The sequence below is a fragment of the Lampris incognitus genome, chromosome 7 (genome assembly GCF_029633865.1).
Source record: "Lampris incognitus isolate fLamInc1 chromosome 7, fLamInc1.hap2, whole genome shotgun sequence".
In the NCBI taxonomy this organism is placed as follows: domain Eukaryota; kingdom Metazoa; phylum Chordata; class Actinopteri; order Lampriformes; family Lampridae; genus Lampris; species Lampris incognitus.
Window position 1 is genome coordinate 16520711 of NC_079217.1, and position 142823 is coordinate 16663533.

General features: G+C 42.7%; 9 protein-coding genes across 10 annotated transcripts; 1 reads left to right on the top strand and 8 right to left on the bottom strand.

Annotated features, from left to right (window-relative positions):
• Window positions 1-3755: 3755 nt before the first annotated feature.
• Window positions 3756-6237, bottom strand: dynll2a (dynein, light chain, LC8-type 2a). Its single transcript, XM_056283242.1, has 3 exons — window positions 6080-6237; window positions 5381-5520; window positions 3756-5104 (listed from the first exon to the last, which is right to left on the bottom strand). Exons 2-3 carry the CDS (start codon window positions 5510-5512, stop codon window positions 4967-4969), a joined length of 270 nt encoding a protein of 89 aa, XP_056139217.1. The 5' UTR covers window positions 5513-5520; window positions 6080-6237; the 3' UTR covers window positions 3756-4966.
• Window positions 6238-6742: 505 nt separating this feature from the next.
• srsf1a (serine and arginine rich splicing factor 1a) lies at window positions 6743-10675 on the bottom strand. Of its 2 annotated transcripts, XR_008810507.1 has the most exons (5): window positions 10229-10675; window positions 9417-9601; window positions 8680-8852; window positions 7511-8235; window positions 6743-7114 (listed from the first exon to the last, which is right to left on the bottom strand). XR_008810507.1 is itself a non-coding variant. In XM_056283241.1 (4 exons), the coding sequence occupies exons 1-4, from the start codon at window positions 10420-10422 to the stop codon at window positions 8038-8040; spliced, it is 750 nt and encodes a 249-aa protein (XP_056139216.1). In that variant the 5' UTR covers window positions 10423-10675; the 3' UTR covers window positions 6743-8037. The 2 variants fall into 2 exon arrangements, 1 of the variants encoding a protein (XP_056139216.1); XM_056283241.1 differs by having other exon boundaries at window positions 6743-8235.
• Window positions 10676-31870: 21195 nt separating this feature from the next.
• On the bottom strand, window positions 31871-35517 carry aldoca (aldolase C, fructose-bisphosphate, a). The gene is made up of 8 exons (XM_056283132.1): window positions 35406-35517; window positions 34924-35135; window positions 34633-34687; window positions 34370-34530; window positions 34192-34275; window positions 32422-32596; window positions 32110-32309; window positions 31871-31963 (listed from the first exon to the last, which is right to left on the bottom strand). Exons 1-8 carry the CDS (start codon window positions 35515-35517, stop codon window positions 31871-31873), a joined length of 1092 nt encoding a protein of 363 aa, XP_056139107.1.
• Window positions 35518-41684: 6167 nt separating this feature from the next.
• rskra (ribosomal protein S6 kinase related a) lies at window positions 41685-47193 on the bottom strand. Its single transcript, XM_056282798.1, has 12 exons — window positions 47139-47193; window positions 45804-46009; window positions 45551-45634; window positions 45372-45440; window positions 44467-44536; window positions 43649-43756; window positions 43430-43470; window positions 43298-43325; window positions 42983-43072; window positions 42669-42757; window positions 42111-42221; window positions 41685-42008 (listed from the first exon to the last, which is right to left on the bottom strand). Exons 1-12 carry the CDS (start codon window positions 47191-47193, stop codon window positions 41709-41711), a joined length of 1251 nt encoding a protein of 416 aa, XP_056138773.1. The 3' UTR covers window positions 41685-41708.
• A 501-nt stretch (window positions 47194-47694) lies between these two features.
• LOC130115478 (bridge-like lipid transfer protein family member 2) lies at window positions 47695-81917 on the bottom strand. The gene is made up of 39 exons (XM_056283151.1): window positions 81815-81917; window positions 81201-81327; window positions 80944-80993; window positions 80448-80589; window positions 79392-79510; window positions 79169-79229; window positions 78901-79084; window positions 77167-77290; window positions 76886-77010; window positions 76711-76778; window positions 76449-76589; window positions 75637-75793; window positions 74158-74351; window positions 68292-68589; window positions 67766-67971; window positions 66627-67677; window positions 66240-66431; window positions 65893-66095; window positions 65523-65641; window positions 65209-65432; window positions 64825-65015; window positions 64544-64643; window positions 64183-64382; window positions 61408-61705; window positions 61133-61290; window positions 60776-60982; window positions 59945-60044; window positions 59344-59526; window positions 56909-57030; window positions 56601-56756; window positions 54259-54380; window positions 53751-53931; window positions 52340-52426; window positions 50988-51098; window positions 50745-50880; window positions 50239-50354; window positions 50036-50137; window positions 49508-49642; window positions 47695-49167 (listed from the first exon to the last, which is right to left on the bottom strand). The coding sequence occupies exons 1-39, from the start codon at window positions 81886-81888 to the stop codon at window positions 48982-48984; spliced, it is 6750 nt and encodes a 2249-aa protein (XP_056139126.1). The 5' UTR covers window positions 81889-81917; the 3' UTR covers window positions 47695-48981.
• A 986-nt stretch (window positions 81918-82903) lies between these two features.
• Window positions 82904-89124, bottom strand: glod4 (glyoxalase domain containing 4). Its single transcript, XM_056283451.1, has 9 exons — window positions 88936-89124; window positions 88716-88765; window positions 88475-88595; window positions 88198-88342; window positions 84328-84464; window positions 84071-84157; window positions 83827-83940; window positions 83667-83753; window positions 82904-83576 (listed from the first exon to the last, which is right to left on the bottom strand). Exons 1-9 carry the CDS (start codon window positions 89023-89025, stop codon window positions 83511-83513), a joined length of 897 nt encoding a protein of 298 aa, XP_056139426.1. The 5' UTR covers window positions 89026-89124; the 3' UTR covers window positions 82904-83510.
• A 4917-nt stretch (window positions 89125-94041) lies between these two features.
• Window positions 94042-94488, bottom strand: LOC130115181 (uncharacterized). The gene has a single exon (XM_056282800.1). It carries the CDS (start codon window positions 94486-94488, stop codon window positions 94042-94044), a length of 447 nt encoding a protein of 148 aa, XP_056138775.1.
• Window positions 94489-97960: 3472 nt separating this feature from the next.
• efhd1 (EF-hand domain family, member D1) lies at window positions 97961-109354 on the top strand. Its single transcript, XM_056283690.1, has 4 exons — window positions 97961-98367; window positions 102681-102828; window positions 105087-105221; window positions 108311-109354. The coding sequence occupies exons 1-4, from the start codon at window positions 98060-98062 to the stop codon at window positions 108443-108445; spliced, it is 726 nt and encodes a 241-aa protein (XP_056139665.1). The 5' UTR covers window positions 97961-98059; the 3' UTR covers window positions 108446-109354.
• Window positions 109355-113921: 4567 nt separating this feature from the next.
• kcnj13 (potassium inwardly rectifying channel subfamily J member 13) lies at window positions 113922-124452 on the bottom strand. The gene is made up of 3 exons (XM_056284073.1): window positions 124421-124452; window positions 115614-116175; window positions 113922-114496 (listed from the first exon to the last, which is right to left on the bottom strand). Exons 2-3 carry the CDS (start codon window positions 116128-116130, stop codon window positions 113922-113924), a joined length of 1092 nt encoding a protein of 363 aa, XP_056140048.1. The 5' UTR covers window positions 116131-116175; window positions 124421-124452.
• Window positions 124453-142823: the final 18371 nt, after the last annotated feature.

Consider the following 142823-nt stretch of genomic DNA (forward strand, 5'->3'; position numbering starts at 1 on the left):
ATACATCACACGACATTTTATTCTACCATCAAGGTATCGTTGAAATAAACGAGATATTGTCCCCTAGCATTTAAAATGTGCACACTTGTAACAGTGTCAAACCCAGAATGTGTGTAAACCATGTACAGATGTGTAGAATGTCAACAAAGCTGCATGACATTTGCATGACTGGATTTCAAAATTAACTTTCTAAGCATATGCAATCGGTCACATAAAACTACTATTATAAGCTTTAATGAATGTGTGAGATTGCTAGTTAAAATTGAACATGGTGTAAAGGCTTCAGATCTGCAAGTGTCTTTATGCATGCTCAATAAGGTGAGAAAGTTGAATCAGTTCATCTGGACACGCTTATTGAGAGAAACGTTTCATCACTCATCTAAGCGACCTCTTCAGTTTCAACTGACTGCAGGTATCTCAACAATGCAGTGGTATAAACTGAAACCAATGACCAGTTTCATATGCGAATTACCATGACCATTAACTAGAGTTACAATGGCCATGTGTACTATTCACAGAGGATTGGGGGATAGTTGCAATCACAGCATTGTAAGATGGCGGCAGATTTGCTTTTAGCCCCCCCCCCCCTCGGTTCAGGGATGGTCGTTCCCTCTTCACATAGATGGCCTCTTTGACTTCCCGTTCAAACCAGCGGTTCTCCCTATCAGTGATGTGCACATCCTCATCCCTGAAAGAGTGGCCCCTGGCCTGTAGATGGGTGTAGACTGTGGAGTCCTGGCCTGACGTGTTAGCTCTTCTGTGTTGTGCCATTCTCTTGGCCAGCCTCTGTTTAGTTTCCCCAATGTCGTTCGGTCGTTATGTCACTGTGTTTTTTATAAGGGTGGGGATACCTGCAATTACATGAGACTGAAGAGGTCACTTAGATGAGTGATGCAAGGTTTCTCTTTCAATAAACGTTTTGTCCGGATGAACTGATTCAACTGTCTGTGAATCAGATCTGCAGATTCCCTGAATCAACTCCCAAAGTCACAACCATTGACTAAACCTCGAATTCTATGTTGAACCACACGGTACTAAATGAGATGACTATGATTATTGCATTAAAGGTAAAGTGTTTTAAAGGATCTTTAAAGCACCATTTTGACCACAAAGGATACTTCTCTTAAGAAAAGCTAACCCAGCTCTTTCATACACCCTAACCATTTTGAATGAAACATCTGGTTTTGTTTTCAGTGTGAGATTCAGCCATAAAACCAAGTCTCACAACCCTGAAATATAGTAGGGGGGAAAATGGACAATGTTATTTTATGAGCATATAGTTCGAATTCCTTGATGATCCAGTTTATGTGAATTTTGAACACGGAATATCAGCCTCACATCACATCACCTCACAGCAACAGTGTCGGCAAAAATCTACCGGACGTGCACACCACTGAAATGTGTTGTATCTGATGTAGTCTAATTCATTTGTTATTCGAATGTAGAAAAGCAATGAAATGGTAAATCTTAGCCGGATGATGTGTTTCTTGGCTGCACTATGCACACCTTCGGCATGGCAGAATTGCTCGAAAACCAATGACTCAATCTACCCTGATCTGTGTGGAAAAGCAAGTGGTCACATCCAAAGCCCTGTAACACTGATCCATGATTTACACATTAATAACAGGCAACGTGGAGGTGCTAGAAGCTAGGGACACTGTCTTTTGTTGGACTGGGGATGTGCGTCCCTGTCACAGATGGGACCCGTCCAGTAGAAATGTGTTTTAGCAGTACAAAGAAAGCCTATCAATCCCAGGGACGCTGCACTATAACTCACCCTGCTGTCTGACGTCCTTTAAATGGAGAGAAGGGGGAAAGAGAATTTCCCCTTCAGGCCTCATTAAGCATTATCTTGTTATCATTGGTAGTAGAATCATTAGCAGTTTTATTTTTTCATTGATATTATTTTTAGGGGTGTAGCTACATTGATGAGAGGAGATGAGTATGTTCAAGCTTTGGACACCGGAGAAACATCATTTGCAGAAAGTGTGTACTTGGTATTTTGCAACCCTGTATAGCGCAGTGAAAATGTTAACTCCACAGAGTATCCTGTAACACCCACACTGACCCCGGTCAGTTTCTAGAAATAATTCATTAGTCACTTGTCCTTTAAATTATCAGCTCTCTCAGCAATGCTGTCTCCATTTGTTCTTTCTTCTACCCATTTGCATGGTGTAACTTCTAGAGAGAAGTCACACAATAGCTATGGAAAAGGTTGTACTGCTTTGCATGAACAAATGAGCATTACCCCCAAAGTGCATCATCCACTGTGACTGTTATTCTGTTCTTAAAAAGAAAATACACTTGCCAGTACGTGGGTAACAGTATATTTTTACCAGAAATTTGGCACTTTCTACTTGGACAGCAATGATGGCCTGTTCTACCACATCACATTATTTTACTCATCTTGAGGTGCCGAGGATGAAGACAATTCAATAAGATATTAATACATGAGAAAACTTGGACAAATGATCATCAGTAATGTGGATTTTTTGAGTTTGATATACTATATTGATCCTTGTAGAGAAATTCCTCTCTACATTTAACCCATCCTAGCTGTGTAGCTAGCAGTGGGCAGCCGCCGTGCAGTGCCCAGGGACAAACTCCAGTTCATCTTGCCATTGCCTTGGTCAGGGGTTCAGACAGGAGTATTAACCCTAACATGCATGTCTTTTTGATGGTGGGGGAAGCTAAAGCACCAGGAGAAAACCCATCGCAGACACAGGGAGAACATGCAAACTCGGCTCAGAGGACGACCTGGGATGACCCCCCCCCCAAATTTGGACGAACCCAGGACCTTCTTGCTGTGAGGCAACAGTGCTAACCACTGGGCCACCATGCCGCCCAATATATGATACGATGACTGAGCAGGTAGAGGCAATTCACTGTTCATTTCAATCAGCTAAAAGAGTCAAATAACTTCAGAAAACTGCATTATGCAGCATTGGAGACAGGTCAATGACACCATTTAAGTTATATCACATTACGATAACCAAAATCCCTGACGGTGTTTAGTCTCACATCATGATGTTGACACTAAATCAGTGCATTGCCCTGCTCTAATCTCAAATACTTTACATTCAAAGAACGCAAAAATTACATACAAAACAAATAAACACAAGGTAATAAGTCAACAATGAAGATTTATTGTTATTTTGCTTCTAAGATTTTGGTTCAATAGGTATCTTCTGGATAAATCTAGTGAAGTGCAATTGTACTCAGGCCAGTTACAGTTGAGAGCAATGACAGGCACGTTTTGTTCAAATTCAACAGGATCGGACGAATCCTACATTTGCACAGCATAAATACATGCCAGAAGAAAAACAATACTGAGTCAATTTACACTGAAAATAATTAGGAAGACTTTCCTTCAAAGTAATGTTGAATGAAAAAAAGACAAATTCACATTTCAATAAGCTGGGAGGGGAATCAAAGAAGGACATGTAGTTAACATTTGGTTAATTACACACAAGAAATGTATGGTGTTAGTTTACTTGATCAACCAGTTCTGTTGCTACTGCCGTTTCAATGAACAAATTCCACTCACATTGATGCAACTGTCACTGTGCTCTGTTATGGTAAACTTAATTAATATTGGCATAAATCTTGCTCTCATTTAAATTGACGGGCAACTGTTTTAAGTGGTACATCTTAATTCCTAGCAAAATATATTTGTCGTTTCTGCATCTCTGGCATTATACCAACAATGTAAAATAATGGTTTTGGAGTAATATACCAAGATGGTATTGCGTTGGAGACCTGTGATAAGGTCGCGCCATTGACTTTCCAAATATCCCTCTAAACGTCCTTTTAAAAATCAATTTTTCATGAATATTGCAGACACTGTCTCAGTCTGCTGTTAACTGTGACATAGTAATTAAAATATGAATTATGCCAATTCCATGGCTCCAAGAACCATTTCTTTAATATTTCTGATGAAAACTGCTGAAGTAATGGTGGCAACAGCTTCAAAGCTTAAGCACAAACATAAGGCGCTGAAATAGATTTTAGCTGGGATGAGTCTAGTATAAATATCTTCATTACAACAACCTCAGGTCTTTGGATCCAAACTTTATTCACTCCATCTATTCACAATTAATATTACGAGAGGAAAAAACATTTTAATCCCCTCGCATTGTTCCTCTGGAGAGCTTGTGCTTCCATATTTGTATTGGTTGGTGGGCATTTTATTTCATTTTTATTTGGTAGAATGAAGGCATATTGGTTTTCTTTTGTGGCCATGGCGAATTGTCCAAATTCACAGCGTTTGAGCATCATGAATTCTTCAAGTTGAAATCAATGTGTTACAGATTTAAAAGCATATTTTCACAAAAAGAAAAGTCCATACTTCCAAATTGGTAAATCATGCTGATTAAATATGAATTCATATTGAGAAATTATTAAAAGATTTGAATTATTATGAAGCTCTGTGTGCAGAACAGCTGTGATCCTTCTGCAAGCCCCCTGAGGGCCTTATTCAAAAGAAAATAGATGAGTAATCAAAAGGTCTTTACTTTAATCATCCTTCTTGGTCAAGTTTCATAAGCATCACTACACAAAATAAATCTTGGTATTAGAGGACATATCATCAAGGAGGGTTCAACCTGGTGCAAACCCTTTCATTATAGCATAATTCGCAGCTAGAACCCCATTTAACAGGGTCTACCAACATCATTTAGGAAAGAATGTTCAGGGATGTTATCTTACTTTGCTTTAATGTACAATCAAGGGCCATGTTTAAATATTTTCAGCCTAGGTAACATCAAACAAAAAACTACTTCAGTCGCATTCAAATAGCAACCGCTAAGAAATAAACATACTTAATAAATAATGTATAGTCCATGCAATTGTGCATGGCTGCTTTGCATCATTATGGTATGTTGTTATTCGTGTATGGGAGACATCAGCCACCAGTGCATTTCTTTAAAAGGTTCAAGGAGGAACTCAGCACCTCATGGGTAAATTCTCAGCCAGACTTGAACAGCAGGATGGCCACTTGGCCCAGGTAGAAGTAAATGAAATGCTTTGTCTCATGGGTAACGTAGCTGCCGAAGTTCCTCCCAACAATGCAATGCCATGTAGGGTTATACTTCTTGTCAAACTCCTGAAAAGATCAAAGATCATTGAGTTGAGACCACTCCCAGCTGCAGAGCACATGAGTTCAAACCCTTCCATAATTGGTAGGGTTTGTCTCTTGCTTTGGTACTTCTGAACATTAAGACAACTGATGAGAGGTTAAACCGGAGTCACGTATCATTCAGGATTCAATCAGAGCAAGACATGGTTGCACACTCACTCAAAAAAATTTTTTAATTTGTGCAACAGTAAACATGCAGGAGGTGAATGCTGTGTAGCTCCGGACGTGTACGTCCCTTCTCACCTTCTTGATGTAAGCTGCAATGTCCTTCTCTATGTTATACTTCTCCATGGCCTGTGTGGCACAGTCCACGGCATCCTGCTGCATGTCCTCCGACATGTCTGCATTTTTGATCACAGCTTTCCTGTCAGTCATGATGTCTGCTGACAAAGAAAACATTGATTTTAGTCACAGGGCGCTACAATGGACCATGGCTTAGCTGAGCGACGGTGCAACCAAAAGCCACTTGAGCACGGTCAATTGTATAAGCGCAGTTCTCTTATCTCAGGGAATATTAACCATACGCAGACAGATATGGCCATTGTTAGATTGCTGACGCCCCCCATTCCTATTCTTTATGAGAATGTGAGCATACTTGAAGCCGCCGGACGACTTCAGCATTGCATAGATTGCTAATGAAACTTGATACAGGTAGAGTTGAATTACTTGGCAAAATCACTTTTCGTTAGGAGGCTGGATCTTCTCCGTTCAGCCTTGTTTATCGCCACAGTCCTGTCACTGTTCTGATTTTTTTGACCAACTAACATAAAATAGCTTCTACTCCCAACTCCCCCCGCAAAAATACATAGATTAACGTCAAAGGATGGATCAATTAAGATGCATTCGTTATCGTCTCTCCACCAGGGCGCCTGGGATTAATTGTGAAGGCATGCATGGCAATCTCGCCGTTTTCTAAGGTTTAATGTATATTCCAAGACTCACCTTTAATTCGGCCCACGAAATTTCCTCTCGCAGAAGGGGGGAAGAGTTCACCTTAACTGATAGTTTCGGGTTTGATTTAGAGACGACTTGATTTTTTTTAACAGATTAATGCAGTATAGCGTGTAGGTACAGCCTATCTGCTCTGCTCCGACGCCTGCCTGCCCCGCCCTCTTATACTCATTGCGGCCTCCCATTGGCTGAGAGGCGGCCGTTGGCGCGTTGTATGCGTTTTTCTCCTGCTCCTGTCTGCCAGCATCTTATTTCATCCCACAATGCAACAGAAAATACATCCAGCGGGCGGAGGGTAAAACAAACGGAAGATACTATCGCCACCTTGGAGATGCTCTTCGCCACTGTAGTGCTGACAGCGGGTGTTTGCAATGGATGTCAATATGTAGGTTTTTCATTTGCTGCATAGCTTTAACAAAGGCAAATTAGTTTTGTGTTGTCCATGACCTTGGCCTACTTTTAAATTATTTCAACTCTTGACCGCAACATTACTTTGGTACTTCCGTTTCAACCTGGATAATGTGGGGGCCCCCCATGGAAAACATGCATAATGTATACACGTGGTTGCGTCTCACACAGAACATGTAACCTACAAAAAGAACATGAATACTATCATAAAGAAATAAAAACCACCAAACTATAAATGTGCACGTTTTGAAATTATTTTATTGAAAATACTAAGAAAAGTAAGATAAAGCAAAAAGGTAAAAACTACTCGCAAATGTACCCCGAGCACCCCAATTTAATTCCCTCATACCATGTTTACACGATTCCATCCTTTGATCCAACTTCCTGGTCTTCAGTTTCGCATTCTTGTAAATAAAGCCATGTCATTCAAAAATTAAGATTGATTTGGCTAATGAAAAAGTTGCTCTGGGGCTCCATAATTAGTTCTGAATCAACTCATTTGATTCCTGGAAAACGGATCCCGTTCCAAGCATCCGTCCTTGCCTATCCCTTTCCTAATCGATCCACTCATCCAGCTCCAAGGATTAGGATCCACTGAGCCTCTCCTCCAATCAAAACCTTGAAATACCAGGAAGAAAATCAGAGGCAAACCGTTAGAATAATGTCAGATTTGGGCCTAATTCAATTTTTTCATGTTGAGCACTCATGACAGATACTGCTTAAGAAAAAAGCATGAGCACCAAAGCCATTATTCACCGAAGTCAAACATTTAACCAGAGGAAAAAAAAAATTAAAAAAATCAACTTTTAAGTACCCCTGACCCAAATAGCAATTTCGACTATGTGTGACGCCGTTATGAGGTCAATGACATCACAATTTTGACACAAGACTGCTCATCTTGGCACAAGGCCGCAGTAGCATGTTAAAAGAAAATACAGCACTGTTGGTTTTAAATTATTACATGCACACCATGTCAAACCATTAAAACCTCAATATATGGAATATGAAGCGTACCATAGCCATGACCTGACTCCTCCTCAATTAGGTGTCCTATCCTGACCATACAAATGAAATGTGCTCCACAATGGTTTTATTCCAAATCATTCTTTAATCCTTATCTTCAGATGTCTAAAGGAAGACACAAGGGTAAAATACAGTTAAGCATTGGGAACCCCACCCCTTTTGTCCAACCCAGCCAACCCACGAAAAAAAAAAAAAACATTTGAGTGCAACTGATTAACTCAACCTTTCTCGAACACAGCACAACTTCTAGCATTGCAAAAATTGACAACAGTCAAAAAAGGGAACAAAACAAACGGCAAAGCAGCTGGAAAGGGGTGGGAAGGTAAATGGGATACACCTACATACCAAGATCATCCACAAGGACACAGGGATATGAAATGTGAAAAGTTAAAATCAATAGTTGATATCCGGGGAAAAAAACTCATGGGGTAAAAAAAATAAAAGAAAAAGAAACACGAAAACAGGAAGGTATACAGGGGACTCATCAAAAAAGGGAAGAACATTGGTGGTAGAAAGATCTAGGAGCGGGAGCGAGAGCGGCTATGACGGGGCGAGTAGCGGGGGGATCCTCTGCCACGGGCACGGGAGTTGCTCCGGCTGCGACTGGCACTCCGACTGCGGCTTCTGCTTCGGCTGCCACGGCTGCGGGAGCGTGATCTTCCATAACTTGGGCTGCGGGGACCGTCTACTTTCACACGAATGTATGCAGTCTCTCCCTGGTAGACACAAGAGAACTTTACGTTGAAAATACAACTACCGTTACAGGATTTCTTGAGTGAAAATGCCAACACTGGGAGTGAAACACAGGAATTATTATTCTCTACTCTTGGGACGGGCCCAGACCAACATTAAAAAAGAAGAAAAAAAACTACTCACTTGTTTTCTTTTTTTTGTCCCTGTACAATTCATGCAATACTTTGTTGTTTTGTGCAAGTATGCTTAACTAAACACAGGTGTGCAGTGTGGTACTCTTTAGTAGGTTTGCGTCACTTGTGTATGTGTCTTGCATAGCACATTATACCAAACCTGAACACACATTTTCTTGTTTATAAAGATCACAATACAAACCAAGGGTTCCATTTGACTTTGATTTAATACAAAGTACTCACCTTGAAACAGCTCAGAAACACAATCCATGTCAATCAAATCGGTACACATACCTCATGTGAGCGGAATTTGGTGTTGTCCAGCTTTCGAACGGCGTAGGTCATGTCTTCTTTGCGCACAAACTCTACAACTCCGGTTCCATCTCTAAAAACATCAGCATAACACACATCCCCAGCTTCACGCATGTGGTCCTTCAGGTCCTGCCAGCTGCCACTTTGAGGTAGCCCTTTCAAACAACAGACAGCAACATGAACCGATGTGTTACAATTTTCAAGCTTGCTCACATGCTTAGAGTTAATGCTAATCAAGATGTCAATTTAAAGACATCAACACTAGGGCAAATGAAATAATTCCAAATTGCTCAAATATATAATTGTAACTGAAAGTCATCACAACATCAAGCAAAATAACAGGTATTTGAACTACAGGACCTGTCAAGAATAAATGTAATGGCATTTGGAATTTAAAGGAAGCCAAAGGCCAGTTTGTTAGCCTATGGAATATGATGCATAAGCAATTTCATACAAAATTTGCATGTTAGACTAGAATGGGGAACAATGTGCCCAATTTGCAAACTTAAAAACATCTCTTTCACAAATATGACATGACTTCACCGTAAATTGGCTCAAATGTGAAAACACTACCCAAACCATACTGCAAGGTTTGTGACTGGCGTTTATTACATACCACTTTTTCCAGGTATTCCTCCAATGGTATCCTCTTTGAATGTAACCCTAATGCATGCTTCACTAATCATTAAACTTTCGTCTGATCTAATGGGTCCGTTTACCTGAGACGATAACTCTGTACTCTGAGCGTCTGGATGGGGGCCCGTATCTGCCCCTTTGCGCTCCAATCCCACCCCCGCCAAAACCGCCTCTCCCCGAGCCCCTGCCGCTCCGGGGGAACTCCACACGCAGTCTGTAGCCGTCGTAATCATACCCATCACGACCGTAGACTGCATCATCTGCGTCCCTGGGAATAACACATTAAATGTCATGAAGACGTGGGAGCCACGTAAATGAATGACCGGTAAAGCATAGAAGAGCGTTCCAAGATTCAGCTGCCCCATTCGGCCATGTTGCTCGTTAACAGTTAAGCTAATCCATCAGGGCAACATCTAAAACTCAAGATTCTGTCTCACGCCCGCAAAAATCATTTTAAAAAAAATTGAAAAAGAAAAGCCAACAGGGCCATCCCATGTAGTTGCTATGACAAGAGTTGCATTAAGAACAAACAGTATCGTGGCCGTTAAGCGAGATCTTGTCCTCCCCGCCGTGCGTCTTCCATCTGTAAGCCAACAACAAAAGCCCCGTGGCTTGCTCGCGAAAGCATGGCTGACCGAAAACTACAAACGGACGCCTCTTAAGTATCTCCCCAAGTCTTGCATTCGGGTGCACACACGGCGAAGTTGGTGCAATTTAAGACGATGTGAAAACCGACATGTAACTCCACGCACACCACGTTTTGTAAAGAGGTGGATCCAGTGAATAGCCAAGGCCCCCTTGCAACATTGGCGCACGAGTTAGTTAGCCAGACAATGTCGCTTGCTCCGGCCTAACAACCCGTGCTAACCCCCATTAGCTTCTTATTTTTTTTTACCTGGGATCCTCGAATTCGATGAAGGCAAAAGGAGGCCCCCCTCTCCGGTTTTTCAGATCGATGTCTCGAATCGCCCCGTATTTGTAAAACACATCCTCCACGTCTTTCGTGCGAATGTCCGGGGGCAGATTGCCGACGTAAATTCGGCAGTCGTTGTTTCCAGCGGGGCCTCGCACGACACCTCCCGACATCATGAACCGTGGGCTAGCTCGCTGCAAGCTAACAACTTCAACAAACGCCTGTTTTCCGTTAGACCACGCAAGTCGGCGAGATTCTGAACGGCTGAGCTATTTGCTTGCAGAACGTTCAAGAAAGCGAGAAGATAAGCGGGCAGATAACCCGATTAATAGTCCTTACTGGGTTAAATTAGCCAGATAGCAAGACACCGTTGCTCTTCAGATGAACGGCTCTCGCCCCTCCACAGTTTTCTCTGTAGGAATCGCGCTTCTTTGCCGAGGCGTAGACCAATACCGGAACTGCTGGACTACAGCGCAAACCTTTCGCTGCATCCGACAAACAAAATAGTTCGTGAGTCGACCAGATGGACGTGACCTTTCTGTATTCTTTTTTTTAGGTTTATTGGCAAAACAAACAGCGATTTAGTGCATTACCGCCACCAACTTAAATGGACAGTGGACCAGCAAAAAAAAAAAATCACAAAAAAATCACACAAAAAAACAAAAACAAAAAAACATCTTATCAACCAAACTAGTTATTTCACAGGTTTTTGAGATGGACTAAAAGCTTCTCTCAGCGGCTACTGCACACCTTCTCCAGACACTCCCACAACACCCAGAAATGTCCTTGCTGCATCTATAATTGTCAGTTCTCTCAGATTTTCTCTCTACCCCTGCAGTACACTTTTACCATTGACAAACAGGCCAAAAACTTAAATCTGGTCCTTACAAAACAAAACCCAGCATGCTTCCTGGCTGACTTGTCATCCTTAGCTTCTTGTCTCACGTCATTCTCGTTGTTTCTCTCTTTTAACAGCTTCAACATATGGCAATCCCTTTTCTGCTCTCATCTTATTCACTTTATCTTAATACCTTTTGGACATTGGTGACCCCCGTATCATGATTTCTCTTGCAGTGCAGACACTTCCAGGGACGGATTAAACCAATCTGGGGCCCGGGGCACAATAATTCACGAGGCCCCCCTATAACAACACCAGAGAGTCTGAATGCAATTTCACCAAGCAGTTTTGATTAGTCATGTGACTTACAGTAATCACCGGAAACAACGCAACGCATGTGATATTATTAAAGGACCTACAAAACGTTACATTATTATTATTATTATTGTTGTTGTTATTATTTCACCCGTCACCAGCACTAACTGCTAAGGCGCGCAAACATCACGTTAACGTTACCTCCCAGAATGCATAGAATATGTAAGGGATAATGTACAGCGAGCTGAGCCGGTTATTATTACGAAATAAACCCCGACGGGGTGATGCAGGACCCCATTGATTTCCCGAGCAGATGCAGGATATGTCTTTCTTCTGTAACCGAGGGTTTTTAGATGTCGCCTATTCTGTATGAAACTATAAAATAACAAATACGGAGGTTCCACTTTCACACGAGGACCACTTTATTTGGATTCTTCCCCCAACAGAACTCCACAGCAACAACACTGCGTACAGCACTTCCGCTCTCTCTTCAGCCTTCAAAATAAGAGCTCAAGGCATATACTGTGGCAGCAGTTTATAACAGGAACTTAAAATCACTAACAGGCAAGTCCAGAAAAATAGGTTACATACCTCCCCCCCTACAAAAAGAAACGTCCTCGTTTCAAAACAGTAACACTATAAGTGCAAAAAAAACACAGGCTTGTCCAAAACATTATCAACCTGTCCTCCTTAATATACATATATAAAGCAGAAAACACACCCTGAAATCAAAAAAAGTGCATATCAATCTGCGAACCCCAGAAGGAACCCAACACCATAAAACAAAATCTTAACAATAACATTATGGATGTTAACCCTCACATCACTGCAGTCTCAATAAAGTATGCCACCGCTGCCACCAATGTAACCGGTTATTATCTTGCCCGGTGCGGGATTCGACATCACTAACCGCTCGACTAAAGGGTCAGACCCGTTAGCTAGGGACTAACGTGTCTTATTAGTAGTTTACACTTCTATTCTGACAAGCTGTCGGACCCTTCTGAAGCAAACAACACATTAAATGTTCACTAATCTTCTCACCCCACTCCCCAGGATCGCTGATATATTGTTCGTGATTGTCGACGTGCTGCTCATCACCGTTTTTCTCCACGGTCGGGCTTGGCGGTTGCTCTTGCTGCAGTAACCCCCCGAACGTGGCGACAGCTAGCTCGCCGGCTGATGAGCAGCCACTTTTATTCAAACGCTGCTGCTGCTGCTGCTGCTGCTGCTGCTGCTGCTGCTGCTGCTGCTGCTGCTGCTGCTGCTGCTGCTGCTGCTGCTGCTGCTGCTGCTGCTGCTGCTGCTGCTGCTGCTGCTGCTGCTGCTGCTGCTGCTGCTGCTGCTGCTGCTGCTGCTGCTGCTGCTGCTGCTGCTGCTGTCCATTCATGGCGGTTGCTGTTAACGTTAGCTCGTCTTCAGTAGGCCTTATGCTACGTTCAGACCAAAGGCGGCGAGAATTTTTTGGGCGGCGCGGATGCATGCAAAGTCAATGGGAGGAGGCGATGGGCGGAATAATTCGCGGAGAAATTACGGGCGGCGCGAATTGGGCGAATCGAGCGACGAACGCGCCTTCGCGGGAGTTCAAAAATGTCCAACTCGGGCGAAGATTTCGCCAGGCGACAGCCAATCACCTTCAAGTAGGGTTAGAACCCGCCTTCATGTTGGGAAAGAATACACGCCCCCTACGCAAAATTCCGGTGAAATTCGCCAAACTGAGCACGTCTCCGGTTTATGCTATGAACCCAAACCGAACGCTGACGCCGGTTTCGGCGGCGCAAGTTGATATAAAGCAGAGCCACCGCAACTGATCTCTGTCGCTCATCCATGATGATCACAAGTAAACAAACTGCTCGTGTGTGGTATTTGTTGTGTGCGGTCTAGCAAACTTGCTAGCAGCGTTGGTGTAACTAGCCTGCTTGTTGTGACGTCAACACAGCGAATTCGCGTTCTGTTCGAACACACCTGGCGGAGCTGGCGGCCAAACTCTGGCGAACAAAGCGGCGCCAACTCTCTCGCCGCCTTTGGTCTGAACGTAGCATAACGTTGCTAGCTTCATCACAGTTGCTAACGCTTGGCGGTAGTAGCGCTTCTTGTTCATCCTTATCCGGACTTTGACTTTCTTTCTTTTTAAAAAAAACTATCCAATTTTGGGATCTTTTGCAACTCGGACACCTGTCTTTCAACTTTTTCCTGTTTTGTTTTTCTTTTAAGGAACCCACTAGCATAACGCCTCTTCTCCATTTTTGTTTTTTGTATAGCCTACAATGACGTAGCTACGTACTTGAACGTGAATCATGATCGTCAAGAGCAAATCTATTGGCCCATGATGCAATTTATTTTAATTTTTTAATGATTTTTGTTGTAGTTTGTATGTGTAGCCTATAACATTTGATTGTACATTGGTGCTAATGAATCCATATTTGAAATAATACAGGAATATTTTTGGCATACAATTGGAAAAAAATATTTTGCCACCATGATTGAGAATTCTAGTGAAATCGTGTCTTATATAAACCCTGGTAATCGACATGACCTCTTTTAATGATTATTTATAGAAGGGGTAATCATTCGGCTCTTAAGCACGACGTCACGACGCGACCTCACGTGTGGGCGGGGTTATACTTCCGGTGCCTTGGGGAATCTCACTGCATTATTTTCCACTCAAAACAATATGTCTGAACCCGTAAATATATTTACATTAACGTCTTTTTTTAAAGACGAACCTCTCAGGGTGAAAAAGGGTCTCAATGCTTTCAATTCAGATAGAGTTGTGAACGTAAATGTTTCAGGGGGCATTGTAAAAGGCAAGGTACAGGCTTCCATGAAACAGAAAGTTTATCAGGTTGAGGTGAGTGAGCTAACAGGGTTAGCTAGCGTTAGCTTGGTAATGTTGGGTATTCTGGCTTCTGATGTTATATCCCACGTTTACTGGCGATTCATAAGCCTTGGATAAAGACTGCCAGTGCTTTATTTTGTCGGTAGATAATTGTTTTCCGACGTTTGACTTGTTAAAATAACTCTGACGTTCTTGGATCCAAGGCTAGCTTTTCATGTGTCTAGCTCCAGAATGGCTATGATCGTACATACTGTAACGCTGTAAAGGTTTAATGAATTTAAAATACATATTAGGAATTAATGAAATATAGACTTACATGTAAGATCACAGCCATTTTAGGGCTACCATGTGTGCTACGATCTGTTTCTTATTAACGTTATAGGCCACGTTGGATACAGGTCAGCTGGGCACCAGGAAATCTCTGGGCACCTTGATGTAAAATGTTCTATTTTGTCCAAAATGTTTGGAAACATGTAATATTAGAAGAATGGTCTTAACCACATGAACCCCAGCATTCATTTAGTCATCCTCAGACGAGTTTGCCAAGGGTTTTAATTAAATTTAATTAATCAAATTTAAACCTTTGTGCGTATTTAAGGACTGTGGGGCACAACTCCTCACAGCTCTTGAACCATTCTTAGTCTGTTCCCTCCTAGACCAGTTTGCCATGTGTGACCCTACAGTAGCGCAAGGCTACAGACAACATAGCTCTCGGGATTCATGGGGTCACTCAAACCTCTCCACCACGTTAAGGTGATGGTTCGAGGAGAGCATAACATAATAACATAAAACACAAGACACTTAGTTAGAGCCCTGAAGGACTCTGTCCAACCATATGGGTTGGATAAGTGGTTAAGTAATGTAAAGTATACATGATGTGAACATGCACGGTACATCATTATCATTTAAATATACAAATTTGCATATTTAAATGTTGTATTCATCATATGGTGATCCTCTTCTTTACGTTGACAGTAGTTTTTGCACTATGCATTTTGTTACCAATGTTGATGTTTTGCACTTTATACTTTTTACAGTGACATTAGTTTTTGCACTATGCATTTTGTTACAAATGTGTTTTGATTAAAAAAATCAAGCAGTGTTCTTAATTCAGTATTACTTTATTAAAAGTATAAATACATGAATCTGATTCTGCTTACATTTATTCAAGTCATTTCATGCTATTTCCCGAAGAATTGGTGTTTGTAGGTTGGTAAGACACACGCACACTTTCAGTATTTTGTTTATGTTTTTAGTGAACTGATATGGGATATTGTCCAAAATGTTGAACAATTTCAACCTCTGAATGGAGCGCTCCACATGGATCCTAGCACTGGATATGAGTTTGTTTTTCTTAACTTCTTCTTGTGTGAACTGTCCATTAACAAGGAAAGACGGGATGTTGAGTGAAACCCCTTCTGGCAAGATGTCCCGGATTGTGAAGCCTTTATCTGCCATCACCATGTCTCCTGGGCGTAGATGATTGAGAACTCCAGAATCTAATGTAATAGCCTTGTCTGAGGCACTTCCACCATAATAGTCACTGACAAATGTTATCACTCCATTAGGAGCCACACCTATTAAGGCTTTGTGTGTTGTGTGGTCCGTTTTTTGTACTGGCTCCATAAATGATTCTGTTTGTCAAGCCTCTCTGTCCTGGAGACTGCTAACTCTGTGCAATCGAGCACAATCCTACAGTTAGGAAATGGACGGAAACACTCTGGCAACGATGCCTGGTTCTTCTCTATGGAGGGGATGTTGTTCTCAAGCATACCAACATATAAAATGTCATACAGGGCACTGACAATGGTGATAAAAATGTTGGTAACTGTGGCTGTACTGCAATTAAACCTGGTTGCAAGGTCTTCATGACCAGAATTAAGTTTGAGCTTCATCAAAGTCAGTAGCAACTGATCGACTAGTGGCATAGACTGGACTGTCCAATTCGAATGATATTGTAGCTCAAACTTAGATAAGAGTGCTTCCAAAACCAGGACGGTAGCAACATCTGGTAAGCCAGTGAAATATTTTACTTTGACACGATTGGAAGATATCTGGCTGAAGGAAAAGGTCTGTTTTTGTTTCTCCAATTCTCTTTTCAATTTTTCATTCTCTCTTCTCAACATGTCAACCTCTATCTCTAGCAGCGCAACACTGTTAAAAGGGTTGTCTGAAGTACGAGGGGTGTCTGCGGTTGGGTTGTCTGAAGTACCAGGGGTGTCTGCGGTTGGGTTGTCTGAAGTACCAGGGGTGTCTGCGGTTGGGTTGTCTGAAGTATTAGGGGTGTCTGCGGTTGGGTTGTCTGAAATACTAGGGGTGTCTGCGGTTGGGTTGTCTGAAGTACTAGGGGTGTCTGCGGTTGGGTTGTCTGAAGTACTAGGGGTCTCTGCGGTTGGGTTGTCTGAAGTACTAGGGGGCTCTGCGGTTGCAATGTCAGAATTTTGTAATTCAAGTTCATTTGTCCCTTCTTCACCACTGGGAGGGAGTGGTACTGTTTTTCTCTTCTTGTGTGGAAGGCTGAGGTGGCCTGGGAAAGTCTTCCCCTCGTTCCAAGCAAAACGTGATGGGCCAGCAGCTTTGCCATTTGGAAAATGCCAACTGCACACCCTTGAGCAGGGGCTTGGTGTAAAGCCATCACGCCTGTAAAAAAAAAAAAAGAATGAGAGATTTAGAAATGATTGGCAATGAAAACTTGAAGCTGCATTGTAACTTATCGTCTGCCCTGGATTTGAACAATTAAAGTAGCATTCTTTAACTTTTTTCGATAAAAAATAAAGTTGATTTTGGTCACAATTTACCACTATCTTTCACTGAAGGAGGTAACAGAGGACTGATTTAGCCTATTTCCCATTCATGAAATCTTCAGCATCTGCTACAATGCCCATTTTTGTGTCTGTGTCTGGTTAGACACAGTCACAAACATGGGCATTGTAACAGATGGTGAAGGATTTGTGAATGGGAAATAGGCTAAATCAGTCCTCTGTTACCTCCTTCAGTGAAAGATAGTGGTAAATTGTGACCAAAATCAACTTTATTTTTTATCAAAAAAAGTTAAAGAATGCCACTTTAACCATCAATTATTTAAAACACAATTTCTATTGTGTTAACATACTCTACTGTAAAGATTGTATAATGATATTATACAAACAGTCTACCATACAGATTGGGCAAGTTATATTGTATTCACATACTATACAGTACAGATTTTTTTTGGGGGGGGGGCAAATATTATAGCCTTTTCATAGCCTTTTCATAAAGGAAAGGTTACATAGTAAGGCTTTAGAATTAGATGTCAGTCTCCCTACAGAAACATAATTTTTTGTAGATATGAAGTTTCATTGTTTGATTTATATGGGAAAAGTCAGAAGTGAAACTACTGTAACAAAACAGGCAGAAACAGCACATTCACCTGGACTATCTAACGTTATGTACCCCTGCTTATTCATGCATTTACTCCAAGTCTCTTTAATGATAATCCCCTTGAGATGCATCATCTCGTTTTAGATAATCATGGGCTAACAATGCATAGAATAATGCAGTTTTCCGAGTGTGTAGCTGACATAATGCTTGCTTACAGTAACTGTATGTCTTCACAGACAGGGTTGTAGTAGTAACAACATAAGTGGCACTACACTCTGATTAAAGCCTTATTGAGCAGAAAAACATATGGAAAAGCACATATATTGATCCTCGCTTGTTGAATTAGCTAAAAATCTAAATACCTGTCTAGTATGTAACGTGGATTTCGGTAACAAGAGGGTAGCTACCGGTAGTAGCTAGTCTGCAGTGCAGGGTAGCTAGTCTGCACTTAGCACAAAAGTCGGCGCCAAACTTCGATTTTCAATGCATTTCTTCAATAGCAACTTACCGTATTAACTGCAGCCACCTCTTCTTATCTTTGTCTTTCGGAGGAAAGCGATAAAAAGACAGTTTGGTCTCGGTTTTACTCTCTGATCGATTTAAACAAAGGGGGACACAGCAGTGAGGCATATTGTCAACAAGTCGATGGAGCCGGAAGCAAATTCGCGCGCGCGCGCCTACGCAACAGGGACGTGCCTACGTCATAGTTTAAGACGCGAATTGGGCGGATTTCAGAGGACGTAATTTCGCTAATCTTGGGGGCCCCCAGAAGGGCAGGGCCCTGGGGCCCGGGCCCCGTCGGCCCGTGCATTAATCCGTCCATGGACACTTCGCTTGCACTTTACGTGCAGTCGGCCCTCCTCCCAGGTCTCCGTGGCCGCCACCTGGACGCTGCTTGGCATCCCCCTCACCACATTTTCTCTTTATATATCTTATAAAGCCATATAATTTTGTTATCCTGTTTCAATGTTATATCCTTTTCTCAGTAAGATGTGTGACTATTGATGCTGGTCACGTGGCTTGGGTCCTGGGCTGTTCCGGTGGCGTCCTCATCATACAAATAGTATAGTTCCATTATAATTCTGTTATCCTCTTTCAATGTTGTAAATTGTGTAAACACAAAATCCATTGCACGTTGTCCATCTTGGGAGAGAGAGAGATACCTCCTCTGTTGCTCTCCCTGAGGTTTCTTCCTCTTTTTTTCCCTCCCTGTTAAAGTTTTTTTTAGGGAGTTGTTCCTTATCCGATGCGAGGGTCTAAGGACAGGATGTTGTGTTGCTGTAAAGCCCCTCGAGGCAAATTTGTAATTTATGATATTGGGCTATACAAAAAAAATTGACTTGACTTGACAAGCTAATTTAGACTGGGCAAGCTTTACAATTTTCCACATTGCAGATGTCCTTCCCACATCTTCAGACTCCCATTACATACTGCAGCAGCAACATGTCCATATTCTTAACAACAAAAACATCTAAGAGGAGCTCTCTCATATGGCCTCACACTGTAACTCACATACACTCTTTCCGGCAACTCCCCCAACTCCCCAGAATTACTATCCTCCTCCTCCCTTTCTCGGAATCGTCATTCTTCCCGCCTCACAGACACCTGGAACATCCTGAAATGATGTTGAGCCTTTACTGACAGCGGCACGCCACTTGTCGCTCCCCTTTTCTTTGCTTTTAATCCCAGTGGGAAGCAAGTCACAGAGATAACGTCTAAATACCTCCCTTTTAGGGTCTCTATCTCTCTGACGCTTTGCGATACAGTGATAACCATCCCACTTCTAGTTATCCTGATCGATCGTTCGTCTCAAAGTGTCCTACAAACTTTCCTACCTCATGTGGGTCCTTCAAAATCCCGTCTTCTCTCGTCACGGCTTTCATCCCAGCGCGGTACGTCGCCTCTGTTCCCAAATGATAGACTGGAAGCGCTTGAACAATTGGACGTCATGTTTTCAAGCCCTCTCGTGTTCTCATTCTCATTTCCAATTTCGCTCTCCGACTCCGACTCCGACGCCATTTCCGCCCCAACGAAAACATGAACTCGTCATGTCCACGATGGACGTGTCAGTTTAATATCAGCCCCCCCCCCACACACACACATATAATTGTATTGTAAAGCAACAACGTCCATTTATTTTGTGCCATGTCACGGAGGTCCCCCCTCTCTTGCAACTCACTTTTTAATAGAAGAAAAGGGCACTATATTCTTCTTCTTCTTTCGGCTTGTTCCGTTTATTCGTCTTAAATTTAGATAGAAAATTGCTTAACAATCACTACTGAATGGTAATTAGTGGGGTTTTTTTCTCCAGTGCTTGTTAAGCTATCTATCTATCTATCTATCTATCTATCTATCTATCTATCTATCTATCTATCTATCTATCTATCTATCTATCTATCTATCTATCTATCTATCTATCTATCTATCTATCTATCTATCTATCTATCTATATACACTCACCGGCCACTTTATTAGGCACACCTGTCCAACTGCTCGTTAACGCAAATTTCTAATCAGCCAATCACATGGCAGCAACTCAATGCATTTAGGCATGTAGACATGGTCAAGACGATCTGCTGCCGTTCAAACCGAGCATCAGAATGGGGAAGAAAGGTGATTTAAGTGACTTTGAACGTGGCATGGTTGTTGGTGCCAGACGGGCTGGTCTGAGTATTTCAGAAACTGCTGATCTACTGGGATTTTCACGCACAACCATCTCTAGGGTTTACAGAGAATGGTCCGAAAAAGAGAAAATATCCAGTGAGCGGCAGTTCTGTGGGCGAAAATGCCTTGTTGATGCCAGAGGTCAGAGGAGAATGGCCAGACTGGTTCGAGCTGATAGAAAGGCAACAGTAACTCAAATAACCACTCATTACAACCGAGGTATGCAGAAGAGCATCTCTGAACGCACAACACGTCGAACCTTGAGGCAGATGGGCTACAGCAGCAGAAGACCACACCGGGTGCCACTCCTGTCAGCTAAGAACAGGAAACTGAGGCTACAATTCGCACAGGCTCACCAAAACTGGGCAATAGAAGATTGGAAAAACGTTGCCTGGTCTGATGAGTCTCGATTTCTGCTGTGACATTCGGATGGTAGGGTCAGAATTTGGCGTCAACAACATGAAAGCATGGATCCATCCTGCCTTGTATCAACGGTTCAGGCTGGTGGTGGTGGTGTAATGGTGTGGGGGATATTTTCTTTGCACACTTTGGGCCCCTTAGTACCAATTGAGCATCGTGTCAACGCCACAGCCTACCTGAGTATTGTTGCTGACCATGTCCATCCCTTTATGACCACAGTGTTCCCATCTTCTGATGGCTACTTCCAGCAGGATAACGCGCCATGTCATGAAGCTCGAATCATCTCAGACTGGTTTCTTGAACATGACAATGAGTTCACTGTACTCAAATGGCCTCCACAGTCACCAGATCTCAATCCAATAGAGCACCTTTGGGATGTGGTGGACTGGGAGATTCACATCACGGATGTGCAGCCGACAAATCTGCAGCAACTGCGTGATGCTATCATGTCAATATGGACCAAACTCTCGGAGGAATGTTTCCAGTACCTTGTTGAATCTATGCCACGAAGGATTAAGGCAGTTCTGAAGGCAAAAGGGGGTCCAACCCGGTACTAGCAAGGTGTACCTAATAAAGTGGTCGGTGAGTGTATATATTTAATGGAGTTTCAATCCCATTAGGGGTTAGCAATGGTGTCAGACAAGGGGGGATTCCGTCTCCAGTTCTCTACAGTCAATATATTGATGATTTGTCCAAGCAGTTGAAAGCCTGTAACACTGGGTGCATGACTGGTAATACCTTGGTGAACCATATTATGTATGCGCAGGTTCTTGTCATCCTGAGTCCCTGTAGCGCTGGTCCCCCCAGCAGCTCCTTAAATACGTGTATGTTCTGTGTATGGTGTGGCGCATGATGTCAAATACAATGCTAGTAAGAGTGTTGTCATGATCTGCAGAACCAAAGAGGTCAATCATCTAAAATTTCCTGATTTTTAAATTGTCTGATAATAATCTTGAGGTATGTAATAAGGTGAAATATCTTGGACATTATATTACTGAACAAATTACAGACGATGATGATATTTATAGTCAATGCCACATGATATATGCACAAGCAAACACTCTCACGCAGGTTTGGTATGTGTTCAGTTAGTGTGAAGATGTCTCTGTTCAGAGCATACTGTACACCACTTTGTACTGCACACCTGTGGTCAAACTACGGAAAAGCAAGCTTACAGAGACTTTGAGTAGCTTATAATGATGTCATGAGAATACTGCTAAAAAGACCTAGATGGTGTAGTGCAAGTGAAATGTTTGTAGCTGCTGTACAATACTTTTCAGGCTGTTCTAGATCAGAAATTTCATGTATAAATTTATTTGCCGGCTCAATGACTCTGATAATGTAATCATCATGGGTTTAACTAATATAAGATTCAGTGCCACATGCTACCAATCCCGGCAGTTGGGCCACTGGTATAGCTGCCTTCTTGTAAGACACTGATTTGTTCCTTTTATGTTATTTTATTGTGTTTACTTTATGTATTGTGTAGGGTTTATCTTTTACCAATGGTTCTTATCTTTTATTGGTATATTCTTTCTTCTTGTTTTTTTTTTTTATCTTGTCTTTGTCTGTTATGGACCCTGAGTCTGCAATAAAGTGTTAAGTTGAATATATATGCACATACTTTGATTTTTTTATATACCTAGACCACATTTAACTTACAATGTAAAAATCGTTTTTAGGTTAAAATGGGCTTTTCCCGCTACCCTAATTAGGATAAGCGGTTTGCATAATGGATGGATGGATGGGCAGTTTATTTTATTGCTTAGGATGAACAGAACAGGCTATAAGACCATGAGAGGCTAATGATGAACAAAATAATTCCCAAAATAGCTTTTGTTTTTTCTTATATATTAAAATTAGCAAATTTGTTACATCTGTTGGGTTATGGGTCAAAATTGACTGCATACACTTTCCTATGAAAAAAGGAGGGAACTAAATTTAATAAAAAACACCTAATTTTGGTCTATCATACAACAAGACTTATGAACAAGTGTCATCTCAGGCAGTGTGTGTGTGTGTGTGTGTGTGTGTGTGTGTGTGTGTGCTCATGTTTATGTGGGAAGACATCACCATTGTTAAATATTAGGGCTCACCAGAGCTCTCCCTAGCTCCTCCAGAAAGAGCCTCCTTTTGTATGGCCATAGAGTTCCACCCAGGATTAATTTCAGTCCGCAATACAAATGCATTGTAAACTGACAGACCAGTGACAACAGAAGCACACACACAGCCCACTCATGTCTGGTGTTTAGATTCACTAGTGGAAACTTGTACCAGAAAAGTTAATATTCAAGACAATTGCGGAGACAGCCATGACAGAGGTTGAGGTATGACTTCCTGTCGCATGTTATTAATATGTTATTTGGGTTTGTCAGGTCAGCCTTTGCTGCTACCATTATGACAGTAGATGGTACTATCTGCATCTGTTTCTACTGCCTCGTAGATTTGCTTCTTTAGGTAAAGACTAGGAGAAGGTAACTCTGAATTCAAATCCAAGAATGCACTGGCAGCAGGGCGCTCGATGGTGTTTGCGGCAGAAGAGCCCAATAGGATCATGAGCCCTATCGGACCAATGGCACAAACATCAGATGGCCTGCAGAGGAACCACTCTGTTGGTCAATGGATGGCATCACTTGAGAAGTAAGCTGTCACTGCGGGGCAACTTCTTTATCTACTGAGCCCGTTGTGCTATGGTGTACCGCTTAAGAACGGGTTCTGAGGTCCAGAGAGACTGTTCGGCGGGGGCACCGACTGTCTTAACTTCCGTGCAAGGCGTGATGTGAGGAGAGCACAATGGGAAAAGCACTTGCGAGGAGAGCGTTTACAAAGTCCTATGGCGCCAGAATGAACATGACGGTAGCAGGCTTAAGGAGCTGGAAGCTATAGTGGGACCTCTGCACATAGGCGATGGTCGCAACTCTGTTGAATCCTGGGCAACAACAGGGTCGAGGCAGCTGTGTGAGTGTCCGGGCAGCCCTTTTCAGGGAAAGCACTGCCCGCCCCGTAAGGGGAAGCTCCTAGAAAAGGTGGGGTAAAAAAAACTTGCTCAGAAACTACCTGGCTGGTTCGCGGGGTGGGCGGATGACGCAACAGGGTAGTGTTGATGAATGCCACAAGGTCCGTGCTGATCACCAAGGCCTAGGGCGCGCTGAATGAATCCTTCCTGCCAGGCAGCGCTAACTAGCTAATTAGCTTCAGCGAAATCCTCTCGCCTCTGGTTTCCCTGCACAAACTACGGCCGGTGTTTATAGATGACTGTCCCCACGACAGTTCTGGCAAAACGCCCACAATTGATTGTTAAGACTATACACTTTCACAATGCTAGCTAAGTAAGAAAAATAACAAAACGGTAAGCAAAATAGCTAACGTTAAGCTAGCTGGCGGTAGGCTCGCCAACTTCCATGGCAAACCGGGGAAGAATGAGTTGCGAAACGTCGAGACGCACAGGACTTGAAGCTGTTACAATACAATACTTGTGGTCCAAATCCTTAGAAGTAGTTCAGTCCACAAAATATTACTCGCTTCCACACTAAACTCAGTTTCTACCGACAAAACGATAACTCGGCAAACTCCTCCATGTCCTGGAACGCTTCCCCAAAGTGGTCTCTGATTGGCTTAGAGTACGTTACTCTATCAAACTGAAATTTCACTGGCTTAGCTAAGCAGGATATCGAAGCTCACAAAAGAATCAAAGAATTATGGCAAATGCACTACTCCATTTGCTTTACCCATATTGAAACATGCATAACCGTGCAGACTAGAAAATGTATTTAACATATTCATATTCCCATATTTGGCAGGCCTCTGCATAAGCAATGGCCACCTTGCTGTCATCCGTTTGCAAGTGTAGGTGCCAGTGACCTTTGGGCTTTTTGTCTTCACTGCTGCTCACAACTGCAGTCCTGTGCTCATCAGCTTCACATTTTTGTTCCTCTTGGGAAAGTATAAGACAACTGCGGTGCCTTTAGTAAAGGCAAACTTTGAGGAGAGAGCAGCCCTGTCCTTTGTCCCAAGAAGTACAGGACACAGCTTAGGTTTATTTTTCCTGACTGCCCCCACCATAGTCAGCTTCATTAACAGCAGCTGTTGGACGAGGGGATGAAAAGTGAAAAAATTATCACATGTGATGCTGTGCCACTGAAGACCCTCTGTCATTTCCAGCACCACACGCATGCTCTGATTCTTCTCTGGCACAGCTCCAGCAGGTTTACCTATATACACCAATCAGCCAAAACATTAAAACAGCCTGCCTAATACTGTGTATGTCCCCCTCATGCCACCAACATACTAGCTCTGACCCATTGAGGCAAATCAGCCTTGGGCATCCATGATCCTGTCGCCAGTTCAGTGATTGTGCTTCCTTGCACCACTTTTGGTAGGTACTGACCACTGAATACTGGGAACACCCCACAAGACCTGCTGTTTTGGAGATGCTCTGACCCAGTCATCTAGCCATCACAATTTGGCCTTTGTCATAGTCGCTCAGATCATTATGCTTGCCCATTTTTCCCTGCTTCCAACACATCAACTTCAAGAACTGACTGTTCTCTTGCTGTCTAATATATCCCACCCCTTGACAGATGCCACTGTAACAAGATAATCAATGTTATTCACTTACCTGTCAGTGGATTTAATGGCTTTAATGGATTTAGTGGCTGATCAGTGTATTTGCATCTTCCATGCATAGCTTTTCCTTGCATCACAAGCTGTCCAGGTTTTGATGCCATATTTTCCAGGCTTACTTGGATTGTACTGTCTAAATGGACAGTGACCTCTTAATGCAATCAGCCATTCATCTACTGTGAAATCTGGCCCTGGATTTTAGGTCAGTGACAAGCGCTCCACTCATTTGTCCCAAACATCTCTTATGGGTGCAAGTTTGTTCTTCTCACGACGAGCCAATCTTGTCTCACAATTGTCAAACTGTATACCTCTCAAAAAATTAAAGGTTTAAAGCGACATAGTAGCACAGAAAATAACCCTACCTGTTTCAGCATCCCATAAACTAGAAGTGGACTCATTGTTGGATTTGTAAATCCCAGCAAGTATCAGCAGCCACATGTAAGCATGGAAATGGCATGTGTCAATCTCTTCCCAACTATTCCTCACACACTCGTCTCCCCTCCATGTTGGTCATGTCAATAAAGAGCTTTTCTAGTATAGAAAGCTCAAAGGCAGATTGTACGTGTTTGACACGTAAGACTGCATACCTTGTGGGACCTGCTATGCCGGCTCTACCATATGGGCAACCTGGGCACATGCCCAGGGGCTCCTGAGCGCAAAAGAGCCCTCTGCGATGGGAGGGAAAAAAAGTATGCATTTATTTTTTATATTGAGCTCCAATAAAATATGACACAAAACTTGACCCATTATCTTGTTCTTGATAATTATCCAGTCAGAATGAAATAAAAATTGTTATCAAGAAAATTAAGTCTCATGATTGATTGTTTTATTGGTGAGATAGCTGGGCAAGTGGTGACTGGTGAACAAGCGGTAATGCTAATGGCTAATGGTCAAGGTGGGTGGGCATAGAGAGCAGGGGCTTACACTGCACAGATTCAAGATCAGTTTTTCTCAAGCCAAGTCAAGGTTAAAAACAGTGGAATTAATTTTTACCTGACCCACTATCAGTTAGGTTGTATCAGTGAGAAGTGCACAGGAAAACTTGCTAAGCAGCAGAAAATGGACAGCATTAACCAAAAGCCCAGTAGGACTACCAAAAGAAAGAAAAGGAAGTGAAAGAAGCAGGCAAAAATAAAAAATAAAAAAATCCTAATAAGCAGATTTTTCAAAAAAGCTAAACAAAGTGAAGAAGAGGGCATTCCAATGGCGGATGTCAAGCTAGCTAGCAGTAACGACAGCCTGGAAGCATCTACCGATGGTTGCTATGCACAGCTGGATTTCGAGGACTTGATCACAGAGTTGGTGAAGAAAAGGTCAAGAAAGAAGAACTTCTAAAGGTAAGAACCATTTGATTATGCTGCCTGTGCACTCAGCAGTATTTTTCGTGATTGTGTGTTGCTGTATATTTGGTGGATGAGTTAATTTAATATGCTGTTTGTGTAACCGGTGCTGTTTCGCATGCGTTGTGTTAGATGAATTGGCCCAGATAAGGATATCTTTGGAGGCAATCTCCATTTATTCTCTCTCTCATGTACAACACAAAAGGCCGATAATGTTGCAGTCAATATATTAAAATATTTTAAAACATACCTGATAAAGTTAGAATAAAAAGAACCAAAATCCTCCAGTCAATAGTGACATATACTCTTCAGCCCCTACACAAATTAAATGACACAGGAATATGTTAGCATGCTACACGGTACATTTAAACTAGCAAGTAACTTAAAAGTGTCGCTTACCTCTCTCATGTATAACACAAAAGGGGCGAGATGAAGGCAGGAGGCATAATATACTGAGGGGGACCCACGGAGGTGACCGTGGGGGGAACAGGAATTGAACAAACATTCTGCATATTGACTCTGGAGGCATAGCATGTCAGGTTAACAACAGTTTAGTAACTATACACAAATGTTGTGTAATTATAAAACCACATATTACGACAGTATAAATGACTCTGTTACACTGCATAACATGTATTGCATCATTGTGGTCTGATGCTGCTTTATTGTGTTGGAGTCGGTTTGTCAAGTTCATTATACTTGGCTTTTGCAGTTCTGTGTGAAGTTGCCTAACTCACTTAGTGAGCCTTCTGTTGAAACCTGCATTCAGGTGTGCTGTGTGATTCTTAGGATGGCATTGTTGTAAACCTATTCCTAGTCAGTCACATTATCTATCAGCACTGGTGTGCTGTCTGCTGGGAGGGTTTTCAGTGAACACAATTAATGCCATAGTCTTGAGTCATACACTATCTTGGGATGAGTTAATCCATTGTTTCCTTGTCTTGTGATTTGTGAGTGAAATGGCAGTACTTGGTCTGTTGAGCTGTATAGGCGTACCTGCTCAGCTGGACTGGTTATTCAGCCTTTGACCAATAGGCGGGTGATTATTGTGTGGTAGATTTCACCCGCCAGCTTGACTGGAAGCTCAAAATAATTAAGTTGGGGTTTAATCGCTGCGATGGGTGGCATGGGGTGGGCGTGGTTTGTGTGTGAGAGGCGGGGTGCAGAGGGCGAGTGTCAGTACCCATAGGCCCCAAGGGGTACTAATCCAGCCTTGGGGACCTGGGGTCATTTTGATAATATTTTGTGATTGTTCTCTACCCTGCCTTTCATAGGGGACTGAAGACAATGGTACTTTGCCATTTTTTGATGTTATTATCTTTTTTTTTTGAGCTTCTGAATCATTAGGGTCCTCCTCCTCTTCAGTGTAGTCTGGATCATATTCAGCATTGTCCTCTATTTCACATTCACCTTGCACTCCCTCCTCCTAGTCATGATCAAATATATTGAGATCCAGACTAGAAAAGAGGTTTACATACACACCCCCTATGTTTGGGCTGTTTAAGGTCCCAGTATACATTTCCCCCCCATGTAAATCTGATGTATAGTATATTAGATCATTAAATAGCAAGTTTGTTATCAATTTTCCATAGACAACTTCAAAGCATTAAAGTTGGGATTTGGGAATGATAGCATGTATCTGATATGATTGAATTTTGGTGGTGGGGCTTCCCTTTTAATTAGCCTGTATTTGGATTAAATAGTGTGTGGGAGAGGAGAGCTCTTTTGTCCTACGCAAATTGAACAAGCGTTGTGTGTGCGTTATGGCCAGTCAGCGACAAGTGCACAGTCGGGATCAGGGGAGGGCTTTGGAAATCATCTTGTGCTAGGTATGAGCAAGACACACTTGAACACAGACACACACACACACACACACACACACACACACACACACACACACACACACACACACACACACACACACACACACACACACACACACATACACACACACTAACTTGTTTTTTTTAGTTGACCAGATATCTGCAGTGGTGTAAACATGTTGTATGCACTTAAGTCTCTCCTTCAAATTTGCTGTTTTATTATTAAAGTCTTCAACGATTCTTCCCCCAAGTGTCCTCCTGGACATAACTTTAGCACCTTGGCAATGTCCCTGTACCAAGTCTATAAGTTCTTTATGCTCAACAGTGGCCCAACAGGTACATGCCTTTAGTGACAAAGGATGTGATGAGAGAGTCAATTTTATGTTGTGTCACTGGACCACATTCAAAGTTTGTTTGCATGAGGTCCTGATTTTTTTTTGCTTTTCCCACTGGCAAATTCCTTTTTGTGGTCTTCAGATTATTTTTAAAAAAATTTTTATTGAGTCATTCTGAGATAGATATTGAGAATGACATACTCTGATGTGTGAAAAACAAAGATTATTATTTAGCTTTATTAATTGAGCATTAGAGAGGGGGCAGGAAGTTATAAGCAGTCACTTCCTCCTGCTCCTTTTCGAACATATGTTTGTTGGATTCTCTATTGAGAATTCTTTTGGTTTTGTTTTTATCATTTTTTGTATTCATGCTTGGTCATTTTTTTCTTTTATTTGCATGTTCGAAATAAATGGGTTTTAAATTTGATGTCGCTGCAAGAGAGCCACATATTATGACCTTATTGTTAGTGCACAGCTGACACTCAGCCTCTATCTTTCCATTCACTATTTGGAAGTATTTACTTCACTATTTGGAAGTATTCCCTATCCAGCATTGCACATTTGAGCATTGGTGTGGCTTCTTCTTCTGCAGATGTGGCAGATGATGGGCCAGCCTGGCCAGGCTCCGATGGTTCATTGCCACTCACCCCCTGAGATGACTGACTTCTCCCTAAAGAAAACTGTATAAAGATACCATTAAATTGATTAGGCTAACAAGTTGCAACTTAAAACCAACAGCATTCAAAAAACACTAACACAAATGAACACTAGCCTGTGTGTTCGATTGTATTCAGTAGACCATTGTTGAGGATGGTCTGATCCGAAAAAAATTAAAGGTATGTTTCACTCTTCTAAACTTGAAAATGGGTCAAATTTAACATGAACATAATAGGAGGGTCAATAGGCTATGTAATTTAAGTGTATTCAGATCTGCAGACTAAGAGCTATTCGGCGGTCACAGAGGAAATAGGACTATCTTCTCCTATAAGCCTTGGCACAATTCAATGTGTAGAAGCTGAAGAAGTGGGTGATGCTTCTCTTGTTTTGAAACATTGAGTGCTAATTAGTATACATGAGACAGCTTTTGTTCCCAGTCTTCCCATTAGCAGACTGGAATGGAACTATCACATTGCCCAACTGATTGAAGTAACGTTTTGTTACCATACCAGTAGATGGTGTATTGTCTTTTGACATATTTTGAAAAGCATGTCCTTTCGTTGTCATCACTGTCACCTCACAGCAAGAGGGTCCTGGATTCAATTCCAGCCTATCTGTGTGGCGTTTGCATAATTTCCCCATGTTTGTGTGGGTTTCCTCTGGGTACTCTGGTTTGGGGTCTCCAAATTACCCATAGGTGTGAACTGTCTGTGAGTGACTGTGTAGGGGCCCCGTGATAGGCCCTGGTATAGAGCTGTCCTAGATGTCCCTATCTTCCAGCCAATGCCCGATGCTAGATGCTAGACTCCAGCACCCTCGGCCTTGAGTTGGTTATCAAGCAGGTGCAGATAATGGATGGATGGCTGGATCTCACAATTCAGTGTTTTGACTTCATACCAGTAGGCGGTGCTATGGATCATAAAATTCATTAATGTGCTCAAGCTTCCAGAATGTTATGTAATGTTACATTGTCCTATGAATATATTTGGATACTATCTGATAAAATCCCCTTGTGAACACATCAGAAATAGGTTGAACAAATGTCAATGGTGTAACTTATGGCCATTTCCTCAAATAGACTAATAGAGACATTTTGTCAAAGTACACAAGGGTGACCTTCACACATGTTAGTTGTATAAAAGTGTTAAAATTTAAAAAAAGATTTTGCACAGCCTTTGCCAGAGCATATAAATAGTGTATTAGGTGACTAATTGTAATTTTGCTGAGATGTGTTCTGAGTTGCTTGTGTCTGAAATAGCCTTCGGGAAGAGGGCCAGTACTAATTGTCCCCTGGTATTATTTTTATACAAGGCTCAGCGTTTTCGGTTTTTACCGATTTTCACCGAAAAATACCCAGATTTTTTTTAAAAAGGAGCAGCTCGGTTTAAACTAATTTTCACCCGGATTTTATGTTTCCACGGAGCCAAAAGTCGTTCCTGTTCGTGTGAGGTTATGTAACAGTGCCCTCTTGTGGCGAAATTCGGCATGCTGGCTGGCTTTGAAAAATAAAAATCGAAAACGCCGAGCCTTGTTTATATATTAAAACTGTGTAACCCTGTATTAGAAAATTCTGATCAATAGATAATACAAAAAAATCCACGTGAGATTGCAACAGAAAACTCTTTAATTTTTCACAATTATATATGTACTTTTTTAAAGCTTCACAGAAAATATTACTAATAATGACAACTTTTACATATTCTACCAGGTTATTGGAATTATGACAGCTTTTCAACAAACGTTGAGTGCAATCACTGAGAACAGCTGTTCCCCGCAAGCTCTCTGTTGCTTGAAAGACTGGAAAATTTTCCAGGATTTGATGGCATGAAAGCAAGAGACACATATACATGAGTACAATTCTATACTCAGGTACACAACTGTATAGACAGGTACACAGGAAGTACCTTTACACTACCTGAAGCCACATCCACATACTGTAATCGGAGAACAACTGCCTGCATTACTTAATTAATAGGGATGACAATGATGCCTGGGAATATTATTATTTGGCTGCCAAAGTTTAATTTCTTCACAACACACAGTGGGACATTTTCTGAATTTAAAACATGAAAGTGAATTATATGTAGCTTTAATTATGATACTGTTACAAGAGCATGAATCCATAACAAACGCTAGGCAAACCACCTTTCATTTCATTCCATACATGCACTTAATACTCCACAAAGCCATATTCTGATTGTCCTTTTAGGTCAAGGCAAGAGAACACACTGTCAATGCCGCTATTTTCTTATACAGTATCTCCGCTGACTGTTTGCCGCTATTGGCTAAATGTATTTTAAATAACTTCAGTATTTATACTACAATTCTCCTGGAATAGGGCTTGGTTATGGAAATTGGCAGAGGACAATGCAGTTTTGTTGGTGTAAGCGTAAATGTTGTCTTCCTGTGCTGTTTAGTATGCGTGACAAGATCCATAGACATGTTGGCCAGCCTGGCCACTGTTGTCACCACCAGTATACTTCCCCTGACATGCCAGACCATTCACCTATGGGCGGAAAAGAGGAGTCAGCAAAGAAATGAAACATAGTTTTTGAGACCAAAACCATTGTAAGTACTGTTTTAATTCATGCTTGTTGAGCAAATAATGAAATGATTTTAATTATTTATAGCAAATGTAAACTGGGCTCATGCCTCTGCTCTCTTGATGAACTGTTCAGTTGCCACATTCTCATTCTCTTTATGCCCTCGCCAGGCTCTGAGCGCAGAAGCTTGCAGGGCTCGGCCAAAGGAGAATGAAAGCATCCAGGGTTTGACCAGAGGGCAGTTATTGATGGCATTCAGATGGATAGAGGCCTCCTCCTCACTCTGTCCACCCGAGAGGAATGCAACTCCTGTAAGGTTCCAGAAATTGGAATTTCCTTCATAGGTAAATTTGTTTATGGCCATTTTATGGATTTATATCAATACATTTATCTGTGAGACCTGAAAGCCCTTGTAGTTTACCTGCAACAGCAGGTGGAACAGTACGTCGCAGAGCGGTGACGGTTGCCATGGCAACTTCCTCCGGAGTGTATTTGTTGGAGCAGCTGTGTCCAGGAGTGACCATGTTGGGTTTGAGCAGAGAGCCCTCCAGGTATACATGGTGGTCTGACATAGCCTTGTACACTGCGGTAAGCACCTGTAGTTCATATATTATATCATTTATTAAGTTCAAGACAGTTCGGGGCATGTAAAATCTGCAGCTATGAGAAATATGACTTGATGGGATGCTCAACATGAAGAACACACAAGTGTAAACACGATGTTCAAAAGTTAAGCTGAAATATTATCCAACAATATCTATGAGAAACTACGTAGCCAGGATCACAGAAGGTTGAATCAGTTCATCTGGATACAACGTTTATAGACAGATACGTTCCATCACTCATCTAAGTGACCTCTTCAGTCTCAACTGACTGCAGGTACCCCCACCCTCATAAACAATACAGTGGCATAATGACCGAAACCAATGATCGGTTTGATATGCAAATTGCCTTGAGCATTAACTAGAATTTCAATGGCCATGTGTTCAGGGATGGTCGTTCCCTCTTCACATAAATGGCCTCTTTGACTCCCCCGTTCAAACCAGAGTTCCTACGTATCAAGGATGTGCACATCCTTGTATTGTTTCTTTAAGGGTAAAACTGTATTGTTTAGAAGGGTGGGATTACCTGCAGTCAGTTGAGACTGAAGAGGTCACTTAGATGAGTGACGAAACATCTCTGTCACGATAAACGTTGTGTCCAGATGAACTGATTCAACTCTCTGTGATTTTCTTACCTGGATTATTGAGTATGCATAAAGACATATATGTACCCAAGAATATCAAAATATTATGTTAATATTTGGATTGTGACCACCCACTGGCCCCACATTTTATTCTTTTGCCCGTAGGTACCTGCCTCTGTATTCCAATGATCAAACCTAACAAATGCAGTCATTCTTATGTTCCCTAAGCGATCGTCTTAGTAAAACAAAATGAAGGTAGAAGACTTGCAATAGCACCAAGCGCTTCACCACACTTAACTTAAAAGCACTTTGTTGCAAATGGGTGTATGTGTTTCTTGTGTCTTTAAAAGTTCCTATTTGTGTTGTTATTTTAATGATGCATCCCCATCCCCTCTGGTCTGAAGTCTGCACATTGGAAGGTGGGCATCTTCACAGAGTCCCCGCCTTCGTCTCTCTTTCTCTCTTTCTCATGCTATATCAGTGTTTGCGAGGTATTGGTAAACTAAAAAAAAAATAGAAATTAAGTTTTTAGAAATTAAGTTTCCTTTATTAATCCCCTCAGAGAAATTCATTTACTGCAAAGCAACCCATCCTAGCTGTGATCTGTGTAGCTAGGAGCAGTGGGCTGCCGCCTTCATGCGGCATCTGGGGACCAACTCCAGTTCTTTTCCCGTTGCCTTGGTCAGGGGCACAGACAGGAGTATTAACCCTAACATGCATGTTTCGTTTGATGATGGGGGAAACCGGAGCACCCGGAGAAACCCCACCACAGACACGGGGAGAACATGCAAACTCCACACAAAGGACAACCTGGGATGACCCCCAAGGTTGGACAACCCTGGGGTTCAAACCCAGGACCTTCTTGCTATGAGGCGACAGAGCTAACCACTGGGCCACCGTGCCGCCCAAATGACACACAGCATGGTATTAATCGAACACATGTTTGGGAATCAGAAAGAAAAATAGCACAAACTCCAGCAAACACACGAGGAAAGAGAAACCCACCTTCTCAGTGACATACTGACAACGTTTCAGATCATGATCTCCATCAGGCAAGATCTCTGGCTCGATGATGGGCACAATCCCATGCTATATGTCAAAGAAAGGGAAGATTAAAGAGATAAACCTCATGCATCAAAATCCTACTGGTGCTCACACTTTCTTAAATGACATATGTGCTAACCTGCTGGCAGATACTTGAGTAACGTGCCAAAACATTTGCATTCTCTGTAATGGCCAAGTTAGACGGATTGGTGTCACTGATCTTCAACACACAACGCCACTTTGCAAAAACTGCTCCATCCTTTTTGTACTGGGCACAGCGCTCTGAAAGGCCATCCAGACCTTTTGAATGGGAAAAAGATAATTAAGTATCCTGCATATTCCATTTCAACAGGTGATATTGCTAGATTAACTTGAGGAGACAAGAAGTTTTTTTTTACCAACCCTGCGTTGTGGATTCTCCACATGTTCCTGGCAGTGGAACCACACCCTTGTCAACCTGAAATATACAAAGAGAAACGAGAGTAGTGACAGTGTTGGATCCTTGCATAAACTGTTAATAATCAGGACAGAGGCAGCTACTATAGTGGTAGGATTTAAAAAAAGCATTTTCGGGCCTGCCTCAGCTTATATCATAACCTGTAACAGTAATAACCACACTAATATTGTTTTTAATGAGGCTTGGCACTATTCAATTTTTCTTACTGAAGATGACTTGCCACTAAACTGTCACACCTTGACGCCAACCAGGATGCCCTTGTCCTTGATCATTTTGACAAAGGGAACGCCGTTATCAGAATGCTGGTACAGTGTCTCATGGAAGAAGATGACCCCTCCAATGCACAAGTTAATGCGATCATCTGCACTGAAGAGAATCTGACGATACTTTCTGCGGTTCTCCTCTGTGTTCTCAACCCCGACCTGGGCCAGCCGTTTCGCCATGCTACCTGTTCCAATGCAATTCAGACATCGCCTGTAGCATTTGTAAAAAAGGTGAATTTTAAGATTTCACATCATGTCTTTGTGAAGCCCAAGTGAGACACCCATCAGTCAAATTCTGGGGATGTGACAAATTCACTTGGAGTATTTGGATTGACAATGTTATACAGCACATTATTTGAGGGCATATTGAGTATGATCCTTTGTTATATATGAGATCTCCAATAAAGATATTTCCTTTCATTTGTCTAAAGAGATATGTGGAGCCTTATACAGACCAACAGACTCATCAGCAGCCAGGATGCCTTTTCCTGGAGAGATAATGCGTAGGGCGGTCTCATTCAGGTCCTTCTTCTGTGCTGCTGTGAGTGTAGAAAACTGATGTGTCATCTTTAGAGGTGGGCTCAAAACCTAGGTTTAGGAATTGGGTTCATTAGCATGTAGCATGCCACTGATTAAGTCAATAGTCTATTTCAAAATAACAAGAAAAACTCATCAGATTTTTCTCAGTGACAGTGAATGAAATTAATAAATTCATCATAAGAGCATATTCTTGAAATGGATATCGACTGTCTCTCAAAGCTAATGAAAATAGTTAAGGATGCTTTGAGACCTAGACAATGGGTTGATATATCTGCAACTGATCTGAATCATTCTTTATCTTTGCTGTCAAATACAAATATCTGCAGAGTCTACGTCTCATTTATTTGCTGCTAGCTTGTGAGGTGACTCAGGGGTCCAATCTCAGACCTGTATTTTTTTTCCACATCACATACTTTCCTTGGGTCAAATTATATACCATTTTGATATTCCTGATAACTTATGCTGATGCAGCTTTACCAATTAACTACTACTACTCCTACTACTTTCGGCTGCTCCCGTTAGGGGTTGCCACAGCGGATCATCCGTTTCCATTTCTTCCTGTCCTCTGCATCCTCCTCTGTCACACCAGCCAGTTTGATGTTTTAAATTGATGCCTTGTGGCTGTAAAGGATTGAATGTCCTATAAATGTCCTATATATACCAAATCCAGTTGCACTTGATTCAACTCCTTTGGATAATGTCCTATAAAGTTCTTGAGTCTCAATTCTGACAAACATACATTATGTTCTTAGTCTTGAAAATTTCCCAATTTCCCCTCGGGGATGAATAAAGTATTTTGATTCTGAGTCTTTCAACGGATGTTGAGTATTTTACAGGTCTGTTGTCATCAAATCTTTATCCGAAAATGCTGTAATCTTTGACCCTCTTTTATACTGAGCAGTAATGAAGTTTGACTGAAATGCTGCTGCTTGTGTTTCATGTACGAGTATAGTAGTTCTCATATTACCCCACTGGCTTCGCTTCCATGGCCCTAAATCAGTTTCAGATAAGATATTAATGTTAATCCCATTCACACAGCACTGCGTGGTGAGTGGTGAGGTCCCTGACTCCATCCAGCAATCTTTTGCAGCCTAACAACTCCGTCGGAACCCTTTGGTCCAGGAATTCCTAATTTCCTTGAGTTAGGTTTGAGTTAAAAGAAGGTTGTGCATTTGCCGCTCTAGTCTCAAAACTGAGGAACAACCCTCCCTTTGACTCCCTTTGACTTTTTTTTTGTGTCTTGGCAGAGGACAATGCAGTTTTGTTGGTGTAAGCGTAAATGTAAGCGTCTGGACACTATTCTTCATAAATTCTGTAATTCCATTATAATTCTGTCATCCTCTCTCAATGTTGTATCTGTAAATTGTGTAAACATAACATCCATTGCACGTTGTCCATCTTGGGAGAGAGATCCCTCCTCTGATGCTCTCCCTGAGGTTTCTCCCAAGCCGGAGGTAACACGGGGATTCAAACCGGCGATCCCCGTGTTGGTGGGCATCAAAACAGACCGCTACACAACCCGGACGCCATTAAATGTTTCTTTTTGTAGTTACTTGATGTTTTAGTATGTTATACATTCTCCCCCTTGTTTTTACCACTTTAAAGTATTGCAGCGAGTTAGGGGGGCAGCCCGGGAACCGCCACAGGCGGGACGCGAACCCGTATCTTCTGCACGGCGGGCAGCAACGTTAACCAGTCGACTAAAGGGTCCGACCCGTTAGCCAAGGACCAACGTGTCTACTTATCCGTGCACGTTACATTATTTTTGGGGACCTGGTTAAAAGTATTTCACTCACTCACCAATGGTGAAAGTGAGAATGGAGATGCCTCATTGGCCTATTATTATACTAAGATAACGCCATGTGCGGGCATTGCATCCTTATCTGTTTCAATAGATGCAGTCCCCAGAACAAAGGGACCAGCTAATTATGGCCCCCGGTTATATGAGCCCATGTTAGTCTTATGAGATGCAGAGCCTGGAAAGCTTTGACCGTACTTCTATGTGAAAATGAGCCAGAGAGGATGAATAACTTACACCGTCAAAGTGCAATCCACATGGAAGGTTTTTCATTCATTATCAACGACTGACGGTATCAAGTATCAGTTCATATCAATCTACTGCAAAAAGTTGGGCCACTTGGACTAAATGGATTAAACAGCCACTACTGATTCAGCAAGCTAAAACAGCATAGGACCAAGTGTCCTGTACTTACCCGGCAGTGATGATGGTGGAGTCTTAAATCGCTGAGGGAAAGAAAGGGCTGTGTTAAGGCTTCACAAAGCTCCAAGCTGCAAAAAAAAAAAAAAAACCTTACCAGGAAAATGTGAAATCAAATCGTTCCCGTCCACTGTTGTGTTGAATACTAACGGTCCCAGTTTGTATCCATCCCACCTATGCCCCACTTTATAAGCCTCCCCACCAGGCGGGGCCCACACGCCCACACTAATGTAGGCAATTAAGTCATTTGAGGAATCGTCTTCCTCTCTCCCTACTCAATTTAATGAATAAGTTATGCTTGCATATGGGGGGGAAAAGTTCATTCAGAAGCTTGATTTTGTTTTTTGTTTTTGTGCGAAACAATGCTTTCAATGTTTTTCAGTCATCTTACACTACAGACCTGAGGGCAAACTTGTGAATTCTCAACTTGTGGATGAAAAAAATCAAACTAGACTTTTATGACAACCAGCATCTTATAACAGTCATGAGCGCCCCAACGAAATGTTTATTTCTACAATGACTTTTGACCCGCTTTAAACTCTCATGTCGGGGTTTAATGAGGAATAACAAGTTATGTATTCTTATTATACAGCCATGGACCCCCTACGTCAACCTCATTTTAACACTTAACCAATACCCTTTAGAAAGCTATTTTTATCTTAATTAGTTCAAATACGCTCCGGGCAAAGTTTTAATCCTCCTGATGATTTGGTCTTCACCCTGAAATCCACAGGAGTATTTCAGTCTCAGAGCAATTCCTGCACTTAGTGGCTTTTTGTGTGCCTTAAACGGTAAAGAAAGTGATGGAAACTTTCAGAAATAGAAATAATTTCTAGGTTTCAGTCAATGTAAATTAACATGGGAATATGGCCCCAAATTAGAGCAGAACGAGGTCAGTTAAATCCTTTCCGATATGAACCAGAAATTAAAAGAGCTGCCCTGTATGTCACGCATGTGTTTCAAGAGAAACTAAACACGCGTGTAGCATCACATCACGCTTAAAATAAACAACTCATCGTTAAGAGCCCATGAATAAAACGTGATTAAAACTAGATTGTGTGGTCTGTGACATCTACAATGCATGAAAAGTTTGACAAAACAGAATTTCATACACATTGAGATTTTTTTAAAAAAAAATTTATGCATTGGTGGCGCAAAACTGCTGTTGTATATGAATGAAAGCCACTTTATTTTGTCATTGTAGGTTACAGTGAATGTGTTCTCTGCATTTAACACATCCTATTGTATAGGCAGCTGCAGCGCCCAGGGACCAACTCCAGTTCTTCTGTCCATTGCCTTGCTCAGGGGCACAGACAGGAGTATCAACCCCAACATGCATGTCTTTTTGATGGTGGGAGGAAACCCACGCAGACATGAGGACAACATGCAAACTCCACACAGAAAGGACCTGGGATGGCCTGGGGTTCGAACCCAGGACCTTCTCGCTGTGACGCAACAGGGCTAACCACTGGGCCACAGTGCCACCCCATGGGCTTTACATTTACGTACCAATGTAAAGCCCAGAGTAAATCCTGACTGAGTCAGAATGTCCAAAGTGGAATCACAACATCAGCATTCATCTTGTACGCCATATTGCATGTGGTGAATAAGTTCGTTGGGGCACAAGCAACATATAAATGAAAAACATTTGGGCGGCATGGTGGCCCAGTAGTTTGTGCTGTCGCCTGACAGCAAGAAGGTCCTGGGTTTGAACCCCGGGGTTGTCAACCTTGGTGGTCGTCCCGGGTCGTCCTCTGTGTGGAGTTTTAATGTTCTCCCCATGTCTGTGGTGGGTTTTCTCCGGGTGCTCCGGTTTCCTCCACCATCAAAACGACATGCATGTTAGGGTTAATACTCCTGTCTGTACCCCTGACCGAGGCAATGGAGAGAAGAAGTGGAGTTGGTCCCTGGGTGCTGCAGGGCAACTGCCCACTGCTCCTAGCTACACAGCTAGGATGGGTTAAATGCAGAGCAGAATTTCCCCACGGGAATTAATAAAGTATATATGTTAAAAAAAATCCTCTCAAGGCCGGTGTACTCGGTCTGACCGACACAATGTGGGTTTATACAAATACAGGGAGAGCAAGTGCTTGTTGACTTCATTGACCAATGGGGTCAACACCTGTCTACCTTCACCCCGTTCATTTCTCAGTCCAAGCCTCGCTTACCATACGTGACAAAGTGTTGTATTAGGTTTTGCTGCACAAACCCATAGTGGTAGACTCATAATGTTGTCTCTTGATCCAAATGAGACCACTGGTGTTTTTTTTTCCAGAGCAAATCTTGCAAAAATACAAATAAAAAGGCTTTGTCATGTTAAATCACACCGCCATGCGGACTTAGGCTATGTCCAGAGACTGCATGTGTTTATTTCCATTTGTTTAAAGTCTATGGGCTGGTTTGTTGTCATTTTAGGGGACTCCTTTCTTCATTATTGTGGGTCAGTGTGCCTCTGAACAGATATGGGTCACTGGACTGCCTGCCACTAGAGCCACAACAGAGAGATGATGGACCTGTCTAAGACAGGGGCCTGAAGGGGGATTCAATGTCCGGAGGCACTGAGAGAAGGCTATGCATTTCCATTCAGTAGGTACGGTTTTAAATACTAGAGGGATGACTTGGAAAAGTGCAACTGTTGAACGTGGCTGTCTCCACTGGGGCAACAATTTTTTTCCGTTACCTAATTAAAAACATTTAATGATGATGCCTTATCTGGTCCTCAATTTTGTGTCCTATTAAGGTTGTCCTCAATGGAGTTATGTGTGCTCCTCCAAATAGGTCATCCCGAGGCTGAAAGTTGGCCATCACTTATTTAGGTATAGCAACCTTACATAACTGATTTAACATTTAACTTACATAAAACGTATATAATGAAAATCCTCTACATACGAAAGTAATGTGTGAAGAGTTCTAGAAATTTCCTCAGAGAACTTCCTGCAGAAGTGAAAAATTGGCACACAACTATACGAAACTTGCTTTCAGATATCTTCTACTATGTTAGAAACCTAAAATTAGGTTTTTGAGCGTTTGTTTTACTTAATCGATTCCCCCAGGAGAGAAACCTGTTTTCTGCCTCTTGCTGGGGAGCTCAGTCAGCCAGCAAGCGCACCACTGGAACTGGTAGAGATGGAGCATCTTGGTTATTGTGACTATACAGGAGTGGCTACATGAGTGAATCAAACCAGTGAACTTTGGTGGGGTGACAACCTCGCCTATGCCGGAGTCATTCTGTCCACTTAACATATGTGCCTTATAAAACAAACTCAATATCGAATGTTTTGACCATAAAGTATGACATACAAGAGGCATGCGGATGTTTTGATTCCAGGACTCATTGCGCACATATACATGCACGAGTGTTAGAAAAGCGCTATATAAGTTTATTATTATTATTATACTCGATTATGTAGTTTTTAAGGTGGTGCATATAAATGTACCATTTACAATTACCTGATGAGAAACCTAAGAAACAGAATGAAGTGGTATCAGTTTCTACTGAAGCATGTATACATGTTTGTCCCTTTGCTGTGAGAGCATGGAAATATTTTGACTTATTATATGAACACCTGGACATTTATGTACTGGATATGCAAATGCAAAAGAGGACAATTAAGACCTTAGCCTGGATATCAGATTTGTGCATTTTATGACACTCCATTTACTCATTGAGAAAAGACAAATCTTTATTATGCAAAAGATCAATATCCTTTAATGGACTTACATTAAATTCAACCATTAATGTAATATTTCACTGTATGCAGACAAAGAAAATATAGCTGGACATGGCTAAAATACCTAACGCCCGTTGTCAACAACTCTCATATCATACAATTCACATCGGAAGAACAGTTTTAATAGCAAAGCTTAATGATAAAGTAACAGAAAATAATGGCAGTCCCAGAGGTAAGATTTTTTTTTTTCAGATGAAGATCCATCTCGTTTGCCACCAATTTACACTTGATAATACTGTATTCTGTGTTTAGTGTGTTAAAAAACTGTCTCACGCTTTACAAGTCTGTGCTGTAGCTTGGTTTGAATCAATGTTGGCCAAGGTAGGGGACAAGTCAGGGGGGCTGGTGGGAGAATTCAGGATTTTATCACAGTCAAAGTTGCGAAAGTAGTCCTCCGAGAGGCCCCTCATTGCTTTAGCGACCCGATCTGGATGACTCTTCAGTTCAAGAATAAATCCGACAGGTGTCTTCTGGAGTATCTGAGAGTCAAAGGAAGTGCCACTGAAGAAGGTCTGCCTTTTGAAGCGCTCCAGGTTACGGAGACGGTTTGCTGGATTCTTGCACAGCAGCTAGGTCAAATAAAAGAGAGAGAAAAAAAACAGAGGTTATAAGAATACTTTTTTCCCTCAAGGATCAAGAACTACATATTTGGCAAATTTGCTGATACTGACCTCGCTGAGCAGCAGGGTCAGTGCAGGGCTGAAGGTCTTTGGGATGACATAAGGGAATTCTTTGACCTTCCGCGACATGGTACAGTGGTCTGACTCTGGAGGAACTGGAAACTAATGAAACAAAGAAATGTTCACATATACACACAAACAAGCAACTGTGACCAACAACTGACATAGTGCAGCATTCATTCACTATCTATACTCACTTAATTTAAATCAAGGTTGCAGAGGCTGGAGTCTGTGCAACAGGCCCCAGATAGAAGGCAGACACCCTGGACAGGTTGCCTGTCCGTCATTTACAGTCACTCACAGCTATGGACAATTTAAAGTTATGCATTCCCCCAACATGCATGTCTTTGGATGTGAGAGGCAACTGAAGAACCTGCAGGAAATATAAGCTATCATGGCATGCAAACTCCATGCTAAAAGGCTGTGATCAAATCCTGGGTAGGACTCTATTGCTGTGAGACAACAGCGCTAACCAACAATCGACCTTACCTCTCTGCAGAGCTATATCTAGTGCTGAGAAATAATGTTAACCAGGCTAGATGACCCCACCTTTCCAGCCACCAGTGAGAACAGCATAATGCCGAGGGACCACCAGTCAGCTGCATGGTTGTATGGACCACCACTTAGGACCTCAGGAGCTGTTCAGACAAAAACCAGCCAAAGACCCTTTAAAGTGAGGTTAAATGATAAACAGGTAGCATCCCTCAAATCTGAAGAAGCTACAGCACGGGCTTTCATTGGTATGAAAAAGTCTTAGTGCAAAGCAAATAATCATTTAAGACAATTCAAATTTATTTTCCATAAAGTTGCATGTCTGCCTAAACTAATCCGTTAAATTTGGCCAGAATTTGAAAGCAACACACCCATGTATTGGATAGTCCCACATACTGAAAATGCTCTTCCCCCTCGTGTGAGGCGGCGAGAGAGTCCAAAATCAGCCAACCGAAGATGACCTGCGTCATAGCAGAAAGAGATGCTTTGACACTGTCTCATAATAAACTTCTAAATACTTTGATTCAAAACCATTTTTAACAATCAGAATTTGAGTATGCGTTTCATATATTATCAAGACAGCCAATGTTCCTGCAAATGTTGAATAAAAACCAACATCTGATTTCCACAGTGCTCTAAATGATCGGTTTTAATTGTAAGTGCTTTAGAGATTTTAGAGTCATCACCTTGGTCACTCAAGAGGATGTTTTCCATCTGAAAAATCCCAAACACAAAATGTACTAAGCATGTAAATACATTGCTGCATGCATTTTCTATATCAGTGGAACTAAATTACACATTTTGACCAGCATGCATACCTTTACATCTCTGTGTATAATCCCACAGTCATGTAGGAATCCTACAGAGAAACACAGAAGAGGCAACACGTCAAATAAGACAAAGCATTTCGCAGCATCCGGTTAAGCAGGGGGACGACACTAAAACAGTGATGAAAGACGCCGCATTGCTGTAAAAGAAGTCAATGTTAAAACTCCCGATGGCGAATTGTAAGAGGTGAACATCTGAAGAACACTGACCCAGTGCACTGCCTAGCTCTGCCGCAAAGACCCGAATCTCATCTTCTCCAAACTGGCCTTTAAGTTCCCAGTATGTGTACAGATCTCCGGAGTCGCAGTAGTCGCACACTGTGAGGGAAGACACATAAGAACACACTGCAGTATTTGAAACCTACTGTCTATAGCACACATTGGGTTAATGCTTGTAACTCCAACAAAAAGTATAGTATATAAACATCAAAGTTAAAGGAGCAAAGAAAAGGACTAGAGATGAAATCATGTTCTCATCTTAACAAGGGCTGAATGGCATAGAGAGGTAGAAAATACAGACAGAAAATACAGAGGGAGGGATAAGGTTAGTCTGGATATTATATGAATTTCATTTGCTACACAGACAGTGTGTACCTCAGGCATCTTGAAAAAAGTAATCAACAGATACATAAACACAGATTACACATAAATTACACACATATGCATAAATTCCCAATTGTGGTTCTTTTGACAATTCGAACCAGTGGCAGAGAGGGAGATCCTTTAAGCTGTGGGATACTGATGATCCAAACAGAAGCATTGTAAAATGACAAAAGATGCGACAGCCACATAAATAAACTGAGGGTGTGAACTTTATCCTAAAACCACACTAGATGTCAGTGTGCCCCTTCAGTATCCATCGATGAGGCGAGTAGTCAAATTTAGGGATGCAGTAACTACGCTGTAGTCTTTAAATATCACTGCTTATGCTGCTGTGGGACCAGAGGGTGGAAATCAAAACAAACACAACGGGGAGGAGGATCGTAGATGGGAAAAATGTCTGACTGAGCCGTTGTTTGACAACTCACTAATGAAGAGATGGCGTTGTGTCTGCCAGCAGTCCTGCAGGTTGTGGATGAATGGATGTTTGAGCTGCCGCTGCAATGCATCCGCCAAAACATAAAAAGCAACAGTGACTATGAGGGAATATGAGAGATGGATAAGGAGCTTCCTACACTGTCTCTTAATGCAATCATGTACAACAGACAACTAATCGAAATAAAGATACTGTTGTTGTTGCCAATGTTGACTATTTGTTGGAAATGCATGAAACACTCGGTAAAGTTAGGGCAGAATTGTACCTTTTAGAGTACACATTTTGTTGCTGGCATGGCACCCTAGTATCCTTTGTTGCAAGTCTCTTTATGTCCCCCTCCCATTTGTACCTTCAAAAGTACAGTTATGTATGCCAAGTGATCAAAATATACTTGTGATGCTACATCTGTGGAAAGTGTACCTTTGTGTACACTTTCCACAGATGTAGCATCAGGGTTACTCTTACAACTAGATAAATTTGGGCAAGAGCTGCTTGAGAAAACCAGTTCAGGAGCATATTTAAGAAATGAATAATGATCTCCATATCCATTTTAAAGGTCGGATAACAATAACCAACATTGTCTTCCTACTTGGATCAATAATTATAGTTAACTTCTGCCTGTCCTGTATATACAGCCTATGGCACATGATCCATATCAGACCCCGGTTCAACTAACTAGTCTACCTTAACCCTTTATCAATTTTGGGGTAAGAAAAAATTGTACTGAATTGACAAGGCATCTTTGCATTTTGTTTATTCCAAAGCATGGTAGGGCCAAATTCGAGTGTGAGTACATATTTCCCCTTTCTTCGCTCACAACTCCTCGTGTGCTGCTCTTGTAACTGTATTTCTGAGTGTGAGGGGTTGCCCCAACAGAAACATTACACAACCATGTACCTGAATTATGACTTCCTCCTTTGACTGCTCCAGAGCTCCATGCTTCCAGATCTCAGACTTTGGTATAACCTACATCATAATTTAGAACAATATGTGAAAGTTTTTATTTTCAAATTGAGCAGTAATGGGAATACTGATTACCACTGCTTAGCTGATTTGTACGAGACTTGTTGACTCACCTTAACTGCATAGATTTTGTCCTTATTCTTGTCCTTTACTTTCAAGATGGGTCCAAAGGACCCCTTGGCAACAAAACCGAGAATCTATGACAAAAAGCACAGAGGTAAAATTGTTAGACAGTATTTGGATTGATATGATGAACCTCTAAGAGTTTTTCCTCTCTCAAACGCAAGATTTAATATATGAAATACAATTTCTGGTTGTCACCGGTCAGGCAAATGTTTTGTACTGGACATTTTAACTGTGGAGTACCTGGAAATGGTCCTTGCCAGGAAATCTTCTGCATTGGAACTCAGGCAGAAATACCGAAACGGCATCCCGAGTCTTCCTCTCCACATCCGAAGACCTTTTCTCCAGACTGTCATCTGAAGGGAGCAGACGCTTAGGAACCTCCAGTCCACGACCCCGTCCTGTTGGCTGTGACAACAGTCTGAGCCATCTAGTATTTCTATGGTTGACTGAAATATGCACGTTGCAGAGATGTTTGTGCAAGCACCTACTATCTTCAGCTGCATTGCCTCCCTTTCTTCATTCAGGTAAAGCAATATGTTATAACATTACCAGTCTAAAGATACACACTTGTCAAAGGAAATTTTGATTCAAAGCATTTAACATAAAATGTCTATAAACAATTGCTTGGGGAAAATACTTCTTCTGATAGACAGGAACAGCTTTCCAATCTGTGACGACAGTATTATTTTTGGCCCAACTAGATCACATATAATGTTAATAACGCGCAAAAGCTTGAGACCATTTCGCGGACTATGAATGTCCGTGGTAGCTTTAAAGGCAGTACATCTTTAACAAATTGTACATGAGCATAAAATCACATATTTGCACAGGTTAACTAAGGTCAAAGTACTTAAGTTCTAGATGGAATTCGCTGTAAAGTTTCCTTGGAGTGCAACACTCAGCTACAAAATCATATACCAGATACTTAGATTGATCAAATATAATCAAAATCAAACATTAAAACCTAATTCTTGTATGATCTGCGGGGCTAAAGCGGTGTATTATGATTGATGCCTAGTCCACACATACACGGATATTTTTGAAAACGGGGTTTTCCTCATTCATTCTTAAAAAAAAAAGAAGAAAAAAAACTCCGTCCAAATGAACCCAATGGAAGCGCTGTCAAGAGGACGCCAAACCAATAGCGGGCGATATAACCCTAACCTTGTGTCGCCAATCAGAAACCCGAAAAGAAAAGCAAACAAGCCAAAAACTCCGTTTCCCCTGTCTACACGTCAATACTGAAAACAGTCTGAAAATCTCCACCCTGGAAGGAGTTTTGCGAAAGGTCTGTTTTCAGTGACCTAAAACGCAGTTTGCGTGTGGACGTTAAGACCAAAAAGGCACAGAAAAAGCTACGTTTTCAAAAATACCCGCGTACGCGTTAACGAGGCGTAACAGTTTTGCTCTTGCCATCTTTCCCAGTCAGGGGCAAACAAGACGTGGCTGTTAGCGCCGCTCCTAAACGGCCCGGGGCAGTTTGCGTCATTCACTGCCCTCCCTCAACACGCAAACACCCTCAGGGAAAACAAAAACGAGAAAGTATGAAATCCCCATGTCTGAGCACTTACTGACATTTAACGACATCCATCGCCACCTCGCCCAATTTGGAGATATCCGTCACATCCATTTCGCTCGCCACCACCGGAACAGCGTTGTAATCACACTAATCTACGACTACTCTAAAAACATTGTAATAATTAAGTATATATAGTCTAGAGTTTAACAAGCGTTTCAATAAACCGAACATGTTAAACTCTTGCCCCCCCCCCAGCCCTTAGCTCGAACAACTGAATATTAATGACTCACAAACCTTGTCATCGCTACTAACTCCACTACCCATGGCATCCTTTTTTCACAGGTTGACTTCAGAGTCTCAGGGAAATTTAACAGGCATTTCTTCCATTCGCAGCTTTGGCTTGAAAAGGCGTGCTCCCGCTCCCGCTCGTTTAGGGATCTAAATGTGTGACTCGCGCGCGCGCCCCCCCCCCCCCACCACACACACACACACACACACACTAACGAGGGCTTCATTCCGCTCCAGTAAAGCCTGTCAGATTACAGATCAATCATCCCGCCCCCTCCCTTTACAGCAGCAGCAGCACAGAGCACAAGAGCAGCCAGAGACGGTAACATTTGTTTATTGACAAATTAACAATAAAACAAAGCAGGCTCCGACAGAACAAAGCTGATAGTGAACTATGGGAATCCATTAGTTTACAAAACCGTTTAACTGAAATGTTGAGGCAAAAATATGTTTCGACAGAAGAGTGTGACAGAACTAAGAGGCTTAGCAGCACAGTTGTACAAGTAATTCAACGGAGACAACCATATACAAAAATATCAGAAAATACTTTGCATAAAAAGTGCTTTAGTGTTAAAGTGTTACAAAACATCACTCAGCTATTAGCTGCAACATATTTTTGCCAAGACCATCGATGCCATCATTGCAAGTGCGATAATTTAACACAAATTGGTAGATTTTTGCTGATTTGTTCTTGGAATATTGCACTGTTGTGGGGTACAATAAAACGTCTGCCATCTGAAGAATGTGGGCAATACTATAATAAAAACAAGATAGTGAGTGTAAGGTTGTGGTCATTTCTAGTAGTGGCCTTCCTGCCAAAGGGGCAATCATACAAGCATATAATTGTTTTTACAATAAAATGTGTGCCATCTTAAGAATGTGGGCAATACCATAATAAAAACAAGATAGTGTAAGGTTGTGGTCTTTTATAGTAGTGGCCTTCCTGCCAAAGTGGCAATCATACAAGCACGTCATTTTTTTTCTCAGCTTTGATAAAAGAAAAGTTTAACCATAACCATCATAACTGACAGCATTTAAGTGGTTCTCAAGATGGCTTTCAACCTAGTCCTATATAATGTAGCAGACATTGACATACAATTTTCCCGAGCCAGCAGGAAAAGATGAAAGGCGCAAGGTCTTTTTGAAAGGTGAGTGAATGAAAAGAATACAGTCAATTTGATGGCACAAGAACAAGCAAGATAAAAAGTTTGGTCAAAATGTCACCCTTCTGATCCTGGTACTGTTTATGTTTCTTTAAAAGGAATTTTGATTGGGATCTGGGCCATGATTTCAGTTTTGAGTAACATAAGTATCTTCTACTCAAACCCAGAAAATCACCAGACCCATCTTTTAATTTCAGCAGGTTTATAGGCAACTGGCAAGCAGGAAGCCTCCAATACAATTTACAACACATCTGTTCCCCAAATAGGATCTAACGCCTCGTTCTCCATTTTAGGTACACCACATCAAAGAATGTCCTGAAAGGCTAACTGATCTGACACACACACCAGACTGTCCACTATCTCCCTGATTCCCTTTACTGTGGTAGCTGCCATAGTAGATTATCAAGTCAAGTTCTGGTTTAAGAGTGTGTGCGCACACACGCATGCGTCACTTGCGACGGCTGAAGATACTCTTCTTGCTGGAACTCTTGTCTGTGGTGCTGAGCCCAATGAGGAGCCTGGCCTTTTCATCTTCCTCTTGCTGCTGCAGGCTATTGTCGGACTTTGCTTCAAATGTTTTGCCCCGTGGGTCTGTGCCTGAAGCAGGCTTCAGTCGTAGTTTCTCCTTAATCATCTGCACAACAAGGGAAAAAAAGCAAAAAAAAAAAAAAAAAAAAAAAACTGAAATAAATAAATGCCATACGATTTTTGCTAATCTATGACCAATTCATATTCTGGGATTTGCAGTTGGCCAATTTAAGGAAATCCTTTGGTGAACAGAAAAAGAAACACATTTCAAATAATGATAAATAAAATCAGGCACAACTTTGTTTGCCTTAAACGATAATGGCTTTAGATTGTCACTTAATGTGTATAACGTTTCACAAAAGGTTGTGTGCAAACCTTGTGTGATTGAAAGGGTATGAAAAAAAAAACTCCAACATCAGTATTTCCTTTCACGTTTCATATTGTACCTGTGCAACGAGGGCTTTCCGACTGTCCCTTTTCACAGCCATGGCGAAATCTAGCCAGGTCCAAGTATTGTTGTGGTACTCTAGACAGGGCAGAACCAGGTTCAGGTCCTTCCAGTCCACACTACTCTTCTCTCCCTGATAATGAGGACTGTGTTAATCCTTATTTCAAGATCTTAGAAACATCACACCAGCCTCAGAAAATTAATAGTTGTGAATTGTACAGGACATGATGAAAATGCTACTGCTGAAAATCTATAGTACTTTTGCAAATCCCAGGATGCAAAATATCTAGAAATGTAAGCAAGAATAACAGCACAGACATTCTGTAAACCAAAGAGGACTTTAATAGCTATACAGGACTAACTGACTTGGTCTAACATCAATGGAGAACATTCATCCTGTTCTGCACTGCCTTCTTTTATAGCTGTCTCAGTTCAACACACTATCCACCTTCAATAGCAGCGACAAAATCCAAAGCAATGATGGGTGTTGAAGTAAGTAGCAGTTGTTGGATGTATGGAAGCCCACCTTGTAGCTGACACAGAGGGGCACTTGGGGAATCTTAATGTAGATGAAGGAGTTGTTCATGGCAGCCCTTTCCTTCATCTTATCAATGTCATCAACAGGATGCTGATGGAGGAGATTAGAGCCAAATCAGTCATTTGCATTTTTTTTTCTCAGGTTGTGCACTTAAACATCTGAGCAACACTAGAAACAAGAGGCATTAATACCTCAGGAGCCTTTCTGAATGACCTCCTGACCCCTGCACTGCGGTTCAATCCCTGAGTGACACCTTTACTGGGACCCATTGTGTCCTCTGAGAGTTGCCGAGGCTTCACAGGGATACCTGGAATACACAGGACATTAGTGTCAGCAATGCGGCCTCTGGGGAACCCCATTATCCTAAACCCTATACTCCCAGCAGGTCTCAGTGAAGAGCTGACAGATGTACACACACAAGAAAAGACGTGTGTGCATGCCTGCACACACGCACACAATCACCCACCTCTCAAGGTCATACTTTAGTTGATAGAAGCTGTTAATAGCTTGGAAGGATGACCTAACACAGCAAATGGTTATTCAATACCACACACAAAGGCCTTGTGAAGAAAATGGAAAATGCGATTGACTGGCTAGTTGGTAGAGTGGATTTCAGGGTGCTGAAAATGTGCAGAGGATTCAGACAGGGTTATCCTTAATTCGGTATGTTCTATTGCTACAATTAGAAAGCACATACCGGTAGTAACCAATCGGAACTTGTCTTCCTCATCAGTAACTTCCTCTTCCTCCACATTTCTTCCCGGGAAGAAAAATCCCATCATTCTTTTGAAAAACTGGTACATTAGCTGGATGGTGAGAGGCACCACATTCACCTAATGATGATGAAAATATTGGTTATTTCAGGAGTCCAAAAAAAAACAAAACAAAAAAAACTATCCCTAAATTAAAGCGGAAGTTATTGCATGTGATTTATTTTCACCTCAAAGTGTTCCTTGACAGAGATCCCCCCCACAGGGGGGCGCACTTTACTAAAGATACGCAAGGCAAACTGGCGTCCAGACTGACACACACTCTGAGGACGAAGCACCACCTATGAAAGAAAAGGAAGACACTTTCAGCTACAGCATGCATTAGCATTGTAAAGTCTCTCTTAGGATCTTTTGCCAAAAACAAACATGACACCCTTTGGCGGTAAAAAGCACACAGTGCCCAAATGACAATGTTCACACAACATGGAATGCACTATTAAAGAGATACTTTCATGCTGTTTCTGAGCACATTTTTAACACGGGTGGTTTGAATTACAACTGAAAGGTAGGTGTGGTTTTACGATTTCATAGCTATTGGCTACTGAAATTCAGGGCGGTCGTGTGGGTGTGGCTGGGTGGGCTAAACACTAGGGCTAAACCGCTTGCCATAGAAAAACGAGAAATTCACTGGTGCCAGGCCCCTTCCTGCTCTGTCGTCACTTTACAACAACAACAACAAAAAGGCGAGCGACAAGACCACCGACCGCAGCTTTGAGGTTGAGGCTGTGGAAGTGGAAGACGAGTCCTCTTTCTCAATGGAAGTTGACTACTCGCCCGCCTCATGAATGTTGCTCAGCCAATACAGCCGTGTTCCTTCGAGCCAAAAGGGTGCGTCTCCACTTTTATAGCGTCCCGTTACAAACATGCCCTCTATGCTAATGGTAATTCGTGATGCGGCAAGTTATCACATTTTCCCCAACTGGAAATCAGTTACTTGGCCGCCGATATCTCTCGTCTGGCTATAAATGTGATTTTAGCGCTACCATTTGTCTCATCGATCACATCCACACTCCTTACATCGATTATCAACAGGAAAAGTCGGATTTTGATGCAAGTATCTCTTTAAAATGGAAGTTCACTTCCCATGGATCCCTGGGTGGACATGCAGCAATGAATAATTGGATGTGCATGGAACAGTGAATATCAAACTGTCTGAGGAACCATAGAGATGAGCCAATCTGAACAAACAAGATGAATTTAACAGACACCAAAGTCCGGCCACTGTACCGGCACTGTACATACCCTCACACGCTGCACAAAGGAAACCAAATAGAGAGTTAAAAACTCAGATATGCAGCCTCGTAACCCGTGTGTATACATGTTGACAATTGTCAGCACACACAAATATTCACAAAATAGTGCTTATGACTGTCTTTGTATACATTTGTCTGGGGCAGTGTTACCAATCAATGTTAATTGAGAAAAAATAACCAATTGCCCCGTTTGTTGTGCTAAAAATGTCAATTTTTTTTTCTTATGTTAACTTAAAAAAAAATTAAACCAAATTTGAGTGGTGATTTACCTTGTATGCTGCATTGGGTAGTAGGTTGTTCATTGTGAACCAGCCTAGCTCTAAGAGATGCTCTGCTGTGTCGTCAGATTTGTTCAGCTGTAGGAAAATGGTTTTACACAATGGTCAACAAATACCCTCAAGCAATGGCAAACTGTTACATCAAATAGCAGTTCCAGCCATATGATTACGAGCATACTGCTTTCATTTACAATTACATTGTATGTATTAAGCTGCTATTCACAAGAACAGCAGAATATCCTTCAGTTCCTAGAGCACTAAAAGAGTAACCAATAGTAAAGACTGACAGCCATAGATTGATCATGCTAGAAAGAGGGGCATAAGAGAGAAACAGCAAGAGGGGATGACAAGGACCAAAGAAGAGTATGTGAGAGAGGGAATATGATTCACCTGGTTTTTACTCTACCATGGCAGCTGATGACTGGCTCTGTTGCTTTAATAAACTAAATCTGCTTTATATTAAGGGGGCATCCGGACAGAGATTTTGTATCTATCAAAAACAGACGGACCGAGTCAATGTATTATCTTATTGCCTGATATACTGACCGATGATGGAGAGGACAGAGCTGTCCATCTTTTATACAGACTGTTGGGTTCTGTAGTTTTACTTGCTTCCAAATCTGAAACCAACTGAACTTTTTTCGGACCACAATATATTCAATTATCCATTGAATCAGAAATGGAAGGTGAAGCTCAGCTCACTGTTTTTTTTTTTTTAATGGAGGAACAACTAGTTTCACTTGTACATAGCTTTGGGCGAGGTAGCAGTACTCCCCGAGTACTTTTACAAATAAATTAATATTGTGAACCCACAGCAAAAAGCATTTTCTTTTTTTTTTTACTTGTGAATGAGAAGTAAGAAATGGAAACAGATGATTTCATCCATTTTGATGCGCGGGTTCACAATATTAATGTATGAATAAGTTAATATTGTGAACCCGCAGCAAAAAGCCTTTTCTTTTTTTTTCTTCTTTTTTCTACTTGTGAATGAGAAGAAATGGAAACAGATGATTTCAACGGATGATTTCAACCTGCAGCAAAAAGCATTTTCTTTTTACTTGTGAATGAGAAGTAAGAAAGGGAAACGGATGATCCGCTGTGGAGACCCCTAACAGGAGCAGCCGAATGTAGCAGTAGTAGACTTGTGAATGAGAACAGCAATAGCAAGAATTTGTGCCTGTCAGGATCCATTTTTCCTTGTTTACAAATTTTAATCTACTGGCATTTTTCCCCAAACTCGCCACACCTCCATTTTCATCTTCTAATTGGACACAAAACAGACAATTACAGATCTGTATATGTTCTACATCCGTTTGGCCCATTTCTGTCTGGCCGTACTCCATTCCTTCCTGTGTTTCCTTTCTAGATAACTCCTATAATCCTGGTTCCATGCCACACCCACCTTGCTGTACATGAATCTCTGAAGCTCCAGCTCTGCAATGCCAAGCTGGCCATCCTCTTCAGTCAAACACCAGCGAGCCTGAGCAAAGTAGATCTCGGTTCTCCTCACCACACTCACATCCTCTGGGGGCTTACGCAGCTCCAGTTTGTTGGTCCGTTGCAACTGGAAGTCCTTAAAGCACCTTGGAGAGAGAACAGAAGAGGAGGATGGCAAATAATAATGTACTATAGAATATTTCATTGCTCCACATCTATAAATTATCTCTTGGCATGCCAGCCCCCTCATATGGTTAAGGCTCTCTACTTAATAGACCAATGGTTTCCACACATGTGATATCAATGGCAAAGCATATGTCTGCATACTTTTGGGGCTCTACGTACCATTGGTAAGACCCTGTCATCCCTCTAATTGGTGTCATGCAACAATACTGATTTTAACCCCAGTAATGTATGTGTATTTGCGTTAAACAGATGTGTAGTATTCATTTAGATGAGTGCCAAGATAAGACCTGATGAGAATGTTGAGCTCTTCACTCTTCATCTGCATGTCGGTCTTCTCCTGGTTGAGCTGGTTCTGTAGTCTCACGTTGATCTCTGCCAGTTCATCCCCACTCAGCTCCTCAGGCTGTGCCTATAGGAGGTGATAGTGGGAACGTATTTTTAATGACGGTTTCAACACATGGAAAGCAGCACCATCTGGAATTTTAGTTAAAATATAATTTGAATTTAGGGTGTAATTATTTAAGAACACTATTTAATATAGTTGGAAGAAAACCTTTCTATAACTTAAATTTTAGAATCATTTTTAGAATTTCCCTTTAAACTTGAAAACCACCAACTGAAATCTATGATACTGAATCTGGGTTGTTTTATGAAATTGTTATTCTGCAAGATTAAACATGTCACAAAGGTAAAATTTCAAAGTAATTTTCTTTTGCAAATAAAATCCCTTGGATCCTATGCCAATATTGAAAAATGCTATGATCTTGGAAAGTTCAGCCAGTACTGAACTTGCTGTCACCAAGTGAGTCACGAATATTGTCCAAGTCATTGAAGACCCATGGAAATGGCATTATGAGCATCGCGAGTTCCCTTAATGTGACGTGTTTCCGGATGAAAATAGACTGTTAGGCAGGTACTTTACAAGGGGAGGCACCCAATTTGATTGACACTCGAAAGTAAGCACGCGCAATTTTTGAAAATCGAAAAAATGGACGTCCTAGATATCGAGGCTAGCTTCGACTCCGTGGTAGAGGACCACGCACCCCCACTCCCCCCCCCCCCACCCCGCTCCGAGAGATGGAGGCAATTTTTGAAGAAGAAGAGGAAGAGGAGGACAACGACAACGAAGAAGAGGATAATTTCATACCATTGTCATATTTCATTGGATGAGCTTTTTTGGGGTTTGCCCCCGAGTGCAGATGTGAGTCTCTCACAGGCAAGCAAGCGTTTTCAAGGAAAAGAAAGAATGGATTTTTCTCGATAGAATTTCAGGCCGATTATTTTTCTGTCAAATATTTGGCATGATTTGATATAAAGATGCATATTAGGTGCCAAAAAAAAAGGTATAACACAATGAAAAAACACATTTTTCGTCTCATGGGGTCTTTAAGCAACATTTTCTGGAGCTGCTCCAACCACAAGGAACTACAGGCAGACTTTTCTGGACTCATAGCATTATTATCTTTAAAAAAAATTTGTAGCAGTAGTGGTAGTAGAAGAAGTACTAATAGTAATATTATCATCATCATTATTGTTATTACTATCATCATCATCAATTTATTCATTTTTTCTCATACTATTATTTTTTTCTTAGTACTGCATATTTGGCTGATAGTGATCTTGGGGATTTGAGGATGTTGGGAGGGCGGTTCAAATGGGGAAGGGAGTATGACATGGAGGGGGAGTTCTTCTTTTGGCTTCTCCTGTTAGGGATCACCACAGTGGATCATCCATTTCCATCTCTTCCTGTCCTGTGTCTTCCTCTGTCACACTAACCACCTGCATGTCCTCCCTCACCAAATCCATAAACTTCTTTGGCCTTCCTCTTTTCCTCTTGCCTGGCAGCTCCATATTCAGCATCCTTCTCCCAATATACCCAGCATCTCTCCTCCACACATGTCTAAACCATCTCAATCTTGCCTCTCTTGCTTTGTCTCCAAACTGTCCAACCTGAGCTGTCCCTCTAATATACCCATTCCTAATCCTGTCCATCTTCATCACTCCCAACAAAAATCTTAGCGCCTTCAACTCTGCCACCTCCAGCTCCACCTCCTGTCTTTTTGTCAGTGCCACCGTCTCCAAACCATACAACATAGCTGGTCTCACGATCATCTTGTAAACCTTCCCTTCCACTCTTGCTGGTACCCTTCTATCGCAAATCACACCTGACACTCTTCTCCACCCACGCCACCCTGCCTGCACTATCTTCTTCACCTCTCTTCCGCACTCCTCTTAACCCAGCTTCCACAACTCTTTCCCATACCTTGATGCTGTGACCGATCAACTTTATACCTCTGTAGTTACTTTACTACAGCACTGCACATCACACTTATTTTTGAAAATCGGTACCAGTACACTTCTTCTCCACTACTCAGGCATCGTCACACTTTCCAAAATTGTGTTAAACAACCTAGTTAAAAACTCCACTGCCATCTCTCCTAAACATCTCCATGCCTCCCCACATGTATGTTGTCTGGACCAACCGCCTTTCCACTCTTCATAGCTGCCTTCACTTCATCCTTGCTAATCCACTGCACTTCCTGATTCACTATCCCAACATCATCCCTCAAAGTAGGAGTTACTATGTCAAAAGAAAATGTTCTGTACTTCGTGGCTATGTGTTACTCACCCTGATGTTGGAGTAGATCTGTTTTTCAAGCCACCTGATCTGGGCAACATGCTGCCTCACTGCCTCCTGGAGGTGTAAGATGCTGCTTCGCTGTTCCTCAGGGTTGCTAGAGATCTCCAGTTGGAAACGCACACGCTGCTTCTTCTCACTGTGCTCCTGCGTGTCCCCAGTAGCCATTGAAAAATGGCAGTACAGTAATATGGAGGCAATATGGAGAGAAGGTGGGGGAGAGGTACAGAAATGGATAGAATTAACTTAAGTATACTTAAGAAAGAGGGACATTATTATGAGTAGCAGCCATCTCCTACCTTGCGTTTGGGCTCCACATGCAACAGCAGGTTGTTGACTATGTCAAGGATCATGGCATATTGGACAGGGTTGGTGGAGATCTCAAGGTCATGGTGGATAAGAGTAAATGTATCCATAGCCCCTGGTAAAACAGCATGACAACTCTTATAAATTACACTTTGCATGTTAAGAAAAATGGCAAGTATTCGTATTCTTTCTCCATTTGTCCTAATTAAAAACATTAAACCACTTCTGAAGAAGAGTAATCTTGATGCGACAGCTACAGCCAACTACAGGCCCATCTCCAACTTACCATTCCTCAGCAAAATCCTTGAAAAAAAAGTTTATTCTCAAGTTAATAACTATTTAATATCTAACAACCTTCTAGGCATTTATCAATCAGGTTTTCGATCTCACCATAGCACAAAAACAGCATTTATCAAAGTTGTGAACGATCTGCATATGAACAGATTCCAATAAATTGTCTGTTCTTGTGCTCCTGGATCTCAGTGCCGCCTTCGACCCTGTTGATCATGATATTTTGCTACAGAGATTAGAAAAAATGGGTCAGCCTTTCTGGCCCAGCTCTCAATTGGTTTAGAATATACCTTCAGGACAGGCAGTTCTTTGTCTATTTAAGACTTTTCTTTGGACAAAGTAGGTATAATGTGTGAGGTACCCCAAGGTTCGATTCTTGGACCACTACTATTCACTCTTTATATGCTCCCACTTGCACATGTTATACAGAAACACAAAATAAATTACCATAATTATGCAGATGATTCACAACTGTACATATCCCTATCTCCTGATGACCTAGATCCCATACATTCCCTAATTCAGTGTATTGATAACATTAATCTATGGATGTCAAGAGAACTTTTTACAATTGAACAAAGACAAGACAAAAATACTTTTGGTGCAAAGACTAAGAGACAGCATTGCAGCTCATCTCAGCTCTCTGTCTCTGGAGTGCAAAAGCGAAGCTAGAAATCTTGGTGTAATCGTAGACAGTGATCTAAATTTTAAGAGTGACGTCAAATCATCTCACATGATCAGCCTTTTACCAGCTTAAAAACATTTCAATACTAAACAGCTTTCTATCAATATCAGACTGTGAGAAATTAATCCATGCATTTATAACAAGTAGACTAGACTACTGCAATGGACTATTCACCGGCCTCCCAAAATCAGTTGTGCGCCAACTACAGTTAATTCAAAATGCGGCAGCACACGTGTTCTCACCAGAACTAAAAATATGAGCACATTACTCCTGTTCTTAGATCTCTGCATTGGCTACCCATCAAAACTAGAATTAATTTTAAAATTCTGTTAATTGTATACAAAGCGCTAAATGGCACACCACACTATATAAAAGACAGATTAATTCCTTACAAACCAGCAAGAACTCTGAGGTCCAATGGCAGTGGTCTTTTAACCATCCCTTGTGCTAGGTCTAGAGCAGGGGAAGCTGCTTTTTCTATCTACGCCCCAAGTAGATGGAACGCCCTACCTGAGGACTTGAGAGAAGCCCCCACACTGGACATTTAAAAGCAGGTTAAAAACCTTACTTTTTAAAACGGTCTACAGCTAAATTCACAGTGTGTGTGTTTGTGTTTTATATATTTTGCTAATTTTATATATTCTGCTTTGTTGTTACTTTTAATTAATCAGTGTTTATGGCACTTTTATTCATTTTACTAACTCAGTTTTAAACTTGTCTGTACTTTTGTAAAATTTGCCAGTACTTTTATTTTTATTTGTGTGTGTGTGAGGCGGATTTTATTGTTTTATTGTGTGAAGCACTTTATGTTACATTTGTTTGTATGAAAAGTGCTATACAAATAAAATCTGATTGATTGATATGATGTATTTTAAAATGAGCAACATTGTATTATATGATGTGAGATAAGGTGATGTAGCATTATGTGTTGTATTAATACAGCACATCTTATTACAGCATATTATGTTACATTGTATAATATTAAGTTAAAATATATCTTTCTGTATTACACTACAGTGTACCGATATAGATTGTGTTATATAATAATTACTCGGCCCTGTGATGGCCTGGCGGCCTGTCCAGGGTGTCTCCCCGCCTGCCGCGCAATGACTACTGGAATAGGCTCCAGCCTCCCCGCGACCCTGATAGCAGGATAAGCAGTTCAGATAATGGATGGATGGATAACGGATAATCATTATATCATATATTTTAATAAAACATTCATTCATTAATTTATTCATTCAAACTTTATTTAAACTCAGAAATATATTGAGGTGGAGACCTCATTTACAATACAGCTGAGCAAAACAAATTTGACCTTAACTCTATTTTACTTAATTAAAGGTCCTCCCCTCTAGCATATTAAAATTATCGAAATTTAAAAGGAAAATTGAAAATAAGTACACTTAAAAAAACTATTTTATTAAGTTATATGTGGGTGACTAGACATACCAGCCTGTTTTTTGAGCAGGTCCTCTTTCTCATGGTTATTTCGCAGTTCTGGTGGTTTGATCTGTGTGGCAAGCTCTGGATCAATGTCATGGCTGTAGCCAATGTAGTACATGCGGCAACTACAGCGAGATATGATACGCTGCACTTGCTGGGTCTCGTTCACCTGGGCTGGTTGGTTCCAGTCTGCAAAGACAAGTATTTAACGACATTTCATTTATAATTCTACTGTGTTCAAGTGTAGCAAATCAGAATTCTGTTATTCCAGTTTCAATGATTCAGACACAAACAATTCAGAAAGAAACAGTACATAGTGACACATATGGCACAGTGATGACAACATGTCACATCCAGCACAGAATGGGGGATAACTCTGGCTGTACAGAGGACAGTAGCTCATATACATAATGACTAAACAAATACATTTACTAGGTTTAGTCACTATGTGTAGCATGGGGTACAGTTCTGTACGTATTCAGATGTGGTGGATGTCTAGCAGTCATAAATACACACAAAAACCTATTTCATATCATTAGATATGGAAACCAAAGGGGAGATGAGAACAGTGTGGGAATGATGTGTACTTGTATGTGCACTGCTATACCTGTGGTGGTGCTAACCATGCCTCCCACAGCCTGGCCACTCTCCATCAGCTCCAGAACAGAGTCCAGGTTACGCTGCCTGTGCTCCTCAATATTTTTCACCTGAAACACAGCACCACCTACAGGTCAGAGCCGTTAAGAGCAAGGACAGAAAAATCCAAACAGACTGACATTCATGATGCAAGATGACGCTGTGGCTTAGTAATGGCTTGTTCAAGAATATTGTTATTTTCCCGACAAATCCTACCCAAGTCAGTGTAGAACAGCCATTAAGTGGATTTAAAGCGCAATCTTTTTTTTTGGGGGGGGGGGGGGGGACTGCACCTGGCTCCTTTTTTAGTAAATTGGAACACTTTCTAAAGTTGGAAAAAAATGTTAAAACTTGTCATGGGAGCCCTGGCAACAGGCCAAGTTTTGACAAGCAGCCCAAACACAATGAAGAATGGGCCGAGATTTCATGCTATGAAGGCAGCTGGCAGTTTGACTAGCTTCCTAAACTCAATTTCCTAAAATAGCACAATCAGTCTTTCTATTAAAATGTAGAAGTTAAAAAGACATGAGGAAATTATATGTGAAGCAATGCTCTTTAGTAAAATTACAACCTTAACAGCGCAAACACCCCGAGACACCAATGAGATTAGATATAGAATTCAGCTTCATTCCAACAATGTTTTGCAAAATGCAAAAACTACCAAAACTTGTTACCGTTAAAACTGCTGAAAGTAGGAAAACATGCTTGGTTTCCCTTGCCAACATGATAGCAAACAGCATTTAGTGTTACCAATCCTTTGATAATGTGTTATTCAAAATGTTCAGGGGATGGCTGTCCCCACCTCTAACCACAGCTGCCTGTCCTCGTGTTCAGAGGGGTTGGGCTCCATTGTGGCAAAGTACTGCATGCCATCCAGCAGGCAAGTCCAGGTGGTCTTTTGCTTCAGAGTGTCATTATACCAGGCTGGGTGGTGCTCACACTGCAGTAGCTGGGCCTTGGCTGCAGACACCAGCACACAGCCTGCAGTCTCTGTGCCACGCAGCATCATCTAGTGCAAACAAGAGTTGAGCAGGATTAAAATGAAACCACCTAGAATACTGACCTGTGTGAGCAGCAAATTACAAGACTAATTTAGGGCCTGACCAATAATTGCACAAGCTGGACAAAAAGATGGACATCATGTTCCAAGGGGGATTACCTGACAGTTGACCAGCTCGATAAACCAATTGCGGTTATAGACATCATCGGTCTGACAGGCTGCAATGCCACAAAGCTGGTCACTCACACCTGAGTCTTCCTCCGAGAACACCACAAACTTATCAGTCTCCTCAATCAGCTTCTGCAGCATGGATGTTCCTATGAGATGAGTAACAAATGGATTTAAGGAAATGATAACAATGACTCTTAAATATGTACAGCATTTCTTTATCTTTTAAATCAAGAGACTGTCCACTTGTTGAGTAAACCTTTCACCTTCGTTTTGACTTTTTTCAGGTCGGCTGACACTGGCAATGATGGGGGTCGTGGGCACTGTGGTAGGAGAGTAGTTAGAGGGGGAACGTTTGAGCTTCTTGGCCTGAAGTTGTGTGTCGATTCTGAGGCCCTTTAGTGCTTCCGTGGAGAGGTTCCTCTTCAACACAGCCGCCTTTTTATAGCCATCATACAGCCCAAAGGCTATGTTTCTGTTTGTGGTGGTCCAGGAGGCACGGAGGTCAACCAAACGCAGCTTATGGGTATAGGAGGCATTGCTCTCATCCTTGGGGTTCACCTCCTGTTGGAAAACAATTAAAAAAAAGCTCCTGGGTTGTGAAAGTCCCTTCCATTCTGTTGTAATTGTGAGCTTTGATTAATTTTACTCGGGCTATTCTCCACCCACCTAAGATGGATGAACCTGCTTCAATGATGCAAGCATGACAACGAAGAACACATGCAAACGTGCACAACTACAATTAAAGCATCATTAATGTGTGGCAGAGTTGGGTGTGGCTCAGCTGCCCCGAGTTAGCCTAATTTAACTTGGGGCAGATTAAATAGTGTCCATACCCCGATGAAGATGCACCAGGGTCAGGGAGAAAGCAGAGCTGCAAAGACACAGAACTGCTTCTGCTCTATCCTTTACAAATACTGCAAGATGTCTTGTTTTGTTTAATTTTATTCATTTTCATGTTTTCAATAAAGAGGCTGTTGTGCCCTCAACAACCCCCTTTGTCTGTGTGGGAGAACCCCGGCTGTGGCTTGACCATTGTCACCTATTATAAAACTCAGTCACTTTTTCAGTCGGTGCATTTAATCTCTCTTAAGAACATTTGCAATCTCCACAAAACCCAAGCAGTTATACTGAACTGGAAATGCAAAAACATGAAGGTACACTTGTTAAAAAGCACCATTTCTTTCATGCAAGCATGAAGTCATCACTTTAGTTATAACCATTTCTTGTCTACTACAAGGAATAAAAATGTGTTTATCATACATGCATTTGACTTTGTTGTCATGTTGCTAATGCTGTGAGAAAGGAGGATGGGTACTGGTTCCATACTTTTTCACTTCTCCACCTTCAGCCGTAACCTATGTAACAGGCTATGGACTGGTTTTGTAAAAGGAAAAAAACCCAGTGTTTATAAGACCCACTTGGATTGGCTAGTCCAAGGCCTAAAAAGTTGGCATGCCCTGGCACGCCCTCTTCCCTAGAAACCATTACATTTTGATTTGACTTTTGTTCCAGGTTTCTTTTGTGACTTTATGTCACTACCACAGCATATCCTCCACTCACCCATGCATTTCACAAGCCAGTGATGTTTCTGATTTCCACATTTCATTGTATTTTTGTATACTTTTGCTTATTTGATTTAAAAATTCAAAGCTTTTCAATCATGTGTGGTCTACTGTATTGTCTTTCCTGTGAGCTGAGGCTGCAAAAGAGTGTATCAAACCTTAATTATTGAATGGATTTGAACATGTTATTTGTTCTTTAGTAGAAGTAGAATTTGTGTTCTTGGTGGCTAGGCGTATCACTATGGCTATGTTATGTTTCCCTTTAGCACTCTTAATCAATACAACAATGAATACATCATCTAACATGACAATGTATGCACAGCGGTAATTATACATTGGGAATGGACCTGGTTAAACGTTTCCAGACTTTTCAGAGCCGTACAGCGATCAGCCTGAAAGACTCAAGATTCAAAGCATTTAAAGGTAAAGGCTGGCCCACAATTACAAGACAATTCAGCTAATTTTGGGCCCGATTCTTCCCTTCTGACTAGTCCAGATTTTTTAATGGTTCTAGAGATTATCTTGCCAGATTCTTCTGTGGAGGGAGATATGATAAGAGTGTATCTTACTTCTCCCGATTTGCTTGGAAGCCCATCGTGGCCGCACCAATTTCAAATCGCAAATATTACAAATGTTCAACATTTAAAATCTGATCCAATCTGATATCCTGTAGTGTTGAGGGGAACATTAAGGAACACCAAGGAACACTGAGGATGCAGTCTGTGTCATGTGGGAACAACCAATAGCCAATTGGGAGCCAAGCTGACTGAAGCAGTAGAAGTCATAAACACAACAACAGCCATCGTGACATCTGCGAAAGTCATGTTTGATTGTGAGAGATTTGCAAGATTTCCAGTTTGGAGAGTTGGGACTGTGGTTGATTGTTGTTGATTGTGAATGGGATCGATTAGTGTGTGGTGAACTGTTTAGGCCAAATCGTTAAGTGTGTGCTCTCCACACACCAGAGGACCAAAAACTGAAATTTATCATTATATCGCATTGTGTGTGGGGTCTTTCACATTTTCAACATCTGTTAAGATTTGAAAAATCTTGTAGTGTGGGCCAAGCTTAACTGAACACCAGACCATTTTAGTGAGTTTGCTAACATCTACAGGTTTAAAACCATGTAAAGGTTAAAAACATGCCAGGCTAGTCTTAATAAGTATAGTAGGATAAACAAAGCTGCAGATAATAAAATCAATAATGGGTCTGTGTGATCAGGTCTGTAGTACTGTTAATGCTAGGTCTTTGGCACACCTATATCCAACAGACGACCCATTGCTAATTTTGTTATCTGCAGCTGTGTTTATCGACCAGCCTGCTATGTTTTAACCTTTTACATGGTTTTTAACCTGCAGACCTAAGCAAACTCACTAGAACGGGGTCTGGTGTTTAGTTACTCTTTAAATCTATGATGCATTCTCTTAAAAATTGAATGAGCGTACAACCACAGTAACCAGAAAGTTTGTAGTCTACCTCTTCCATGCGGTTGCTCTGTCGCTGGTAGCTGAGGGAAGAAAGGCTGAGCAGGTGAGTCTTCTTCACTTGGGCATTGATTTGGTGGTCAGCCGTCTCATCCCAGGTGGAGGCCATCAGGTGAACTGTCACTTCCGATAGCTCGCTAACCATCTGGGTCACGTTCCACTCAGAGATCAGTCTTCTCATCACAGTGCCAGCTGGGGGACACAAGGACATAAGCATGCATGCAGCCACCCACAAGCATTAGATAACAATACAGACTCCTTAATTAAATGTTGTAGTACAATTCCCAATTTAGTTAGGATCACAAAAAAAGCCATATCTGAGATTTCTGAAGCTGTGTCATGTCCATTCCTACCCTGTGGGATAAGTCTCTGTGCCCCTCTGGTGAAGACGTGCCCTTTGTTGCACTCCACCTGGATGCCTCTTTGCTGGGCAAAAGAGGCCCAGTAATGCACCTGGATGACAGATGGTTACATATTAGCATTGTTTTAGAAATAAAAGAAACGGAGAAAAATTAAGTGCAAAGCCACATAGGGGCAAAACTTGAGCAAAAAGATGCAGTAATTTGGGAAAAACAGGGCAAATTGTCCTGTGAAATTGATATGATATATCAAGGTAAAAAGGAAAACACTTTACTTGTAGTTGTGGGAAGGCTGCAGTGTAAGACATTTGTTTGTAATGCTGACCCAGCTTCTTGCGGATGGGCCTGAGGCTGTGGAACAGCTTGCCCCTGCAGATTGGACGAGACACACTAGTCCAGGTGGCCCAAAAATTCTGCATCCAGCGCAGAGTGCTGCTGTAGAGGAGGATCCTGGGCTGGCAAGGTTCTGAAAGGAGGAAGGGTTAAGTGTCCATGGTTAAAAAAGAAATAAACAAGTATATTTAAATGCAAATGTATAGTGCAATGTGTTACATATAAAATCTCCACACTCAACTGTTAAGATTGTTTTTTAAACAGAGGTTTAGATAGACAATCTGTACAGAAAGTCCATATAAATAAATTGAAAGAACTCTAGCAACCTGTGCTACAGTGTTGGTTAAGATCCATTGTGATGGAGAGGTTGAGGTTCTCTGAGCGGAAGGCTCTGTAGGAGTCATGAGGCTGTCCTGAGGTCACATCTGCAATGTTCTCCGCACAGCAGAGTATTACAGCATGGTGGTCATGGGGGTTGCCATGGCAAAGCCACTGAAGGTCAAGGGTCATGCATAAATTAGGGAGGTGTAGGAAACAGATGTCATCATACCTGGGATTGAAAATATAAACAGAAATACATTTGAAATACATGCTTTCATTTAACTTTAATTTAAATCCACCCACCAGTGCCTCCACTTACTTTGAAGCTGTCCTCACATTGACGTCCATGTCACCTTTAAAGACAAATTGCCCGGGTTTCCAGTCAAAGTTTAACTTATTCCATTCCCAGTGCAAGTTTTCTGTAGTGTTATAAGGGTCCTGTAAAAATTCAGTGCATTCAATGTTAAAATGGAAATGATGTATACATCAAACATCCCAGTAAATGCAGAAAAAAGACAAAACAAAGCCAGGAATTCCTACATAAAACATAACACTTTTTAGTGACCCGGGTAAAAAGAGGTGAATTGATGAATGTTTTGTCACAAACACTGCATAACTCTGACTACACATAGTCCACTTGGGGATACACAACATATGGGTGACATCTTGAGGAATGTTCAATATTTTACCTCTGTTGCCAGTTGATGAAGGTTGGCCTGATCAATTTCCATTACCCAATGTCCATGCAGTAGCAAGCGACTTTTGTCCCACCAGGCAAGGGGAGGTGATGGGTCAACTGTGGGTTTGGTCAGCAGGTCAACCACCTGGCCAATCAAAGTCCAGGCAGGGTCCCAACACGGCCCCCAGACAATAGTGTACAGCAATATAACGGCTGCATAGAAGAGTAAGAGTTCAGTCTGAAATAGTAAAGAACTTTAACTAATTGGAAAGATGTTAGCAGTGGATCACTTTAGCTATGAGGTGTATACTGACAGGACAGTACTGACACCAATGTTTCAACGAATCCTATACTCACATTTGAAGTCATAGTAAAACTTCAGTGGTGGCATGTTCCTGTGGACTGTCACATCTCCCCATGGTGGGCCAAGTGTAATAACCTGCCTGCGATGAGCTTGTGCCTGTCCATCCTGCTCTGTCCCAATAAGACGCCCTGACAGCTCCCAGTCCCGGATCTCAAACAGGTATCGGGGGTAGTCGCGAATTCTCACTGGGGGAAAAAGAAAGCGGCATAATTTTTCATCATAATCTTTATAAGAAAAAATAAAAAACGCAAAGAAACTCAGAACTTTAGTCCAATTAAATGCTGCTGATTCTGTAATTACATTTTCATTGAGTTTAGCTTTATCAAGGGCTTCCCTTCAAAGACTAATAACTACAGTTAAAAGTGAATTTGGTGACTCACCCAAGAAGGCAGTGAGTTTGAACTTGATGGCACGGCACCACTGGACCACCAAAGGGAGCCCCTCTCTAGGGAAGGGACTGATGTCATCAATGTCCCTCAGCTGCTCTCTCACTCTTTCTGGCCCATGAAGGGATTGGTCAGCCAAAGCCACAAGTTCCAGGTCTGACACAGTCCAGGTAAGCAGGGATTTCCTCATGGGTGTGTTGGCATAGAGGCGGCGTGAACGCTGGATGTAGATCTCAATGTGCTTCTTTTCCAGTGAGCTATACAACTCCTCTATTTTCCTTGCTGGAAGAAGCTCCCCATGCTGCTTGCGCAGATCAGCCACTTTCTTATCCAGAAGCTGCAGCCGCTTGGCACTTTCCTTGCTCTCATCCTTCATCAGCTCATAGTTGTCACGCAGCTTGATTTCAAAAACATCATCCAAGAAAACAAAAGAGAACTGGCTTATTTTGAAGACCAGGTCAGGGGGCAGGCACTGAATGGCAGTAGACTGGCTTGCAGAGAGGTGAAGTGTCTTCAGCCACTTCTGCACACTGATGGCCTTGTCAAAGGTGTTAGAGAAATTGTACTGGTAGGGAAACTCCACAGCCAGGCTGAGGCAGGTCAGGACCCAGGCACGGTTCTGAAAGGTGGTGAGGAATGGGAAGCTGTCTCTGTGAAGTTGCATTTCAGTTAGCTCTGAGTGTGTCTGGACATTTAATCCTTTGAAGGAGAAGATGTCATTGCCATCAAAGTTTAGGAGCATGTGAGGGGATCGCATGTGCATGGAACCAGCATGCATGGAGAGTGAAAGGGTCTCTGTATGCAAGAGAATGTAGTTTTCTTCACTCACATGGGCCTTCAAGTAAGTGAGGCCCAACTGTACATGCACAATCGGTTCCCTACACTGGCCCAAGGAACTTTCATTGTCTAGTCCTTTGACTGGACTGTCCTCTCCTTGCTCTTCACAAAGCATAGCCCAACAAGCTCTGGCATCTGTCAAATGCTGATACAAGAACATGTGGTCTGATGGGGTCCATTCCAAAGCAAGCTCTTTTTCACTTTGAATCTGTATAAGAAAAAAAATGTAATCCTCTGCACAGAAATACAAATTCAACATCTGCATATATGTGTTTGATAAATATCTGAGTAACTACCTCCAAGGTGTGTGTGGTGAAGTGGTGGCAGAAGGCTAGCATTCCAAGCTTGAGTACAGGATTGGGGGTTTGGGAGGCAGAGCAACAAGGCTCCATGTTTTCGGTGAGTGTCTTCACCACAGATAGGCTCACACCTTGTAGAGACATTCTGGAGCTCTCGTCAGAGCCAAGGGCCCAGAGGATGTCCACCCGCAAAGACACAGCGCCTTAAAGCAATAGAAAAACAAAAATAAGGTTTGTTGACAGATTGAAGTGAAAAATTACTGTCACGGTTTTCTGTTTCCACAAGATAATGAGAACCAAAAGGAGCATGCATGGGGATAATTTACAGAGACCATGAAAGACATGTTCTAACCCACCTAAAAGTTGTAAGAGAACCACTTTCAAACCCCTGATGCAAATTCCCTACATGTGCAAACTTGAATAATCAAATGGATTCTGAATCTGATGAAGTGAGTGTGATAACAAGAGTCAGCAGGACAAACACAAGGCACTTTTCATCATTCAGTATTCTCAAATAATTTACCAGCTAGATTAGAAAGAGTGAACACATTGACATCTTCTAAACAACACTCCAGTTTGAAAAGCAGGGGTAGGTGCATGGAGTGGATAGGCTGGACAGCATCATCTGCAGATGTAGAAACAGAGACCACATCTGACTGCTCTGGCCATCTGTCGCTGGGACGACTGAAGAGGGACAGCAGGCGAGAAAGGCAGAGAGCACAGGTCTCTGAGAGCTCCACTTGAAAGCCTTTCAGACTGGACTCTACACTCAAACTTGGAGACTGACTACTAGATTCCATATGGGGCCTGTTGAAACTTCCCTGGAAAGATAAAAATGACAGAGAATTATCATCTCCAAGAACACATTTTGAATGTCATCTATACTTAACACAAGTCAAAACTTAAATGTTAGTTGATTCTGATTAATTACATTGGACATCAGTTGTAGCACGGTTAATCCAGAGGGTTAGCGCACATATTAGGGCGTACCGTTACGGAGCGGATAAAAGCACCAAATTTTGCATGAGGCTTCTCTAGGACCAACTAAAGGATTTTAGGGTAGGAGCCCCACAAAAATATTGAAAATACCCATACAGAACACAAAAGTTGTTCTTGTATTCAAAAAAATATTTTTTCTGAGTCATAAAGAGGACATTGATGATAAATTGTTATTTATTGCACACAAAAGAAGTTGAAACTGATTTTTAATTGTCCCCTGATTATTAACCCCCCCCTAATGATGTGTAAAATGGAGTACAAAGACACCTGGTGCCTGTACATCTTCCATATAGCCCTGCACACAATAGGCGGAAATAAAAAAAAAGTGAGAAAAATGCCCTGTTCATCATGGAGAGTGTTATCTCTTTAATTTTTGTTTTAGATTTTAGCATAAAGTTGTTCAAATATACAAATACTGTGTCACTATACATTCAGACCACCAGATGGCGCTACACAAAATAAGCTCAACTGTCAAAATGAGTTTCCCTCTATAACTCATCACATATCAGCATTGTCTCAATGCAACACAGTCTAACATAGAGCTGCAACCAAACAAGTGAAATTCAGGTAAAAATCATAATAATAATCAATGAAAATGTGCTGTATGTTGCTAAATGAGCATATGGAAGTAAAGATGATTAGCTAAGCTATCGCCATTAAACAGCTAATGCTAGCACAGAGGTCTGTTTTTCAGCTAGCAACTAGCTAGGGCTTGTCAAAAATGTTAGCTGGTGCAATCTGGAATAGTTGTTGTGTATCCACCTTAAAAGTTATTTACTTAAATCTAGTTTTGATATATTTATTTGAAGTACATGGCTTTTGCCAGAATGGCAACCTCAACATGATTCTGAACTCTGCCAGAAAGCTATAACTCAGCATGCTTATAACGCAGCCTAGAGCCTCACACAGGGCTGAAACAAAACAAGTTCTAATTCAGGTAAATGCAATAGCAATTCATTAACAATAAGCTGTATGTTGCAAAACAGCAAACACTAATTTAATTGCATTACCTTGATCATTTGTTCCATTATTTGTGTGACAGTTTGTGAGTTCAAAACATGAAACTGGACTCTACCAGAGAGCCATATCTCAGCATGATTATAATGCAGAGCTGCAATCAAAAGTGAACACAACTCAGGTAAATCATATAATACTACATAAACGATGTATGTTATTAAGCAGACCATAGTAAAAGCTCAGTTTGTTGCACTATCAAGATTAATTGGCTCCAATATTTTGGCAGTGACAGTTTGTGAGGCCTCAACATGGAATTGAACTGGGATCACTGTATCATTTGCCAGAAGGACACTGCTGAACCATTAAGATGTCCCTTGAGACGTGCTGAGAGAAGTGATGAAGATAACTTAGATGCTTACAGTTCCTTTTTGTCTAATGTAGAGCAATTCCGTGCCATTGATGCTCTTCCAGTGAAACTCTTGTTTGGGGATGATGAAACTGCAAGTGATTTTGCATCCCATTCTGCTTCATGGCACAAATCTTGTCATCTGAAATTCAACAATTTTAAGCTGGCAAAGAAAAAATGGAAGGGACAACGGAATCCTGAGAAAAAGCTAGAGAAGAGACAAAGACTAGATAGTCAAAAGTGCTTCTTCTGTGAGAGTGGCACAGATCAAGGAGCTCTCCATGCAGTGTCAACATTCAATGCTGATGAAACAATCCGAACTATGATTACTGAACTAAATGACACTAAGCTTATGCCCAAGATAGTTGGAGGAGATTTGATGGCAATGGAGGCAAAATACCATTTACCATGCCTAGTCAAATTGAGGAATCAACATCGAAGTATTACTTGAAAGTCAGGCCAATCTCCCGAAAATAGTGATGAAAAAATGAATGAATCTCGAGCTTTCGTAGAACTGATCAACTACATTGAGAAATCTGTGGACTCTGGAGTTCTTCTCTTCAAGCTGTCTGAGCTCCACTCACTGTATGTAAATCGCCTCGAGAAGCTGGGGATCAAGAAACAAGTCAACAAAACCAGGCTCAAGGATCATTTACCTGAACACTTGCCAGAGACACAAGCACAGTATGATGGGAAGAATACACTTCTCATTTTCAATGGAGGAATGAGAAATATGTTAAAGGAAGCCCTGAACAAACGTAATTTTGATGAAGATGCTTTCATTCTAGCAAAAGCAGCAAAGATAATCAGAAATGACATATTCAACCACTCTGGCTTCCACTTCACTGGCTCCTTCCCCTGGTCCCTCTATTCTTTGCCTTGGACCATGTGAACTATTCAAGATGGATGTCTGTCCATATCAGGGACATGAAGTCTTTGCCCAGCTCTATAAAGGATGAGTTTGAGAAGAATTCACACTGGGTTATTTCCAAGACATACAACAAGTTCTCTGCAATTCCCTTTGACCAAGCTCATGAACAGGAGAACAAGTATGTGAAAGGTTCAGGGGGTGCAGTGGGCCTTACGGAAAACCCAGATGCCTTCAGACGATGGATGCTCTCCAGCCCAGAGTTGGCAAGATTGCTAAGGGAATTTGAAGATGGATATCTCAAAGAAGATAATGAAGAGAACTTCCAGCACCATGAGCAGGGTCTTGCAACGCAGAAGACCTTTCAGAGACAAATCAAAAGTCTATCTGAAACCATGAAAAGAATGGGAAATCCTTTTTGGATGATTTCAAAGATCTTGTGACTCTTGACAGCCGGAACTGCACAGATAAAGCCGTCGTGAATACAGTACTCATCTTGGAAGAGACAGGAAAGAGACAATATCAGGAGTTTGTCAAGAAGGTGCTTGAAGAACGGACACGCTCCATCCATGATCCAATCAAGAGGAATGCCTTGGCACTCTTCAGGCAACCTCGACGCAAGACAATGGCGAAACATGAGAAAAAGATCAAAGTGCTTCAGAACAACATGGCACTTTTTGGCCAGCTATATATAGCTATGCAAAGCCGTGAGAGTAACTTGGATGAATTCTTCGCACATGAGGTACAGTCCTTCCCTCTCAGACTTTGGGAAACTTCATCCGACCGGCACCAAATCTGACCTGCTGCAATGTCTTGAGCACCCAGGGCAACCAAAGCCACCCTCAACCTATGACTGCAAAGTCCTTGATGGAGCAGTCATTGTCCACTGCCTGCCCACTGTGAGAGTGACCACATTTGATACCTATGCAGATGAGGTTTTCATCCCTTACTTACAGAAGGAGCTACATAATACCAAGCGGCTGGATGTTGTATGGGACACATACATCCCAGACAGTTTGAAGGAGTCCACCCGCGAAAAGAGAGGACAAGGTGTTCGCAGAAAAGTGTCAGGCCCGAAAAAGCTGCCCGGAAATTGGATGGATTTTCTCCGTGATCCAAGCAATAAGAAGGAGCTGTTTGACTTTTTGACATCCAAGATTGAACTGTTCAGCTGGCCACAAACCAAAGCTTTGCATGTCACATCAGGGCAAGCTGTGTCGTCTTTTGGTTCCAGTAGCACAATGAACTCTTGCAATCATGAGGAGGCTGACACTAGGATTGTGGTCCATGTACAACATGCACTGGAGCATGGAGCGAAAACTGTCCTTGTGCGCACGGTGGACACTGATGTCATCGTCATCCTTGCAGGCTTGTTTCATGATTTACTGGTAATTCAACCCCTGACTGACATCTGGGTGGCTTTTGGGATGGGCAAAAAGTACAGATTTTACCACATCAACAGCATGTGCAAAAGCCTGGGGGAACCTAAATCCAGAGCTCTGCCTATGTTTCATGCGTATTCCGGCTGTGACACTACATCTGCCTTCAATGGAAAAGGTAAAAATTCAGCTTGGCGGGCCTGGCAAGCCTATGATGCTGCCACAGAAACATTCATTGACCTGGCAAAGCATCCCTTCCAGCAACTAAACGTAGATAGCCAGCAGTTCAGTGAGCTTGAAAGATTGACTGTCATCCTGTATGACAAATCCAGCCCTTCGAACTCAATTAACCAAAAAAGAAAAGAACTCTTCTGTGAAGAAAATAGAACAATGGAGAAACTACCTCCTACCCAGAATGCACTCCTCTAGCACGTGAAACGGGCAGTCTACCAAGCAAGCATCTGGACCACCAGTACACAAACCCACCAAGCCATTCCTTCTCCAGAGAGCTACGGATGGACCAAGGAATTGGGATCATGGGTGCCAGTCTGGCTAACAATTCCTGAGGTCTCCAGAGCTTGCAGAGAGCTCATCAGATGCGCATGTAAAGGGGATTGTAGCGCTTGCAAATGCAGCACTGGAAATTTGGACTGCTCACCTCTTTGCAAATGCAACTGTAACAGATAGACACAATAAACAGTAACTCGCTTCTTCTACCCCATGTTTTCACATTAAGATGCATGTTCATCTGTATTCATCATTGCATTAAATGTGTTGTTGATAATACTTAATGTTTGGGGACTTTATTTCTGTAAAAGTTGGCCAACTTTATCACATTTGGAAGTGATTTGATGATTTTATGATGCATATTGTCTGAAAAATACTAGGCGGATTTTCAGATACTTCATTGACATTGACAGTGTTGCAATTTGATATTTTAAATTGAGATTTTCCAGGGGCTCCTACCGTAAAATCCAATAACTGACCCTAAGGAACCATCCTACCAAAAATGGCGCTTTTATCCGCTCCATAACGATCATTTCACTAAGCCACCGGACTAGGTCAGTGAGAGGAACATTCACAGAAAGTGTTCAAAAGAAGAAAAAAAATCCTGTTTAAGAGACAACTTGGGGGGGGTCCGGGTGGCATGGCGGTCTATTCCATTGCCTACCAACACAGAGATCGGCGGTTCGAATCTCTGCGTTATCTCCGGCTTGGCCGGGCGTCCCTACAGACACAATTGGCCGTGTCTGCGGGTGGGAAGACGGATATGGGTTATGTGTCCTGGTTGCTGCACTAGCGCCTCCTCTGGTCGGTCGGGGCGCCTTTTCAGGGGAGTAGGGGGAATAGCGTGATCCTCCCAAGTGCTACATCCCCCTGGCAAAACTCCTCACTCTTAGGTGAAAAGAAGCGGCTGGTGACTCCACATGTATCGGAGGAGGCATGTGGTAGTTTGCAGCCCCCCCCGGATCGGTACAGGGGGTGGGACGGCTCAGAAGAGTGGGTTGATTGGCCAGATGCAATTGGGGGGGGGGGAAGAGACAACTTAGAAAATAAATTTCTTACTGAATGAACACAAACAAAAAATAAATTCAAACAGTTGTTATGTGTAGGGGTCGTGGAGCTGTGTGTGTGTCACTTTATGAACCCACATGGCTGACCCTTGCTCTTCTTTGTCAAACAAAAAACTGTAAAAATTAAGTAAAAAAAAAAAAGAAAGAAAGAAAAGAAGAAGAATCAAAAGAATCCAAAATGTTTTGTGTTAAATATATCAAAATACCTGAAGGCTGAGTGAGTCCAGTATTAATGCCTCTCCCCACACATGTTTTCCAGTGGGGTGGGGGGCCTGTTGGATATGGGACCCTTGACCAACCCTCCACCAAAAGTGGTCCAGAGATAGAGAGGCCCGCTGATGTACATTCTGGGACCGCAGGTTTCCTTTATTAACTTTAACGTCAAGGAGATGCTGCAGCTCTGTTGACAAGGAGAGGACATAAAAACTAACATCCAATGGGGAAAATATAGTCAAAGTGAGTTGTACTGCAGTTGTTTGTGATGCTTGTGAGATTGAAAAGTTGAACAAGAGGAGAGAAGTGAGAATTGGTTAACATCTATCATTTAAAAGGCCCCTTTGTACATAAAACAAGAAATTATCTAATCTAGTTGGGGAATGTATGTTTGTTATGAAAGGCTTAAGCAAACAGTTGCCTGTTCCATACCATTCATGGATAATTATTAGCAAGTTTTAAACTGTTAGGCAATATAAAAAACAAGACTAGGTCAAAACCTAGTATATGGCTGGGCCATGTATGGTTGACATTCGAAATTGTGGCCAAGAGTCAGAGTCAATTTTATTTGTATAGCGCAATATCACAAATTACAAATTTGCCTCAAGCGGCTTTACAGCAACACTATAATGTGAATTACTGGATATTAAATGCTCATCTGTATTTTTCTGTAGTGGTCCGTGTAATATTTGTTGTTAAAAAGTACTGAAGTAGCATATCGCATGATGTGGTTAAGCTATTTGAGTAAAAAAAAAAAGAGTCATAAATGCAGTTGCAAGAACAATACTTTCCACCCATTGGGACGTTTGATTTGAAAGAGAACTTAATTTAACTGTAATTATAACTATTGGAAATTTATTTTAACTCCCCCTACTCTTTCATCCATTCCCATCTGCGGATATCTCTCGTTTTTCTAAGACTCACTGTATTGAGTGTTTTGGTAGAGTGATTGTAATTTGGGTTGCTTTAACTGTGTGCTCTCCCTAATGCCTCTTGGCACATGAAGAGCTGTTTTCTCTCCTACTCTGCTCTATGCTGGATTGTTACTGTGTGTAACCAGATGTGGAAAGAGCAGCAAAATATTCCGTTCTTAGCATTTCAGTAGCATCCACGACCAGCAATATATTCCGTTCGCTAGTGTGTGATATCTGTCTGCAGACCAACTGTGTAACTTCAGTGATGTTGTTGGTCACCGGATCCAGCCAGCGGCACAATCGTGGAACTTGTTCTCTCAGGCACTCTAACATCATCAGTGACAGACATTTGCGGTTGTAGGGCTGGCCTCGCTGGCGGGTCCAGCAAAAAATGTACTTGATGGGCCATATTCATTCTAGTGTGGTCACCAAAAGTGTTTCCATTATTGCTTACTATAAAAACACCTTCATTTCACAATGTAGCAATAACACCACAACGACTTCCACCTGAATGTCTGTGTGTATGTGCATGTATTTTATATAACCGGCCTACATTACCTGCACTGACAGAGACGAAGCCTAGTGCGAAGGGCGTTGTGTCTCCCAGCTGAACGGACACATTGACATTGGACACAGATGAGCGGATCATCACAGGGGCATCCAGGTGAGGGAAGTGCCTGTGGGGCAGGAAGGTGCACACAAATACTCTAATGGGCTACACAGCACAATGTCACCAATTTTGATCAATTTGACATAATGGGCCATTTGTGTGTTGATAAACCAAAAGCTACAATCCTGAATACCTTTCGTGAAAATTAATGTTCTCTTTGATAAGTGACCCAAGAAGCCAAGAATATCCAAATCATGAATACTTTTGTAGTTGTTCATTTTAATCGTTACCGTTGGTACAATTTTACGAGGAAATGATCTGTCGCATACTTTACATCTCCTATACATGCAAGCCAAATGTGGAAGAAAAAAGCAGATGAGTTTGAAAGGGAAAGGTAGTTGTAGCTAACAAGCAGATATGACACAACAAGCTCATAAATGACCTTTAAGAACAAATAGTACAACTTCAATAGCTAAAACCCATGTTTAACCATGTTTTATTTGTTTGGCAGTAAATACACTAGTATAATGGCACCAATGCCCCAGTTTAATTTTGAATGGATTTCAGGTATTTGGATTGCTCAAACACCTCAGCAATTACCACTGCGTCAATTGGTATTAGAGAGTTAAACAAAAATTAAGATCTTCAGAATTGCTGCTTTAACCTTAAAATGCCACCTTAACAGTATTGAACCTTATGGTCGTCGTATTTAACATGCTGCAAAGTCCATGCTGCTTTGTTTGATTTGTCCTACTGTGACTTGCCTTTTTCTATGAGCTGCTTTCCTGTGAATAAGCTGTTCCCATGGAAATAGGTCCAACCAATGAGAGAATTCCTGGTGACGGTAGTGGATGATGCATGTGTTGACTGTAACAGACCCCGAGATGTCTACTGATGTAACCTACAGGCAAAAATAAGTCAAAAGAAATAAAATCAAACCATGTTAAATACGAGTCATAGATCTAAAAAGATGGCTGATGCAACATAACTATCCAACAATCAGAATCACTCGTCAATCTTACCTGCAGGGCAGTCTTGAGAGCATTCAGGCAAAGGATTCTTTGTCTACTTTGAGAGAGAAGAAGTCCATCTGTCAATTACAGAAAAAAATTTAAAACCATTATTTTTAGCCTTTTCTTCTCTCTCAATATTGATTTCATCTTCTGCAGTGCATATGGTGTCCAGCTGTCCACCTACCTTCTAGTAGAAGCTCCAGGCTGCTCTGAGGAAAACTCAGTTCAGGAGTGAAGCTCTTGAGGGGAACCTGCTCATTCTCACGTTCATAGCAAACTCTAAGTGACTTCAGAGTCCAATTCAAATGTCTGAATGATTTGGAGAAGAAAAGAAAAATCTGGAGTTAATAAGTTGATCAAAGCGGAACACAATCTTGTTGTGTTTATTGAAATAAATAAATAGAATGTTCTAAAATAACTCCAAAACTGAATACATAACATTGAACTGGTGATGTGCTGACTCACTTTTTCTGACTCTGCATGGACAGTGTTATGTTAGTATTCTCAAATTCCACATTGACCTTCTGGGGAATCCGCTGATGGAACTGTTCCACGGCCTCACTCTGGATAAAATCCTCATTTTCACTTTCTAAAAAGGAAAGCAATACTTACGTAAAAAAAAAAAACACCAGACTTTAAAACAAAAACTGTACAGAATTAATCAAAAAGGTCTCTTGTTCAAGTAAGACCAAGATACATAGAAAGGATGTCTGATTTGAAAAGGCTGAGCACGTTGGATTTAGAAGTGTCCATTTAAAAAAAAAAGTCAAAATACAAGAGCGGATACTTAACTAAACATAATTTTTATAGAAAACCAATTTTATACATTTTATACATATTTTGTCTTGATTTTCGGTTGTTAAGTTACAAGTGCTGGGGGTGCCGCTGTTGGTTGCCACTGCTGGAGGACATCTTGTCAGGCCTGAGCAAAAGATGCGCTCCACAGAGCAGAGCTGTTAAATACAGGGCAGCCAACTGGGCTTGACCAACTACCCACCATGTCATAGAGGGGAAATGTTATTCTTGATTTAGATATTTTGTTTGTTTCTTTAGAATATGTTAGGTTTTGGTTATTTTGCTTTGTTTACTATTTAAATGGGTTAACTTATTGAAGAATTGTCCTTTTTTGTTATTTGTAGTTTAGTTGGTAGAGTGTTGTTTGTGTGTTACTACCCCTTTTGTTTCAAAATGGTCTAACCAGCCAGTATATATGTTCCCTACTGTGTTCAGTTTGTTAGGTCAGTTTGGTATGTTCAGTTTGTTATGTTCAGTTTCTTACTTTTGCATGATGTGAGTTAAGTTCCTTTTAGTTGACCTCTTTTATGCGCCCAGAGCTTTTTGTTATCACGGGGGAATGGTTTTGGGTAAATAAAAACTTTTTTGAAAAAACGACCTGTAACTCCTCTTGCCTACCAGCTCGGCCCCTTACAGATGGTCAAGGATATTTTGCCAAATGTACATCTACAGTATTAGACCTGTAATCATAGCAGTTCACTTATTAGCTGTCTTTATCTCTTGAATGTGTATATGAGGGCGACTACAAGGAGACAAGTTTCACATTGCATCTGTGGGTGGATTATAAAAAAGGTTTTGTTGGTAAGCACGGGTTACAAATCACTAGCAATATTTTCAGTCTGCAATAATGCATTATGACATTGCAAACTTACTGTGGTTACTTATTTAATTGACAGCAGAGACTGCCAAATATGTCAGTACAGTTTACATTACAAAAGATTTAAAAATACAAAATAGTTGTCATATTTGGTTTACCACTGATCTTGTGTTACACAAGAGATGTTGGTGTACTGTACCCATACATTGGACCCGTACAATAAAGAAGCATGACAGGATCAAGTTAAATGTGTTCTTCTATCAAAAATAACGAGCCATGTTAAGGTGCTGGTGCAAAAGCTGTTTAGAATTACTTTCACAAGCAAATAGTAGGTATGATTTAAAAAAAAAAAAATCTGAGACAGAGAGAAATTCATGAGCCTTCCTAAAAACACCAAGTGTAAAAGGAGGGATTTGCATTTAGCAGGCAAAAATTTAAATCAATAGCTAAATTACTGATCAACAACAGTGACATAGTGTTTGATGGCACTGTGTGGAAAACAATATTTCTATTATTCTAATTACTTGTTATTTTGTTGATTGTGAGAATCATATTGATGTTAGAAGCTATTGTTAGCATTCACTTACCCGTTACATCTGGAACACTTTTTTGGGTAGCTGGAGGTGCTAAAAGCTGACTGAGGAACAGGTTCTCATGCAGCTCTGCTTGAAGTGTTCTCACACCAAGAGACAGACAGCCTGGCTTCATTTCTGGTAGGCTTACATCCCCAGAAAGCACAAGGCTCAGGGACAATTCAGCCAGACATAAGTCCTATACAAAAGTTGTAGGTTAGTCGAACATCCTCTATCACAAGCTGCTTTGGCTAAAATTATTTCATCATCTTAAGAAACTCACCAATTGACTGCTTTTAAGCACTTTACTGCTTAGCTGTCCCACAGAGAAGTCCCAAGCCAATCTGCAATTGATTTTAAAAATGATTTTATTGGATGTTTCTTGTTCTGACAGGTTTAATGGTAACATCAGCAGAATGAGAGCTTTGATGATGGATTGTGTGGTTGTGATTGTGGTTGTGATTGTGTGGATGAATGAGAACATTCACAGACGATTGTGTGGTTACCTTTTACTCTGGTGGTCAAGCAACAAGGTGATGCCTGTGACAGTCATGTGCCATAGATATTCAGCATGGGATAGGTTCAGCATCATCATGTTGATAGACTCTATGTGGAATGACAGCAGCTGAGGCGGAAAGACAGTAAGTGAGACATCTTAGGATGTTTTCATATATGGTCCATTTTAACTGAACTGAACTCAGGCCAAAACGTGTACCAAATGGAAATAAGAGTCAGTTCTCTTGGTGTTCAAATGATCAGTTCCCTTGAAAGAGGACTCTGTACTTTGTGGTCCACTTCAGCTCTGATGAGGCCTCAGTCCACTTTGTGTTCACCAAACAGGTTTTTTACAAATCAGATCTGTACCTTTCTGGATTATGGATGGTTCTCATCCACCAGCCTTGACTTTTTTTTTTTAAATCAATGTTGAATCAATGCTATAAAACGATAACAGCATAATATCTGTCAACACGCATGAGTAGACGAGAAACAGAACTTAAATCAGAGAAAGAGACAAAAAAATCTGGGGGTTATTTATCAGTCCATATCAAGTTATCAGTTCAAAGAATCTTTTGATATTTCATTTTACATTTACTTTATAGTAGTATGAAGCAGTGGGAATATTATTTCTAAGCTATATGGTAAGACTTGACTAATGAAGGAAAAAAGAAATTACATCAACACCACATTGAAAAATCATGTTCCCCATTGTACATAAACATACCAAATATATTTCAGTTGAAATGCCAGTCAAACTAAATGCTAGCCAGATAGCCATTACTGTTGGTTTGTGTTTATCTCTCCTCCTTTCGTTTACAACACTCAAATGAATAGGACCACGAAACGAGCCACAAACAAACCACTCTCAAAACATCTTCTGAAGAGGTCTGAATGTATTTCAGAGGGGTCTGAATTCATTTGCTGTGTTCACAAGCGCAAAAAAAAAAAAATTGCCGAGTCATAGTCTTGAGTCCACTTGAGAGGCTGAAATGGATCAACACCGTTAGTCTATAAACCATTTTAACAAGGGAAACTGATCACCATTTGATTGACCCCCCCCATACCTGTGAAAGAAACCGTAGGACTTTAGGGCTAACAGGAAATTTCCCTGAATTTCCTCCATGGCTCTTCTTCACCAGATGTCTCAGAGGTGCTTGTAAATCTAATCTTACTCTGGTTTCACCGACACAAAATGCCAGGTACCTTCTAGAATATAAACATATGGTTAACACTTCTTAGTCAAGGAATGTTAAGCAACATTACAGAAAGCAAAGCAATGCATTTATGCCAACTTATTTCTTATTTGTGTGGGCTAGTGGTAGCAAGGAAGGTCATTCGCCAACTGGAGAACCCAGGCTCAGTCCTCTGTGCAGCCATACCCATCAATATATCCTTGAGCAAAATACTTAACCCCTTCCTTCACCAAGGGCGCCACACCCGTTGGCTGACTCCTGAGTTCCAACCAGATGGTGAAAAGATAATTTACCCTTATTTACCCCTTAAAGGGTATTTTCCAAATAATTTTAAATCATCAGTGTGATATTGATGTTGACCACTTACTGCAAGTCCTGGTTCAACAGTTTACTTGAAATCCATATTCTATCAATTTCCTATGAAAAGAAAACAACTTTGTCACATTTAAGGCAAAAGCAAATCAAACAAGAACCCATAATGTATAATGGGGTGAGGAATATTGAAGGTTTTTTTTTATGCTCTACATATCAATGACTTAAATCGTACCTCTTATCAAAGAGTACCTGCAGCACATAACCTCAACACATGAATGTTAAGTAAACAACCCCTGAGTGGTGACCTACCAGAGTATGCTGGGGGTGAAACAGGATACTAATTCCTCTGACTGAGAACAGCCCCACTGATTTGATCTTCAGCTCAGCATTGAGTAAATTCTGGAGGAATCTGACAGCCAGAGTGCAAATGAGCCACCTTTAAAAGACACATTTTTATGTGAATGCATTGTTCAAAACTGTACTTCATCCAGTTAAGCACACAATGGCAGATGACATCTGGGTTACATCTCAGTATGCAGTCGTAGCAATAACAGAATTACTCAATTTACTATTCAATAGTGCCAACGCAACCGTGAGCCCTCATTCGTTTGTCATATTGACTCTCAAACCCCTGTCGCTTGTGTCTGTACTCTCATGTGCCCTGTTCCATTTATGTCTTGTAGAAGTCTTGCGCTTTTTTCCTGAAAAAAATAATCTCTTCGCACTAGAGGCGTTGCCGTCATCTGTCAAGTCACGTGAGTACAGCTTGCATACAAGTTTACACTAAACCAGTGGGGAAATGGAAGCCATTGCATTCAAGCAGTGAAACGCAATGTTTCAATTCCAAATTAAATCAGGAGGTTTAAGTTAATAGCCAATCCTGGGGCATGCAGAATTCACGATCACAAACCACTGATTCTTACCTGAAGATGAGGACCGATAACAAACATATCCCGAGCAGCAGAACTGCAAGGAAGGACATCAACGAGAGAGACATTCTGTCCCAAGTGGTTCACACCCAGTTCGTGGTCATGGGGCTGGCTGCCGTTCTCGTCCGTGTCAGCCGCTGTAAGGGAATAAAACGTTTGCCTCTTGAGCACGGAACACCTGTCAATCAAGTGCTTCTAAACCTTGGGCTACTTAATTGCTTAAACCGGTAAATGTCATAAAAAAATTAATCCGTGTCTGTCAAGTCAACTGGCCGCATTGAAGTTTGGCTGCGTGAATTGACTAACGTCGGTGGAGCGTTGTTCAGCTAGCTTGCTATTGGCTAACGGCGAAACGAGCTAGAAGACAGTTAACTACAGAGTAGAGATAAAATGCCACATAAACTCTTGCTTTTTTTTTGGCTAGCTTAAGCGCCCACTTCAGTAGCTTGGAGCTAACAAGCGCCAAAGCGACCAACCCCTGCTCTGGCTCTGCTGCTTGCAACGTTGCTCCCTCATAACCGAACGATAAACAGCTGGCCAACGCTAACGCGTTTGTTGCGGTCTCTTAAAAATAATCCATAGGAAACTTACAAGACAATATCGGCAAGATGACGCTGACATTAGCTTAACCGGCTAGGTTAGCTTAGCCTGTAAACTAGTCAGCTATTAGCGAGTCCGTGTTGACGTTACAGATCTCTAGCTATCATACGTTAGCTTTCCGTCAAACACCTCGAACTCATTCAGCGTGAAATAGGAAGAATATCTATCACCTCACACGTCCCCGGCGTCCATAACGATACGGACCAGTCTCCCCAGAGAAGTTGTTTCCCCGGAGTAAACACAAGCCAGGGTCGCTTCCCGACCGTCCCACCTCTACCGCCTTGATATCTTGAGCGCCTCCGGCCGCGTCGACGTCGAAAATCAAGTTTTTCTCTGAGCTGCGGACTCAAAACATGCAACACGGAGCCACCGCTCACCGCTTTACACGCCTACCTGACCTACGCGAGGAAGTTCGAAGACCGACTACCACTTTCAGAGACATCATATGGAAAGGTCTATTAAAAAAAACCAAGTCATTTTACATACTAAGGCTTTTTTAGTTTGCCACTTTATTTAACAGAAGAAAATATACACGTGCAAGGAGCGTTCATATCAGATGGAATGAGTTAAGATCATACTGTATGTTCAATAATACTCAAGTACGACCAAACTAACAGCAATGCAGAATAGTTATGCATTATGCAGGGCCACATGATGCAGGGCCACGTCCTGGCCCTGCATCATGTGGCTTGAACTCAGCAAATGAGATCAGAAGACTTATTTACTTTCAATGTGATGATATAGGCATTACAGATTTAAGATGACTCTTGGCATACTTCTTATGATAAAATAATCAATTCTGCTTTACCATTTGCAATATGATTGGACATAGTATGGTAAGCGCCAGATTAAATCCATCAAATTTTTTTTTTTTAAAAAGGAAAAAAAAGTGATCCATTCACAGTACCAAGTCAAACTGCGTTTCATAGCAGCCACCACAGGGGAAACACATATTTAATTGCCAGCCAGGGAATAACTCAGTGAGTGGACAGTTAAAGCGGACTGACACTATGGGCGCCATCCATCTCTTGTGAACAGTTGACAATACACATTCTGGCTATGGACAGATTTCCAGCCAAGCCCCACTTATTCATGCAGCAGCTTTCTGCTTGTTGTGCTTTGCAAACCATTCATCACTTTTATCCTCAGCCATAGCCTAAAAAAGATTAAAAGCATAAAGAGCATCTGTTAAAATCTATATCATGACAAAAATTGTATATAGGGAGTGATGTTAAGCAATACCAACCGTATTAAGCAACGCATTTCCAGTGGGGTCCACCTTAGAGAGTTGCCTGAAAGCCTCATCGCCCACAAAGCAAATCTCATGGCCATCCTAAACAAAACAACCCAGTTAAGGGAGTATATTTTACAATGAAACATTATGTAATGTAACCTAACTCACTTACTGGGTCAGCCAAAATGACAACTTCTACTGTAGCCTTTCCAGGGGTATCCAAGCTGACTAATGGTGTGAGGATTTTCTGACTTTCCTTTTTTATCAAGGCCTCGAGGTCAGGTAACTGAGAAATGTAGTACAACAATATTATTCCAATAATCATCATCATTGTTGTTATGGTTATTAATATTCTTCTTGAATATTGACAAAGTAAAAGATTTACTTGTTGTGTTAACAATGTATGGCTAGTTTACCTGCTCTCGAGGGCATGAAAATGCTATTCTTCCAAAGGCTGTTCCATGATCTACCGTCCCACCAACATCATGAAGTTCCAGTTTACACTGCATACATAAAAAAAATTAAGATTCTCACATGTGAGCCCTAAACATCACACACACAATGACACTGTAAGCATTTAATTCTTGCCTACATTTAACTTAATCTCACAAATTTTAAAAACCACAGTCAATATTAATGTATTGTTCCTTCAAAAGAGTTTATTTAGACTCACATGAGTGTCAGAATATCCCATCAACACAGTTTTCTTCTCATCATTCATCTCCATCACCTTCATTCCCAAGAGGGTGGCCCAGTAGTGGGTTGATTTTTTGAGGTCTGATACTGCCAGACAAACCTTTTGCACAGGATCTTTGAACAGGTGAATAGATGCAAATATGCTTTAGGGTATACAAACAAACACAAATGAAAACAAGAACACTGCATATTTAAACACATATTATTTCCTGCACTGTAAAAAACAAAACAACAATAAACAAAAATGCTCATAAACAGTTCTGTGGTTGGTGTATATATTTATATATATATATCAACACGGATACAGGAAAAAAGATTTTAATACATTGCAGTACAGGCCTGTTTCGTGCGTCTCGCACTCATTAGCACCTGATGAGTGTGTTGATATTCCGCTCATTAGTTGAGCACTCACAACATCATTGACGGTTTCAGAAAATATATCTACCCCCTATATCTACTCCCTTTAGCTACCCACTGACATTCCCATTCAGGAAATTATTACAACAAGCATCATGGTGACAATGCACAATATACGTTAAAAAGAAGAAGTTGGACATGTGGGTAACTTGCATAATTTTGAACTTAGTTTAACCTTTATGCAGTGTAGACCTTCAGTCAGGCCTCTACCAACATTCAGGTTTTATTATTTCATTTTATTTTAGTTTAATTGAACAGTGATGAAGATGCAAGATGATTAAAAATGATAGATACAGAAGGAGCAGATGATTTACAAATTTTTACATGTGAGATTAAAAAAGACCGAAGATTTATAAATTCCTCTGGGTTAAAGGCACTGGGTGGTAGTGAAGAGTTGCCGGACGGCTGAGCAAGCACTGCAGAAATAGTGAGGGAGACAGCTAGGAAGGTACTTGGTGTGTCATCAGAACAGAGGAAGGAAGACAAGGAGACTTGGTGGTGGAATGAGGAAGTACAGCAAAGTATACAGAGGAAGAGCTTGGCAAAGAAGAAGTGGGATAGTCAGAGAGATGAAGAAAGTACACAGGAGTACAAGAAGATGCAGTGTAAAGTGAAGAGAGAGGTGGCAAAGGCAAAGGAAAAGGCGTATGGTGAGTTGTATGAAAGGTTAGACACTAAGGAAGGAGAAAAGGACTGTACCGGTTGGTTAGACAGAGGGACCGAACTGGAAGGATGTGCAGCAGGTTAGGGCGATCAAGGATAGAGCTGAAAATGTGCTGAAAAGCGAGGAGAGTGCGCTGAGAAGGTGGAAGGAGTACTTTGAGGGGCTGATGAATGAAGAAAATGAGAGAGAGAAGATTGGATGATGTGGGGATAGTGAATCAGGAAATGCGGTGGATTAGCAAGGAGGAATTGAGGGCAGCTATGAAGAGGATGAAGAGTAGAAAGGCAGTTGGTCCTGATGACATACCCGTGGAGGTGGGAAGAGGTTTAGGAGATGGAGTCCCCCCCCTCCTTTTTTTTTTCTCCCCAATTGTAATTACCCTATTTTTCAAGCCATTCTGGTCGCTGCTCCACCCCCTCTGCCGATCCGGGGAGGGCTGCAGACTACCTCAAAGTCAAGTTAAAGTCAAAGTCAAAGTATCCTTAGTGTCCCTTGCAGGGAAATTAGTTTGTAGCCAGCATAAAAACTCTCACACAAAGACAAAACATACAAACACCAAGGTGGAACTGACAACAGGACATTGTGGTGCCTCCTCCAATATATGTGGAGTCACCAGCTGTTTCTTTTCACCTGACAGTGAGGAGTTTCACCAGGGGGACGTAGTGCGTGGGAGGGTCACACTTTTCCCCCCAGTTCCCCCTCCCCCCGAATAGGCACCCTGGCTGACCAGAGGAGGCGCTAGTGCAGCGACCAGGACACATACCCACATCCGGCTTTCCACCCGCAGACATGGCAAATTGTGTCTACAGGGACACTTGAACAAACCGGAAGTAGAGATGGAATTTTTAACTAGATTGTTTAACACAATCTTGGAAAGTGAGAGGATGTCTGAGGAGTGGAGAAGAAGCATTCTGGTACCGATTTTCAAGAATAAGGGTGATGTGCAGAACTGTAATAACTACAAAGGTATAAAGTTGATCAGCCACAGCATAAAGATATGGGAAAGAATAATAGAAGCTAGGTTGAGAGGAGAGGTGATGATTAGCGAGCAGCAGTATGGTTTCATGCCATGAAAGAGCACCACAGATGCGATGTTTGCTTTGAGAACATTGATTGAGAAGTATAGAGAAGGCCAGAAAGAGTTACATTGTGTGGATTTAGAGAAAGCATATGACAGGGTGCCGAGAGAGGAGGTGGTATTGTATGAGGAAGTCGGAAGTTGCAGAGAAGTATGTAGGAGTGGTGCAGGATATGTATGAGGGAAGTGTGAAAATGGTGAGGTGTGCGGTAGGAATGAAAGATAGGTTAAAGGTGGAGGTGGGATTACATCAAGGATCAGCTCTGAGCTCTTTCTTGTTTGCAATGGTGATGGGCAGGTTGACGGACGAGATCAGGCAGAAGTCTCCATGGACTATGATGTTTGCGGGTGATATTGTGATCTGTAGTGAGAGTAGGGCGCAGGTTGAGAGAGCCTGGAGAGGTGGAGGTATAAACTGGAGAGAAGAGGAATGAAAGTCAGTAGGAGCAAGACAGAGTACATATGTGTGAATGAGAGGAAGGACAGTGGAATGGTGAGGATGTAAGGAGTAAAGGTGACAAAGGCATATGAGTTTAAATACAGTCAACTGTCCAAAGTAACGGGGAGTGCAGAAGAGAGGTGAAGAAGAGAGTACAGGCAGGGTGGAGTGGGTGGAGAAGAGTGTCAGGAGTGATCTGCGACAGAAGGATACCAGCAAGAGTTAAAGGGAAGGTTTACAAGATGGTTGTGAGACCAGCTATGTTATATGGTTTGGAGACAGTGGCACTGACGAAAAGACAGGAGGTGGAGCTGGAGGTGGCAGAGTTGAAGATGCTAAGATTTTCATTCGGAGTGACGAAGGACAGGATTAGGAACAATTATATTAGAGAGACAGTTCAGGTTGGACGGTCTGGAGACAAAGCAAGAGAGGCAAGATTGATATGGCTTGGACATGTGTGGAGGAGAGATGCTGAGTATATTGGGGGAAGGATGCTGAATATGGAGCTGCCAGGGAAGAGGAAAAAAAGAAGGCCAAAGAGGAGGTTTATGGATGTGGTGAGGGAGGACATGTAGGTGGCTGGTGTGACAGAGGAAGATGCAGAGGACAGGAAGAAATGGAAACGGATGACCCGCTGTGGCGACCCCTAACGGGAGCAGCCGAAAATAGTAGTAGTAGTCATATTTATAAATTCCTCTCTCCTCAGAATAGATAATAGAAGCTTGTTCACTGGATGCCTGGAGCATTCTAGTCAGAGCTATTTAACAGTTTTGCTGAATCAAAAGTCAAGAAAGTTGGTGAGCTTCCTGAATGTAAATAATATTCAAAGTGGCTCTATTGGCATGACATAACACTGTACATATTGCCAAAAAATACCAATAATAATACCCAGGCATCTAGTAAAAAGGCAAATACACACACACACACACACACACACACTTACTTATTACCTTAATAAATAGTAAATCGACCATGATGAACAGAAAAACGGCTCAAAAAAGGCTACATTATGAGTTATGAAGAGGCACAAGGCTTGCACGCCTGTTGTTCAAACCGTGGGGGAGAGATTGCTAAAAAGACCCGGATATCCGCATTTCACACAGTTATTCCTCTTGGTTTAAGGCACTTTGATGACATGGTCTTCTTTCCACATTATAATATCACAGTTCTAAGGTGTCTTGAACACCAACGGTGTACCAGACTGCAGAAAGGTCTCCCTTTTGACTCGCCACAGGTCTGTGAGACTCACCATTAAGAGGCTGCTCCTTGTCCACCAGGTAGAAGCGATACCCCCCTGGGGCCTCAGCCAAATAGAGTGCTTCTCCTACTTCAGACAGGGGCCATCCCAGACGCTTAGCATTGCTAACAGCCTGGCTTGATTGCAGAGTGAGCCCCTGAAATGAAGACATTCGGGGATAAACGTTTCCCCAACTTTCTTACTCCATTTTCAAAGTACGTCATATTCTTTGGTACTTAGGTGACATTCAAAATTATGTCTATGTTGTAGTCTACAGTTTCTCACTCACCAAGAAATCATTGCCAAGCTGATACTCTCCTACTCCATAATTGTATGTCAGTTCAGCCACAAAATGGTCATCCTCTGGGCCAAAGCCAACCATTGTCTTGCTCCATTTTCCATCATAAGGACTGTAGGAGTACACAATAAAGAGTACACAGTGAAGAAAGACTGGCTTAAAAAGAATCAACAAACGTGCTTCGACTATGTTGTGGCTTGACGTGGGCAAAGTTCAATACTAGCATACCTACCCGTTACAACTTGCTTTGCAGCCTTCTTCAAACTCCTCATGACGTAAAACCTGAAACAACAACAACAAAGCGTATGTTTTTCAGTTTCATAGAGCAATATCACACACATCTGTCCACTCTTAGAGGAAATCAAGTCATAGCAAATTTACATTGCGAAACAATGAGTGTACAAAATCCTCACCAGCAGTCACCCTTACGGTTTATGACTGTGGATACATACCTTCATGCCAAGTACATCCCGGTAAAAGGTGGCTGTTTTGCCCCGATCACCAACTTTAAAAACGAAATGCAACGCTCGCCTCAAAGCCATAATATTCACTGTGACGACAGATCTAAACTACCGACCGGTCCTCTTACGTCTGTCATCAGCAACATCTTCTTCTTCTTCCCCCTTTTCCTTATTTTTCTTTTTCCTCCTCCGCGTCACGAACAGTTTCAATGCTTTGAGACGCAAACACCGTCCTCCACTGGTCACTGAAAAAACAACAACTCAGTAACAGCGATAATATCCGAGATTAATAACAAGTCCAGTGGCACATAGACTGCACAGTTCTCATTTTAGATACTCGATAATGCCCATTTCAACCACACGAACGTTTAAAAGTAAACGAAGAAATCTAATTTTGATGCTTAATTTCTGACTCAATTTGTTTGCTAAAATTCTTGCAGGTTGAAATAATGTGTTGGGCTGTCATGCTACCAGTAAACACGAGTTCCGCCCGCTGCGGCCCAGCCTCAGTCTTATTAGTTTATCAGTTTCTCTCCCCTCTCCTGCAACATAGCTCACTCTGTTATTACTGGTTGGTGGATTGAAAAATAAAGCCACCATTGCTCGGTCTCTCTTCCTCTACCCACCAAAATGCCAAAATTATTGCCATTAATTCTGTGGCACAAACTGATACCTCATCTGTGACTCTGGCCTTGGATAATAATAAGTTGTGCCACAGACATATCAAATCCTACATACTGCAGCGGCGCCCCCAGAAATTTTTCATCGGGGTGGCCAAATAGGGCCACTGAAAATCTTGGGGTGGCACACCAAAACCAAAAGCCATGACTGAGTTTCGGGAATTCTATGCTACTGTTGTAGTATACGGTATAGGCTAGTTGAAAACTGTCACTATGAGAGTTAAGAAAAATATAAATTATTGATTTAAATGAACAGCACCTAATGTAAGATATCAGATAGAAGCATATTATGCATAATCAGAAGCATATTCTGCATATGCGACTCGTGGCTGGGGTGGCCAGCGGGGGGGCCAGGGATAGTATCAGGGTGGCCGTGGCCATCCCTGGCCACCCCCTGGGGGCGCCACTGACTGCAGCCCTAAATTAATGGGACTTAAATTTAGTCTCCCCCATCTTTGATAATAAGGTAGGAATTAGTGAAGTTCTAAAAGTGTCCACCATCCCATGATAGCTTTAAAGCCCAAAATATCTCTTTTTCTCATAGGATTCCTTTTGCATTCATGGCTAAATGTTAAAGAGACCCCCCCCCCCCAGTATCAGCTGAGCCATCGGAAACTGGGAATGTATTTCAACATATTGTGACGTGGTGCAGAAACACTCTAGTAGTATTCGCCACAATATTATTGCTTCATGTCATCTCAGCTGAGTGAAATCTGCATCACAGATTTCAAATTGCATATCTATTTAAGCGCGTTGACCAGAGTCTGACATTGTCAACACTGTGTATGTAGGCCTACCTGTTTAGACTACATACAGGATATATTTATTTGTGCAGACACTTAATTTTGCCATAGGGGTTCAACAACTTCATTTCAGCTTTCCTGGAGAATAATATGACTAGTATACGTATATCAACAGGGGTTGCTGAATGGCACTTAAAGTGAAAAATGTAAAGCACTTATTTAAAGCCCCCTAACTACCCAGAACACGGCAGTCAGGCTGGCTTAAGTGTTATGCGTTGCATTTGAAGGGCCTCTTAAAAAGTTACCAAGCCACTAATCAGTTTTTGATTTGTTGTTAATAATCACATCACCAAATGACAGAGGTAAGCATTCAGGTAGAAAAGACACATTGCACGTTTAATCCTTTTTAAAAAATAAAACCTGAAATTCCACTCTTTTGGCAGGATACATCAGTTGCCAATATAAATAAGACATTTGATAAAAGACTGTGCTATGGATAAAAAAAAAAGTTGCTCACACCACAAAGATGTGTTTCTAATTGTAAATCCTAGTTTATTCGAGCTTGCTCTGTTGTTATATACAACCATTTACTTAGAAAACCCCACTTTCAAGCCATAGTATATACTGTTTTATAACTGGTACCATTTTACCTGCCACATTTTCACTCCCAACATTGCTTTCCCACAGCAAAACGTCTGAGAAAAACAGGCTTTGACAAAATCAAATAAAGACCCGATTATTGGCGTAGAAATTGGGCAAATTGCATCGAGTTGCATGGTGTAATATAAAAAGCTTGGGATGGAGAATGTAGAATTTATCATTTTTTACTCTAGATGTTCATTAGTGATGTAACCGAGGGTTTGTAGATGTCGCCTATACTGTATGAAACTATAAAATAACAAATACGGAGGTTCCACTTTCACTAGAGGACCACTTTATTTGGATTCTTCCCCCAACAGAACTCCACAGCAACAACACTGCGTACAGCACTTCCGCTCTCTCTTCAGCCTTCAAAATAAGAGCTCAAGGCATATACTGTGGCAACAGCTTATAACAGGAACTTAAAATCACTAACAGGCTAAGTCCAGAAAAATAGGTTACATACCTCCCCTCCTACAAAAAGAAACGTCCTCGTTTCAAAACAGTAACACTATAAGTGCAAAAAAACACAGGCTTGTCCAAAACATTATCAACCTGTCCTCCTAAATATACATACATAAAGCAGAAAACATACCCTGAAACCAAAAAAAGTGCATATCAATCTGCGAACCCCAGAAGGAACCCAACACCATAAAACAAAATCTTAACAATAACATTATGCAAGTTATCCCTCACATCACTGCACAGTCTCAATAAAGTATGCCACACTATGCCCCACGTACACCGGAAAGTTCTGATACACCATAGCATCCAGACATACTATATACATATGGGAAGAAAAAAAATGTACCATCACAGTAAAAAAAGATGTCAAGTGACCCCGACAAACATTCAACAGAAATTCCAACAGTCATATTGACTTGTCTGTGATGTTTCTTGTTTTTTGTTCTTCAAACAGCTAACCAAACGTGACAAAGTCCTTGAAACGAAGTGGTTTTCTCACAATCCTCCCAGAACGAGCAACAGTCTGTAGTGGTTCACTGGTGCCTGTAATCCGAACAGTCTCTGTGTCACCAGAGGCCAGCGACTCCTCAGCCACAAAGTCCCTCTCTGGCGACCTCTCGTCCAGCAGCGAGGGAGCATGAAGAGGAGAAGTTGGCAGGCTATCTGAAAAACCAGCAGCCACCGGTAGTGTGTATGGTTTCAGTCTATCATAATGGATGACCTGCCCCTGTCCATCAAAGTCCAAAGGGCTGCCAATATGATAGCTGAGTCCAGGTTTACCCTCAGAGCCCAACACAGACAGGACCCTGTAGGGCCCCTTCCAGTGGGGAGCAAGTTTCATACGGTCCTCTGTCGAATAATGCAGCCATACCAGATCCCCTTCTGCATACGGCTGGTGACGGACCGTTCCATCATAGTACAACTTCTGCTTCTCGTGAGCGTCAGCGCCACCCTGCCTGGCACCAGCAAAAGCAGTCTCCAGCCTCTCTGCCAGAGAGGCCACAAAGTCAGCATGAGAAAGAGGTAAGTCCGAACGCACCAACTGAGATGGCACCAACACATCCACTGGAACACGAGCCTCCCGTCCGTGAGTTAGATAATACGGAGTGTAGTTGGTGCAGGCATGAACAGATGTGTTATAGGCGAAAGCCACCTGTTTCAGATAATCGTCCCACTCACCACCACAGGCGAGCAATGATTTGGCCAGCTGGTCAATGAGGGTGCGATTAAAGCGTTTAACCATTCCGTCCGACTTGGGATTATAAGGTGTAGTGCGTGTTTTCTTAATTCCCAGGAGTTGACACAGTCTTTGAACAATCTCAGCTTCAAATTGCCGGCCCTGATCACTGTGGACCACTTCAGGAACGCCATGCACCAGCACATAGTCTTCAAACAAACACTGTGCTACTGACTGGGCCATTTGGTTAGGGAGAGCATACAGATTCACATACTTGGTAAAGTAGTCTTCCACTACTAACACATACCTGTTTCCCTTAGAGGTCACTGGCAGTTCAAGGATGTCAGTTGCCACTCTCTGGAATGGCCGAGTTGCTCGGACGCTCCCCATCGGTGCATGATGCTTAGGCACCGGGGCCCTGCGGGTTTGACATGGGATGCACTGCTCACACCACTGTTGAATATCTTTGAACATGGAAGGCCAGTAGCAAGTTTTCCTTGCACGTTCCCACACACGTTCCACTGAGAAATGTGCCGATGTAAAGCCCCCATGCAGATGCTGCAGCACATCAGGGACCACCGAGGAGGGCATGGCAACCTGACACAGAGCATCTCCAGTGAGGGGAGAGTTCACCGCTCTGCAGAGTAGTCCATTAACAACAGAGAGGCGGGGATATTCAGTTAATAATTTTCTAAGCCACCGGGAGCTACCTCTCATCCACCCCCTAGGTGGCCAAGAACCACTCCTCTCCATCCAGTTCAATACCTGCCTAATATCTGGGTCAGCCCATTGTAGCTCCCTCATTTCCGTTCCATCATGTGACAGTGCATGCATGAAAGACAAATCCTGCGTCTCACTGCTCCTCTCCACACGCTGTTCCCCTGCGTCGAAGTCAGAGGTCTGGGGTTTCCCAGCGGATGCTTGAAGCAGCTGAGTGTCTGTTTGGGGAACACTTGGCCCTTCCTCCGAGCCTATGACATTCACTTGTTTTGGCTGCCGCGTGGTGACATTTACCACCCTGAGCTCGGGGTCCTGAGGACGCTGTGAGAGTGCATCAGCATTAGTATGCCGTTGCCCGTCCTTGTGCTGTATAATCCAGTTATAAGGGTCTAGTTCCAATACCCATCTTGCTCTGCGTCCCGTGGGATCCTTGTCAATAGAAATGCCGCGCAGGCCCAGCAGAGGCTTGTGATCAGTTACGATGGTAAAGGCAGCTGATCCAAAGTAATGTCTGAATTGGCGTATAGCCCACACTACAGCCCAGTTCTCTGTCAAATGTAGACCAACGCCGTTCTGGGGAAGTGAGCGATTGGCTAGTGTATGCCACCACTCGCTCCAGTCCGTCCCTGTCCTGAGCCAATACAGCCCCAACTGCTTCCATGGAGGCATCCGTCTACACTTTAAAGGGGATGTTAAAGTCAGGCATGGTGACAACCGGAGCAGATGAAAGCACCCCTTTCAGGTACTCAAAGGCTGTGTTACACTCAGTTGTCCATCTGAAAGGTGTGTCTTTGCAGGTGAGGCGATGCAGAGGAGCTGCACGCTGGGCAAAGTCCTTAACAAAGCGTCTGTAGTAAGAGCAAAGGCCCACAAATGCTCTCACTTCGGTTGGATTCTGTGGTGTGGGCCAGGTTCTGACTTTATCTTTGTTTCGAGGGTCGGGCTGTAAGCCGTGGCGAGAAACAACATGTCCCAGGAACACTACATGATCTCGAGCCAGGTGACACTTCTTAGAATTCAGCCTGAGACCGGCTGCCTGAATCCTGGAGAAAACTTCACGCAAACTGGAGAGATGGTCCTCAAAGGTGGGGCTGTATATTAGAATGTCATCGAGGTACATGGGAGTCCTCTGAGCACCAGCTCCATCATGCGCTGGAATGTTGCAGGTGAGTTAGTAAGGCCCATTGGCATCGACCGCCACTGATAGAGGCCCCGGCCCATTGTGAAGGCAGTTTTCTCCCTGTCTCCCTCAGCGACCTCGACCTGCCAGTAATCATTAGAGAAGTCCAACGTGCTGAACCACAGGGAGCCCGCCAGTGCATCCAGGGTCTTGTCCACCCTGGGGAGAGGATGAGAATCTTTCACGGTTATACTGTTCAGGCGACAATAATCAATGCAGAACCTCCACTCACCATTCTTCTTCTTTACAAGGACAACAGGCGAGGCCCAGGGGCTGCAGCTTTCCTCAATTACCCCGTCAGCCAGCAGGGCGGCCACCTGCCTGTCTGTTTCCTCTCTCTTTTCTGGTGAAGTCCGGTAGGCGCGCTGCCGTAGAGGAGGATGATCACCGGTCTTGATGTGATGTTGGATAACTGTGCATTTGCCAGTCCCTCCTTTTGATGTGCTGAATATCTCCTGATGCTCTGCCAGCAGTGCAGCCAGTTGTGCTTTCTGTTGCTGACTAGCGGGAGACTCCTCCAGTGACACAAAAGGCACATCACTGGATGAAATGGCAGAGACAGTCTCCGTCGGAACCTGTGGGAGTGACACGATTTCGGACTCATCCACAGAGAAAAACTCCCCCAGGTGCACGCCTTCCCTCAGTATAATGTCCTGATTTGTAGGGTTCAACACACGGGCTATGGTGACCCCGTCTTTCACAGATGTCACTGTGTGAGCTATGACACACTCACTTTTGCCTTTGAGGTTGGGTGATAAGTAGCCCACAAAGTCAGGGAGCTGGTCAACGGGCTCAGGTGGGGACACACTCACAGGCACCAGCATCTCGGTGAGGGGGGGCAGTGTCATGACAGTGGCGATGGAAACATTACAACACTCAGGAATCAGGTCTTTGCCACTCAGAAGTGGAAGTACAGTGTCCCATAGCTGCAGTTTGCCACGGGCATAATCCAGCAGGGTGTGATTTGTGACAAGAAAGTCCAGGCCCAGCAGCGCTGTTTGTGTGGACTCCCTAATGACGTGGAAAACATGCTGCCGGGAGGTCTTCCCCAGACGCAGTGTGACTGTTATGGTACCCAGTGTGTCAAGCATCTGTCCATTCACTGCCACGCAGCAATAAAGTCCGCTGTTAGGGGCTGCTTGTGCAGGGCTGGAACAGACATGCGGAAATTGTCACTGATAAACGACTCGGTTGCCCCTGAATCGACCAATATGTTAATTTCAGTCCCTTCAATGCTTCCCCTCACGTATGAGGTTCGCTGCTCTGTCTTGTCTGATGTCATGGCATTACTCGGGGAGGGGATAAGCATTCCTCCCTCCAGAGGGCGCATAGGCTCTGTAGCTGGTGTTTGGGCCGCAACATCAGCTACATTTCTTTTCCCGACTGGTTTGCTGAGTCTTCCCTCTTGGGGGAGAGAAAATGCATGCCTCGCCGTCTCTGTCCTTCCTCATTAGAGGGGCTCCTAGCAGGTCTGGGACCCCGCCAACTTGTGGAGTTGGCTCGGTTGTTGCAGGGGGTCCAGTAGTCCTGTTTCTCCCTGGGGCCTCCTTCTGCTCGCCGCTCGCGCCAGCCATGGTCAGGTGAACGCCCTCTCTGTTCACCCCATGTGCGACCTCCACATACTGGGTAAGGGGCTTTCCGTTCATCTCTCCAGCGGCTGGATCGCAGTCGGTTGTTTTCCTCTGCCATTTGTTTCATTTCCATCCTCATTTCCCTCATATCCGCAGTAAGTCTATCCATAGCTCTGTACAAACCACTCCCATCAGATATGGAGTGCACCATAGCCGCTGCACTGCTTTCAGTGGGAGGCTGGCGTACGTGGGTGTTGACATAGTCCATCTTTAGGGCCTCTCGGGCCATCTCACACCGGCCAGCAATGGTCAGGGCCTCAGCCAAATCAGTAGCTCCCTGCTCGTGACATTTAGCTCGCAGCGCCGGGTCAAGTCCAGCCAGAAATCTGCGAAATTTCTCCTCTTTCTGAGCTATATCACCATAGCCTGGGAATGCCTCTTGAACTAGCTTGCTTATTTCTGCTGCATATACTTCCAGACTCTCTCTGGGAGCACGGAGACGGGCAGAGAGGTTTGCTCTGAAACAGTCAAGAAAATGTCTTTGTCCGAAAGCCTCCTGCAATTTCTCCTTTACCTCAGCGTAATCCGCCTGAAAAGGGAGCCATTCCTCTTCTGGAGCCATAGCAGAAAAGCAGCATTTGTTAGACGCGTTGGTAAAATCCTCACCAGTTCATAGTCAAAGTCACCACCAGTGCCTCCAACCAGCGCCTTCACCGCCACTTCGTATTGTCTGGCCCAGCAGAGGAAACTTTGTTTTTCCTCCCCGGAAAATGGCGGCGGGAGTTCAATCCTCACGTTGCTGGCGAACGGCTTTTCTCCACGTCGCTCTCTGTCATTATAGTCCAGCGGATCCTCGTATTTCCACATGTTGCTCCTCAATTATCTCAGAAGACAGCAGCAAGATGAGTGAAGTCTTCGTGCACACACCGCGCCGGGTTTCCGACACGACGAAGCTCCGCCGTTGCTAGCTGAGGCTAACTGAGAAGCTAACTGACTCTCCGAACCTTTCTTTTCGGTAATTTAAACGTTTCTTTTGCGGGACGTTGGCACAAGCATCCCACCGCTGCCACCGATGTAACCGAGGGTTTGTAGATGTCGCCTATACTGTATGAAACTATAAAATAACAAATACGGAGGTTCCACTTTCACACGAGGACCACTTTATTTGGATTCTTCCCCCAACAGAACTCCACAGCAACAACGCTGCGTACAGCACTTCCGCTCTCTCTTCAGCCTTCAAAATAAGAGCTCAATGCATATACTGTGGCAACAGCTTATAACAGGAACTTAAAATCACTAACAGGCTAAGTCCAGAAAAATAGGTGATTTAATTTTCATTCCACTAGTTCCTATTATTCAAAACAAAATATTTTTCTCCAAATTCTGACAAATTAATAATATAGTGAATCGATAGAGACTTCTGACATCTGATATTTTCGGTGGAGTGTTTCCTCATCTGAATCGAGGGTCTAATGATGGGGGGGGTTCATACTTTGGCTTTCATCCCATTTTCATGTTGGAGAATATAATGTGATTGTCAAGCCCTCTAACGCTAAATCGCGACTCAGGTCTATATTTCGGACTTGCTTTTCACTCAGCCTGTCCCTTCTTTATAACGGGCTGATAAGAAAAGTTAGTGAAACCTCGCCATCTACCCCGACTAAAACAGTCCTGTCATCTCAGTGGATCAAAACATCCACAAAACATCCACGAACAGGCGCGACTACACAAATAATTTGGCTTAAACCAGGCGTATTATGGTCCTCTACTAGGGTAATTAGCAGTCTCTCCGCTGATTGGCGGGTTCGGATGTCCCGCCCCTCTAGAATCAGTCTCTCTCGGGTTGGGGGGGGAGCATTTCGACCCGACTCCTGTCAGTGCATCGAGGCCTACGGCGGCGCTCTCCGCAAACCGTATCCAAAGCAGCCGCTGAAACAACGATGGCATCGGAGGAGCTGGCGAAGAAACTCCAGCGCCGTTTGGACGCCGAGCAGCGGACACCGTCGGACGACGTCGCGGAGGCAGCGCCGGCGAAACCCGGGAACCCCGAGCCGCTGAGAAAAGCGGCTCCGACCAACGACGACGACGGCGGCGGCGGCGCATCCGAACTGAGCGCCAAACTGAGCCGGCGGCTAGACATCAACGACGGCACCGCTGCGCCCAAGCACAACAAGGTGTTCAACCCCTACACGGAGTTTAAAGAGTTCTCCCGCAAACAGATCAAGGACATGGAGAAGATGTTCAAGCGGTACGTCCCGTATATAACTGCTGTTAACGGTATATGGGGGGGGGGGGTGTTAAGGATTTTCTCGCTTTTATTTTTTTCTCCCCCTATGGTGATGAGGTGGGCCCGCACTGCATGGCAAATACACCACACCTGCCGGCTTGCGTCGCTCTTGAATGGCGGTGCAAGAGTGGAGACACATGATGAGATTATGTTGTCGCTGAAGTGAAGCGATCATCTCCGTGTTGTTCGTTGAACGAGTGTCGTTATATGACTGATCATGATTGGTTGATTTGCCAATTAGCCTCTGCAGGTGTCGTGCGCAGTCCGCTGTGACGTCCTTTTTTATCTTGTACATTTAACACCCCTACCATGACATAGCTGGGTGTATATAGAGGAGTGTCCCCTTTTTAATCCTCACGTAGATTAGCGGTGCGTTGATGATGCAGCCCGCTTTGACCCGCCTGCAGCATTGTTTTAAAGCCCATCATTCTGTCTCAATCCACCAAAATGATATTTCGTTTTACCTCATGCTCTATTTAGGGCAACGGGTCTCTGCTGCGTTTTTCAATCTGTCACTTCAGTCCTTCTCCCAAGCGGAGCTGACACACACTTCTTGATGTGCATGCATATTTTGTCCTCAGATGAGGACAGACTACTGGAAGGGAGACTGAGCAGTGATGTACGTACATAGATAATGTAAATTATGCATTTCTCTCTCGCTCCCTGCTTTCTGATCGCAAGCCTGGGGTGAAGTTGCATGAGTTGATGATTCCTGTTGTTGTAAATAGGCGTTTAACCTACTTGTACAGTCACCAGTGTATCATCCCCCCCTAAACATGCCCGTATGTTGGCACTTCTTCAGTGTCTGCTTGCTTACATTGCATCATTGCAGTGCAGTGGTAACTGTTTTGTCTTGTCTTTCCTAACCTAAAGGTAGCAGAGGGCACCCTTTAAGTTTGATGCTGTTATGTATTTTCGTCACCAAAAGATGTCCTCAGCCCAGAACACAAACACATGATGCGGTGTTTTCTCAGTGGATTGTGTTCCCATTATTTCTGACCTCCTTTCCACATGCATTATTAGGCAGGTCTGTGGACTCTTTGACCTTAACACTGGTAGGTTTTTGTTGACTGATGACATGTCACATCGCTGCTGGTACGTGTCTCATCCCTCGACCCTCAGAAGACATTTGGGCCATATCCGACTGGATCGGTGGGTGTTTGAATTGGAGTGGGTGCTTTGGAATGTGGCAGAACTAGGACAGGTTTACTGTAGAATTGTTTCGAAGTGCACCCATTGTGCTCCTTTTTGAAACCTGAAAGCTTTCCCCCTCTCATCAAGGTTTCTCATTTACATCTCTTCAGTGCAGCCCCCCCCTTTTTTTTTCTTCCAGCCAAACCCGTCCCATTCACCCACTTCACATTCCCATGGGCCATCCACCACTTGGTGCCAAGTCACTCCAAAGTGACCCAGTTTCCCTCCACGAAGATCATTGGGCTTAAAGGGATAATTCACAACTTTTTTTTATAGTGAGGGATCAGTAACTAAATTGTTCCTTATGATTTGCCTGTTTATCATGCATTTTTTTTAATTTGAAAGTTTAGTAAAGTTTTGCTTCAAGAAAAATGTCAACAAAGATAGTGAGTTTCCAAAAATACTGGTCCTCGTGACAAGTGCTCTGGCATCTGTAATTAACACTGAAGGAAAATGCCGCAACCTGTTGTGTGATATCACATTCAGTTGATGATTAGAGGGGAAATGTGTAAGTGGTTTGGGTCAGTCAGCGGGTGAGGGGGGAATTCTCCTTTCCATATGAGAGCTCCTTAACCTCACTCGTTAAACAAGAAGAAAAAAAGCTTATCTTAAATATGTGAGTCATGTGGGATAATCTTAGCTGATATGAATGTCTCAAACCATCTGCGAGTTTGAATAGAGGGTAGAAGTGGAGAAGTCTGCCGAGGTCATTAAAGTATAATTTCTCTATTGTACTGAATTGTAATTTTTATTATTATTTGTTTTCAATTCTTTAGAGAGGAACATTTCTGTTTAGTTTGAATTTTTCGTGCAGTTTTGTTGTCCATCTTAATTTGCTGTTAAAGGTGATTTGCAGCAAGTGCCAAGGGAATACGCACAGGCCATGTATACGTATGGCCACAGAGTTTGCTACAGTCAACATCTGCAACAGCTGTCGGACTAATAACAAGCGGCAGTCATCAAAATTATACCCAGAATTCCATTTGCACTCGCATATCTCTGTATGCATATGTGGCAACAAATTATGACATATTGGCTTTCAGCTGTATTATTAATGACCCAAGAGAGAAATAGTCATACATTAAAAATGTTGTTATGGATTTGGACAGATGGTAGAAAGCTAGCTGAGAGGAATGCACATGTTCAGTATTTAGTATTTCCAGCATTTAGCAGTGTGCTGGTTTCTAGTGGGACTCCATAGAGTTGTTAGTTTTGTTGGTGTTTTGATGCTTTTCTGGTTTTCAGGGTGTTTCCTCTTGATAGTTTCAATGCTGGATTGGTTTCAGCATTCTTTAGTAAGGCGGCCGTGATGTTATCTCAGCCTAATTGTTGTGTGGTTCTAAAAAGGGCTTTTTGAAATGAAGACTGTCACGGGAGGAGGTCCCGTTGGCCTTTTTTAAGAGCTGGAATGAAACAATAGCCTCCTTTTAGGGCCAATCAGAATACATTTGCCTGGGACCAGCATGCCTGATGAAAATGTGAGTGGATGTTGTCACCCACACCCAGATTCACTGCCTCTCAGCAGCTGGTGAAAACGTCTATTCTATCAGACATAAGCCTCTTTGTGCTTTTGCCTTTTGAATTTTAGACTGTAACAGTTGCCCTATGGGTAGGTGATACCACTCACAGTCACATGCAAATGTGAGTGAGATGATGAATTTGTGTTATGCGAGTTTTTTTTCTTTTTTTTCATGAGAAAGCATTAGTTATATTTGCTGCCAGTTTGTCTGGGGAACTGCATACTTACGTAAGATAATTAATTTGCTGCTTACTCACTGACCCTGTGACTTTGGTGTCTGATTCATTAGGCCAGCTGTTTTCACAACCAACCAATGAAGTGAGCATGATTTGAAGAGATTTTTTTTTAGTTGTTATTTTTTTCATTGATTGAATTATCAGATAACAAGCTTAATCTTCAGATTAATTTTATTTATAACACCGCACCTCCCATTCACACCACAATACTACCTTATCTTCAATTCTGTCTCAAAAGATCCTGAAGAAATACATTGCTTGGCCAAAAGTGTGTGGACACCCTTTATAATTCACGGGTTCAGTTATTTCATCCACACCCGTTGCCACCAGGTTTATATAAAATCAACCCTAAAGCCATGCAATCCCCATAAACAAACACTGGCAGCAGAATGGGTCGTACTGAAGAGCTCAGTGACTTTCAACATAGCCCTGTTGTATGATGCCACCTTTCTAACTGGTCAGTTGGTTTAATTTCTGCCCTGCTAGATTTGCCCCAGTCAACTGTACTGTTGCTGTGAAGTGGAAACGTCTAGGAGGCTGAGCAGCCTCGCACAAGCCCAAGATGAATGTGAAAACACATTCTTTGCAGTGATGAATCGCACTTCACTATCTCGCAGTCTGACGGACCAATCTGGGTTTGGCGGATGCCAGGAGAACGCTACCTGCCCAAATGCAAAGTGCAACTGTAATGTTTGGTGGAGGAGGAATAATGGTCTGGAGCTGTTTTTCATGGTTTGGGCTTGGCCCCTTAGTTACAGTGAAGGGAACTCTTAATGATATAGCATACAATGACATTTAAGACAATTGTATGCTTCCAACTTTGTGGCAACAGTTTGGGGAAGGCCCTTTCCTGTTTCAGCATGACAATGTCCCCGTGCACAATGCCAGGTCCATAAAGACATGGTTTGCAGAGTTAAGTGTGGAAGAACTTGACTGGCCTGCACAAAGCCCTGACCTCAACCCCATCCAACACCTTTGGGATGAGTTGGTGTTCCAGACTTCTCGGTGCCCCCTCTGAATTTGAGTGAATTCCTGCAGCCATGTCCCAAAATTTAGTGGAAAGCACCAACTCCATATTAATGCCCATGGTTTTGGACTGAGCTGTTGAACAAGCACATAGAGTTCTCATGTTAGGATGTCTGCATACTTTTGGCCATGTAGTGTATAATCTGTTAATGAGAATGAACAATCATAAAAGCGTAATTGCTCTGAGGTGCCACTTACAAATTGATTTTCTACTGTGTTTGAGTTTTTTGGGGTTTTTTTTCCCCACTCGACAGTATTGGTTAGACCCAACTCAAGGTTTTTTTTTTCTGCTCTGAAAGGTTTGACTCTGGTAAGGATGGCTTCATTGACCTGATGGAACTGAAACTGATGATGGAGAAGCTGGGAGCTCCTCAGACCCACCTGGGGCTTAAGAATATGATCAAGGAAGTGGACGAAGACTTTGATGGCAAGCTCAGCTACAGAGAGGTATGTGTGTGTTTGCATGTACATTCTCAACCAGATCTATATTTGCTGGCCCTTGGAGTGTGATGCGTTGCCTGTACAACTACGTCAGGGACATTTCAGTTACCGCATTAGATGGTCCATTAATAAACTATGATGTAACATTCCTCTTCTGGCTGGTAAAGGGTGTGTCTCATTAACTGTGTGTGTGTGTGTGTGTGTGTGTGTGTGTGTGTGTGTGTGTGTGTGTGTGTGAGCATGTGTGTGTTTCTGTCTGTTCCACAGAGTATGCAAGAAAATGTCAGACTGACAGTGGGGCTGATATTAACAGGTGGCACTGACAAATGTTACCCCCCACAATCTATTATTAATCCATACCATTAATTCTTCTCAGATACATCACCCTCGCTTTCACTCTCTTTGTCTGTTTGTCTTTGCCCCCTCCCTTAGGGTACTTTTTGAGATAAAGATCTCATTCGCAGTCCTGTTTGCCTTGGAGACACATCGGGTGAAACAAGAAACTTTTGTCAGGCTACAGAGGCCAGCAAATTTGGAGAATGATGTATCAAAGGGCTACTTTAAGAACATAAGACACAATTATTTTTTTGTGCCTTAGCAGTAAAATTTTACAATAGTACTCAGTCTCATTAAGCGATTGATAGTGTGTGTGGTCTGTTTACAAATTGTTCTTAATTTGGCTTCAGTGTCCCTATTAGTGCCGCAACGATTAGTCAGTTAGTTGACTGATTAATCTTTAGTAATGACTCTGTTGTAATTTGAATTGATTTAATCATTTCAGTCATTTAGAAAGTAAAAATACCAAACACTTGCCTGTTAAAGATTCACAAATGGTAAGGTTTGATTGCCTTTCTCCAAGTCCTATCGTGGTAAAATGTATACTGAAAGGGTTTTTTTGTCTGCTGGTCAGACTCAAAAGCCGAATCCATTTCAGTTCATCATGCCTTGAAATGGTGATGTGTTCATGACAGTCAATACAGCTTTTCATACCGTCTGCCTCCAGCAAATCTTGCATTTCAATTCTATTTCTTATTTTGCTGCGATGAGCAAACTGCGAGTAGTAGTTATTATTTATTCATTTATTTTTTATTATTATTTGAAAGTACATATTGTTCCTATACTACCCCGGTTTAATGTGATCAAACAGTCCACTTAAAGACATCATTTTGGGTCTTTAAGATATGGAAAATAAAAAATATTTTAAATCTTCTAAGTTAATTCAGGCACTCTAATGTTAAGAATAGAATACTCTTTAGTAGTCATATTTGTACATACATAATTGCAAATGAAATTTACTTTATGCATTTAACCCATCCTAGCTGTGTAGCTAGGAGCAGTGGGCAGCCGCTGTGCAGTGCCTGGGGACCAACTCCAGTTATTTCTTTCTATTGCCTTGGTCAGGGGCAAAAACAGGAGTTTTAACCCTAACATGCATGTCTTTTTTGAATGTTTGAATGTAAATGTTTAATTATTTTTTTCTCCCGCTTACTCTCACGACACTGAACAGTGTCCCCTCCGCCCCGAAAAGCCACCTCTGAAATCGCCAGATAGCTTTAAGTGGTGTCGGCTCACTGTCATTTGTCAGGCCTCTGCCTGCGGTCATTAAAAGTGTACTTTAGGCAGCACTTAGCAATGTTTCTACAATGTGTAGTCCATCTTCAGATTCCTTTTTAAGTGTTGGTAGCAGCTGTTATTTCGATATAGTACAGTTGGCTACTGGGTTTCAGTCGAAGTAAATCCATTAGAATAGAGAAGTTGACTGTTTGTTTACATTATATTTATCTAATTAGTGTACACATGTCAGTTAGATTGTCATTTAAAAAAAACAACCTTGACTTTGCTTGAAGTGATCGACCCCTCATGGTTATCACGTCAACCTGGACAGGTGTGATCATTACAAGCAGTTTCCACTGTATTGTGCAAGATATGATTGAAACTGCAAACTTCAAGTTCCCATTTTCAGAAACATTATTCTTGGCTTAAACACATTTTACTAGTATTATTCTTGACTAATTTGTGATACTACACTCGTAAAATAGCAGTGGTACCAAACAGCCTGCATGCTGTTCCTTCCTACAACACTCTTGTTGTGAAATTCAGGTTACTCTGTTAAAAAGAAATCTCCAAACATTGTCCTACCTTTTGACAAATGAAAATAATAATAATAAAAAAAGGATAACCATACAATGTCTGATATCATGAATATTACAGCGGAGTACAAGACCGTGCTGCCCTTGTGTTCATCAGTCTGTATTTTCTTCCAGTTTCTTCTCATCTTCCGGAAAGCTGCAGCTGGGGAGTTGCAGGAGGAGAGTGGCCTGATGGCCCTGGCGAGGTTGTCGGAGATTGATGTCTCTGCTCAGGGAGTGATGGGAGCCAAGGATTTCTTTGAAGCCAAGGTGTGTGCGTGTGTGTGTGTGTGTGTTTTGCTTCCTTTGAGACAGGGCTTACAAGTTGAGTATAGGAAGGGTATATTATACAGCTTAAAATCAGTCCAAATATACATTACATTTCCAGTTGGTACACTCAACTTGATGTAGATGAATAGGTACTATTTGCGCAAGTTTAGGCAGAATCTAGTAGCACAATGGAGCAGACAATTTGATTATCAGAGTGAAATCACCATGACTGAAAGAGATTTATTATGATTTGTGAAAATCATTATTTGAAGTTGCTGAAGAATTGCAAATCATATCAGCTTTGACCAGATTTGCGCTTGATTTATGCTTCTACTTTGGGGTGCCGGTAGGGCTCTGCTGTAGGTGCCTACAGCATAGCATTTGATTTATACTAGTGCCTAGACACAACCAGTTGTCTGGTATAGAATTGTCAAAAATGGCAGTGTTTGATGCATGACAAATCATTCTCTCATATCCAGCGGTAACAATGGCGGCGAAGAGAAGGGTTGCAATGGAATAGATTTTTCTAGATTAGCGAAAAGAGCTTTTTTTTTGGCACTATTGAGAAGGAGGAAATTATGTTGGAGGAGGTGATGGTCTGTGAAACCACTGAACATGTTGAGGCAGAACGACAAGAAATTTGCCGTGTTTGTTAGCCAAATATGAGAGATGGATGAACTGCTGGGTGCCGGCACTGGAAATGCGTTGCAGAAAGGTGGCCCAAGCAAACAAATCACCGGTCTTGCAGTGAGTAGTCTCTACACGCACGTTTGAGAAGGTGACTGCAGAATATGGCATAGCCACCTGCGTAGCTATGCAGACACTGCAGTGAAATATGGCGGAGCCCCATCGTCCCCCTGACATGGAGGCATAAATCACACTCTGTCATGGGTAGAAGAAATATTTTGACACCAGCTATCTCCCTCAAAAGCTCCATTTGTATTCAGTAAAACAAAAGAACACATCATCTTTTGAGGCTTATCACATGCATAGAAAACCACAAAAGTCATGTAATTTGTGTCATTATGGCTAATTTAGGTGGGACTGGATGTACTAGATGTCTAGCCCACAATGCAGAACTCACCATGAAATGATTTTAATGTACATACAAAATCCAGACTGTACGAAACCTGAAGCTTTAAGGTTACCCATGGCCTCGTGGTAGCTTTCCTGATGAGCTTCTGCTTTTTATGGCCATCAAACTTGGCCAGATCAAGTTTAGGGTCATTAATTTTTGACAGTGGCATTTACTCTGTTCCTGCCGATATTTTAGTCTCTTTAAAACGCTTTTATTCCCTGTTATATTTATTTTATATACATACTATGTAGGCTATACAGGGAATAAATATATAAATATAATAGATTATTTATATATATATAGATGTGTGTGTGTGTGTGTGTGTGTGTGTGTGTGTGTGTATATATATATATATATATATATATATTCCCTGTATAGCCTGACCCTTTTGACAATGAGATCATAAAGCTCTTGCTGTTATCCTTTCTTTGCTCCTGCTTGTCTCAGTGGCGATGCAGTGGCGTACATTAAACTGACCTGCCCTAGAAGTGAGGTGGGCTTGGGGAGAGGCATAATAAACAGATTCCACTGTAACATAGATCAAGCCTATTTTCTTTTTTGATGATTTCTATGTGTATTTATTCATATACAGTCTATAGATGGAGATATTAATGGAGAAATGTATATCATTAATGTGATGTGGTTAATATCTCTATGCTAAATGACAAAAAATATCAATATCGCACTTTCAATGTCTTGTTTCCCTTTAGCCATGAGTTAAAAGTTGCTATGGGGACTGTCCTTTGACTGTGCGCCCTATGGTGCAAATAAAATGTTCTGGCAGAACATTTTCTGTCAGTTCAGGCAGGATCTATAGGACTATGCAGCAGGTCAGGAGATGGAGAGGTTCAGGGCCTATATGCCAACCTCAAGAATCAAACTTGGCGGATTTTGTCAAAACCTTTGCCAAAGCTGTAATTGAAAGTGTAGTAGTGCCTAGTCTCACTTTCACTTAGGGCTATGCGATATGACCAAAATCTCATATCATGATACAGGTCATTCATATCACGATAACGATACATATCACGATATAGCCCATTTTCTGTAAATTCAATGAATAGATAGTTTAAATAAAATGACAACATGGAAAGGCCTATTTCTTATTACATTTTGAATTATATACTGGATAAATAAAAGGTACTTACTCATATTTGACCAAATATATTGATGTATAAAATATAAAAAGGTAAATAGAAAACGCTTTTCAACTATAGTTGCGTAGTTGGTAAGAGGCTAGTGGTATTTGAGTCTGTTGTTGGGACCGGCATGCGGCATATTTTGCAAAGTACGGTTTTGTGGTCTGTGTCAAACTTTTCATACCCAAACCATGTCCATACGATAGAGGTAGCCCCTCTTTTAGGTACAAGCTCCTCGTTTTGTCCTGGCTGGTGGGAGTGTTTCTGTTCAGAATTACCCCGTGCTGCATTACGTTCACTTCCTGCCTGCGTCCGTGCTGTGCAAAGAGCGGAAAGGGTCGTCCAAATGACAAAAAATGTTGCCGTAAAGAGTGTGATTTGCGACACGAAATAAACGATAGCGCTTCTATTATGAAACGATAGCTGTTTTCTATCGTCACACGATATAGATCGTCATATCACACAGCCCTAGTCTCACTATATTGTTTGGTGTGCAGTAGGTCTTAGTAGGTAAACCAAACCACAGGAAATATTTGTCAAATACAGTTTGCAAGGTTTTAGCATCTTCAGTCTATCACCTCGTTGATTTATTTAAACAAGCTGATAGTGTAATTCAACCCTGATTTTAAAAGGGAAAATGACAAAGCTTATACATCAAAAAGCGGCTCATGAAGTACGATTTTTAAGCACGCCTGTTAATCTATTGGTGCAAAATGCAATTATCTTAGAATGGTGTCCCTTATTTTTTTCTGTAGTTGATTATTTTCTGTAGTCGATGGCAAGATATGTAAGATCGGCTATGCAGGGCATGGGATTTCAGGGGTTCGCTCACTAATTGGACATGACCCCCTCGTTTTGTGTGTTTGTGCCATTAGATGCAAGCTCTTTCCGTGGGTAGCAAGTTTGAGGCTGAGATCCGAGAGGAGCAGGAGGAGCTCAAGAGACAGGAGCTGGAGAGAAAGCAGAGACGCGCCGCGTTCAAAGAGCTACAGTCCACTTTCTGCTCATGACCCAGTCTACGCAACGAGGACACCACCACGCACATGCACAGGTCTGGGCGTTCACGTTCACCTGGAAGATGTTGGAAATGTTTTCACAGTAAGCCACCAATTTAGTCGATAGCTTTGCGCAAATGTTTTCAATTTATGCAAGAACGGTGGCTATTTGTGAGAACTTTTCCTGCATCGCAAGGAAAATTCACAGTTTATCAAATGATATATCTTTTATACCTTTAAGTCTCTCTAAACTAGTTTGTGATGTCAAGCCACTTTCTCGAGCTGCTCCAGTGATGATGTGTAGAATAACTGTATTCGAACAGCAATAACATATTTCCCTCTCGGATTACTTTAATTCTCAGCAGTGTAGCTTTGGAGGTGATAGTTGATTTATGTTCACAAATGTTTTTTGATGTGTTGAAGATCATTGACATATTGAATTTGATTTTTGTGTTTTAGTAATCCCCCTTAGAAATTACACTGATATTGTCTTCCATTGCATTGATTTCCTATGTTAACCATCATCTTCGATTGTCTCCAATAACTGGCTTTTTTTCTTTCCTTCAGCAGCCTCTTATAATATTGCCAAGGTACCAGCTAACTAAAGTAGATCCACTTTGTTCCTTTCTGTGGCTCACTCTTAATGTAATTTCTTAATGTTACTGATAAGGGGTCAAAGCTAGCCATGCTTAGATATCTCAATGCCAGATGTCGGCCAACAGACTCGCCCAGCAAAGAATTAAAATGGGGTATCGGTGGGAAAAATTTGCTTCAAGGGAGTTGAAAACAGTGAGGGTGTATCTGCTGTTTTCTAATGACAATTGATTCGACCAACAGGCGGCAATTTGAGCTGTATGTTTCGAAAGAGGAATTGTGAGGATATTTTATTTGTGTGTGTGTGTGTGTTGGGAGGGGAGGGGGGGATTTAAAAACGGCATGTGAGGTTATGCGTCAAAACAATCTTCCATATATATATATATATATATATATATATATATGACAAAATAATGACTGGCAACTCTTGTCACCTGCAGTGCCATAGAATTAACAACATCCATGCATTCTGATGCATGATGATGATGCATGATGATGATGGTCCATGCATTCTAGCCATTTAGTGTGACTTCTGGGATAATTTCAAGGACAAGTTAAGGGCCCTAGTCTAACACGAAATGATGTAACTGAGGCTGTCTCTCGCAGGCATGGCTTTTAATAAACATGGATTTGGTATAGTTTACTGCTGTAGGACCAAATGAGAGGCTTAAAATGAACCTGTCATAGTACCACACTAACCATGGCAAAAAAAAACAAACAAACAAAAAACAAACAAAAAAACACTACTAGCCTAAATCAAAATCATATTCTTGAAAGCTGCTTAAACATTCACTTTTAAAATGTACTTGTTCCCCAGTCTAAATGATATCTATGTAACCGGTCTGTTATTTAAGGTTTTAATTCCTAGTTTGTCCATTTTTGCCTGCATTAAGACTACTGAGTATAGCATATATCTTTTTTTATGTTATTTGCTGTGAAGAAGAGAATGACGTATTTTTCATAAATAAAACTGTATTCACATTTTCATTTTGTTTAGGGGTTATCTAAGCTACAGTTGCTTTCCTAGTGAAGACTTAAGTTGCCAAGTTTTAAATGGTGTCAGGAAAAATATTTGAGGCACTTTAATAAAATAGAAAACAATGTTACTCACTACCTACCTAAATGTAAAATAAAATGTTTACATGATGTTCACAGCAAACCTGGGCACTGATGACTGATAAAATAATGTTGAAATGTAAATGATAAAAATAAAGCTGGTTTGATGAAATAGAGCATGCTCCTTTTGTATTAAATCGGTGAATTGACATGATTTTGCTTTGAAGGCTTGCCATTTTTACTGCTCGAAATGTTTGGTGGCCCAGAGCGAGGCGATTTCGTTTTTATTAGGAATGTTTTAACACTACGTGCGGCTTAAACATGTATGTGTGTCTCTATGTATTAAAATATGCTGTTAGTATGTAGCTTAACTGCCTGTGTGCGAGATTTGTCTTCAGCATTTTGCAGCTCTTGGTACTTGGTGGCTAAAGAATCCGTTGACGGATTTGCCCATCTTCACTTGTCAAGGCTGTTTTTTTTTTTTCTTAAATTGGATTTTGAGATATTTATTGATCCCCATAAGGAAATTACACTCTGCATTTAACCCATCCTAGCTGTGTAGCTGGGTGCAGTGGGCAGCCGCCATGCAGCGCCCAGGGACCAACTCCAGTTTGTCGTGCCATGCCTTGGTTAGGGGCACAGACAGGAGTATTAACTCTAACATGCATGTCTTTTTGATGGTGCGGGAAACCAGAGCACCCGGAGAAAACCCACCGCAGACACGGGGAGAACATTCAAACTCCACACAGAGGACGAGCTGGGATGACCCCCCAAGGTTGGACAACCTTGGGGTTCGAACCCAGAACCTTCTTGCTGTGGGGCGACAGCGCTAACCATTGCGCCACCAAAAAAAAAAACAAGAATGTAGTAAATCAGATACAAGGAGATAGAGCCTTGCACCAACATATTGCTCCAAATGAATCAGTGCACCATCAAAAGCAGCCCACCCCCACCAGCTGTATGTATTGAGATGATTGTTGAACTTTGTCAGGGTAGCAGTGGATTATTCTTACATTATGGTGTAAGGAAGGAGTGATTTTCCGATAGAGGAGAATATTTGTGACGCAAGTCAATTTCAGCCTGGTTGTCTCTTGCCTCTTTAATGTATAGGGTAGATTTTCTCAAGTGCACTGGCACAGAGGCAGTGAAGTGGAAAAGGAATGGGTTAAATTGGTGCAAACATCCCAGATCTGGAATTCTGGGGTTTTCCATGCGCTTGGAAGTGCCGTTCAAAAGAACTGAATGGTTTGCAAACAACACAATACTAGTGAGCTGACGGCACATGAGCGACAATGGTTGCTACACCTTGTTTGTAGTCCCAAGAAAATCAGTATGAACGGATCTATCTCTCCCAGCCTCCGACATCGAGTTATATGGGAACGTTGTTGTACTATAATATTGTCGGTAACACTTTCTATGAAGCGTGCATCTATAACACCCTATAAGCATTTATAACGCCCTATAAGCATCTATTGCATCTATAACGGCCATACTTTCCTATAATGTGTATTACAATGACTAATGGCTGTGGCTGAAGACTGAAATAGCACTGAAGTCTCATTATGCATCTCTACAAAACTTCAGCAAAACAAGTTGGCTATGATGCATTATGGCATTTGACAGATAAACAGGCTAATGATGACATATTTATAATGCATAAATCCGTTTTAAATTGACAATGTATCATAAAGGTGGTTATGAGGTGTTGTGAGGGCGTATACATGGTTATAATGAATCTTACAATGACTTATAGTTACACTTACAGGGCGTTATAGATGCTTATAGGGCGTTATAGATGCAAACTTCAGAGAAAGTGTTACCATATTGTCTATCCAGTAGAATCACTACTTCATCATCACATCACAAATCGTCGTCATCCATCACAAGTGGATAACATGGCGATAAAAGTCACAGATTGACGCTTTAAGTTTGTGATGGCTGCAGTTGAATCTGATGTGTTATTCAGTGTGGCCCTTGACAGAAGGCTCATAAATACCATTCTCTAAGGGATGTTTGGGAAGTCTGCTTGTAGTCTTAATATTTTAGCAGTGTGATTTTGGAGAGATTTTGTAACGACCTTTGTCAAGTCTTAACAAAACAATTCACATATGCGAAGGTAAGGTTGGGGTTGACGGTGTTGACAGTGTGATGACTGTTGAACCCTATGGGGTGGGGGAGGTACCTGAATAAAGCTGTTCAACAGATACTGTAATCATTAGGCATATGAAAAGAAATTGGATCTCTTGCGTGACGGACTAACTATGGTAAGAGTCATACACTGTCTACGAGGTCTTGTGAAGTCATCTTACACAGTTAATTGCTTATATTGGGAAATTTCCAAACTACTCAGTTGGCTGCTCCTGCTCTATTAATTACAGTCACCCTGACCCACTTGAGACAGCCGAGACAGGCAGCACATTGTGGAGTGTGGAAAGGAACGAAGAAGGGAGATAATACCGCTGGCTCTTAAATTAACTGGACAGATAGAAAGTGAGCCACGCTCACAAATGGAAAAAAAACTAGTGTCAGATGTTTTGCAGAAAAGGCTGATGCAAAAGGACATCACCATCTCCTCAAAGCTAGATGTTGCTTAAAGGAGAATTCTGCAAGAAGCAGCCTTTGTCCAGCCGCATAGACACATTTGTACAGCCGAGTCACATTTTACCAAGTGAGCCCAATGTTGTGCGGTGGAGTTTTCCTTTAAACCAAGAACATCTTGGTATGGTGCAATGCAGCAGAGTACAGTGGTACATCAGGGCATCCTAATGTGCAGCTCCTCTCATTGAAGCCAGGAGGCAGTATTGTAAAAGTCCTGTAGTTTTTCAGGCTACATCTGCAGGTAGACAGTAGCTGTGTATGATTACATAATCAAATTACTGGTCGTCTCACTTGTGAGCTTGTTTAGAAAATATTTATTTCACGTAATGTACACTGTACAAGGCCTCAAAGCATGTGTGATTCATTAAGAACTCATCCCTCACAATCACATTTTATGGAACAATTCTCTTAATTGTCTTATGTTGCTTTACAGTAATGCATTTTTCTTTAGACAATATGGATAAAATTGCGATTGTCCTCTTCATGTCAATAACGCTTCAACGGCAAAATACAAATACTTTTGTTTCTAAAATATTAAGGTCCTCCTAAAGTTACTAAATCTAGAAACATTTTAGTATTGTACAAACTGAACATAATTAATCTTTGGTTTACATACTGATTTTAGTGATGAGTTTTCAAAGTTAAGGCATTTAATCTACAAATCAACAGTCAGTATCATTCTAAAGATCACTATTCAGGCATACTTTGATTGTTTTTCCTCCTGCACTGTCTGTCAGCCTAATTAAAAAAAAAATCTCAAGGGAACTTCAGAAAGTTATGTCTGTGTCTAGAGAATCACACTGAATAACTGTAGCAGCTTAATATTGACAGTGGAATTTCATTCCATGTGATCCTTTTGTGATTGGCATTTGAGATTGGTAGTCCATAGTCTAATCCAGACCTTCTCTAGCTAGTCCATAAATGTCAGTGGAAGATATCTTTGATCCGCAACATGAATGCCCTTTTATTTGGAAGACGGAAGAGTCATTGCTTTCCATTCCTCCCTAATTGGTGCTTGGTCTCTCCATCCTTCCTCTATTCCTTCCAATCTTCTCCTCCTCTTCACTATACATCCCTCCTGTTCAGTATGCTGGCCATATCAGAGCTTCGGCTCTAATCTCTGCCACGAAAATTATTGCCCTTTTCAGTTTTAGCCCCTCAAAAACTACTCACACTCTCTCTCTCTCTCTCTCTCTCTCTCTCTCTCTCTCTCTCTCTCCCCAATGTCCCTCCTACTAAACTTCTACTCCATCCTGTCACTCCCGTCACCGTTGATCTGCACCACACAGTCCTTATCCAAATGTTCTTTTGAGTGGGCCGTATCAAAATGCTGGGCGCTCACCTTGTACCTCCCTCGGTTGTCCAGCCAAACAGCAGGAACAAAACGGCGGTCAAACTGGATCTCCTGACGGAGATAAGAGGTCCTCTTCTGGCAGGTGTCGCCCGTACCTTCCTGCGAGGCAGAAAGGAATACCACCAGCTCAAAATGGTTGGAGCTGCCCTCACACAGGACCGGGTAGAGGGGGCTGCAGCGGTCCAAAGGATGGTAGAAAGTAAGGGGGAAGATGAAGAAGGGGCAGGGACGTTGGCCCAGATGATCAAGCTGAAAGTCCAGTGAGGTCTGGTGCAGGGCCTGACCCTCGCGCTCCTCATAGAGCACAGCACTCACTTTCACATCCACCAGGGGGTGACGGAGCAAATTGGTGGCACGGAGCATGAGGCTAGTCTGGCCCTGGTGCTGGCCCACTACTGCCTGGGGGCTGAACTGGATGGCTCCTGCTCGTTTCTGAGGACGGGCAATCTTAGCCACAAATGCACCTGGATGTCAAACACATTAAGAAGTGAATAAAAATGTAATAGGATTTAACTAGAATTCATCTTTTTTTACATGACCTAATGAAAGAATTAGGGCTGTGGAGACAACATTTGTATGATGCGGTGTTGCATGAACCTGTTAAGATGCCCCTTGATTTCTGAGCCCCAGGTCAAACAAAAATGGCTATAGCTCTTTTTTCATATATATGTATAATCACAGTCTCTCAAGAAAGGTCACCCCTTGTAGTTTGTTCCTGAGGTATCAGTATTACTAAGTACTTCTGAAATGGAGTTGCAGAACTTTAAAACACAGTGTAAATTGAAATTTATCATAGCCTAAAACAGAAATTACTTGAGTGAAAATAACCTCCTTTGCCTTTGTCTCTTTAGCCTATAACCCAGTGAAGTTATTGCCAGAAGTCCTACCAGTTGCCTTTTCAAATTTGACTGTACAGGAGCAAAATATGAACCTTGTTTTTAGCCTGGATATGCATAGGTGGCTCTCTAAAATGCCAATTTTGTGCCAAATGATGTTATAGGCCATTTGGAGTGTACAAGGCAACATATTTTTCCACCTTTCATCTGGACAGCCCTGTAGGGGACCAGTGCATGTGAAAAGGTTAAGTCTCACCATGTTGTCAAGCGGCTGAAACCGTGACAACTTGAAGCTAAAACCTGTTAGTGTCTTGGTAAGGGGACATTTCCAGATGAGTACAATTCAACCCCTTATAATGAAAGTCTTGAATGGAAGTTTACTAGATAATCTATTCCCTAGCCCACATGGATTCAAATTTTTTCGACAATTGAGTTTTTTTTCTTTTTGTGAGATATTCAAGCAAATAAATGCTCTCGCAGACCGCATGAAAACAATAGCGGAAAAACATATTACCCAATCTTGGGAGTGAAGTTGTGAAAAGAAATCTTCCAGTCATTAATGTTGATTTGGATGAATAGATTCCTGAGGCAACACTTGTTGTCAAACTTTGCACCACAAGATGGAAGACAGTGGAGCCCTTCCTGTTTGCCAACTTATCGTAATTTTTAGTTTCAAGTTTGTACCCAGCTGAATGTTATTTAAAGCAAAGCCTGAAACAATGACATGTGGCGACAAATATCGTACCTGTAATGAATGCCTCAAGCATGAGCCCCAGGAGCATCTGCACAGCCAGGAGTGCAATGGCGCTGGGGCAGTCTCCACTAGGGAACATGGTGCCATAGCCAATGGTCAACTGTGTCTCTAAGGAGAAGGAAAAGGCGGCAGTGAAGCTTGTAATGTGCTTGACGCACACCACGTGGCCTGCGGGGGGCGCGTCATGATCCTGCACAGCCAGGTCCCCGTTGACATGCGCCAGCAGGTACCACAGGCAGGCAAAGAGCAACCAGTGGGCCAGGAAAGAGGTGCAGAAGGCCAGCAGGACCCATCGCCAACGCAGCCCCACCACAGCTCCCCACAGATCCTGCAGCATCAGCAGCCAGGCCCGGGCCGAGGCCCATGGCCATAATCCCGCTGGGGGGTTGGGTACACGTAAGGCGCAGTGGCCATCTTTATTGACCAGGCGTTGGCGGGTAGGCAATGATAGGAGGGGGGATGAGGAGTCCTTTCCGGCCAGGTCATTGCTGTTGGATTTGGTTGTCATGGTTACAGGGGGATCTCAAGACAGGCAGGTCAAGGAAAGGATAGTCTAGAAATAGAGTGGGGAAGACAAAAAAAACACATGGGGACATTTAACAAGAAAATGGACTGATTTGGTTGCACAATTAAGATACAGCATGCCGCGGACCATACACAGCCCCAAATCTAGATTCCAAGTTTGAGCTCTGTCCATTGGATCAAAATGTGCCTCATCTCAATAGGTCCGGCGTGTTTCGAGGCACTCTGACCACCAGATGTATGCGAAGGCACTCTCGACAGCCCCGAACAGCCAGACAGCTAGAGTCTTGTCCTTTCCAAAGTTTCTATTTCTATGTCAATATTGTTGCCAGGAGATTAGAGCAGAGCCCAGTGGGGAATCTGTCTGTGTAACACAGCGACATGCAGAGTAGGAATGTGTCTTTCATCTGTGGGGCGCTTTAGACGCACTGCACTGCGCTGCACTGCACTACATGTCTTTCAGCTTGTCTTGTTCAACAATGACAGTATATGTTAAAAAAAATTATGTTAAAAATGTTTTAATGTGTGCAAAATTTGCAGTCACAGTTATAATTTTGACTCTAAAGTCTGAGTAGTGCAGACACAGGAGAGAAGGAAACTGAACCTGCACACAAATGTAAACTGTGTATAATGCATGGGGGGATCTTGAAATATATAGCACTATGTCTGATTGCAGTTGTTTATTTATTTATGTACGTATGTATTTATTTATTTATTGGGTTCAGTGAGAATACAGTAATGCTACATCATGCTTTTCATGGTCTGACAAACCTATAGAGTTTTAGACACCTCTTTCTTCTTCCTTAAAGTGTTAAACTAAAGTGTTTAACAAGGAAGAGGGATTAGCAGTTTGGGGGACTACATGCAGCGCTACTCCGAATAAGTCTCCGAGTCAAATTCAAGCTAATGTAAACATACAAAGGGAAATAACTCAGCATGTAAACAGAGGAAAATAATATCTTACCCTGTGACAAAGGAAAAAAGAAAAAAAAAACAACAACACATGGACATCATCTCTGAAGCAGGATAAATGCAAGAATATTCAAGCAAGATTTGCATTTTCTTTTCTAAATAGGGGGAAAAGGTCTTTCGGATCGACTCTTACAAAGAATCCCTTGCCCGTCAATTCAATGAGTTCTCTAACATGGCTGGAGAGGCTCCTCTCACACAAGCTCCTCTCACAACTGAAGTAGTGCGAGGGTAATGCATAGTGTAGGGTAAGTGTCTTTTTAGCTTGGTAAGAAGTATCTCTTTGTCTTTATGTCAGGGGATACCACCAGCCTGGATACTATCAGCAACGTTGTCACATGAGGGCCATGCGCTGGGCCGGGGCTGTTGCAGCAAGGAGCTTTATTATACTGGGTTTTACTGTAGCACTAAATTTCCCTGAGCCCTCCTTTTCGTCTTAGAGGTCATCTCCCCGTATGATGTCTCATATAATTGACCAACATGAACATGCTAACAAACACCAATATGTCTGGCTCCTTTTAGGATCCATCCCATGGGCTATTGGGTATAATTATATATGCCGTCATAACCAGAGCCCTGCCTACATTGTCTTATAATGATTATCTCTGCATAATGATGGAAACTTCACCATTTGACCCGTAATGACTTATGCTACCAACTGAGCGAGTTGTTAAAAACGTGCCTTTGTTGTTAAAGTGAGGACTCAAAGGAATACTTTGATTTCCATCTCTAAATACTTCTGTAATATACTATATATAATGTAATATACATCTGTAATATGTGTATGTAGTATTACCGTTGCTGTAATATTCCCTCTTCATCCCAGTTTTACATGTCCTAGTGTGAAACAAATTGTTTTTGATGGAACTAAAATCTAACATGTTTCATAATTTTAAACATCTTTGCAGAAAAAAAAAAATCAAGTGTCTTAAGCTTCAGTGGGCATTGTGTCAAGGCATGCTTCCCACTGCATCCAGATATTACTGCTGTACTGCAGGTCGTGTAGTTAAAAGGCTGTGATGGCTAATGTCTGTGACTGACATATCATTATAAAAGAAGTCTGTACAGAACTGCCTTGTTGAAATAACACGTTGCACCGCAAACACATTTTTAAGGGCTGTAAATTCTCAAATGACTAGTTCATCTCCAAAATTTGATGACCGGAAAATGTTGGCACCTACTTGCCATCATGTTAGAGCCTTTAAAAACACCTTTAGTGCCCATCTGCAACGATACATCACATGCACGCATCATCCTCGTACGAATGCCAAGTTTGCCAAGCAGGTTCCTCCGCAAACGCTCCCGTTCCTACTCACCTGGAGCAGCAATATGGTCTACAGGATTGTCCTCTCCGCTGTGACCTTTTCCCCTGCACACTGGTCTGAGGGCGGGCAAGGGGTCGGGGGGGCTCTAAGAGAGATGGAAAGTTGCCACCAGTTCCTTGGGGACAAGAGGATGGGGGGTAAATCCCAGAGGACTCCCGAGGGAAAGAGGAGGAAGAAAAAGTCTCACCCCAGGAACTTTTCAGCTTGGGAGCCTGACTAAGTGCCGTGCCTCGCTTCTTCACTCTGCAGCTCCTAGTTCCAGCCAGAGGATGATTCGATTGGTCACATTACCCTGCATGTAGCCTATTAGTGTTCCCGGAAGGCCAAAGAAAGGGGGAGGGGAGAAAAGAACAACACCTTGTCACAGTTCATTGAAAGAGCTGCTTGTATGTTGGCATCCTGCAGCTGATCGAAGAAAATGAGTACGGGAATAAGGAGGTGTGTGTGCACGGACACGTGTTTTCATACATCTCGGTTAGTTCATGCGCTTCCTCTCCTAAATGATAACAACAAAGCAATACGTGGGATGGGATTATTTCCCATCGAAATTACCCTTTCTCCCAGATGTGCAATCCAGATGGTTATTCAGACTTTATCCACTGAGATTTTTTTTTTTTGCAGCAAAACCTGACCTACTGTCAAAACAAACTGCACAGCATGAAAACATTTTTAAAAACACATGCTGTCAAACACTGAAGTTGCTCAGTTATGTCTGTAGGAGATAATTAAAATTTTATACATTTTCAAAACGACCATAACCTTCATTAACATGTTGCACCTACTGTGAGCAACACATTATCCAGAAGTAAAGGGTTTTGTTGTTTTACCTAAATCTAGCATGAAAGAGTTTTGTTGATGCCCTACTGTGAAATCATATGGTCTATAGTAGGCCTATAGACATGAGCGTCCTGGGGTCTTTATATGGCCCTATTTGATTTTCTACTGGCCCGCAACTCCTCTGCTCAAATTGCCTCTCCCCACCATTATCGCCAGAATAATGTGCCATTTGTGTGTGTCTCTCATCTCCTCCAGTCCACACAAGGAAAATTCACCCACTTGTCCGGAGAATGCTATTAAAAGATTGAAACTGCTCACACGTGGGTTTACTCACATACTTTAGGACAATAGCATGACGAGGATGATGACTTTTGTGGAGAGCACTGGTGTCTCTTGTGTTAAACCCGCCCCTGCACAGGTCTGTAGCTATCGCCGCTGCACGAGCTCACAATCTGATGACTTTGTGCGTGTATTTTAATCCATACATAATTCTTATCGGTTTTACGTTTAGTCAGTACCTATGCATTCACACGTGCACGTCATATGCGCGTTCATAACTGTGCTTCAGAGAGTGAGAATAGGGCTGACACAGGCCGCCGGACGAACTCAGATTGAGAAATCATCTGCATAGTCACTTGGTCTTAGAATTGTTTTCCTTCGTTTCAAGTTCTTCTGATTGCTTGAATGAAACATCTTGACGAATATCTATGATGTCTTTGTTAAAGTGAGCAGACAAACAAATAAGCATGCAAAGTTCTTTCGATGAAGGTGGTCACTATCTAAACTTTTGCACAACCAGAAGTATAATGAAGGGGTGTGTGTTGGGGGTGGGTAATTTGACCTAACCCCAAAGAGACAAACGGTCCAAAAAAGTCTAGCCAAAGTGTATTCAATGAAACCAAACAGCACTTACCTTAGGAACAAAATAAGCTCATAGCCACTCCTAAATGAAGCTCTTAATGCGAGTTCAAGCAAGAGGATGAGTTTTCATTCCAATTTTCTTTACTCACCTGATCTCCGCCTCTCTTCTGTAATCCAATTATCACCACTCCGTTATGTGCACAGGCTTTTTCTGTCACACCACGGTCTGCTTGCTGGATAGTATTTAAATTTTCCGACCTCACACGTCTCTTTGCTGTCATTGCAAACTACGCTGCTCAGCCCTCCAACACCAGTGTCAAGGTCCTGTCCATAGCTCCCCCCAAGGGGCTGCAGCCTCCGCATCCCATTTCATTTATAGGGCCTTACATCCTGTAAATTGTCAGCAGGTCAGCACCAAAGTTCCTTTAAATGTCCTAATAAATGTTGATTTATTATTTTTTTTTGCATTACTTTTGTGGGTGTCTTTCCTAATTGAAATGATGTTTTTGAAACTTGAAATAGCCACTGCTGATAATCCTTCCACGGATATACAGGTTTTAGGATTCTGTGAAATATAGCGTACTCATAGCTGTTGTCGGCCAAAGGCCAGCTTGCATAAGGTATCCTGTGCTCAGAATAGAAGGTCCACTTTCGGGAAAAAAAGACCCACCCCTTTAAGTACTCTGACTACAGCCCTGTAATGTCAATTGAATCAATGTTTCTATTGTTTTCTGCCCTGTCCTGTAGACTAGTGTGGAAATGAGTCTTTCTTACTAACTCTCCCCCCTACGCAGCACATGATAATATGTGAGAATGTGGAGCATTCTTTGAAGGTTTGACGGGGCGTCGTGCCTCTGCCACTGTAACTTCGTTCTCTCTCATTAGTCTGAGGAGCGGGAGAAAGGCAGCGAATCAAACACTAACAGGTCATTCACCTGCTGCTCGGAAATGTGTCGCCCTTTCACTTTTCATTTTTTCCATTGACCCCACCTAAATCTCTCTCTCTCTCTCTCTCTCTCCTCTCTCCTCTCCTTCTATCTCTCTCTCTCTCTCTTCCTCCTCTCTCCTCTCTCTCTCTCTCTCTCTCTCTCTCTCTCTCTCTCTCTCTGTCTGCCTTGCACTCTCTCTCTCTCTCTCTCTCTCTCTCTCTCTCTCTCTCTCTCTCTCTCTCTCTCTCTCTCTCTCTCAGCGTCACACACACACACACACGCACACACAAAACTGTACATATGTACATCGTCTCTCATTATCCTTTTTTTTTCTTGTTGTTTTTCTTATATATCTGGACTTATTGGCTTAAAGCCTTTTGGAAAGGCAAGTTTATTTGCATAGCAAATTTCATACACAGTGATGTTTCAAAGTGCTCTCATAAGGCATAAAAATACACCGAATAAGAGGTGCAGATAAGAGAAAAAAGAAATTGGGCTAAAGCCCCAAGTGTTTTTTCTACAGCCCTTGCTCTTTTTTCCCCCTTGGCTCTTTTTTTTTTAACCAATAAAAATAACTGTGCAAACACAAGTTTATCATAGTGACATTTGTCTTGTAAATTCACAAGTGTTCTGCATCCTGCCCCACCTGCATTCATGCATTAAACTTTTGGAGAGGAAATTGGAGAAGGAGATTGATGATGCAACATTTGCCTCATGGAGCGGACCGCGAACACAACAGGCTCAGGCTCAGGCTCACAGTACCGCTAGTATTGTTTGTAAGCCAGGTAAGGCAATAGCCCAAGAACGTGGCTAGCGGACGTCAGCAGTCGAGCTCAATTTAGCACAGCTTACAGAGAGGTTGTACTGTTTGCTTGACAAGGTTTCCTGCCCTGACTTACTTTGTTACCTTTATTTTTGCAGCAAACGTTGAAAAGGAAAAGTGACAAGAGGGAAGGGTCCGTAGCTTTTATTCCTAATAGAAAAGCATGTTCTGATATTTAATGACTGGCATCATCATCATCATCATCATCATCATCATCATCCAGATTGACTTTAGTTACTTAGCATCATCTCCTGGTTTTACAGGTGTGCTGTTGCTGCTATCATAATTTAAGGCAGGCAAAGACCAAGAAGGGCAGACAGGGGACATGGGCAGGCGAAACAGATCGGTAAGAGAAGACCCCTTCTTTAGCGAAAAAGTGAAAGGTGTAGATGTGAACATTGAAACCAGTATTTAGAGGAGGGCTAACTTGAAAAGGCAATGCTCTCTCTCGCTCCCTCTATCTCTTTGTGACTCTCTCTCTCTCTCTCTCTCTGACTCTCTTTGTGACTCTCTCTGACTCTCTCTGTGACTGATTCTCTGTGACTCTCTCTGTGACTCTCTGTGACTCTCTTGCTCTGACTCTCTATGTGACTCTGATTCTCTGTGACTCTCTTGCTCTGACTCTCTATGTGACTCTGATTCTCTGTGACTCTGTGATTCTCTGTGACTCTCTGTGACTCTCTCTCTGACTGACTGTCTCTCCCTGTGGACTCTCTCTCTGTGACTCCCTCCCTCTGACTTTCTCTCTGTGACTCTCTCTCTCTCTCTCTCTCTCTCTATCTCTCTTCTCCTCTCGTCTCTCTCTCCTCTCGTCTACTCTCTCTCTCTCTCTCTCTCTCCTCTCATCTCTCTCTCTCTCTCTCCCTCTCTCACTCTCTCTCCTCATCTCATCTCTCTCTCTCTCTCTCTATGACCCTCTCTCCTCTCCTTGCTCCATTCTGTTGAAAGTTCAGAGCTGTCATTATTAACTGTGGCTAAAAACACAGGAAAATGTGGGCAAAAGCATTTCGCAATAAAACTATATGCAAAATAATTTCTACAAATGTGAATAATTATATCAAACTTTGGGTAACTTCTACCAGATCAACCCTTGTGATGATTAGCGTAGCATCTCAGGAGGAGCCTATCGGACGGTAATATTTCCAAGTCTGCCCTAACAGGCACTTGGAGATGTATACAGGAGAGATGTACTGTTTTGAGAATAATGATTAAATGTGTCACGAATTACATAAACGTCCCACACATGTACCATCCATCGTGGGATGCATGAGAAATGCCTGCATTTGCAAGGGGGGCTTATGGGTTAAACATTAAATTAGAGGAGGACTGGAAACGAGTCCGGCACAGGACTTAACCCACAGTCTAGGCAAGACTTTTGATGTCAAGTTTCAAGATTCCAGAAGCTTTATCGCCTGTCACAATGTAACAGAAATTCTTCTTTGACATGGCTCATACAACAGACAAGACAACAGATGGCAACAAGGCTTAAAAAAAATCGGCCACTGACGATGGAGAAAGATTAAAAGATCAGTTAAAAAGACAAGGTATTTAGCTATTGGTGGAATTTATAAAGTGCTTATTTTGATTTATTTAGGGTGCGTCGGGGAATGAAGGAATTTTTGTAGATATTTTTCTTGGCCAGGGGGCTCTGCAACGGTGGCCCCAATGGGAGAAACTGAGAGAATTGGTGGAGGGGGTGAAAGAGGGTCCTGTGTGACGAGAGTGGCTTTCTTAATAACTTGCCGGGTGTCCAACTTAGGTAGTGGAGGTGGCATTGGGCTGTTGTCTTAATGGGCTGAATGGTGATGTGGTGAGGTTTCCAGATGGGGTCATGGTGCTCAGGCCCTTATGTTGGCAGTATCTAGTTATGGCCCTGGCCCCAGAAGAACAGGCGCTGCTGTCTGAACTGAATAAAAACCAGTGACGAAGTGTGGCTATTTTCATTTTTTTCTTTTGGTCAGTGTTTTTATTGGAAAAAGCAAACAATTATACTATGATAAAAGGAAATAATGCACGTTGGATAATCCACCAGTGCTCGTGTAGCACAGTGCCACAGCTGTTACACGAGATAATAAAATGCTTACGGTATTTTTCATTATCAAGACAAACAATCAAGGTTTATGTTTCTTATAGCTCAATTTGAATTAATTTTTAAAAAAAAATCCTTGTTGACACATGCGTTTACAAAATTGCACAACAGAAACTTTTAGGATCCCAAATCAAATTATAGCCTCCCAAAACTCAATTTGAAAAACTTGACAATGTGTACCCATTTTACTGGTTTTGGCCTAGTAATGCTGTCTTCAGAGGAGCTATGATCAGAAACCACAGTTGGAAATGCGTATGCGTGTGTGTGTGTGTGTGTGTGTGTGTGTGTGTGTGTGTGTGTGTGTGTGTGTGTGTGTGTGTGTGTGTATTACACACACACACACACACACACACATATACACACACACATATATATGAATAGATTTTTCAAAAGCTGGATCCAGAACTGCCCAAGAGGGATTCAGAACAATTAAACAAATAAAATATGACACAACTGAAGACAACTTGTATCTTATGGACATCGGTGATATGTGTAACTCTTACCAATTCGGAGTTCAAACTGTGCTGCATTTCATTGGCGGATTCTGCAGCTCACTCAACGGAGGCGCCGAGCGTTGCGTTGTTGTATTAGCCACAATTGAACACAAGGGGGCAGTAGTTCACAATGTGAATCACCCGACAGTGCAACAGTGTCCCTGGAAGGAGGGGCTGCCTCTTCTCCACTAACCTGCCAAAATAGCAGAATATAATCCCTGGGTAGGTTTAGCCAACTATCCCCTGTTGTTTCCACACATTGCGTCTTCCCTGTCTCCCTTTCCTTTCCTTTCCTTTCCTTCATAATCTAATCTTACGCTCCTCTCTCATTGTTTACTAAAGTCGTAATATGTGTGGCTTTTCTTCAGTTGCTTTCAAAAGGAAATACCAATCCTCCCAGAGGCTTAAATAGTTTAAGAAGAGCAAACTGTAAATTCGTCCACCTCTAAACTAATATGGAGTTCTGTGGCACAGTGTTGTGGGAGGTACATAGGCTACTGCTGTCAAGTGTCAGTGTTTTATGTTTGGGAAATAACCTAATGCGAGAAATATTTGGCAGAGGACGCAATATTCAGTGAGCTTTTTTTTTCCCCTTAAAGTTTTGGATGTGATGGACCAATAGCAAGGCTAAAATATGATAGACAGTTGCGCGCAGAAACGTGGCATCCAGTAGTAGGAAAAGCATTTTGCTTCTCAAAACATTGACAGCCGAATAGCAAACAAACAAACCAAAAGTTGGTCTAAACCAAAGCAAATAGGAAGGCTGCTTTGTTTATCAGGATTATACGTCAGATGAGAACAAAACCTAACATTTTCTTGTGTGCTTCATCTGCTAAACTTGAGTGCCCTTTGGGCAGCATTAGCATTAACTGGTGAAGGCCTTGAGACTGTAATCATGGCTTACCTCAGGACACCCCGTTTTTCTATGCCTGGGTAGAACAAACATATTGTGAGTTTTTTTCCTAACTATTCATTCATTCATTCATTCATTCATTATCCAAACCGCTCATCCTGCTCTCAGGGTCGCGGGATGCTGGAGCCTATCCCAGAAGTCATTGGGCGACAGGTGGGGAGACACCCTGGACAGGCTGCCAGACCATCACAGGGCCAACAGACACACATACACACAAACACTCACATTCGCACCTAGGGACAATTTAGTACAGCCGATCCACCTGACCTACATGTCTTAGGACTGTGGGAGGAAGCCGGAGCCCCCGGAGGAAACCCACGCGGACACGGGGAGAACATGCAAACTCCACACAGAGGACGACCCGGGTATACACGGTAAGTTGCTGTACCATTTCTCTGATGAGTTAATTGCTGTTTTTTTTTTAAATTGTTTTTAATCTGTGAGTTTTTTGTTTTTATCCAAGATTCAGTGACGAGGGCCATGTTGTTACTGTGTTCCCTGGGCCAAGATGGAAGACAGCGAAGCTGATGACTCAGTCTTACTCAACCTCCTCTGGCAAGGCTTCCACCAGAGGCTGCCAGGCGAGCTGACCGAGAGGGAGAGGACACAGAGGGGCGGGCAGGAGGTATGACGCAGTGGGGAGGGAGGGGTGCGGAACAAACATATTAGTGAGTTTTTTTTCTAACTATCTGAATAAAAATAATTTTCTGTATTCAGAGGTAATGGATGTCCTTGGACATTTTTAACGCCGTCTCAGGCCATGGATGGTTCTTCATACCGTCGCTGGCTTTCATGCCTTGCACTTGCATCTTGCATCTTGCACTATGGCTTCTCCAGTGGCTATGTTGTCACATCGCTCTGGTTTATTCTTGCACCATTGTCTGCTTGCTGCTGCACAAAAAAAAAACAAGTCCCCTATAAGGACTTACATAGTTCATCTTCTGCTCTCATAAGATGCATGTAATAAATACCAAGGCTGAGTAGCATCACCCCGTACAACAACATGGAGTGATGAAGAGAGTTTCATTTTGTGTGCTATGCAGTCATAACCTATGAGTGTGTGATATCAGGACTTAAAAGGAAAAGTGAAGCTGGATAAAAAATACAAAGTGCCTAACCATCTCAATGACCGAGGCACTGAAACAATGCACATGGGCAAAATCAAATTACAGACCTTCCCCAGTCATACTAGAAGCACCTCGAGAGGTCTGCAGACTGTATCATCCAAAGGAGTTGAATCAAGTGCAACTGGACTTGGTATATATCCGTGAAGACGTTTTGCCTCTCATCCAAGAGGCTCCCTCAGTTCGTGGCTTTCTGACTAGACCAAGCTAGTCTGACTGGCTGGTGACGAGACTCAGAATTTATCATCTTGGAGTCGTTGTCAGAGCTATAGATGTCCATGGCTCTTTGTGTCCCGATGTTTAACTAGCTTTAGCTAGCTGACTAGCTTGGTCTAGTCAGAAAGGCACGAACTGAGGAAGCCTCTTGGATGAGAGGTGAAACGTCTTCACGGATATATACCAAGTCCAGTTGCACTTGATTCAACTCCTTTGGATAACCATGACCTGGATGAATGAGAACATTCACAGACACTCCGCAGACTGTAGTTTCATGACTGTATTTTTTTTGTAATTGGTTTATGATATTACTTAAATATCAAGCTATTCCTAATTTGCAGTCAGCAGCGCTGTATCGTTGTTGACGCTGGTGCCTTTTACATTACAGCCTTTCTGCTACTGAAGCAGGATAAACACGGCAAAACGTGTGACAGCTGACAAGAAGGAATAATCTTTTAATGGCTTGTTGACTCTGCAGCTTGACAGTTAGAGAGCCTGCTCCAGTTTTTGCTGTATTTCAGTCTTCACAGACAGACACCTCTCCATCATTCATCGTTCTGCTCCACATTCTTTCTTTTTGTTCCCTCTAAAACAGGCTCCGTGGGATCACCTCGTCTAATTTCACAATGACCCTCCACAAAGAAATGAGGGCAGCTCTACGTAAGAGAGATCATGGGGGGGGGGGGGGCAGAAATTGAAGTCCACAGCAGGGAAGGAAGAATGGTTGCTTGTGTATGTGTATATGTGTTAGAGGAGGAAACGTTTCATCACTCATGACCTCTTCAGTCTCAACTGACTGCAGGTACCCCCACCCTTATAAACAATACAGCGGCATACCGACCAAAACCAACGGTGGGTTTCATATGCAAATTGCTGTGACCATTAACTTCTAATAACTAAGAAAAACAAATGAGTACGGACATGAGAAATGAAAGGCCAAAAAATAAAAAGGATAGCCTACTGTATAAAGTACCATGAGGGTAAAGAGGAGCCACAGGAACAGACGAATGCACTGCTGTGCTGATGCATACCTCGATGAGATCCTGCAGACTTGTTTGTTATTCTCTTGATTTATCTTATGCTGTAAGAAGACGCTTGATGATGTATGAGTATGCATGTGTGTGTGTGTGTGTGTGTGTGTGTGTGTGTGTGTGTGTGTGTGTGTGTGTGTGTGTGTGCTATTGTGCCTGTGTATATGTGTGCATGCGTATGTGTGTGTGTGTTTATATAAGTGTAGGTTTGCAATTCTGCCTGCCTGTGTGTGTATATATATATATGTGTGTGTGTGTGTGTGTGTGTGTGTGTATATATGTATATATATATATATATATATATATATATATATATATATATATATATAAGTGGTTAGCGTGGTCGCCTCACAGCAAGAAGGTCCTGGGTTCGAGCCCCGGGGTAGTCCAACCTTGGTGGGTCGTCCCGGGTCGTCCTCTTTGTGGAGTTTGCATGTTCTCCCTGTGTCTACGTGGGTTTCCTGCGGTGGCTCCGGTTTCCTCCCACAGTCCAAAGACATATAAGTCAGGTGAATTGGCCGTACTAAATTGTCCCTAGGTATGAATGTATGTGTGTGTGTGTGTTTGTGTGTGTGGAAACCTATTTAACATCCGTAGGCTCCAAGCGGTCACAAAAATGACATCGGAGCACATCATTGAGCTACAGTACGCAGATGACTGTGCAGTTGTGGCCCACACACCCGAGGCACTACAAGCTACCCTTGCAGCTGCTGCAAGGGCGTATGGTAGGCTGGGGCTCTCTATAAATGTGACAAAGACTGAAGTAGTATGCCAGTGGGCATCTACTCCTCCATCTCATTCACCAACCTTCAACATCTCCGACAAACCACTTGCAACAGTGGAATCCTTCAAATACCTGGGCAGCTTTCTCTCTGACGACTGCAGCATCGACAGGGAGATGCAAAACCGGATTAAACAAGCGTCATCCTCTTTTGGCAGACTTAGGAGAAGGGTCTTTCAAAACAAAGACCTCAACCTCCACACCAAAATATCTGTCTACTTGGCAGTTGTCATCACGACTCTCCTCTACAGCTTTGAGGTGTGGACCCTGTACAGCCACCACCTCAGGATGCTTGAGGCCTTCCACATCAGATGCCTACAATGCATCCTGAGGATAACCTGGCGTGACCGAGTGCCCCATACTGAAATACTCCGCAAGACCAACTGCATCAGCATGGAGGCCACCGTCACCCAGCACCAACTTCGATGGCTCGGTCACGTCATCAGGATGCCAAAGGAGCGCTTACCGTGTAAAGTGCTGTATGGCCAGCTACATCTTGGCCGCCGCTTGGCAGGGGGCCAGAAAAAACGGTACAAAGACCAGCTGAAGACCATCATAAAGAAGTGCGGCCTGAACCCGAGCCAGCTGGAAGACACTGCCGCCCAACGCTCCATCTGGCGGCAGCTCTGTCAACAAGGGGTGCAAAACCTCGAGAAGGACCGTGGTGATCGACGGACCAGAAGACGTCTGAAGAGACATGAAGCCAGTACCACACCTACACCCCCAGTCAGTGATTTCACCTGTTCTATCTGTGGCAGACATTGTGGATCGCGGATAGGGCTTTACAGCCATAAGAAGACTCACAAGTGACAGAGGCAGGATTGTCATCATCGGACACGACGGACAACCTAAAGCAAGCAAGCAGGGTGTGCGCGAGCACGCATGCCAAGTCAGTGGGGTTTTAAGGTAGCTCAATAAGCAATTCATAAAACCCAAATCTACCGAGGCGCTGCTCACTGTTCTGGCTTAAGACGGCATGCTGAGTGGATCAGTAGATCACTACAAACCAATAATCCGAGTCACTGAGGATATTGCATGACTTCTGTTGCCAGAACTATGCCATCATATGAAATACAGTTGTAGTCATGGGATAGATTTCCATGGCCTGGACTCCGACTCGTGTCTTTTCCTGTTGAGCAAAGCCTCTGGCTTCTCCTTCGTGTCTCTCAGAAGCTGGCTTTGAGGCTCAGTTTCCTAGCAAGTAAACTGTGAATAGCCGGGGATATGAACAGAGAAAATACCACCTGTGTCTTTGTAACCTTTGTGTAGGAAAGGAGGGTGAACGGACATTTAAAAAAAATAATAATTCATCGGTTTTATCAAAATGCGTCAATAGCATGAACACGTTTGTTGTGAACTTTGACACAACATAAGAAAGGTGTGCGAATACTAATTTGAGTTTCCACATCCCCCAGAGGGACTTACCACTATACAATTATGGGCACGCATGCAAGCACGCACACACACACACACACACACACACACACACATATTAGCATAAAATCCAATTGTAAACCAAACAAAAACTAAACACGATAAACAATAATGAAATAGGCCACTACAGTCCAAAATGGTAAATTAGCTTATTAGTTTACTTTAGATGATTACAGCAGGAGACGGCAGAGCTCAGCCTTGAACACTGAAATTATGTCATTACAGTCCAGCGAGTCAGTCGGTTCCCTTTCAAAGGAGAGCGGGGACAAAGGGTTCAGTCTGCATGTCATCGCCGATGCCCTGATGCCAGTTTTTGATTCGATTTACAGTTGAAAAGAGTCTTTCAGCGGCACAGCTTTTTATGAGTGACAAGGGCCCGTAGGAGACGATTTATTTTGGGAAACATGTCACTGGGGCCTGCGCTGAGCACTTCAGCGAGTGACGGAGAGGCCCTGCCCGCTGTGACCTTTCTCTGCAGCTGCTGTGCAAACGCCTCGTGTTCTGCATCTTGCACAGCGATGGGGAGGTGTGCGCTGGCGAGCTGGGCTAATGCCTTGTCACCAAGGGTGTTTGACCGAGGCAAGCTAGCAGCAGCGGCTCTCATAAACCCGTACGTGTACTGCTTGCCTTAAAACGGGGGTTCAGGACCATGATCTGCCTGTCTGGTATATCGGTCCATATATTTTCTAGGTCTGAGTTGTCCTACAAAATGTGTTGATAGCATGAACGCGTTTGGTGTGAACTTTGACACAACATAAGAAGGGTGTGAGAATGCTCATGAGAGTTTCCACAGCACCCAGAGGGATTTACCGCTATACAATTATGGGCACGCGCGCGCGCGCACACACACACACACACACACATACACACACACACACACACACACACACACACACAGACACACACACACACACACACACACACACACACCAAGGCCTCATTTAGGTCTGAGGGCTGAGGTGCTGTGAGTGGTTGAACCTATAGAATAGAAACCTTTAGGAGCCCGTTCCCACTGAAATAGGTTTGGTTGGTGACTCATTCCCTCGCTTTCATCAAAACAAACTCACAACGGAAACGTCTGACTGAGGAGGAGTACATATTTACCGGCACACGTTTGCAGTAGCATCTGTCGTCTACATTTGTAGATTCTGAAATGATTGATAAAGTGGATCGGAACGTACTAATCCCTATTCGCGGAAGTTTCACACGATGAAAATAAAGGATGAATACTTTTCAATAAGCAGCTGACGAACACCAAAGCGGGATGAAAAAGGATGCTGCCGTGACACGATGCGGGCAGAGACTTCGTGTCCCACTCTGAAGAGATGGTTGGTGGATGTCAGCAGTCTTTAGCCTCCTCCTTAGGTGCCCTCGGGTTCACAACAGGAATGCCCGTATGTTTGATTCCGCTGTTTCATATGGACACGGCACATCGCTCATGCACGATGTGAACGGCCTACGTGCATTGTGGCAGTGTGTTCAAAAGCTGACTCAAGCAATGTCTGGTGAGCGTGGATAAAATTTGTATGCGGTCCCTTATCTCACACATTCATACAATGACAGGTGAGTTTCTTCCTGTCGTTTAAATATTCATTTTCATAGACAAATGATTCCCGCATGATATCATATCCATCCATCCATTATTCAAGCTGCTTATCCTGCTCTCAGGGTCGCGGGGATGCTGGAGCCTACCCCTGCAGTCATTGGGCAGCAGGCGGGGAGACACCCTGGACAGGCCACCAGACCATCACAAGGCCGGCACGCGCGCGCGCGCGCACACCCACACACACACACGCACGCACGCGCACACCCACCTAGGGACAATTTAGTACGGCTGATTCACATGCAACCTCCACACAGAGGACTACCCAGGACAACCACCAAGGTTGGACTACCCCAGGGCTCGAACCCACGACCTTCTTGCTGTGAGGCGACCATGCTAACCACTGCGCCACCTTGCCGCCTGATATAGTGTGTGTGTGTGTGTGTGTGTGTGTGTGTGTGTGTGTGTGTGTGTGTGTGTGTGTGTGTGTGTGTGTGTGTGTGTGTGTGTGTGTGTGTGTGTGTGTGTGTGTGTGTGTGTGTGTGTGTGTGTAGTGTTTTTTTCCGAAACCGTCAACGGTGTTGAGTGCTCAACTAATGAGGAGCGGAATATCTATATATCTATAAATACACACACACACACACACACACACACACACACACACACACACACACATATATATATATATATATATATATATATAACTTTGTTAAAAGAAACACTCAATGATAGGAAAAGTGCTCAACAAATAAGGAGCAAAATAATCCAGTGATTCAAGGTTGGACAGTTTGGAGACAAAGCAAGAGAGGCAAGATTGAGATGGCTTGGACATGTGTGGAGGAGAGATGCTGGGTATACTGGAAGAAGGATGCTGAATATGGAGCTGCCGGGGAAGAGGAAAAGAGGAAGGCCAAAGAGGAGGTTTATGGATGTGGTGAGGGAGGACATGCAGGTGGCTGGTGTGAGAGAAAGATGAAGAGGACAAGAAGAAATGGAAACGGATTATGCACTGTGGTGATCCCTAACGGGAGCAGCCGAAAGTATTATTATTATTAGTAGTAGTAGTAATAGTAGTCGTAGTAGTCGTAGTAATAGTAGTAGTAGTAGTAGTAGTAGTAGTTAGGGTTGCCAACCGTCCCTTAAAATACGGAATCGTCCTGTATTTGGAAACTAAAAGATGTGTCCTTTATTGAAATGATAAGGGACAATTTGTTCCGTATTTTTGAGAATCAATGTCAGAGCGAGGAGAAGTGCTGTGTCAGTGTCAGTGCCCTGCCCCTGTGTCAGTGCCCTGCCCCTGTGTCAGTGCCCTGCCCCCTTCCCCAGACGCGAGTTTCAAAAACATAGCTAACGTTACCCAGTCAAGTCTGCCAGTGGCAAAAAAGAAGAAAAGATTACAGGAATACAGAACAGAATGTGAACATGAACATGAACGGGTGGAATACGTGCAACATAACGTGTATAAGGCCAACTGCACCGTCTGCCGCCGCAATTTCTCCATTAGTCACATAGGAATTACCGATGTCAAACAGCACAGATCAGGAGGAGCGAGAGGCTTCGGAGGAGTCAGGGAGCTCTTTCACAGTTTCTTGTTCACCAGGCATCTCCAGAGGCTGATATGGTTGATATGTAATGTATTAATAATCATATCGATTTTATTAAACCCAAATCTGGTTGATAGATAGGCTAGCAGTGTTAGGGAAGCTACTTTGAAAACATAGAGAAGTTGACCCACAGCAAAGCTATCGTCATACTATTCATGGGAAAGTGCAACAACTACAAACGTAGTCTTTTATATTGGAGTAATCTAATGCATAGAACACAAGTTAACTACACACAAAGAAAAAATGGCGTGCAAAAAAGTAATTTATACTTGAATCACTATGAAAATATGAATGTAGTTGAACTACCAACAAGCTAGGCCTACTGCCAAATGTTTAATTACATGTAGTTCACTACTCCCCAACACTGATAAACTGTGATTATTTGTACTATAAAAGTTAAAGTGCATATTTAAGATTCATATAATCTAACAGTAATGACTGAGTAGTAAATAATAATCACCATTTTATTCAGAATAATAATAAATACCCTAATAAGGACAATTGCAAGATGTTTCCCTTGGCCATACAGTTTTTCAGTCCAGAGAATGGGATCACCAACAAGTTGATTGATTTTGTGGAAAATCCAAATGAGTCTGCTGAAGGAATAGATCAAAACCATCCTGCGCTCTCTTGAAAACCTGGGCCTGACTTTGGATCATGAGTCTGCATTCAGTGCAGATAATACCAATGTCAACTATGGCATTCACAATTCAGTCTTCACAAAATTGAAACAGTCCAACAGTGACCTCCTCCAAGGCAACTGCCATGTGCACATTGTCCATAACACTGTGAATCATAACCCTGATCAGCTCTCAGTTGATGCGGAAAATATTGTCCTTAAGGTGTACAGTTCTTTTCCACCTCTGCCAAAAGGAGAGAGTCCCTGAAGGAGTTCTGTGCCTTTTGTAATGTTGAGTTCCGTGAAATCCTGCACCACGTGGTGACCAGATGGCTGTCACTCAACCCTGAAATCACTCGCCGGCTGCAGAACTGGACTCCTCTGAAATCGTATTTCATCAGCATTTGGTGAGGAGTGTCCAAGGTACCTGCAAGCATTGCTGAGGTTGACAGAGGATGCTGCCAGGGTTAAGGAGGAGGCTGATCTTGTGGAAGTGTACCTCCTATTCTGCAATAATGTCCTGTCCCTCTTTGAAGAGGTGGTCAAAAAGCTGGAGACGGATGGACTCTTTTCTGAGAAGATTAATTCAGAGAAGAGATAATGGGTTCTATGGCTTCCTAACAAGACATCAGTTTCAAACTCTCTTGCCATCTGATGCTGATGTTGCCAGACAGGATTTTACAGCCTTCTTAAACACCGCCATCAGTTATGTCCAGAAGGGGTACAACTTTTCAGAGGACAACTGGCTCTTTCACATGCAGCCCCTCTCTCTGGCATCTGGGGAGATCTCCTATAACGACATGGAGAAGATCACCGAGTGGCTTCACCTGGTTGGCAGGCTTAACATCTCTATGGATGAGCTTAATGATGAGTGTGTTACTGCCAGCAGCATTCTAGAGCGCCTCACCGAGCATCAGGAGTAGGTGTCCAAGGGAGCAGCTGAGAGGTGGATGGCAGTTCTCCAGGCAGCTGACCTTCCAAACATCCTGGCTGTGGTGTCCTTTGTCCTCGGCATGCCATCCTCTACTGGGTATGTGGAGAGGATTTTCTCTTCAGTGAAAAATAAATGGACAGATGTGCGGAACAAATGTTCTGTTGCACTAATGAAGAGTGAACTGATCGTCACTCTGAATTATGAAATGTCTTGCTCAGAGTTTTACACTGCAGCTCTGGAGGATAAACGACTGCTTACTGCTGCAAGAGATTAAAAAAAAGAAAGTAAAAGTGGAAAAAAATAGGTCTTCACCAAACTCAGAGCTAACACTGTGACTGGAGGAAACACTGTAACTTGAGCTAACACTGTGAAATGGAGCTAAGACTGTAACTGGAGGTAACACTGTGACTGGAGCTATAACACTTGGACTTGAGCTATAACACTGGGGCTGAGTTTAGCAAATTCAGAGATGCTTGTGTTTTTGTGATGTCTTCCATGGTTCATTGTTTGTGAAATACATACATTTCCAATGATTAATTGTTCCTTTGTTCAGAAGATGTCTTGGTAAGATGTGTACAGTACAAAGTACTGTTGGTAGGCTACACAAGTGAATTCTGTATAACTATTTCTTGATATAATTGTTACTGGTATGAAGTGTAGTCATGACCTTTGACCTTTGAGGCACAAAAAAGTGCTTTTGTTTATAGTATAGTCAGCAATGATTGTTTTATTCCAAAGAATATGTGAAATTGCTGTTTTGCACTACTGCAAAACATGTTACATGTTAAAAGAAAGTTCTTTGATAAGATTTGATTTTTTTAATTCTACAGAATGAGAAAATACTGTTTTGCACCGTTAAAAGAAAGTTGTTTGCACTACTGAAAAATATGTTGCATGTTAAAAGAAAGTTCTTGAATAAATACATGTCAATGTGAAGATTTAACAGTTGAACTGTTATTTTGCACTAACCAAATAAAATTATTGAATGATAATGTCACAGCCTCCCGCTCTTGACATCAAAGCGATCGCCCTTGACACCTGCTACACCAGCTGACACCTGCTAAACCAGCTGACATCTGCTGACCCCCCCTTCACCCCGGCAATCGCCCTCACCCTTAAAAGGCCTCCACTGTGGACCAGTCTTCGCTGGAACGTCGCCTTTCATGGACTTCTGCCTGCCTGCCTGCCTACCTGCCACTGAGCCAACTCCTGCTCTACCCCTGAGATCGGCTACTTCAATAAAGACTTGATTCTTCCCTTACCTGGTTGTCCCGTCTGCTTTTGGGTTCTTTCCTGATACGTGACAGTACGTTCCAGCCACTATGGACCCAGCAGACCATTCCACCACAGACCTGGCCACGGTCTGCCAGGCTGTAGCCAGCCAGGAATCGGTCCTCGGCCAGCACAGCCAGGTGCTACAAGGGATGGCTGACGCCCTCCGTGGGCTCAGCTCAAAGATCTCCGGAATCCAGACCCAACTTAGTGCCTCCGCTAGCCCGGGATCCGCCCCTCCAGCTCCGCCACCCCCAGCACCATCAACTTCGGCTAAGGAACCATGGGTTGCCCCGCCCGATAAGTATCATGGAGATTTTGGACTTTGTCGCCCTTTTTTGATGAGGATCCTTGTGAGCCCAACTGTCTGCCCTCTGTCTCCTCGTCAACGTACCCAGTTGCAAGCTACCATCAGTTTTAAAGGTCAGTCCACTAAACCTTTGGCTTTAATTGACTCTGGAGCTGACGAAAGCTTTTTGGATGCAAGTGTTGTCAAGCAGCTAGGTCTTGCCACTGTGAGTCTGGACCAGCCTCTTGAAGCTAATGCCCTGGATGGACATCTCCTGGCCCGGATAACCTCTAAGACCGAGCCTGTGCGCCTCCTGTTGTCGGGAAACCATCAAGAGGAGTTAAGTTTTTTTGTTATCAATTCTCCCTTTGTTCCCATTATACTTGGTCATCCCTGGCTGGTTAAGCATAGTCCCCATATTGATTGGTCATCGGCCAGAATTTCAAGTTGGAGTCCCGTCTGTCATGCCATATGCCTCCAGTCTGCTCTGCCTCAGTCGGTCCCCTGTCAGGTGTCAAGCTCTGAGACCTCTGACCTGTCACTGGTGCCTCCAGAGTACCATGACCTCCAAGCCGTGTTCAACAAGCAGCAAGCTCTCTCCCTGCCTCCTCATCGCCCCTATGATTGTGCTATTGACCTGCTGCCAGGCGCTCCCCTCCCCAGCAGCCGCCCATATAGCCTCGCCAAGCCTGAGCGGGAGTCCATGGAGAGGTACATCAAGGACTCCTTGGCTGCTGGTCTTATTCGCCCGTCATCATCACCCCTTGGTGCGGGGTTCTTTTTTGTGGCCAAGAAGGACAAGACCCTCCGGCCGTGTATTGACTATAGAGGTCTCAATAAGATCACAGTCAAGAATAAGTACCCTCTGCCCCTCATGACTTCCGCTTTTGATTCTCTCCAGGGAGCCACAGTGTTCACTAAACTAGACCTCCGCAATGCTTACCACCTGGTCCGGGTTCGAGACAGAGATGAATGGAAGACTGCCTTCAACACCCCCCTGGGACATTTTGAATATCTGGTGATGCCGTTTGGTCTCCCTAATGCCCCAGCTGTCTTCCAGAGTCTGGTCAATGACGTCCTACGTGACATGTTGGATCGTTTCGTTTTTGTTTACCTGGATGATATCCTGATTTTTTCCAGAGACCTGTCAGAGCATGTCATGCACGTCTGCCAAGTCCTTCAATGGCTTCTGGAGAACCGCCTTTTCGTAAAAGCAGAGAAGTGCGAATTCCATGCCCCTTCAGTCACCTTCCTGGGCTACATCGTGGCCGATGGGCAGGTGAGAATGGACCCCACCAAGGTCAGAGCGGTTCTTGAGTGGCCAAGCCCGACCAGCCATAAGCAGCTTCAGAGGTTCCCCGGGTTTGCCAACTTCTACGGACGGTTCATCAGCAACTACAGCCGCGTTGCGGCCCCACTAACCGCTCTTACCTCCACCTCCAGACCGTTCCTGTGGACCCCTGTAGCAGAGGCAGCTTTCCAAGCCCTCAAGCACTGCTTCACCACAGCTCCTATCCTCATCCAGCCAGACCCAACCAAGCAGTTCGTTGTAGAAGTGGACGCCTCTGAGATTGGGGTTGGGGCGGTCCTTTCTCAGCGCTCCAGTGAGGATGGCAAGACACACCCCTGTGCCTTCCTGTCTCGCCATCTCTCCCAAGCTGAAAGGAACTATGATGTGGGGCATTGTGAGCTCCTGGCGGTGAAATTGGCACTGGAGGAATGGCGACATTTTCTGGAGGGGTCTGAGCTTCCTTTTATAGTGTGAACTGACCATAAGAACCTGGAATACATCCAGTCAGCAAAGCGACTCACCGCGCGCCAAGCCAGGTGGGCGCTCTTTTTTGGTCATTTTAATTTTTCTTTGACGTACAGACCTGGCTCCAGGAATGCCAAGCCCGATGCTCTGTCTCGTGTGCATGGGGAGGAGTCTGAGCCCAAGCTCCAACCTGACACCATCGTTCCCTCTACCTGTGTGGTTGCGGCTGCGGCTGTCACCTGGAACATTGAAAGGGAGGTCATGGCAGTACAACAGACTCAGCCTGACCCAGGTAACGGTCCCCCCGGGCGCTTGTTTGTTCCAGACGCTGTTAGATCTAGCGTGTTGCAGTGGGCTCACTCTTCCAAACTTACCTGCCATCCTGGAGTAACCCGTACCCTAGCCTTCCTCCGCAGGCGGTTCTGGTGGCCTTCCATGACGGAGGATACTAGGTCTTTTGTTTCTGCCTGTCCTGTTTGTGCCCAGAATAAGCCCTCCACTCGGGCCAGTGCCGGTCTGCTGCGCCCCCTGCCTGTTCCGCACCGTCCCTGGTCGCATCTGTCCTTGGATTTCATCTCTGGTCTGCCCGCCTCCGACGGTAACACCGTTGTACTGACTGTTGTTGATCGCTTCAGTAAATTTGCTCACTTTTTGCCCATGTCTAAACTGCCTTCGGCCCGAGAGACTGTGGATCTGCTGGTCAGGGAGGTTTTCCGGGTCCACGGTCTTCCCCGTGATATAGTGTCTGACCGTTGCCCCCAGTTCACTTCTGCTGTCTGGAAGGCTTTCTGCTCTGCCATCGGTGCCACCGTCAGCCTGTCATCGGGGTTCCATCCTCAGACCAACGGCCAGGCCGAGATGGCCAACCAGGCATTGGAGACTGTTCTCTGCTGTCTGGTGTCTGCCAACCCATCCTTTTGGTCCTCACAACTTCCCTGGGTAGAATATGCCCATAACACCTTGCCATCGTCTGCTACTGGGTTGTCCCCTTTTCAATGCCTTTACGGCTATCAGCCCCCCCTTTTTCCTTCTCAAGAGGTAGACATTCCGGTTCCGTCTGTCCAGGCCCATGTCCGTTGGTGCCGTCGGACCCGTGCTGCACTGCTCAAGGCCTCCAGCCGTTACCAACGCTTGGCGGATCGTCATCGCACCCCTGCTCCGGACTACTCCCCGGTGACCAGGTATGGCTCTCTACCAAGGATCTACCCTTGAGATCGGACGCTAAAAAACTGTCCCCCAGGTATATTGGTCCCTTTCCCATTGTCAAAGTCATTAACCCCTCTGTGGTCCGTCTGAAGCTGCCCCGCACTCTCCGGGTTCACCCTTCCTTCCATGTGTCCTGCCTCAAACCTGTCTCTACCAGCCCTCTAGTTCCTCCGGCCCCCCCGCCCCCACCTCCTCGTATGATCAACGATCATCTAGCTTACACCGTTCGTCGTCTCCGCGGTCGCGGCCTGCAGTATCTCGTGGACTGGGAGGGATATGGCCCGGAGGAGAGGTGTTGGGTCCCTCGTCGCCTTGTCCTGGACGCGAACCTCATCCGGGAATTCCACAGGACGCACCCTGACGGGCCTGGTAGGTCGCCTAGTGGCGCCCCTCGGAGGGGGGGTATTGTCACAGCCTCTCGCCCTTGACATCAAAGCGATCGCCCTTGACACCTGCTACACCAGCTGACACCTGCTACACCAGCTGACACCTGCTACGCCAGCTGACACCTGCTGACCCCCCCTTCACCCCGGCAATCGCCCTCACCCTTAAAAGGCCTCCACTATGGATCAGTCTTCGCTGGAACGTCGCCTTTCATGGACTTCTGCCTGCCTGCCTGCCTACCTGCCACTGAGCCAACTCCTGCTCTACCCCTGAGATCGGCTACTTCAATAAAGACTTGATTCTTCCCTTACCTGGTTGTCCCGTCTGCTTTTGGGTTCTTTCCTGATACGTGACAGATAATCTGTTACACATGTATTTCTATTGCTCAAAAATACAAAACTGATCAAATTCAGGTTTGTGTGTTTGTCTTGGTGCATGGGCCTACAGATATATGTCTGGTAAATGGTTGAAGCTATTGCCTTTACTTGATGGGATTATGGTATGAATAGGACTTCTTATAACCAAGTATATTATATATCTAGATACAGTAAGTGTAATAATAATGCAGTCATGCAGGTGTAAGACACGTTTTAATTGTTATAGGCACCCCACCCTGTCCCCTGTCCCTTATTTCCATTTCAGGGAGTTGGCAACCCTAGTAGTAGTAGTAGTAGTAGTAGTAGTAGTAGTAGTAGTTGTAAGTCAAGTCAAGTCAAGTCAATTTTATTTGTATAGCCCAATATCACAAATTACAAATTTGCCTCAGTGGGCTTAACAGCAACACAACGTCCTGTCCTTAGACCCTCGCATCGGATAAGGAACAACTCCCTAAAAAAACAACAACAAACAAACAAACAAAAAAACTCCCCCTTCAACAGGGAGAAAAATTAGGAAGAAACCTCAGGCAGAGCAACAGAGGAGGGGTCTCTCTCCCAAGACGGACAACGTGTAATGTATGTTGTGTTTACACAATTTACAAAATACAACACTGAAACAGGATAAACAGAATTATAATGGACTTATAAAATTTATGAAAAATATGATGCGCAGGATGCCAAGCAGTGTGCAGACGCCACCGGAACCGTCCAGGACCCAATTGGACCCAACAGTAAGTGACTGCAACCCTAATGTCGTTTTTTTAACCTATTTAACCTACGGGTACTTTTAATTTGAAATAGCTTTACCTATGTATATGAACTTTTATTTTGAAGAATTCTTTACTTGCCGTCCGACTAGCGGAAGTTCACGTTGGCCCAACGATGAAAGCAGGTGAGGGTATGTGCACGTGAGATCACAATATGAAAAGGATTGTAGTGTTCACTGTGTATAACCCGAGAATTAGCCTAAATGTTTGTGATTACTGAACAACAATTGATTCGAAACTATTGATAAGCAGTTTAAAACGTTTGAGACGAGAAGACTATTAGAGACGGAGCAAGTTGCAGAGTTTCTGGCAAGTTGCTAGCCGTTCGAAGACGTGTCTCAGAGATGGCGTTCTAAAATTTTCCTACCCCCTTGATAAGTGGAACGAGGTACGTCATGTTTTAGGTTAAGTATAGCCTACTATTGCTCATGTGTTTTCTTTTATGATACATTCCTCTAAATGTATATTATTTTGTGAAGCTATGAAGTAGTTGGCCTAATTGTGTTGTGACCTGGGGGGGGGGGGGTTAGGACGATTCCAAGGGCCCACCACTGACAAGGGCCCGTCAGATAACACTATTGTTTTTTTTAATTGTATTATTATCATAAATAAGTGAATGTACTTAAAATTAAAATCGTATACGTTAAGAAGTTACAAATGAAACAAACTTGTGTTTTGTTTCTCAATTTTTGGCAAAATTATCAGGATGGATTGGCCTATTTCACCCCTCTCTATGCATTGCATGGTTCAGTCTTACAGCGCGCGCTAGCCTAGAACAGACGATTCCAGTAGTATAACGTTAGGCGAAGAGATGAAGGGATGTCGTCCGAACCTAAATCGGGTTGTCAGAAAAGAAAAGAAAGTCAAACAATGAAGAAGCTGCGAGTGACATTAAGGGGCGACAGCTAGTCACAAAGTTTTTTCAAAAGAAAGGTATTTATTCACGGCCCCTTCCTTTGCTGCCCATAACATGTAGCTAGCTAACTTAGCCGACGTAGCTATTCTGTGTGGCTTAATCACTGTGTGGATGATCTAGTTAATTTCAAGTAAATTTAACTTAATTTCAGTTAAATATTTATTGCCACCGAAAATGAGATGAGTGCAAATTTGCTCCAAATATAACTAGAGCTCAGTGAATTTGTAGCCTATATCCAGCAGCTAGTATGCTAGGCTACCTAACTAGCGCAACGTTACATGCTCGCAAACTTGTTCACTCCTCAATCACGTCTGGCCTTGTCATGCACAGATGCAGCTTCAGGATCAGAAACCCTTCCCTCAACCCACCTCCCAGTTGAAGGAGAAGGAGGTGAGCTGTAAGGGTTTGGGGTGAAGGCTCATACAAACTGATTTTGAATATTTTAATGTATGTTGTATTACCATGTGAGCAGGTAGCTAGGTTGCAAGCAAGCACTGAATACAACTTTAGCTATTAGTCACATTTAGTTCATCTAATTCTTCCAGTAATTGCAATAACATTGACCACTGGCACATTAAAATAAGGTTGTTAGCTAGCTAGATAACATTTAAGATAGCTCAACTGTTGTAATATATTTATGTATTACTATGTTAATACTATTATAGGACAGATTATGAATGATGTACCTTATGGATACTCTAGAGCCAGGGCCCTCTTCAAGCAAGGCAGCCAGAGAAGAGAGCAGAGGTAAAGAGACAGAGGCAGAAGAAGAGGCAAAGGATAGTGACAGCAGCACAGATGAGGAGGAGGAAGCAGTTCCATGACGAGACCTCCGAAAAAACAGGTCAGGAGGACAGGCCAGAAACAACATTTTGTAACACTGTGTTTTTCACTGCCATGGACCAGATAATAGGTGACTTGGACACTCGGTTCCAAACCACAGCAAATATTGTCAAAGAATTTGCGGCCATACTTAAAGTTGGGCAGTTGAGTGACAGTAATATTGCTTCTGTTTGTCAGCCACTGATAATGAAGTGCACAAAGGACCTCACACCTCGGTTTGAGGGTGAAATCAGGCATCTTAATACAATATTTTCTGCCACTTTCCCCTCTGACTGTACCTCTCTTGCTCTCCTGAATGCAATCTATAAAATGCAACTCCAGAGTATTTTTGGACAGGTTTGCATTGCTCTTAGGATTTTTTGCACTCTCCTGGTTACCGTTGCCAGCGGAGAAAGGGTATTTA

What these genes read in the sequence shown, in the direction of transcription:
- aldoca (XM_056283132.1), bottom strand. Translation starts at nt 35,517, where the DNA reads ATGACACATCAGTTTTCTACACTCACAGCAGCACAGAAGAAGGACCTG. An exon ending in TGTTCCACCTGCTGTTGCAG is followed by an intron (nt 32,310 to 32,421) that starts GTAAACTACAAG and finishes GGAACCTTACAG; the next exon opens with GAGTTGCATTCCTCTCGGGT. An exon ending in AGTTCATCAAGAGAGCAGAG is followed by an intron (nt 31,964 to 32,109) that starts GCATGAGCCCAG and finishes TTCCGCCCATAG; the next exon opens with GTGAATGGTCTGGCATGTCA.
- glod4 (XM_056283451.1), bottom strand. Translation starts at nt 89,025, where the DNA reads ATGGCTTTGAGGCGAGCGTTGCATTTCGTTTTTAAAGTTGGTGATCGG. An exon ending in TGCAAAGCAAGTTGTAACGG is followed by an intron (nt 88,596 to 88,715) that starts GTAGGTATGCTA and finishes GTACTCCTACAG; the next exon opens with TCCTTATGATGGAAAATGGA. An exon ending in TGGGATATTCTGACACTCAT is followed by an intron (nt 84,158 to 84,327) that starts GTGAGTCTAAAT and finishes TTATGTATGCAG; the next exon opens with TGTAAACTGGAACTTCATGA.
- LOC130115181 (XM_056282800.1), bottom strand. Translation starts at nt 94,488, where the DNA reads ATGTACCTCGATGACATTCTAATATACAGCCCCACCTTTGAGGACCAT.
- rskra (XM_056282798.1), bottom strand. Translation starts at nt 47,193, where the DNA reads ATGGATGTGACGGATATCTCCAAATTGGGCGAGGTGGCGATGGATGTC. An exon ending in GGCGATGGATGTCGTTAAAT is followed by an intron (nt 46,010 to 47,138) that starts GTCAGTAAGTGC and finishes TGCATATTTCAG; the next exon opens with TCAACCATAGAAATACTAGA. An exon ending in TCTCACTGGTGGCTGGAAAG is followed by an intron (nt 42,222 to 42,668) that starts GTGGGGTCATCT and finishes TTGTTTCATTAG; the next exon opens with TTTCCAGTTCCTCCAGAGTC.
- LOC130115478 (XM_056283151.1), bottom strand. Translation starts at nt 81,888, where the DNA reads ATGTCTCTCTCGTTGATGTCCTTCCTTGCAGTTCTGCTGCTCGGGATA. An exon ending in GTTTTACTATGACTTCAAAT is followed by an intron (nt 66,096 to 66,239) that starts GTGAGTATAGGA and finishes TCTTCTATGCAG; the next exon opens with CCGTTATATTGCTGTACACT. An exon ending in CATGGTTAGCACCACCACAG is followed by an intron (nt 59,527 to 59,944) that starts GTATAGCAGTGC and finishes TTGTCTTTGCAG; the next exon opens with ACTGGAACCAACCAGCCCAG.
- efhd1 (XM_056283690.1), top strand. Translation starts at nt 98,060, where the DNA reads ATGGCATCGGAGGAGCTGGCGAAGAAACTCCAGCGCCGTTTGGACGCC. An exon ending in ATGGAGAAGATGTTCAAGCG is followed by an intron (nt 98,368 to 102,680) that starts GTACGTCCCGTA and finishes CTGCTCTGAAAG; the next exon opens with GTTTGACTCTGGTAAGGATG. An exon ending in AGGATTTCTTTGAAGCCAAG is followed by an intron (nt 105,222 to 108,310) that starts GTGTGTGCGTGT and finishes TTGTGCCATTAG; the next exon opens with ATGCAAGCTCTTTCCGTGGG.
- dynll2a (XM_056283242.1), bottom strand. Translation starts at nt 5,512, where the DNA reads ATGACTGACAGGAAAGCTGTGATCAAAAATGCAGACATGTCGGAGGAC. An exon ending in TTGCAGCTTACATCAAGAAG is followed by an intron (nt 5,105 to 5,380) that starts GTGAGAAGGGAC and finishes TGATCTTTTCAG; the next exon opens with GAGTTTGACAAGAAGTATAA.
- srsf1a (XM_056283241.1), bottom strand. Translation starts at nt 10,422, where the DNA reads ATGATGTCGGGAGGTGTCGTGCGAGGCCCCGCTGGAAACAACGACTGC. An exon ending in ATCGAATTCGAGGATCCCAG is followed by an intron (nt 9,602 to 10,228) that starts GTAAAAAAAAAT and finishes TGTTATTCCCAG; the next exon opens with GGACGCAGATGATGCAGTCT. An exon ending in CCAAATTCCGCTCACATGAG is followed by an intron (nt 8,236 to 8,679) that starts GTATGTGTACCG and finishes TGTGTCTACCAG; the next exon opens with GGAGAGACTGCATACATTCG.
- kcnj13 (XM_056284073.1), bottom strand. Translation starts at nt 116,130, where the DNA reads ATGACAACCAAATCCAACAGCAATGACCTGGCCGGAAAGGACTCCTCA. An exon ending in GCTTGAGGCATTCATTACAG is followed by an intron (nt 114,497 to 115,613) that starts GTACGATATTTG and finishes TTTGACATCCAG; the next exon opens with GTGCATTTGTGGCTAAGATT.